General features: G+C 34.6%; 1 protein-coding gene, 1 long non-coding RNA gene and 1 pseudogene across 2 annotated transcripts; 1 reads left to right on the top strand and 2 right to left on the bottom strand.

Moving 5' to 3' along the window:
• Positions 1-15,066: 15,066 nt before the first annotated feature.
• Positions 15,067-26,939, bottom strand: LOC138310025 (uncharacterized). Its single transcript, XR_011206356.1, has 3 exons — positions 26,615-26,939; positions 16,344-16,362; positions 15,067-15,889 (listed from the first exon to the last, which is right to left on the bottom strand). It is a non-coding gene; the product is annotated as an uncharacterized lncRNA (long non-coding RNA).
• A 24,135-nt stretch (positions 26,940-51,074) lies between these two features.
• On the bottom strand, positions 51,075-102,779 carry LOC138320434 (nucleolar complex protein 2 homolog). The gene is made up of 18 exons (XM_069263397.1): positions 102,722-102,779; positions 101,547-101,657; positions 100,898-101,067; positions 99,442-99,587; positions 98,590-98,724; positions 97,896-98,007; positions 97,430-97,602; positions 96,864-96,974; positions 96,561-96,674; positions 95,884-96,072; positions 95,471-95,610; positions 94,825-94,936; positions 53,365-53,478; positions 53,023-53,124; positions 52,392-52,535; positions 52,123-52,236; positions 51,498-51,697; positions 51,075-51,309 (listed from the first exon to the last, which is right to left on the bottom strand). Exons 1-18 carry the CDS (start codon positions 102,760-102,762, stop codon positions 51,120-51,122), a joined length of 2,418 nt encoding a protein of 805 aa, XP_069119498.1. The 5' UTR covers positions 102,763-102,779; the 3' UTR covers positions 51,075-51,119.
• Positions 102,780-116,817: 14,038 nt separating this feature from the next.
• Positions 116,818-119,057, top strand: LOC138317371 (cytidine deaminase-like; annotated as a pseudogene).
• Positions 119,058-126,042: the final 6,985 nt, after the last annotated feature.

The raw sequence follows: 126,042 nt of genomic DNA, 5'->3' as shown, positions 1-126,042 counted from the left end.
TCCGTCTTGATATTGACATACCTTGTAGGCCCATATGCCGCTAGAGAGAAAAATCTGCTGATATAGTGATTTAAAACTGGTCTTTATATAAAAATTCCATTACAGAAACCCGAATCTTAATTAAAATGTTTCTCTTTGTCGGAGATAAACAGATGTTCCATATGTTTAGGTGGACTTGAAATGGCTGTAATTAATTAAGAAATAAAATCATGTTTCTTTTTATGTGCCATCTTCTCGTTTCTTTCACTTGACCTCCTTTCTGCTTCTTCTCTTGCGTGTATTGAACCTCTGTAGTAACGCATGTCTTCATTTAAGGTTACTTGGAAGAGAGTTTAAAAAAAAAATGCTGAACTACTTATTTTTTCCATGTTATAAATGCGACATGTACTTAAAAAAATGCCAGACTGCATGTGGAAGTCTGAATTCCTAGTAATCGGTCAGTCAGAACTGGTGACGTGCGAGTAATTTTGGTTTTTATGTCTCTACTGGGTGGCCGGTTGTCTGTGTCTGTCTCAGAGGCCCTCAACAGGGACGTCTTTTCGATAGTCACGTGGTAAATTAAGAAATGCGGGCTTCATTTCACTTCTATAGGTAAATAAGGTACTTAATATGGTTTTCTAACAACCGATGGGCCAAAACAAGTAAAATGAAAATCGTGTTTATTTTCTGGGTTTTTTTTTCATATTGGGCGATTTCCTCAGTTTGTTATTCATTAGTTTTGGTAAAAGTGAGGAAGCTTTGTTTAATACCCGTACGAGTCAAATTATATATAAGACAAGTACATGACAATTAATACTCTTTTTCACAATTTTCAAAATCAACAAATAAAATATGAGAAAACTTTCATTTTGTATCTATGTCATGTCTTCAATTATTTTTTACATTGAAGCGCTAAGGAAGCGCTGACTTTAAAAAAACATGAAAAAGACACGTGTTTTCCACGTAGGTCAAAACACATTTTTAACATTTCTTTTACTTCTATCGCATACCCCGTATTAAAACAAGGCAGACCTGTGAGGTACCCTCCTCAGGAACATCCCCTAACATTTTTCAAATTAACCTTCCATTTCCTGTGATCTAACCGCAACTTGAATAGATGTTCCCACAGAAAAAAACAAAGCGAATTCGATACACAGTACAAAGATATCAGTACGGTAAATTAACCTTTCTTCAATTGTATGTGCTAGTTCCCACAACACCTCGGATACCAGTATTAGGCAGGAACTGGACTGAGCAGACCCCGGTCGTGTGAATAGATAAAAGTACTGGTGCACCACACTTTACATAATAAAGTGAACTCATTAGGAAGTTTAATCGGTCACATGCCCTGTTCACCGAATTTTAAAGCTCAAGTTCCCATATCGATAGGTAAGATTCTAACATGGTCACTCAAATAAATTGTCATTTCCAAATATAGGAATTAATGAAAATAAAGTCAATATCAATTGATTTCTAGGTTTTTTTTTAAATTATTATTGATTTAAAATTTAATATGTACAAATTATAAATACTATTTCAATGGGCAAAGAAAGACTTTCAGAAAATGTGAGATTTCCGCTTTCCAAACTTTTTTTTCGTATTGTCATCCTATTGTTAAAGATTACCTGTGTCACCAGCTGCAATTCATCAGCTCCTGCAAACATGATGATAGAGGTTGAAATTTGTATTTCAAGATACTCTTTCCAGAGTTCATCATGACAACCGAAATAAAACCAAGCACATTGTGGACGGTGTTCATCATTTAGACAGCAGGGATTTAATTTATTTAACTAAAATATGTCACAGTAAAGCAGAAGATAGTTTAAGATTAAAAAAAATGTCTATGAAGAAAATTTAGTCAGACTTTCCCTATCGGGAAATCGAAATAAAGCTTTACGGAGAAGCAAATGACCAAGCACTGTACACCTTACAATCGTGTTACGGCAATATATATAAACAATAAGCATTGTCAGGGACTGTGGAACAGCAGACACCACAAAACCAACCTGCTTTACATTATCAAAATTGACCTATAATCCATCAAGTTTTTTATTGATCAATGCCGTAAATTTTCACCTGTTGCCTGTTTCAACCTTCTCATTACAAAAGTTTCCTGTATTTATTAACATACAAGCTCCTAATTATGTTCTGGGAAAAGCTAAATATAGTGTTTCTATATATAACCAGTAATCATGTCATTACAACAATCGATTGATACTATTCTCGACCACAACAGGATGAAATTTAGACACATGTAGTTCTATACCGAAATCATTATCATCCGGATATTCTAAATTGATCGTGTTGTGTTCATATTTTTCATTATGTCAGTCAAGGTGTTGAGTATTATTTATACTCTCAGAATTGTATCATCGACTGGTTGCTACTGTAACGTATTGATGTACATGAAATTGATATTGCAGAAATGACCCCTCAGAGGACCAAGGACATATATATGACTGCGTTGATAAAACGATTAATATAAATCAAAGCAAATTATCATAATAAAAAAACTTCAAGTCACATATTACTTTCCATACCTCCAGTGAAAATAATTGAATCCCATTTAGACAAACACTATAAATAACCTATATGTTTCATTACCAGTTCACAAATGATAATGAGCTGCCTCATACTCGATACATTAGCATATATAAACTGTAGTTGGCTACTGACTTCTAGATATAGAGCATCCAATACTAATTATCATATGATCATATAATTCAAAAGCATTCAGGGAAATATAACTAAACATATGATCTCTGTATATATATAACTCGTGCAAAGAACGACATTTTGTAAAGGTTTGATTTCATTGCATATTAAAACATTTGGCAATTTCATATAAATAGTCTTTCCGTTTGCAATTTTGTTCCCCATTATCACTTAACCTGGATTTTCAAGAGATTATTATAGCGGGTAACGTCATGTTTTCGTTACTTCTAAGATTTCCAGTTCCAGACTTTCATGTTTGTTTTGATATTAGATATAAATGTTGGCTGGTTTATTCATAAGAAATGTGCATAAATCAGCGCTATAAGAACAATATGAATAAGTCAACAACAACAATGGTATTACTGAAGTGTGATAATTGCCTGAATATATGGTGTGGATATTGCTTTTTATAAGGCAATGAGAACATTACGAAAACATTTGTCTCTGTCAAATTATAACAAACTTATTCCACGGCGTTATGGATAACAATACTCTCTTGTACGACAGAAATAAATTCATTTTAAACTAGACGCTAAAGCGCTATTGTAGTGTTGCACTTTAACTGTCATTCACAAATTCTTCCGCTGGTTTAGGAATGCCATTATACACAATCTCATCAGATATGCACCATGCTCGTATCTAGGACTATTGTTTCTATTCAGACCTTTTACACGCATCGCCTGGATTCAGCTACTCGTAGTCATTTTAAATGACCTTATCAAGAATTATCTGTATCTTCCTCCTCCCAACTGGGGTTATAATGCCGGTATTGGTGTCTATGTTAAAGATATTGGCGCCAAACATTATTATACAGCGTCCTTGCCTTATTTGTAAACAATACAACAATTTGCATAATGTTTGTGTCGTCACACATACAAATACCTGTGATAACAATGGACTATCATGTTCTATTGTTAACAGACCATGTAGCCACTGGGGTAATACATAAATAATAATGCAACTTTGTTCAGAATTAATTCAAATGTCCTCTTAAACTTAATCATGATCAGGAACAAAGCCTTATCTAAATAGCAGGATTTATAGCTTATTTAAAAGACAAGATAAAATCAATTTAACGAGCATTAATCCCCCAGACAATACAAACACGTTTTATCACTATATTCAAGATACCCACCAGGCATGCGTTCCTATAATAAACGGGATAGTTATTCCAATAAAATAAATAAAAATGGATGTTTTGTTAAAATCAAATGAACTTTATTGCGTCTTTTTCATCCACACAATTAGGACTGGCAGCACAAGTCATGCACCGACATAAGTCATTCGTTAATTGGTCAGGAAATGATGATGAATATTAACTACGTATATCATAAAAGAAAATAAAGAACTTTCATAAATTGGTGTTAACAATATGCATAAACATCCTTTGGTGACACTGGTTCTATTGGCAATGTTTTCTGATACAAAACACTCCATATAACATCGACACCTTTAGAAGAGAAATACATAGAAGTGCATAAAAACATGTTTTAGTGGATAGTACTTATCAGCTGTTGCTTCCTCTGAGGACTCCGGTCGTTGTGCTATGGACCTCTTAGTGTTGACATCTAGGAGGAAAAGCTATCATGTTGTTGGAACTCTGATAAAAGACAACGTTTAACACAAAGTTTAACAATTTTAATCTAAAAACTTCAGTCATGTTGAAGAAACATTAAATATTAAAAAAATGAAAAATATAACGACATCAATTTGAAAATTGCATTTCAAAAGATTGGTAAGTTTGAAGATGCTCCATCGCCGACATAGCTTAAATGATATTCATCATTTGAACAATAATTGGTGGTTTACTCGTGTATATATATGTCTAATTAACACAAAAAATAATATAAAATAATTTATTTTGCCTTTGGTGCATGCGCAATCAGTACGTTATTCCATATAGGATATAGTGACACGGAATTTTTTCGGGATGCTATTAATTATTTTTCATATTTTTAACTTAAAGTAAAATTAGAAGCTTAAACTTTTCAATGGTGGTAATGGTGTAAAGTAACTTTTGTAACTGAAGAAAAATACTAAATCGTCTGCTCTTGTTTTTGATAGTGAAAAAATACCATTTGTCAGCGGTGGAGCATCTTTAAAGTGAATCATTACAACCTCTACTCGAGACTTTACTCTTCACCCCATCTAAACACGGGCTTTGAACCGACTACGATGGAATCTGTGTTAACATTCTTTACTGAGGGGTGATGTTCAATTAATAAGCATATAGCTATCTATTGACGCACATATAACATGCTGTGGCTGTACGGACGATGTATCTATAACATCTTGTAAATATGATGCTGGCACTCACACTGATAAAAATACTTTGATCAGGACAAACAGACACAATGGCGGAGAATATCAGTTATAAGAGCCGATATAAATACACATTACACGTGCTGTAAGACCCTTGATTGGGAATATCACACGAAGCCGGTTATTGTACAACTGTTAAGTGTAGCCAGTGGTGTAAGTTGTAGAGATGAAAGGGAATGTCTAATGGCCTCTAGCTCGACACACTGACACAGTCTGACGAGTGACCTCATACTGCACTGCGTGTTACAACCAAGTCTGCACGCCTGATGCACAGTGCAATCGGATAACAGGCATCGCGTAATGCCCGACCATTTGCAGCACGCACATGTCGATCAATTAATAGGAATGCGTTCGAGCAGACAACATAATGTCCTGCATATGTAGATATCGTGCACAACAGGTGGCTTTTCTGAGTTTAATAAGATGGAGTATTTTTTTCTGTTGTGTTACCGCCTTTCATGTTATAGGTATTTTATCTGCACTATGGCAAATACAATTGTATGTAATATGAGAGAAAGTTCTTTGATTTTGATGGTGAAATTAGCAATGTTAAAGTACATGCATTCTATGACTCAATCATATTGTATCCTTTATTGCCGTCTTTTCCAAAGTCACTTAGTTTGGATGCGTCTTTTATCACCACACTTTAGTTTTAGAGAGCACAAAGAACGATTCTGTGCCCTAGCTGGGACATGTCCTAGAACCTGACAAATACATTTCTGTATTATAGTTTCTGTACCTGAATAGAACTCATTACTTTGAATGTGGTTGTGTCCATAACAAGTGGTAACAATGTATGGAAATGATAACCTAATTATAACTTAATAGATTCTGAGAAAAAAGGGTTATTTTTCTATTGTTTAAGTTTCTTGGTATTCAATTTCATTTCCTCTGTATTGTATTTGATGTATGGTTATTTAAGCTAACTTCCTGTTTTATCCCAATATCAGTAAAAAACTTTTTTTTTTGTTTCGTGGGGATATCGGTAAGTGCACAATCGAGCACGGATGTGAAGTGCTTATTTTTATACCATATTACTTATTTTAAAGCTGTAAACAAATTAAACTTCCGGGGCTAGAAAACAAACAAGGTCAATTGGTCTCGTCTAGGAGGAAATCAACTTTCAAATTTCCGAAGAATGGCGACTAAACAGGAAGGATATAGCTCTTACAAATCTGTGAAAATCAAGGAGAAATAATTTCTTGGAATTTTATGATCTTTTACGTAAACTGAAACCACTGCAAATCGTTAAAAAAACATTTTCTTGAATTATAATCATACGAGTTGTTTATTAGACGGTTTCACGAAACACAATAACACAACCTTTTTTAGATGACGGACGAATAAAATACCGCGAAGGTTTTATAACGATATACGGTCTCATCGTATGTGAAGCAACGCTTCGGAAATCTTTTGGTTTTGCTATTACCTTTATACATTTTTTTCTGTTGTTGCAACTCGATTCTCATTTGAATGTTTGCTTATGGTAATAAGATTTAGATGACGGGTGTAGCCAATGATATATAGGACGCGCAATCTTACTGAATACCTGGTTCTATCTTTTCTATATGCAATGTTATACGATGCCTTAGCATTAGTTCGTCTTTGTTTCCAATTTCAATTTACATTCTGTTAAAAACTACTGTCTATTCCTTCGAATTGGAATCGGACTGGTTTAATTTCTTCATTTTATGTTGGTTTATCCAAAAGGGTGTGATATTTTTGTTTCTAATGGAAGTTTTAAATAACATCTAAGTAATATCAGGCTCCACATATGACCGTGCACATTTTTTGTTTGCTATACACTATTTCCAGCGATCAAGGTTTTGATATTCTATTCATCGGTTCTTATCCTGCCATTTTAATCAAATACGTTACTTCCCACTAAGTCTTTGCAAGCACTGTAAGAACTCAAGCTATGTGTTTATCATTAAAGGAATGTTTTGATTTAAAGAGAAAAATAGCATCAAAACTACGCTTATTATGTAATCAATTTTGCTGAGCATACAAACATTAAAAGGCTGTTTCACAGTTGTTTGTTTCCTACTACAAAGATATCAGATATACCAAACGTGTCATTGGAATAACTAATGTCACGTTCCACGTTACGTAAGTGTAGCACGACATTATCATCAACACGTGTACAGGAAACTCACTTACCGGAAGTCGCAAAGGGAAGTAATACAGGAAATAAGATGAATATGTTAGTGATCAAATCATGAATATTCTGGAATTTCCATAAAATTCAATAAAAATCACTGTGGAAGGTGATCAATTTCTCAACAAAACCTAATTTCTCTAGCTGCTTTAAAATTTATTTCGTAAAAACTTTGACAAATGCGTATTGTTACTGGTGTAAAATATTAGACAAATCAATGATTTATTTGTTTAAACTAGTGTCCTTAATGAATAACTCAAATGCTTCACTAATGATGTATATAGAAAATCAAATGAATGTTCCTTTTTCGATCATTAACCGGTAAATCCTATTTCAGTAATTGAATCAGGAGATTTATGAATTGTGCTCAGGTAATGTGGTTACACTAAGGTTCATGATCTAAGGTGACATAAAAACTAAGAAAATATTATCAGCTTAAGGGGGGATCTGTCAAATATAAAGATTACAGATTCAGTTTGAATAAGGTTAATGAACCAATTGCATCATGTAGGACATGGGCATAGGCAGGTAAATGAACCAGTTCTGACATGTTAAACAAATACGTGGATGTAGCTTAAGGGATAAACTGATTAATGAAAGGTGAAAATGTAAGCTTAAATCGTGTTGAGGAAATAATTGCGTCATGTGAAATAAGAACAGTAAAATAATGAATAAATATTGAGGTTCGAGAACCTTTATTTACTCATCGTTTAGTTAAATAAATTAAGAAATAATTGTACATTGAAATGGACTACACGTTATATTATGGTGATATGAGTTGATTCCGAAGCATAATAGATGCTATAATTTCAAACCAATCTCTTCTATTTCCCCGAAAATTCTCTTTTTATCTCGGTTGTCATAATGTTTATAAGGTTCCTTGACATTATAATTATTGATGTTGGGGGTTGATGGTGACTACCCTTCGTATCATATCGATAACATATTCGCGAGTTCTCGGGACAAACATGTTCGCGAATATAAGATATGTACCCTTGTAGCCGAATGGTGAAAAGTTGTATTCATTGAAATATTTTCCCTTCGGATGAAATTATCAAAAATAAAAAAATAAATATAATTATATTGTAGTTCCTATAAAGACATCATAAACAGATTTTTCACAATCTATTTTCTTTTTCATTGACCAACCATTACTTGTTGAAAACCACATTACCCACGCGGAGAACGTGGCTTTACCATTCGCATCAACATCAAGATGCTGCACGTTTAAATGGGTTTTTTCACGCACGTAATTGTTATTAAAGGTACTTTGTCGATTATCTAACAACTAATGGACATGTTAATGATAAAAGAACATATCACTGATGACTGGCCATAACGATGGCAGTTTTCTTATCTTGTGTTCATCGAAAATGCGTTCACGTTTTCAGGTTCTTCGAAGAATGGTATGGTTTACATATTTATCTCTTAAAACGTTGAAATTTCTCTATTAAGATATTGTTATTTTAATAAGACTTATTTAGGTTTTACGTCCAATTAACAGCCAGGAAATCTAAAGACAACTCCTCCTTTATGTATGGTGTTTGTGGACGTCTGTAGGTTATGGTGGCTGACGTATGTCAGTGTTGTGTCTCTTTGTGATAGTGGAACTCTTGACTTTTTATAGTGTTGTCTCTCTGAATAATACCGCTAAGGTTACCGAACAATACACTCTACCCTGTCACATTATACGCCCAACGGGCAAACATGTTGTCTGCCTTTATTTATCCCGAACTTTTTATAGACCACTGTGAGTCTCGGCAGAGGACAAGGCACACAGTCTCGCAGGGGCGAGTGCTCAACTCCAGACCAAAAGTGAGGCCATGTCTTATTGGATACCTCAGGAAGAATAAAGTCAGTTAGGAAGAGATAAAATATCTCATTTAGTCGCCCTCACAATCATTCAATGAGGCAGTAGATACAATTCCGACGTCCCAGCTGAAGAGTAAAATGGTTTAATCAATTTCTTATTTAATTATAGTCATTTCATACCTAAAGATTAAACATTTAGCATTTTCAGACTTCAGCATCTGATATACCATATCTGCAGGCTTACATCATCTCAATGGTGTGTCTGCTCATTGTTCTAGACCTCAAGCAAACCTGGGCGAGGTAGAGGGACTTGTAGAATGTAAAATTAAAAAATATCTTCTGCATAATTTATCAAGCTGAATGTATTCAGACTTTCTGTCTGCTTAAAAGAGAGGACAGAATAAAGGCTGAATGACTGGTACGTGAAATATCCACAAATAAGAGCATGTAAATCCCGATTTTTTCGCTAATCTTCAGAAAAATACTCTGCAATCTTAATGTGTTTAAAAGTATTCAATTATTACATATGGCTTCTTTCGTGCGATGGGACTTACGTAGGCACTTATAATTATTCATACCTGATATGTTAGATAAATTAATCTGGTAGACTAATTTGTAATCTGTAAATAGCTAAACACCATTGTACTTTTCAACAACTTTATTGTCTTAATGTTTCGCTCCCGGAGAGGCGCGCATGGAAAAGCAGTCAAACAGCTGTTCATGTTGGGTAAAAACGACTAGAATCGAAAGAAGGCATTGACAAGAAAGAAATAATAACAATTGTTATTGTTTCGACTCCAGAAGATCTAACAGTAATGCATACCAACAAAAAACACCACCAGACATAAATCACCATTTAAATGGCAATAAACTGATGAGATGTTTATGAAGGGGCCAGAACGGTCGACGACTTCTGACCTAGACCGTGGAGCGTCCCGGAGATGGGACCAACAGAGTTTGGGTTGAAGCTCCTATATGTTAATTAATGAGGTCGCGAACTTGGTGATCTCGGGCATGCGTGTGGAGGTCTTACAGAGTTTTGTATAGCCTCAGAGCGTTCATTAATTCAATTCAACTATAAACAAATTCATCCATTGTGTTTGTAGATATTTTTCGAAAGGTCCATTGAAAAAGTGTTTATTCAAATCAAGGTCTTTATTTAGAAAATGTTGTTTCATTATTGTAGTACATAAATGTTAATCCTTGACGGTATGGTAGATATTGAGTGAATTGGTGCTAAAGTATTTCTTATTTGGTTCACTTTGTGTAGAACTCAAGAACCATAAAGTTTCTTAGACTAAATTTTGGATTAGCCAATACAAATGACGCAACTTCTTAAAACATTACATGTGCTTGGAGTTATATTCCAAATAATTCTAACACTTTAGACTATTTCATTACCTTGGGATCAGCTAATATTTAAATGAAATAGGTTTTACTAACTAGGGTTTGAAGTTATAATGTTCACTCACTTGCCATGAAAATCATAGTCCTTGGGTCTAGATTCCACTGTGTGATCCAAACGGATGTCAATTATCATTTTGCTATTTTTCTATCAACACGATCACTCCCACAATCCAACAAATAACATCATTAATACAACGTCATCCGTTTTTTGAGAAAAGCAAGCAGTTTGTTTTTATTCTAAAGTGAGATAAAAAAAATCTCAGGTCGGCCAAATTGCGAATACCTCAGTCAATGTTAGGTGAAATGAGATTTCTTCAGTATATGAAAATATGTAAAAACTTATCTCAGAGAAATTGTTTATTTCAACTATCGGTATATAACATTTATCAGATATCAGTTTTCATCGAAACAAGTTTCCTGTAAACTTCATTTGCTGCTTAAGTGGACGAAAGAGTATTGACCTACGATTCTGTAGATAGAACATTTTGCGAAGCGACCCCGATGTTGATAATAACATAGATAATAGAAACCATTCTTCATAAAGGAAACCTGACACCTACAGTTGAAAACAACTACTGTTTCCAAGACCAAACAAGACATGTAAGTCGTAGACAAACACATGAAGCGAACACCAAGCTCAGTCTATGAAGGAGTAGACTCGTAGGTTTGACAATTATAACTGAACCCGATACACCACTTCATCACACACAAATGTACGGGAACCCCCATTTATAACTTCATGTGCGACGGCAATGGCGGGCAACGACCTACACACGAGTTTTTTCTGTGCATCCCGTGTCAAGTCTTATGACTATGAAGAAGTTTACGAGACAATAATAAGCACATTCCATGTTCTAGACTGTGAAAATTCGCACCATGAAGAGGACATGCATATTTCTAGATTAATTTGTACTGTAGATAAGAGTAAGCGATATAAGAAGTGGGGTTGTCGTGTTGAATGTGAGTGCTGATGATGGTATCTTTCTTACCTTATTGCCCCAGCCATTGAATCCAATTGCTACGAACCAACATTTGATCGTACATTTATGGAAAAAGTTTGACCACATGAAACGCTACTATTCCGGCTTTATTTAAAGTTTCGTAACAAAACCGTGTACATTTAATCTCATATCTTATGATTATTTGTAAACCATATCATTCCGCTAATTTGAAGTTATTTTGCAAAACCGAAAAGAAAAAAAAGAGAGAAAAGAAAAGTGATGTTCAAAATCCATATAAGCATTTGTAGTACAATCAGTGATGACAAACTAACCTTGACTATATAACAAACAACTTCGTCAAAACAAAAACAACTCTATAAACACAGTTATAATCAATATCGTATTTCATATTTTTATACGGGTTATACAATATTTTGTATTTGTACTGTATAGTAAAAACAAATTATCCGTAAAACTCGGAATAGATAATATTTTTGTAACACGACCTCAGGTAACAGCACATGGCAGTCTAGACGGTGTTCGATTACTATGTAGTATCAAATATCACACTGGTGGTCCGTAACGATGACCATTGTACGTATGATGTGCTCGAACAAATAGAACTATTTTGATACAAACAAAAAACAATAATAATTTTGAAATTTTGTCAGTTGTACGCAAAATCACTTCTGATTTCGGTATATTTTTCAAATTTTAATTCAAGTGAACAAAAATTAAATTTGAAATTTAAAAAACTAAAAAATTCTGTTCTAGAAACGACCAATCATTTTTTGACCAATAATGGGATTATTAATGTTGATGTGATATTAGATATAAGATGACATGACGTCACTATTACAGGTGCGAATCTATCCACGTGTCTTTCTGTGACACCAGCCACGTGACGCGGTAACAGGGCGCGATAGTCGGTGATAACGCGGAGAAGACATGATTAACTATCTGTTTACCTGTAGAGATCATCTTATATATTTTTAAATCGAGTGTGCTAGCAAAGTGTGTCCTGTACCACTTTTATTTATCTAAAAAATAATTTGGGATGAGAGATCATTCAAAGCGAACAGTCAGTGTCGGAGTTTGTTTTCTTTCCATTTATCCCAAAATACCCTTTAACAATTATTTTAAGTATTGACACAAGTCATATATGGTACTGTAAATACACTAAAGCTTATGCATTAAACATAGAGTTTTCCTTTTGAATGTTCAACCCGATGACATACATATTATATTTGAAACGAAAAGACTTCTTTATTGGTATAAATCTTGTTTGAGGCATTATTTGTGGATGAAGCACGTCTTTCTATTTTATTCCGAATTTCCACAATGATTAAAAATAAAAATGATATTTAGGATCTCGTTCCAGACGTGTTTGTGTGACCTTGGCGGTATCAGAACTGTGTTACAGTATTATATCATACGATTCCTACCAATTAGCGCCCCGCAGAGACACGTTGTCAAGGACGGACGCGTGTGCCTACAAGTTGTATAACTTTACCCACTTAACAATCAATAATATCGCACATATTATGCTTTCAGAGGTTTATTCCAAGATTCCCTGTTCTCCCGGGTAATGATTCAATTCTAATTGTGTTATGGTTACAATGTGCAACCCACGCATCTACTCTTCCAACACTTACTCAGGTTGATGTAGGTACTCCAGCTAGCTTTAATGAGTCTTATAAAAATATAAAAATGTGAAATGTTATTCCTCCTTGATCATGTTGATCAATATCCACTTCCAGTGTGTCCTATCTTACCTTATATAGAAAACATTTCCGATTTTTTACCTGATTGCAATATTAGATTGCATCTAACTTAAGCCACTATTTCTCCCGTCCTATATAACAATCCACATGTTAGTTAATTACGATAGCAGTTTCTTAGACGTCATGTTGACAATAGCCAACCATTGCAGTCTATTGTGGTGGCATATAGAATTGTGTTTGATTTTTTAGCAATGAAAGAGTCCAAATCTTACTTCAATGATGGCACGTTATATTTTCGATCGATACTGAAATTGATAATGAAGATTTCCCTTTAGCTCTTTCAATATTGCAAATCATTTAATTATTCTCCAAATCATATAATGCGTCAACTTGGCCTAGAGTGTGACGACAACATTGGAATTGTAAAAACGTCTGATGCGATTCTGATGAAGATTCTTCGTCAGGTGTCATGGCACTCCAGTTCATGGTTGGCATCAACCTCTACTTCAGGTGTACTTTCTAATGTTTCTCTCTCCTCCTATGTCAATGCGGGTATGGCATACGGAGAAGTTAAGTTTAATCCCAGTGGTGCCTGGATGACGGCACAAGCTTATTACATATTTGAATATAATATTTGTTTTGTTATAAATATTTTGCAATAAAGGAGTTAAGACATTGATGAAGAATCCTCTAGAATACATTGATTCTGACAAGGAGGCGATAACCCTTGGTGGTTTGCTATGTAAAATGTTGTGATATAATCTATTGCATCATACATACTGAAACAATTACTGTCACACAGTAACATGGTGCTGCTATGCTTGTGTCTGTGCTATCTGTGTCGTGTATGACGTCACAGACACGTGCGATTGTTAAGAGAACGCCGTGTATATGTCTCGTGTTCGTATGCATCACATGTGCGCGAGAGACAAACGTCTCTCCTCCGTTACACTACTGTAGGTATTTCACAATGTTTGGATTTTCCTCCATATCATTGCGTCATTCTGACGCAGAGGACGGTTACTCTCCTAGAACATCTGGTTCTAGTCTACTCTTTAAACATGTTTACTCATACTCTTATTGTCGAATATATGTAAATCGTATATGCACTTATCTATATATCCGCCACTAAGGTTAGTAGTCGTATTTGTTGGATTGTATTTTTATTTAGCTAGATCAAATTCTTTACTCAATAATAATGGAATTATGTGGAATCACTGGAACCATTAAACAAACCGGCAGAATATTTTAATTTGTTGTAATGAGCTTTCATCCACATTGAATTTCAATTACAAAATAACAATCAAATGATTAAACTAAGATATGCTCAGGTCATAATTTGGGATTATAACTCGATCAAAATGTTGCTCTCGATACAAAATTATCTACACTAATATTAAGATGTTTATTAAGTATTTCAAGGACTAACCTGCTGTATAAAATTCAATTATCTAATCATCTTTTAAAAAATTCCCGGTTAAATAATTTAATTTGCATATATGTATAACATTGTGATAAAGACAGAAGAAGACGCGTGACTTTGGCTTTAAGATCACTAAATCTACACTCGTGATAACAGTTTACCTATATACCTGTAATAGTAAGTTTAGAATAAGAGCATGTGACACTACTAAGAGGGCATGACCTGTGACGTCAATTTGCGTACACGTAATTTTCCCATTAGTGTGATCACTAGGTCCGCGCATGATCATCACACATATTGAGAATCTCACGCTCTATATTTAGTGTGTATGTAGTAAATGGGTTATCTACGTCCTACACATCACCTGCATTCATACCTGTATTGCTACGTGAAAACAAATAAACAAGTATGCGTTAATGTTGTTTTCAAAACATCCTCTTTTCAATATTTATTTTTAATTTCTAATTTTCTAAAATGTTTTCATCCTTATGATATACATTGATAAACCAAACAAAATATTACCTTTGCTTAAGTTTTCAAATTCAAATCCATGGGATTTATCTCTTAATCTTAAATGTCTAAACTTTTCTAAACTTAAAAGTGTGTTTTGAAGTGACGTGTACTGGTGTGATATTAAAGCTACTCACGCCATTTAAGAAAATGATGCACGGCAATAGAACCAGACGCTTGATAAGAGAAAGCGTCTTCTACCTAGGCCACAGCACCATCTGCCTTACAAATCTAGGTTATAGCGACAACCGCCATACAAATCTAGGTCATAGCAACAACCGCTTTACAAATCTAAGTCATAGCAACAATCTAGGTTACGGAGGCACACATCCTATATACAGATCTAGGTCAAAGTAACGCCGAGCTACCATTTAAAATAATCATCGTTTAAAAATGATGAAGCACATGGAATACAAGCCAATCTCTTTAATTACTGTCAATGTATCACCTGTCCATAACATAGCTCTTATACAACATTTATTTTATTTTGCTACCGCCAGTTTCCAAGGTATTCATTATCAAATATTAAAATGTCAATGCTTCTAAAATGCAAATGTTCTTTAAAACTCTAGAGCACAGTTTTCTTTTTCTCATTTTAGATAGTTTAAGTTTAGATTCATTTTCATATAAGTATCTCATCATATTTATAAATGTACATATGTATTCTATAGACATGGGCCAATGTCCAACAGTGTTATAATTTACATATTCATGTTTTAACGCCATTGACCTATGGACAGGACAAGCCTTGGTGACTGATTCTAAGCCATGTCGACAGGTCATGATGACTTAAAACCAATAACTGTGTGATCTTAAGGTTCGGATGATACGACTCAGCATGACTCGAGAATTAGACATTTCATCAGCTTATATGGGCGGAAAAGGTCGAGACATCATGCTGAAATTTAAAATTGCCTGAGAAATATGAAAGATATAAGTACGTATTGTAAATACTGTTCTATTTATAGCTGTGAATCAAGGTTCGCGTGGTCACGTGAAATTATAATGTAAACAATTGTTTGCGCGTGACTTAATTCACGTACGTTTTCTGAATGTTGTGTGTTTGTTATCATTTTCCAAATAGCGTCATAACCTTCAACGTGATGTTCATGTCAAGGTTTGTAAATAATTCCCATTGATTCATAAGTATTACACATATCAGTGTTGATAATCTCGAGGGACCTTACACACTCTAATCAAATATAGATATAAAATGTATACGCCGTACATTGTGTATACTAAATCATTGTTGTAAGTAGAGAAAAACAATTAAAAAAAATAAACAACGAATACAGCAAATGTCATGTTTCACGTCGTACTTTGTATAGAGCAATAATCTTTGTGATACTTACGTTTCAAACTTTATGTAATCTGAAATTAAAAAAAAAAGAGAACTTGACGACAAAACATCACCATCAATTGTATGTTATCTCACCAATTGGTCTACGACAAGATTTCCCTAAGTAGGGTAACAGTTTCGTTAGTCTGGGATGCTATCGTTTTAGCACATTTGTTTACAGATTTAATTGAAATTATATCAAAGAAAAGATAGGTGTTCCTTCGTGGTATGCCTTTCATCATTTTTGCGCTACTGCAACGTACAATTATTGTGCCTAAAATAGCATCTGCACTGCAGAGCGTTGGCGAACCGAATATATTTTAGTCGAGGTATTTATAAAATGATGTAGCATATGGAAGCAGGAAATATGGTGGTTGAAGAAATTTAATTGTACTGAAAACATAAACACATACAAGAATAAATCTCCGCATCCCTAACACACCCGTTCTCTCAGAAGCAGTTGTTATATGAAGTCTTACTTACACCCGTGTTAACTTCATTTGTTTTTCTATTGGATTGAAATTTCAAATTAACAACATGCATTGAAATATCAAATCCGTCATCTCAATACGAAACATTCTGATAGGAATCCAAGGAATTGATATATGATATAAATATAATGAAATATGAAAAATGCTAAAAATAACGCTGGAAGGCAGATTGTTATTGATATGCTGAAAATGTGACCGAGTGGAAAGTTTTATTTTCGTTTTCAAAATTAACCCCAGCAGCTGTGTAAAATTACTAACAACAAATATAACTTGGAATTTCTATTTTCAGTTTCGTATTTTGTAAACAACATTGTTATGTAAACATTATTGGTTCAAAGTATGCTTGATTATTCTACTTTCACTTCGTATGACTGTTAACATGGTGTAGTATACTAGACTCTTTATATTAACATTTTTCCCAACGAAGAACACAAACTTAATCATGATTATTATATTTACCCAACGTGACATTTCATAACAGAAAGGTAAAACTAGTAAAAATTATACAATTTGTATTTTTATAAACATTGAATAAGAACCAGGTGTTCCTGAACAGTAAACATACTTTGCTTTCTCAGAAAACCTCGTTCTACAAATCTAGATCACATCCGACAGTCTTATATGGAAAACTGACAACAAAGCCACGGGACAAATTATAGTATATTAATCAACTAAGACATGTGAATAAATATCATATTAAGCAGATATACAAAACTGTTCTACAATAACATAGCAGTCCCCGTTTGCTCTGTTTTTGTCAATTTTATTAGATTTCTTAAGTCAAGTGGTCATATGTATATCAACCCTTTTTACTAGAATATCCTTTTATAATAAATCACTATTTTGTTTTGTATTTGGTATTGTTTCGCTCTGAGTTGTTAATTGCAATGTAAGCACATACTAGTTTTGAACTGAACTGTATAACAATATATGTCACGAGAGTGTTTACGATAATATAAACAACTTTACTGTCCTTTATCAACGTAGGAACACTTATCATTGTTTATAAAAGGATTACTCTTATCTCTACTAAAGTAAACTAACATGCTATCTCAAAATTCAGTCAGTATGTACAATGGTGTTTATTACTGGTCAAAGTCCTCGCCCACTATAAGGCCATTTAAGCACTTAAGGACTCATTTTATTAGGGTAATTCCTGTGAAAAGATACAGAAAATACTTAATGGCGATCTAGATTTCCAGGTCACCATGAAATGCCGTCCATGTTTCTTTGTACACAACTTTATGTCCTCAATCTCGGGCATGATGTGGCCAGTACGTTTCAGATGCCATAAATAACATTTCGATTCGGATAGTAACCATAAGACCAGGAAGAAACAAATCAATCTGGAATTTACTTATCTCATGTCATATGTATCATGCCCTTCAGAAAGGAGAGTGTTTATGTTTCAAAACACGAAAGAAATTTTGATACGCCGAAAGATAGGAAATTTAGTGGAAACATGAAGGAATGAGTGAATTAATGAATATATGAAAACTAGAAATAAATACATATACTTCCTCGGTTTCTTCTCTGTTCTGATACAGAGCAAAATGTTTACTCCCATGCACCATCAAAAAAGTGAAGTCAAGTTTCATCGGGAAAAGGGTACATTATGGATTTAAACATTGTAAATATAAAACATAATAGTTTTATGGTCCAGTAGTTTGTGACTTGTGAAATATTTCCTATCAATTGAATCAATAACCTAATGCACTTTTTGTTCATTTTTGTACATTTAAATATATGGATCAATGGATTAACAGATTAAAGAGGAATTGAATCATCAAGAAGACTGATATTTTCAAAGAAATTAATTTCCTGTTAAGGTTAAGTTGCCGTTAAAATTTTACTACAATGTGTAATGACTTTTAAACTTTTTTTGTTAAAAATCAATTTTCGCCACGTAGAACACGTGTCCTTGCATTGGGATTAATATCGATACCTTTTGATGTCCATTTACACAAACGAATACGCTGTGTTTTGGTATGTTTAGTATGACGTCAAAGATAAATTGTGCTGTACTATAAATTGATTTTCATTTTAATCAACCATGTGACTCTTTTTTCCTATTATTTCCATTTAAATTCACTATACAACAGTGGGCCATAATTACCAATATATTGACATTCCATCATGAATGAGAATTTAAACAGTGAAGAGAACATGCGTCACTAAATTCATGGCTTTATAAACCTCCAAATAATGGTCTTTGTTCTGGTCTAATAGATATTACAATACATGCAATTAACATTCTGTAGTGGTACAGACTGAAAATACAAACCAGGCATACCATACGTTAGCTATATGAAACAGGTATCTAGAATGCATAAATGTGAAACTCACTAATTATCAAGGCACTAAAGTTCTTATTTTACAAGTCTGAGGTACCGGATTCAGGATCTGACAAGGATGTTATTATGTTGATCATAGAAGACGATAAGTCAAGTTAAAGTTGTAAAACCGTATATATATATATAGAATATGTAAATGATTTATCCATTTTAAAATGTAAAATATTTCCACCATATTTTTTTTTTATTTCACATTGCAATTTACATGAGGATATGTTTTCATTATCATGTGTATCATACAGAATGTCATCAAAGATGGGACAAATGTACTAAACACTGAAAAATTGATTGGCCAAAACTGTAAATATAATTATAGGAGGCACGTGTTAAAATGTTTTCCTAAAAGATAAATGTATTAGGGAAGTGCGATAAATTCTTAATTCAGTTATCAACAATACAGTAAGGTAAATATTCAATAACATTTGCGGGGAATAGGTGACTATAATTAGCGTTACACTGGAGGAACTATTTTACATTACAACACATATATACTTCCTTGCATCTTCACGTAAGCAAACAATAATATTTTGTTCCGGATGACAAATTTACAGTTTCACCCGAGGAAATGAGAGTGTGGGAAAAACATGTAAATTTGACGATGTCAGTTACAAATGAAACACGTGGATCTTCTGTACAGTCAGTTGTCCAGTGTTACAAGCGGAAGTACCGTGCTGTCAATAACTACCCTATGACGGGTACGTTTATCTTCACATGAAGTGTTTGTAAACATAGCAGGTGCGCGTAGTGACAAATTAAAAGATCTCATAAATCCAACTTTTACATGTCGGTTCGTGTTGGTCAGATCGCGTGGGGGACAAAATCCCTTTATAATAACACTTATCAGCCAAGTCATAACATGCATATAAAACAGAAATTATATTGTAAATGTACTGTTATACATTTGTACTCTTAATGAAATGCCACAGGCAAAAAAAAAATATTTACATTGAAATCACGGGGTATCGATAGAATAACTTTTATAATATGTTTATTGATAAAATGGACAAAATGAGAAGTTTCAGAGTAATTTTCAAATTAAGTTTATACAAGACCATGAATCAAAATCGGACATGATTATTTTTATACACTAACAAAAATGAAATAATGTTGTAATTATCTATCAGACGAAACAAAGGCTTGATACCTTGTTAAATTTTTGCTAGTGAATAGAAAAAGGAAAACGAAGTGTGTGCAAACGATAAGTAAGGACATATGCTTACGAAGAGACATTTAAAAGAGACTTTTTTGGTTTAAGTAAAAATGAAAGAAATCCATCATGACAAAAACATACTTTAATATATGAGACAAAAAATTAGTGCAAATGCCACAACTTTTAGATAATACATGAACATATGTTAGGTAAGAATAAACGTCCATTTATATATAAACTGAATGTTTACAAAGTCTAGGAACAGGTTACGTCATCAAGTGAAAAACGAGCGTGTGGTTGGTGACAAATTACACATATTCACATGTACATTAGACATACATATCAGGTTGTTTACAAGTAAATATCAAAATTTGTTTTTAGAAACTACAATATATTTTGAACCATACGTCATTATCACAAATAACCAAAACGGTCAAAACAAATTTGCTCAAAAATAATCAGAACGGATTTAAAGTTGAAAAAACATGATTTTACATACAAATATGTAGATACTCATTATGGTAATTAATTAATTGCGATTACTCTATGGCGAACGAAATTTAATTAGGAAAGTAACCACTCCTTGATCACCAATATAATACTGGTTAGATGGATATTCGTCAATATAAAGTATATTTCACTCAGTTTATTATTCAGATTCACCTTGCATCGTGTAATTTAGGTTAACAACGAACCTAAACTATATAGGACCATGAGTACTACTCTCTGTTTGGGATATAGTGTCTCGAAATCTAGTTTCTACACTTATTGCACTTTTACAAGTTTTATTATCTCACTTCATATAGGGGTTTCTATGCATTTGAATGGGCCATAAATTTTGAATTTTAACGGTAAAATTTCCCAGTTCCCCACGAACTGTTCTCGTTATTGTACATATACCCTAAAAGATAAGGTCCATGTGTTTACCAAACTCGAAAGGAGACCGGTAGGGCGACAGACATATCATCTCAGTGACGTCAAACGTTTTTATGAATGAACACGTTTGAAGTTATAAATACTTTCTACCTGACGGTTAAGTAAGTTAATACCTATACAGGGGTCACGATGTAGACCACAGGTACACATACTGTCCTTTTCAAGGAGTGGTGACGAGCGAGATATCTCGCCTAGCGATGCGAGGTTCTAGTACATTTCCCACAACCACGTGTAGAGCTCAGAGGGATCTGATAGCCTCATGAGATTTGTTCAGATCCCATAAGCACATGAGGTTTTGGGATTGTCGGTAAAACCACAGAAATCTACATTTGTTTGATAATTTCTTGACTAGAAAAAAATCTCATAAATTTTAAGGCACGATAAAAAAAAGGTAAACACATATGCTTGCCGGAATAGCAATCCACTTAATCAAGTAAGAATATTATGGTTTTAACGCGTTGTTTATTTATTTTAATAAATCGATTACACATCAACAAAATAAGATACAATTTAACAAAATAAAGTTTAGTTTGTTTTCAAATCGAATTTAAATTGTAGCAGAGAAAAGAAAATAATTCAATTTTCATCATAAATCTTTTCATTATTTCTGAAATATATTTTTTTCGATATCAAATATTTTCAGTTTTCTGAACCATGCTATTTAGATAAATAAAAAGTAAGAACACAAGAAACAGTAATTCTAAATTTAATAAAAAATACATAAACATATATCAGATAATCATCTTTATACAATAGTTTCGAACAGAGAATCATAGGTAATCATAGGTAGTGTCCTTTCTGTGATAAAAAAACCCAATGGAATGGCATATTCATGTTTCTCAAAGTTAATGCTCTATCCAGGATAAAAAACATCCCAGGGAAACAATGATGATCTAAAAGCAATGAGGAAAAAAACGATAATGCGTCGATGTTTATCTAACCTACTGATATGCATTTATTTCTATAGAGAAAACGAACATAAATGAAACCGGTCCGAACCACAAGTATGTAAGTGGCATTCCTCCCATTACAATAGACTAGAAACTACCAGGTAGGTATCAGCCATCACTCGACAGGTATGTATGGAAGTTATGGACACATGAATCAAATAACCTACAATGGAAAATTTCTATGGGGCATGAATCACCCTTCCGCCTAAATGATAAATTATAAATATGGTAAAGAATGGCAAAAACAAGGAACTATGGTATTCTTATGATCCGTTTTTGGTTCAATGAGAGTAAAATATTTTATAAAAACATATTGTTTTCCTCACGTGTACTTAACTAAGGCAATTCCTTAACAGCGACTAATCCACGCGGAAGGCATTACAAAGGTAAAAGCAAAGAACCTTTCTCGTGACTTCTTTACGTTTTTCTATGGAAAACTTTTAATTAGAGAAGTTCCCTAAACTGTGAAAATTCGATGAAAGGACCATGTGTTTTTTCAGAAGATCAAGTGACTTCTTCCTCATCGATTACACATTATATCATCTTATTAGGAAACGATAAAAGGGTGAATGTAAAAATATATAGGTTGATATGTTTGTTTCATTCTACCTATCAATAAAGTATGGCAATGTAAGAACCTGTCATGTTTTGATTGCGGAGGAACGGGCAAAAATCACCAGGCTATAGCCAGTACATGGCAACAGTCCTATGTAGCTTTCGATCTGCCGTCCCAGAAGTGGAGATATAGCATGTGTAGTGTTGTAATGTCTGACACCTACACCATTCGGCCACCACGACCCAGATGTGAAAAGGCTCATAGTAAAATGACAGATAGTTTACCGTTTGACAAACGAGACTTATAGTTATAAGTCATCTACAAGTCATCTACAAAATAAAATTCAGAAAGATGAATGTATAAGTTATAAAGAATTGAAAAGAAAAAAACATTTGATATACGTTACATGTATGTGAAAACTTTGAACATGTGTATGTATTTGCATTCATTACATAAATAGTCCAATGTCATTCGTGTCCATTTCAGTGAAACAAACAACAATCTGATGAAACTGACACTGGGACATGTAGACTTACATCATGACCAGAAATACTCTGTCTTAGATATGCTATACCTGGTTTAGAATTTAGAACGATAGATTATAGTCATTTACACGTGATTCTTTGTTGTTTAAGTCATGACACGTGCTTTATACACGATAACAATTTTTCATTGCGGAATCTCCATGCAAGATCTATTCTAATCGACCCTGGTATTAGTGGAATATCTAGACTGGTACACAAAGCCTGACTTGTTGATAAGTTTGTCAGCTAAATCCAAATACTAAAATTTCCCCCTAGTTTAACACTTGGGGTTTGGTCAAATCTGGATATCATTCAGTACAGTGATGAGTGCAGAAAGGTCAAATCCCATATTGTATTACCATTAATCATATATGAAACAGACGTGTCATAAAGATAAAATCACCAGGTCAAACTTCAGTGATATGTTAATATTCTAGAGACATGTGGGAGGGGAGAACAAGAAACAGACGTAGTTATTCTGTGAAAGTTTATGAATATGCATCATTCCATATATGAATGCAGTTTGATCACAGGCAAATGCTATTTAAAGACAACCCTTTTTTCAGCAAATAACACGGGAAGATTTAAAATAAACTAAATGCGTTAAAAGATAATAATATTTTACAATTATGGCCCTCTGTGGAGGGATTCATCTAGAATCCCGACACAAAGGAATATAATTATTTTAGCATACTTAACAAAACAAAAAGAAATTCATAACTTGTTACATTAACAAGCTATCTAAATCTCTGGTAAAATAGCTCATGAAGATATTTCCCAACAACGTCGGGTTGCAAAAGAATAAGCAACAGCGTTGCCATTGTTGGTTGACGTTGCAGATAACGTCAACTTCCGGTCACGTGCGGAGCTTCTAAGGAGTTATTTCCCTATGGTTATTTCCCTCGGGGTTTATTTTCGTGGGATTATTTCCTTCGCCTTAGAATTCCGATGAAATATCTAACTTATGCAATATCATGTAATCAAGTTTCATCTAATCAGAACATTCTAAATGAAAGATAGACATAATCATGAACCCTATTGACTTGTTTTTTGTTATCACTTTAAGTCAATACACTTGAAATGAAAATAGTACGTTAGGTTACCATTACTATTCTAGATTGAAAGGTATATATGAAATATCTTATTGCTTTTTTCGTTATCCATTTGAACAGTAAAACAAAGATATGGTGTTTTAGTTGTGTGCAGTGTTTGTCAAACTATCGTTTATTATTTGATGAATTCTGAAATTTTGAAAAGACACTCGCTAAAGCTCGTCAAAATCAACTGAAACAAACTTATTTCAGATAATTGTTTTTGTCATTTGGTAAAGTCGCAAACCAGCAATAATATCGTGTTTGAATTTTAAGTTATCCGGTGTACGTGTATGTGCTAAAGTCTTAGGACACGTGTACTTGATGCTATTGTACATACTCATCTTCATACATCCGCTATATCCTGCATGCAACTTAAAATAGTTACAAGCGTTGGACATAAAAACATTCTTCCGCCTAAAACAGGATATCTAAATGTGAAATTAATTGGACGAGAAATATAAGAAGTAATGAATTCTAACCTTTATAGATATTTGGATCCAGTAGATGTTGTACAGAAACTTCACCGCAAAATCATTTACATATTTTTTCTACACGCTGAGAAACCATCACCATTTTTTGTCAATGATGTGTGAAAATTTATCTTATGCCTAAATCTTTTCGGCGAAAAGAAAGAGAAATTTATGCAAATTCGGTTCTTTAGAAGGTAAAGAAACGTTTAGGGGAGTCATCACCATAAAATTAGATTTAGATGGTGGCAGAGTATACAGACGAACGAACTTTCTAATGGCCAACGATATACGGTTTGATGTAAATGTTCATTGGATAACTTATTAAGTTAAACTCGATCATTCTGTCAGTTTGCTACCATTGGGACTAATTCACGTACCACGTGATACAAGATAACGTTTGTGCGGGACTAGTATCTCCAGTAGTGATGGAACGCAGCTCTTTGTAATCTTCCCGCTGAAATGACGTTATCCCGCGATAACGTCATTTGACGTCATTCCATCACCAATAGAAACAATAGTTCCGCACAAACGTTATCGGGTATCACATGGTATGTGAATGAGTCCCATTGGCGAAGCAGTAAATTTTGGGTCGCTCTAAAGTAAAACGAAAACATGAAAGAAAATGTGTTTTTTTTAAACGTATCGCTAAAATTGTATTACCTATTGTTACGTCTTCAATTTCTTACCATCAATCGGATATATCTAAATTAAATATATAATACGTGCCTTCTTATAAAAGTATTTAAACTCCCCTTTAACAGATCCATGGCGATCAAATTTTATAGCCTTACACATACACTATTAATTTAATTCGTACGATATTTTATTTTAAGTAGTCTTGTCATATATTTGAAAAAATTAACAGAACTTCACCTGGACAGCATCAGAGCATGCATTATATGAAAATATAAATGAAGGAGATATCTTTATCTAAATCGCATGGGAATAAACAATACAACCGAAAAAGTTCACCGTTTTAGCCACAGGTTAGCGTTAGTGGAAATCATGCCGTATTTGTCAATATGATATTGCATATCGTATAGGTATGATATTGCATATCGTATAGGGCGTGAGCGCAAAAATTGAAAGACTTATTGGCTTAAAGAAGGATTAATCATTGGCAACGGCTTAAATCACTGGATCAGGAATTAAAGAGGTTATGCATTGCTGGAATGCATTCATTGGCGGCGAAACAACACAATGTGGAATTAATTTGAACCAGGGAAGGGTTAAAATATATTTTCTTCAGAAAAAGGAGAAACCTCGTTTGGAATATAGAAAATTATAAATAGACAATATGACCACAAATTAATAAATCACGATAAGCCAGGTGGCTTTTCGCAATCTTACATTAATTTGATGTAAACGTTGGCGTCGACTGAAGACGTTTACAGTTCCGAAACATCTGGGTTTTTTGTGGTTTTTCAGAAATATTTGAGAAACATAAAGTATCTTTTACGAATCAATTCCATAAAATACTAATTTAATAATTAATAATCAAAATGTCATATTTAGAAAAAATTACTATTTTGAATTTCAAGTACAATGGCTTTTAAATGTAAAAGTTTGCATCAATTAAAACTTTTAAAATTGATTTAAAATAAAGATAAATATATGAAATTTTGTTGTCATCATGCGTCAATATCGACACAAAGTAACATTTTTATTAAAAATAATATTAACAATATTATCAGACCTTTACATCAAACGTTCAGTGTGAATAACATTGTGTACCTTACCTGTTCCAATATCTACTTACAAATGCGTGAATGGGTTACACCCAGCAAACAGGTATACGTCTGTCGTTATGACCGGTGCCCTTCTCGCACTCAAACTGGCAGAAAGTTAAAGAGTCATTGTAGAGCTTTTCAAATAGAATTGCGATAAACTACAATAGAAATGAGAAAGGCACCTGGATGGGTTCCCGTCTCAATAATAAAAAGATGTTTACATACACTGGAACACGGAGTCGTGAGAACGTTGACATATTTGACATGTCTTACCTAGGAATTCGGCCAATGATGGTAAATATTATTGGTCAGCACTGCTAACAGCAATATCAATGGGAAATTATAGAAAATTATCATCACTAGCATTTTCTGTCATTTATCATTGTTTATTAGCTATATGAAAATGTTTTGAATTAACATGTTCTAAATATACATATATTTTTATTTTGCTAAATTGTTCAAAATGCAAAAGTTACAAGCAGGATTCGCGACCAATGGTTCTAAATTCAGTTTATGGCTAGCATCTACGTGTTCTATGTAAGAATTTCTTCTAATAATTGTCGTCTAGATAAAGGATTTATAAGTAATCTACGTCCTTGTCTACATATATATTTCTAGTTCTAGGGTTAGACCTATCATTTGCTTATTCTGACTATAAGGTTTCCGACCAATTTCTAACTTCGTGTCTAAACTAGTGCTTTTGGTTTTATTACTTTCATGATTTACGTGTTCTTAATGGTGTTTCGGGCTACGCTTAGCATTAGTGTGTCCAGAATAGATTTTGGTACGTGATTTTTGGTCCATAAACCAATGAAATGTTCAAACCAGGAGGGTTAACTAAATGATGAGCATTTTTGCAATACAACTAGAGTTCAACAACTGATCCGCATTTTCTAGGTTTTTTATCAATGTTAAGCATCCACGTGTCCTTACTAGGTTTTCAACCAATTTTACCAAATGCATGTTAGAGTCATGTTTTCGGTCAAGTTAAGCTTTTTATATGTCCTAAATATTATGGGGTTTAGCCCATGAATAACATGTACGTGTTTTAAGCATGGTTTTCCTTCAAGGATTTGTGTCTTTAATGTTGGTCAATTGTCAGCATTCTATGATCTAACTATTTATGAACACTTACTGCTCATACTTAACTAAATTAGATACCCGCGATAGACTAGACAGAAATTTGAAACGTTCTAATCAAACAGTGTATCAAAATGTGTTTATTTTAAAATTCCTTACAAAATTCATCGCTAGATCGCTTGATTTTTCATCAGATTTTTGTCTAATGCAATTTTGCGCATAATAACAAGAAATGTGTAATGCAATTTATAAATTTCAAATGTATTATTTTTGAAAAGTATTTAAAGTTAATGAAATGACAACAAAACATTGGCGATTGTTTTAATTGTGTGAACTATATATATATCTAAAACGATCGAGACATGTCACCTAAGATGGGACCTACAGACAATGTGTAACACCTGAACATGTAATGAGCTAATGGTGGGATACAGCCGTGGGAATCCTCAATTCTATAAAAACCCATGTTAATCAGACATGCAGTTTTATTACCTCTACCTTAAACGATGAGAAATATCGGTTTTGTTTCTTTGATCATCCGTCTAGAGTCATTCACGCTTTACGAACAACAACCCCGTCACCGTTGAACATTCTCATGCGTCGCGCAGTGCGTCCTGAACCTAGTGGAGTTTTTCCATTGGTTTCTGGAAAGAAGAACATGTATACAATCAGTAACTTCACTTGCTGTGATCGAAAGTTTGAATATTTAGTGTGGTTTTTATTGTCAAACAGAGAGTAGAGTATGAATTCTTTGTTTTCATTGACTTTCACTCGTTAACCCTACCTGATTGTTCCAAAGGTAAAATGTACTTAATTCACCCCTTCTTCTTCCTTAGTACCAAACACCAAGGTTATGGTTAGTATATAACATTACAAATGTTGAGCCTTTATAAACTACTGTTTCAGAATAAAGCTAAGTGTTCCCCGCACTGGTCTGAACTTAATTCGTCAGTTCCTTTAAATAATGGTGTAACTGTAAATATGTATTACAGGGCGCTGTAATATTACAATGGCTACATTGAATAACATTTATTTAGTCTACACTCCAATACAGAGAGTGATACAATCCCTATGAGTAATTCTGTTAAAAATAACCCATCTTTGGCGCTGAAGCATATCGCCTGCAGCCCAACCCAATGACATGCAATTTTCACACAAGCAAAACATATTAGGCCAAGGTCCATGAATTAGTGCTCTGTGGTCCCTAGTGAGCTATTTGGATTATCACCGATACCATTTCAGTGATATGTAGAGTTCTCGAGATGAATGAAAGCCTGAAAGTTTAATGATTTTACGTCATATGACGATCAGTTATTCATGATTGTGGCATTGTCAATGGGTTCTCTGGCGGCAATGAGAGATGGATGCTAATTCACTAGCTGCATAATTATCAGTACCGTAAGGAAATAGAAATTTATTTTCATAAGTCACTTTTTGTTCTTTGAAATTTTAGTTTTTATCGACCTAAAATATTTTATGTGTATACTTACTGTCATCTTCTTATTCTTTTGTATTCATAACATCAATTAAATTAAGTCTGGTGGTAAATTTATCTGTATCTATAGAAAAGTTAAAATGATGTATATATATATGAGACATATATATCATGTGTAAATATCAGCGATATTGGTACATGCAGAATGTACTAATCAATGTCGTTCAACTATCGCCACATTCGCATGATTACCGTCCCACATTTCAAGTGAAGATGACAGTTTGCAATATGCCTTTATGTGCATGCATATTTTACAATATGTATGTTTGAACATTGCGCTATATCATTTGTGAATACATTCACAAAATTTCGCTTTAAAATTCTGTTTAATCTAGTGAAGTTGCGGTTTTTACGTGCCTACCAGTATAACATTGATTATCAGAAAGAAATGTTAAATGATTTGTAAAGTGCATGCGTGCACTTTTAACCCTGATGAATCTGAGTATGTAAAATTCAGCTTCATTACAGCAACATCTGTGAACGAAAATGCATATTCGACGGTAATTGTTAACTTTGCCTAAGAAATTGTTTTGCAACTGTGCTTAATATTGTTGATTAAAAAATTGGTTTATTATCAAATGAAAGAAATCAAAGTTCTCAATGAAGACTTGTATTCAAGAAGTTTCCAGCTAATTTCCATATTTTCGGCCAAACACAATTCGGCTTCATTCGCTTATCTTAGATAAAATAATTTAAGGATTTAGGATATATATTATGCTAAAAGCAAGAGAACCTATAGACAGACCTTCACTGTCTTGCTCAGTACCATTGTTTCATTTGATGTTGGTCAAGACATGCTTGTGTACTTACTATATATATATATATGTTTACCTGGTTATTCTATTTACACGTGTATAATTCAATTTTGCTTGCTACGAGCATTTTCATTGGCGTAAAAATTTACTTTATCAGCCCATAAAGGATAAAATGGCATCGCCGTTTGTAACGTTGCATCTGATTGGCTGAGATGACGGCGTAATGATTTCATAGACAAAACAGTCCCAAAATGAATTTTGAATATTGAGAGATTATCTTTAGTAAATTGAATTATAAGGGTTAATTTGAATAGATTGTTTATGTTATGGAGTTATAACACAAAAATCTGAGTGTACTCTCATCATAAACCGCTGTTTATTTAGAGTACACTCAGATTTTTGTGTTATATCTCCATAACTTAAAAATCAATTCAAGTTAATCCTTAAATAGTAGCAACTCATAATGACTTTATATTAATAAACTCTTAGCACGGATGTGTAGCTCTAATGGTCGTATCCTGTAAATTATCTTGACCCCATAATGACCTCACCGGGCCTCTCAGCGCCTGACTAACACCACCTAGCGGTAGATAGCCTCAACACATCCTGCCATTCCCAGTCCTAGCCGACAATACTAATATTATAAATCCCATCGTAGTACAGGAAATTGTTATAGACTTCCTGTGAGAACATTACTTCCAATTTTTACCAATTAAATTTTAGTTTTAACATTTGAAATCTTCAATTGTATGGGAATCGGCATTAAATCTACAAATGACATGAAAGTACCTTTTTGGTAATTATTCTATTTTTACATTACAACTTTTCAATTGTCACTAAGGAAAATGTCAGTGATTTAACATATGACTTTGTTCTTATCAGCATCCTGTTAAACAAACAATGATTCAACACATGGATAGGATATGGTATTTTTCGTATCACATTCCTTTCTGTTGTTTCCGAACTGCAATCAAAAGAGAAATGTTTTATCTGCTCGACTGATTCTACCATAGCCCGCTCCCCTGCCCCTACCCTATTCTTACATCTCCCCCGCCCCTCATCTACACCCCACCACCTCCAACCTCACTACACATACCATGCAATGTGTTATATTTGGAATACTCCTCGTTCCCTACGGCCCCTATTCTTGTCCCGTTTAGCCCCTTTGTGACCTTCTATTGACTGTTCTGCTTGACTACCTCCCACCATCTCGGTCAGTAGCCCAATGTCCCTTTCTCGTCCACCTCTCTTCTCTCTCCATGCATAGCTATCGACCCCTTAATTCGGTTCAATTGTGACCTGCAGTTGACTGCATAAAACTGACTGCTCTGCATGACCGCGCCCGAGTCCCTCCCGGTCAGTAGCCCACTGACCCCATCCTCTCTCCCCCTCCCACCACTACTGGCGGGTCAAGCACCGCGCTTGACCGTAAAATGTATTTAAATAAATGCCTTTAAGGCTCACGTTCCATGTCCACCATTGCCCCAGACCGTACCTTTAAACGCTATAAAGGACTGAACATCGTGGTTCGCTGCTTCTCAAATATGTACTGATTTTAGAAATGAACCCAATAAATGTCATCTGCTTATTTCAGGCGGGATTAAAATTAACCGCTTTATAGCATAGTATTTGAATATTCCAAATTAATCTTTGGTGTTTATATATCGTTACTTATCACGAAATGAAAATTATTTGTCTCGGTGTGAAATAAGGGCAATTGTGTGTTATCATTTTATAACATTTCAAAACTTTAAAAGGAAAGTGTGTTGTTATAATAATATTGTATGTGCTTTATAGTTTTACACACTTGGATTAACATCAACCGTGGCCAAGGAAAATAGTATTGTTACCTATGACACGCTAAAAACAAAATATATGGGTTATGAGTCGTGGGAAGAAGTGAAAATCGGTCTATAGATTTTTGTTCACAGTAAAGACCCGCCAAATCGATTCCGTCTAACGAACGGCTTGCTCTATGTTTGTATACACTAGTGACTCAGTAATGTTTTCAAACAAACCCTTTCGTGGAAACCAGGCCACGTGTGCATATACTATTATCAACATTTCCTCGTACTATCTCGAGGCTGCTTCTCGCTGATTGGTCGATCACCCTAGCGATCCTACTGGCATTCCATTCATGCTGATAAGGACATCGGTTAATACTACAACAGTATAGGGTAGGGCAGCCTTTACCTGTGTCGAAGTGCTATATTCCTGTAAAAGATATTTTCATAATAAATATATGAAAAAATAGTGTAAGGTATTTAGAGTAAAACTGCAAATTCCATTTAGGATGAAAATATACTAATATCCCAAACCGCCATAAAACATGACTCCATTTTCCCCGCTCGACCAGCTGTCACTCTTTTCTCAATAGACACGCCCACAGGCTTTCTATGAGGGCGCGAAGGAGAAGTTGGACGGCTGCCAACAAGCGGATTGCAACGTGTAGGCCATTGGAAACTCAAGTATTTTAGGGGTGTACTCATGTAAGAGGAACATGTTTCGTGAATTTTCTTTAAAATCCTAAAATCTTCCACAAAACTTGTACTAGCAGTTCATTTCTATAAGTGAATGGAACATATTTGTGTCTGTAGTATTTAAAAATCGCGTTTTACTCTTCATTGTTTTGTGTATTTTTGTGTAGCTGTTTTATCTACAAACTGAAATGGACTCGTCCTGAACCAGACAGACGTCAATTGAATCGTTGCCAACTTTACTCTATTGGCCCAGTTTGGCAAGCTAGATAACTATACGGCTCAGACGTATACACTCAGTATTTGTTGATCAGCGGAGCTGTACACTAGAGAGAGAATATTACTTGTATTCTATATAACAACAACAACACAACGGTTTGTTTGTAATCAAGAGATATCAAGATGGCTATGTTTCCAAACGCAAGTCGTGGATATATGCCTTTTGCGCCGGGACAAAATGGGCACAAAAAATCTCATGGAGTGAGATTCCCAGCCAAACATGGGAAAAATGAACATAAACGTTTGAAAGCTGGAAAAACTTACCAGGTGACACTTAAGGACAAAAATGGATTCACTTATACATACATCGTGAAGACAGACAATAATTCCAAATCTCTCCCAATTCTCTGTGATTCCATGGTGAGCGGACTGGGAAGTACAGATTCTCTTACAAATATCGGACTAAGAGCTCCAAGCAAAAGAGTTCTAACCAGTTCTATGAATCTGCCTTTGGACACCAAGGATGATGGTGAGAAGAAAGAAGGACTTTTCAGTACTCTTATACGGTTTCTGAAAGAAAAGACGGGAAAAAGTAAAGCTGGCAAGTCTAAGCGAAAACCCAAACCCCAAGTTCAGAGAAAGAGACAGAGAACCGTGTCTGCTATGTCGAATCTGGATCCCATTCAGGAGAGTCCTGATGAGGACGAATACGAGGACGATGACTGCGACTCGTACACCCATGACTGTAGTAGTGTCAGTGACTCTGATATTGGCAGTATAGTTTCTACTGAAGAGACAGTTGATAAAGAAAACGAGGAAAAGACAGTACCTTGACCATAGATGAAACTTTTAGGGTTTCATTTAAGTCGAATGTGCCAAAATCACTCTCATAGCACTATGGGTCGTTCCGAATCCGGGAAACCAGCTCTCGGACGTTTCCAGTCCGAGAAACCGAAGACGGACTGAAGACCACGAAACACCACGTGGTCAAAACCCCAAAGGCAGCAGAGGTATTGTAACCCGGGCTTGTAAAGCCCTTACCGGAGGCCTATTCTGGTTGTGAATTATTACCGTTGTCCTAATGGACAACACGAGAACTTTCCAATTTCTGGCCACCATATGTGTGTGGGACGAGCTCCCCACGTGAGCTCGAGCTTCAGAACGCCATGTAACAGATGGGACAATCCCAAAGCTAGTAGATTGTGATGGAGAGGTTTAAACCTGGCAACATCTGGACCATTGACAAAAAGAACTGTTAGATCGAATTCAGTACTGGAGAATTAACAATCAAATTCATTCGAAAAGGAAAAAATAATGACTGAAAAATGCGGGAGTATTTGTGCACTATTTGAACTTTTAGGTAAAATTTCAAACAAATTGAAACTATTTCATCAATGACTTTTAAAAATAACCTCGTTGATGGGACCAAAATTCTCAGTTTAAAGTAAGTTTACTAAGTAAATGTTTGGTTTTCTATATGCTTAAAAATATCGGTGCTTTAGTATTATGTGGGCAGCTTGAGATGACAGTTTTGTAATGCTAGCTTAAAGATCTTAGAATCGTTTGTTTTGAGTGTCTGTAGGCTGTATTTATTTATTGAAAACGTTACGTCAAACGTGTTGAGGTTTTTTGTTAGCTAAGTTATTTCCATTAGCGGTAGGATGAAGTTGATTCGTGTTTTAATATAACCGTATTGTTAAGAGCGAAAGAAAAAACCGTTACAATGGCGGTGTGCTAATGTTGTCGATTGGTTGAGAATGTCGAGAAGATTTCGTCATCTTCAATATTTGCAGAGTGGAAGCTTGTGTAAACGAGTATTTATTAGCATGAAAGTTAAAGTGTGTAAATTAATGTTGCGCAAGTTTCCGTGTGTAAGACTTTTATGTAATATTTGAAAGTGAGAATATATGGGTTAAATGTGATACAGATCGGTTCAACCGAGTTCACCTCTGTAGTCCCAGACAGGTCATGTGTTCAATCGATACGCCAGCACTTGGCGGTAAAATTCCCATATACATATTCATGAAGTCACGAGGATTCTAATTATAGATCCACGTTACATGATCATGTTTTGTAAAAGTTCCGCGAAACCAAAGCGAATTATACAATAATTTTAAAACAAAACTTATTTTTGATGTATGTTTCATCATATTCGGAGTTTATTTACAAAAAAAATTGTTCAGGTTTCTTAGTTTGGCCATTTTTTCCCCGACTTCATTGATAGTGCGTGACGTAGGGAAGGCGGGAAGCCAACCTTACCTTATATGGCACAGCACTCGCCGTTGGCAACGAATAAATAGTATTGAATGGATACCGACGTAGTGTTTACATTCGCTTCAGAAATATTCGGTATTGAATATTGAGTTTGAAAATAATGAGGTGACTCGAAACTTAACCGATATTGTATACTTTGTGTGATGAGCGAGATAATGTGTTCAAGTGTATAATTATGCACAATGCAATGCAATGCTACATTCCCGTACTTATGAAAAGGGGGATATGTTGTTGATTTATTTAATGAAAATAAACAAAATTTGCTTTTGTTCTTTCCGAAAGGTGAGACGAATGCAACTTGTTGAAAAATAAAATTATTAAAAACTTAATTTCTGAATTTCGTTGTATTTTCTGCTTATGGATCGATTTCAACCATATGGTGACAAATGACACAATTCTAACCGAAGGAGACACCAACTTTATTGAACTTGACTAAAAAGAAGACGCAAGACTTTAATGGGCGACACTGTAGAACAGAAAGGATAACCTTGGTTACGAATTGACAAATGACTGACTAAATCATGACGCAGTTCAAGTCACGAACTTGGGTTGTTGACGCTTCACCAAGACAAGAGATATCCCACTGATTAGCAACCTGTCTCTTGATTATGAAAACTTGAAATTTATCTTGAATTTTTGCATTTGACTAATTTACTTAATTTTTTTGTAACTTTATATTTTTGAGCGAATCTCATCAAGGACACGTGGCCAGTCTAAGTTGCTTATCTCTTGTCTTTTATATCTTGTCAGATGAAACACAAGTCAAGATCCATTGTTTACATTAGCAGGTCGACTCTATATTTGGCTGCTATATTTGTAAACACTAAATTTACGCGCACACAGACCCGAGGGGCGGTTATACATCCGCTCGTGACTCAACACTTATTCGCGCGGGAAATGTAGAGGAAGCTGATGCTGATATACACCTACAGTGCAAACGATGCTTTAGTTTACAATATACACAGATTTGTTTACATTTAATATGTAAACAAAAATATAACGAGGAAATTTCCATAGGAAACTCTTCGGAAGTCTCATTAAATTCAAATTTATTTTACACTTTCGTTTCTTCGTTTACAGCCATCATTTATAAATTGGGCGGGAATGCGGGTATTATCCAAATAGTTATTTGAATTATGTAAACGGGGGAAAAAATCCATGCTGCAGTGTCTAAATCTAGACCAAAATAGAGTGTTACAGCGATGTAAAATTTATATATATTACCGACATTCTTTTGTAATTAAAATTGAAGTTCATTCGTGGAATATGAATGATGAAGAAGTACTTTCGCGTCTCTCCCAACATATTTTTGACATTATGCTAATTGCGCTTCCAAACGAACAGAAGTTTTCTTCAGCTCCACACAATAAATTGCACAGGACGCCAAACATTTTGAGCTGGATAACTTCATTTGGTGTTTCTAAAATTTATAAACAGTCCTATCGAGCATGGTGATAATATTACAATATTAATTACAGTTTTCCGAAACGCTTGACCCTCGGTCACCAACAATCGCGATTAATAAGTATTAACGGAACACTTATACGCAGGAAAACCTAAGTATCTTCCAAGTATTTCAGTCTAAATCCTCTCAATACAACGGGTTAGAAAGATAAATTATGTACTTGTTCCGCGGAATTAAAATTTGTACGACAAGTTTCACGTGATTAGCCGAAGCGATACGTTTCAGCATTTCCCAATTACAAAAAGTGATTTGGTAATTTTTCGGTCATAAACTTAGAAATGATCTTCGATAAGATTTTTTTGCATAAAAAGCTAAGCGGGGTTGATATTTGTATTTTTCCAAAGTCAACAAATTTGAAGTACTAGCCAGGAATGGACTCTGCAGCGACATATATATAATTATAGATCTTCGTGAAGCGCTGTGCATTGCACAAATACCCAAAGACTTAGCTCAGGGACTTGGCATGAAAACTATTCACAGTGTTGTTTATTTTTATATTACCTCACAACACGTGCGCATGAAAACGATTGATTTTATAGTTTTGAGTAAAATTATATTTTCTTTACACAAGTTCCCATATTGACACACACGACTCCTTATACAAGTTTTAGTTTTTCGCCGTGGACAATAAAACATATCCATTAGACATTGCGTCTGGTTACCTGGCAAAAGAACATTAAAAGAAGCAGATCGTTATTGAATAAACAGAGACGTAAAAAGCACTAGTCAACCTTATCGCACCGGAATGGTTAATGGTCCCGCGTTCTGTCTCCATCCCTACCGGATTAATTATACATAATGTAAACAAGACATGATAATAGGATTAAAGCGGCCCTCTGGGATCATGTGAGAATCATGGTATAGGACGGCAGCAGGCTAACATCTTCACAGAGATCTCTAGCGCGAAAAATTACCTACGACAACATGTTTATTATTGTGACAAAAAGAGGACAAAGTATTGGTATCGAACAAACAGGCACGGTATTAACCTAAAATCGATATAGATTTTGTGTGACACGTTTGAGGAGGACTACTGATATCAACAACTTGTATAAGACAATGTCACAAAACTGTTAAATCTCGATAATTGTGTTACCTCTAATTCCAATCGCGAAGTTATGCCACGTTCACAAGAATCGGAGCCGGGGCAACGACACCGAAATCCTGTAATATCATTTTAAAATCATGTTACATAAATTTACATTGTTTGTGGCCCACTACATATAAAATATTTTTCTGAAGGAAAGATGAAGTCTATACACTTGACAAACCAATAGGATCCGCTTCACGCCAACCTCTTACTCGCAACTCAGATGTAAAATCAAAACTCGGTCATCGCCAGCCAGTTATGTTTCCATCATTATAGAACTCAGGATTCTAACAGAGAAGACAAACCATCAGATTCTCAAAATGCACGAGATCTTCAGCAATGGAATCATAACTGTATGACATAACAATGGGGTTTTTAAGACCTAAATATTGCTTTTCATTGTTCTTTTGAACTCCATCTCTATTTTTGTTACTTCTGTGTATTGTAGAGGGGTGGCGATGTCGTTCACGTGTCCAGCATTTGCCGTCGATTAAATAACGCCACATCATTTGATCGTTTTTCTCCAGCTTTTCTCTGAAACCGAAAAATGACAATAGCAATTTCGAACATTAACACGAACTGGTCTATGGTTTTATGTTTCATAAGTATGTGTTCACCAAGCTAAGACATCGCTCATGTATTTGCTGAGGTTTGGCTTATGAAACACAATAACGGTATTTACAGCTAAGTCAATGGTCTTTGGGTGTCCTATATTAAAACCAAGTAATGCTAGACACAGCCTATTATGATGTTCAATGCATTAATTATCCACATTAATTAGCATCGGGTACCTGCCACTTTTGTCGCTATCAAACCCAGATATTCATTTAATGTCTAGCCGCTTTATTAACCCATGTAAAAGGAGAAAAATGAGATACATTGGATAAATTAGAAATCGCGCTCAATAATACCAACCCCCCCGTGGCCATAGATAAAATGTATACATTTAACGAATTCCTCGCATACTTCTCTCCACTTTACCTGATAACACCTTTATTTAAAGAACCTGGCGGTAATTATAGCCATTACTGGTCTATATAAAGGACAGTCAAATTAACATGATATACATGTTAATATGTATCCTTTAATAATTATATCTTAATTGCTTTTCTATTTGGTGGATTATGACCTAGTCAAGACTATAAATAACGAGGTTTTAATATCATGGTGTCAAAGGATGTCGCTAGATTGAATATTTTCCATACTTTTCTGTATCACCCGACGAGAGTATAAGCCTACCTATTAAATATTCTACAAAAAGCTTGAGAGACAGTTTTATCAAAGAATAACTGCTAGTTCGTAGTTTCCAGACGACATCTATAAGACCCCAAATTGACAACGAACTGAAACCAAAGATTTGTCCTCAAAACAACCTTGACACGCGAACCACAGACAAACAATCGCCGTATTGATTCCGATGGCGGTCTTTTAATGAAAACAGATACCGCTGCACAGTGTTCACAGACGTGGCCCCGTGGCTCTCAGACTTTCCCGCCTAATTGATTCAGCATCAGCATCTCTTGGCGGGAAATTGTGCACGAGACAGTATCGATCTGGTGGCCATGGTTACGCCCGAGGAATTGTTGTTATACACCGATATTGATTTTACTCTACTACGTCGTAGTAACACGCGCCAGTAAAGGCACGCGCTGTAAATAGACAGCAGACACAATATACCGCAGAGTTCTGGAAGAATCTACGTTATGCGCAGTATAAGAATTATCTAAAAAAAGACCGAAGCACGTGGAGATGACTGATCTTTTAATTATTTGTTGTTGTTGTAAATTTACACAATATTTATCATCGAATAAAGCAAATTTAGATATTTTTATCAGATTTTCTGAAATGGTTCGTACAATTTTTTGACAACTGCATCATGGAATAAAGTAGAATACTCTGATGTAACTAAAAGACGACCTCAATTTTTGTCGCTGTAAACATTTATGTGTCAAAGATTTTATTTTTTTTGTGTCAAAAACGAATCAAATTACATTTTAAAATGCATGTTTTATATCATTACATCAATCATACCCAATACACCCTGATATTATTCCAAGGACGCAATTTCACGAAATGCATTCGAAACCCCGAGGCTATTGGTAATGGCGAATCGGTAAATGTGACGAGAGCGATGCATTAAGCTGGTGCTCAACCAAAAACCATTTTTATTCATGAATAATTGATTTATAATATATCAACACCGCCATGATACTGCATATCGGAGATATAGAACAAATGCGGACGTGACTTTTTTTAAACACGACCAACAACCAATGGGATGTAAGCAAGCTCATCGACACTTCAGCCAATCAAACCACAGGCGGAAATGCATGCTCCAATTAGGTGTCCATTTCACATCCGCAGTAACACATGTGCAACAATAACCGTTTTCTAGGCTGTTGACGTACAGGATACTATATTTACGTCAAGTTTAAAACTAGTTTTCTTATCCACAAACTCCCTTTTCCTGTCTCCCTAGCTACTTCCGATATACAATATTAGCGGTTGTGGTTATAATTCGCACAGCTCCTCAAAACAATAATAAACGATAAACAAATTTCTGCTCTTAGATTACCGACTTTTCAAAGCGATTTTGATTCCGGTCGTGGGCCTATCAACATTCAAATTAATATTTACCACCAGGATATAATATTTAAACACATTTTCTCGCAGCAGGATGTAAAATATCCGTATATCTTATGTAAAAGGCGAATTGATAAGTCACATATAAAGAATATAAAACCTTAAAGGGCCACTACCTTTCCGAAACGGCTTTTATTTTTTAAAATAGGAATGTAAAACGAGATCAATAATTTTGTAGAGTCGCAGAAGTTATTAACTATACGTTTACTAGCACACTTATCATCACCTTCAGAACTGTTTAATTAGAATAAATGAAATGTTAATTTTCATAACGCGGGTCGTTTTATGTTTCCCGCCGTCGTCCTAAATGCCGCGCGGTAGTTGACTATCACTGCGCCAGACGGCAAAACAGCGAAATGAAATCCACTGTTATCGTACATTAGACTGGAAATCTTGCATATGTTTGGTGTTGTAACCTCATCTTAAGCCATCGATATCTATTTTCTTTTCTTATTAATGTTTTTAATTAACCTTAAAATTTTGCTCCGGAAAGGTAGTGTGCCTTTAACGTGGGAGGAGCGTTGACAGGAGCACTGGCCTGCGTCCTCATTAAAACGGCCAAATGAATGTTCGGAAAGAACGCATGAAATACTGCAAATACCTATTACTATTGTTCTTTAACCCTCTTTTTATTTCAAGGCAGGTTTGGGAGTCAATATAGACAGAAAAAAAACCCAATTACTTTCTCGAGAATTTTATTTCTTTTTAAACAACACTCTGACCCTGAGCATGCAGTAGACTTGTACAATGTGCATTTCTTCTTACATAAATGTAAAGGGCGGGTTTCATTGTACATGTGATTAATTTTCTTATGTAATATATATTATGTGTTACTTTTCTTTTTACAATTCTATTCAATAAAAACAATACAAAGTCAATTAGTGAAACCGATGCCCAGAAAATCGAATCGCACTTTTTTTTATACTTTGTTGCATCTTGGTGATGGACATTTGGTTTTGGAAGTAAACTATAAAATATCGTAATATGTGCTACCATACTCGCTCTTATTATAAATTTTTATTATTGTATTTAATTAAAGTTTTATTATTATATTTAATTATAGTTATCTTCACTAATATGTTGATTGTATAATTATGGTAAGTTGACACTAGTAACTTGTGCCTAATCAATTTGTGTTTGTTTATACAACATGTTTTTAACGTGTCAAATCAATCTATCATATTTCAAATTAGTATTCCTAACATTATACAAGTGTACACACTAAAATAACATTTAAATTAACTTATTATCCCCAATTACATCATTCTTTATTCCTCAAGATGTTGGGAGTACAAGAAAATATCGCCAAGTAATTATGTTTCGACTTTTAACTCCCTCGTGACCTGACACCCCATTCATAGTAACTACGTATTAGAAGTACATTCTTACAAGTACTACACCCATATCATTACATTTAAAAATTCAAGTCCAGTCAAAGCTTTACGATGTATTAGCAATCTCTATTATGGCTGATTAAACACGGACTGATATCACTATGCCGACCCTAGCCGACCAAATACTCCGCGTCTCGGTAAATCCAGGCCGCCAAAAATTCCTTCCATTCAAAACCATACCATGGTTCTACTTGAGAGAATCGGCTCAGGACTCTCAAAAGATATTTCTCACAACCCGCTGCTGACACAGTCGGCACCGTGCCAAGAATTCGATTTTTAAAGAACTTGGCTTAGTTCCAGTATTTTTGTTTTAAATCCGTTATTGATTTTTTTCTTGCTGTGTATTTAAGTCGCTAATAGATTACACTAACTATGACGTAAATTGGAAGACATATTTAGCGGGAAAATGTATAATGGTTAGAGATGAAAGAAAGGTCAAGTTTTTCATAACATAGCAATATATATAATGATATCGGCCTGTCAAATCCCCACTGTTGCATAAGATGCAATTTGACAGAGAGTTAATAAGAGGGCTAGGTCTTCGGTTAGATCAAGGGGGTGGGGGAGACAGATACGATCTCCCGTGGAGCCGGGCACTTAGAAGGAGGAGGGGGATTTTACACGAAACTTCGAGAGACGATTTGTTTGTTTGTTTTTTGTTTTACGTCCCATCAACTACATACTAGTAGTCATTTACAATGTAAGAACCGTGTCAAGTTTGAGAGGTAGAGGTAGTCGGAGTGCCCGGAGAAAACACATCGACCTACGGCCAGTATCTGGCAACTGCACCACTTGGGATTCGAGCTTGAAACCAGAGGTGGAGAGCTTATAACAAGATGTTGGAACTAACCCCGCGGCCCCTCAAGGGGTGGATCTTGTGAGAGTGACGTCATAAACAGAGAGGGGTTCTCACATAAGGTCACAATGGAAGGAAATGAAATTTTCACTAGTGGCAGAGATGAGAGGAGGGGGTTATTTACATAACCTACTGCATTGCGCACGGTGTTTTTCCGATAGACGCATTTAGCTAATGTGTCTGGTCCAAAGGTGGATACAAAGATCTTGTACAACAGAGGTCTAGAGGAATTAGCTAAGGTGGTCGTGTAAGGTTATCTTTTAAATGTAAATAACGGTTACACATCTAAATAATGGTTAAACAAATGCGTATAGAGGTCGTCCAAAAATAAGGACTGTTTATATCTATGATCGTGGTAGAGGGCGTTATAAGGAAAGCCGGAAACTACCGGCTGGACAAGGGGGCGTTGTTATGGACTGTCTGGGTTAAAAAAAATGTGGTTACCAAACTTTCGTCAGATTCACCGAATTTTTATGAGAAAAAAAGTTCTAACTGCTATGATACATTTAGCCTTTGAGACTATTTTTGATTCTCAAAGATATATACTTGTATATGTTTCTGCCAACATACATGTACACTTCTACTCACAAATGAGGAGACACTGAATATTAGGCCTATATTCATTATATGAACGTCTAGATATCACCCACGGAATGCTATAAAACCAATATATCGGGTATCAACATTATCAAATTGATTTGTGTGACTATAATGAAAAAGGGACAATCAAATTATCAGTCCAATTAGAAACATCTGCGACCGTAGGATTCATTACATAGTATACCGGATACAACTTAAACTGGGGAGGACAGAGGTCATGTATTTGGTCATCGCCACAAATAGAGCCACTGGTCAAAAGGTCAAGTGAATAAAACTTAATGAGAAAAGTTTGGAGCGTAACGGATACTGACATTTAACCTTGTGATGTGAATGTCACACCCTCCCTCTCCTAGACTTTCGACTGTTACTTCTGTCAGTTTCCCTCCCACTCTGTCCAGACTCCTAGCGTGACCCAAAGCTGTTACTTCTGTCAAGCCTCCTCCCCACACCCGACGTGAAGCTGTAATTTCTATCACACCCTCCCTATATGACCACTCGTTGAGAGAGAAACTATTTACTGACATGGACAGACGATGGGCTCTCATGTAGATGTCATATTTGTTATACCATATTAGAAAAAAACTACAGTCACGACAGAGACCACATATGCTGGATACTGAACGAAAATTCTTCTTAATACCTTCGTTTTTCCGACGATTTTTAAAGTAAAGTAGGGAAAATGTGGTGCCGATCACTTTTATATGAAGGGCTACAATGCGATGCCCCTATAGTATAATTAGTATCTGTTAGTATATATGATCTCGCTCACTAATCCATATGTGGTACCGCTATGTTTTATAAGTTACCCACATATGGAACCGCTATGTTTTATAAGTTACCCACATGTGGTACCGCTATATTTTATAAGTTACCCATATGTGGTACCGCTATATTTTATAAGTTACCCACATGTGGTACCGCTATATTTTATAAGTAACCCACATGTGGTACCGCTATATTTTATGAGTTACCCACATATGGAACCGCTATATTTTATAAGTTACCCACATGTGGTACCGCTATATTTTATAAGTAACCCACATGTGGTACCGCTATATTTTATGAGTTACCCACATATGGAACCGCTATATTTTATAAGTTACCCACATATGGAACCGCTATATTTTTTAAGTTACCAATATGTGGTACCGCTATATTTTATAAGTTACCCACATGTGGTACCGCTATATTTTATAAGTAACCCACATGTGGTACCGCTATATTTTATGAGTTACCCACATATGGAACCGCTATATTTTATAAGTTACCCACATATGGAACCGCTATATTTTTTAAGTTACCCATATGTGGTACCGCTATATTTTATAAGTTACCCACATGTGGTACCGCTATATTTTATAAGTTAACCACATGTGGTACCGCTATATTTTATAAGTTACCACATGTGGTACCGCTTTATTTTATAAGTTACCCACATGTGGTACAGCTTTATTTTTTAAGTTACCCACATGTATTACAGGTATATTTTAATGTTATGAAGCGAAGTACCATGGACTCTGATAATGAGAAGTAATGTTTCCATGTATCCTTATAATACTTATTTTATCAATTATAAAACAGAAGTTCATGTCGATACGTAACAGTAGGTTAAAGTATGAAGGATTTCTATATTTATATTTGACGAACTTTCCGGACATCTGCCTGTCAACAAACGGCGCTAAAATGACCATGTGCTATTGTATCGATTATTTGACCTATACAATGTCGGTCGGGCTGGATCAAACGGAATATACATATTTATGAAGGGAAGGCGGCCGTTGGTTTGGAATACCCGATAATAGAGCCAGGATGAATTTTCTGGAATAAATAGTTGGAAACAAAATTGCGTTTCTGTGACGATCCTTTTACCGATATTTTACTTAATTGGGGTTAGGGAATTCGGACACAAAATGATTAAAGATTTAATCTAAATTAAAATGAGTAGAGTAATGCCATTTTCAGATTTAAAGTATCATTAATGTTTTTATAGATAAAGTAATAATAACCAATAATTTAGCGCCTGATACAATACATTTACCGTATCTTGATGCCTGTCATGTTTTTGTTGTACACCTGTTTCGCATACGACTCTAAATCTTAGCAAAGGGATAGACGAAACAGTGACAAAATTCCTTCGAACGATGACTGCGATGACACGAACTGTTTGTGAATCATGATCACGTTCGACTTCGCTAGCCAATGATATTTAGTCCGATACTCTACTTACAGCAGAGTATCGGAATAAATACCCTTGGCTAGCGAAGTTGGATCACGCTGTACTCAAAGCTAAGGCCATTTAAGAATAACACACGGTTCGGGGTATTAAGGAAATTCAGAATTCGCGTACAAAAGTCACCGACCTACGTTTAGTAACAGAAATAAAACAAAACTTAAATAGAAGTGGTTTTCTTTCTATACGGTGCGACATATATTCAGAAATATATATAATATGTATATATGTTTCTGATATATTGATGGTGCTGGATATTACAGTTCGAACATCGCGATATTTCGCAGCGGGCAGCAAAATTGACACAAAGATAAAAGTAACATGCAATAGGGTAAATCTGCTTTACTCGTTTTTGTTCTATCTCAGCAGCCATAGAAACAAAGGTTGTATCCGGAACAACCTTGGTTCTAGGTTACAAGGGCAGTCAGCCTCCGTTGACAATAAAAACACGTGTTGAAAAGGGTGTGCCAAGTCTGTAAACTTCGGCACCCAGGAACACTATGGTAAACAAATTAACCTACGGAAGGGCAATACCCTTTACGCTTCATCTGGGCTTTATCTTGTCATTACATAACGGTGATAACATAAACCGACCCGTGTTTACCAACTCCTAAGGCCAGGTCTATGGGCCAAATGAGGGCATTTCGTAGTGCTGGTAACCGTGGCGAAATATCGTATACTATATTTTCATTGTTTTTTATGTTCAGCTTCTTTGTCTAACATCACATGGCTGAGATGTTTGGTAGTTGGTTTGCTCTCAAGTTATTATAAAACAGAAATGTACAAATACAGCTTGTCATTAGCAACGTCTGGGGGTGAAATCAGATTTGTTCAAGGTTAGATGTCACTGTGATGGAGCGGTATACCTCATTGGTCAAATATTTCAAAAAGCTGTCTTAAGAATAACAAAATACAAAATAAACTTTAACACCGATTCATACGAAAACCAAACCCATTCTGAATGGCATCACCATGCATAATTGGGCTTGACGACTTTTATCCTAGCCAAGGTTGCTGTTAATTCATTGAAAGATAGTTTTATACCCAATAATTCAACTGAAAACGACTTGGGTCTTTGTTTTAAAGCCATCATACCTACCAGAGGTTTCTCGTGGTCTAAGCATTGAAGGAGTAGTGGTCAGTCTACACGACCCTCCCCTCCCGTGTGTGACTGTGTATGTGCGTGGGTGAAGGTGGGGGTGGGGGTAGAGGGGGAGGTAGTTGAGACCTTAGTGTATAAACAGGTGTATACTCCCCTCTCTACCAAGGCTGTGTAAACATAGCTACTAATTAGTATTATCCAATTACTCTATTGGTTTCCAGTGTCATCTTGTTGTTAGAACAACATGACTCCATAGCTTCTGAATGTTATTGTAAACTATTGATAACATCACCTAGCCCTCCCTTCAACACTGTCATCCCATCACTCTGTGCTTACATATGACTGACCATCCCTTATGACTGAACACCCCTTATGACTGGCCACCCCTTATGACTGGCCATCTCTTATGACTGACCATCCCTTATGACTGGCCATCACTTATGACTGCCTATCCCTTATGACTGACCACCCCTTATGACTGGCCATCTCTTATGACTGACCATCCCTTATGACTGGCTATCCCTTATGAATGACCAACCCTTATGACTGACATCCCTTATGACTGACCAACCTTTATGACTGGTCATCCCTTATGAGTGACCATCCCTTATGACTGACCACCCCTTATGACTGGCCTTCCCTTATAACTGACCACCCCTTATGACTGACATCCCTTATAACTGACCTTTATCACATTGCCTTCTCCCCCCCCTCCCCCCCCCCCCGAGATCTCCCCTCCCTATATGTCATTTAATACCTTTGCACTCTTCTTAATCTTATCCTCTCTAATCTAACATCTTTTCTGTCAGTCCACTTTCCTCATACTATCTCCTTATCACACCCCAGAATCTGTCTAGTGACAGACTTCTATTCCTCCTGTAACCTCTGTTGTTCCTTTCTCTAGAGACTGATGCCTCCACTATGTTTCTACCACTGGGGCCCCCCCCCATAGCCCTGATGACATCACCCTAATGAGAACCATCCCCTATCCTCCTGGTTGACTTTACTACAACTTATCCATTATGACTCCCCCCTCTCCTTTGTTACTTAACAATGACCTAGATGCCCTTCCCAGCAACATGCTCCCTCCCCTTCCCTCTGAATCCCACTCAGTCTTACCATATGTCTATGTTGTTGACCAGTCACATGTTCTAATATTCTTCTGATAGAAATTCATCTTTATGATAAAATAACATTTTCAAAAAATAAATTGTATCACTGTAATCCAATTTCTAACACAACATATTACTTTACAGTAATACAATTTCTTTAAAAAAAAATACATCACTTTAAAAAGAAAAATTAACGGGGAAATATGAATAAATTAAATATGACTACATTATCCAGTAAATATTTACCTTTTTCAATATTAAATCCAAGTAATCTGATTAAATCTGAAATAAAATCAAAATGATCAGTAAATCCAAGCTGAGCACCACGAAACGTCCAGACACCAAAATGGCAGAGCAAATCAGTACTCTGCTGAAGATTGCATCATTCTATCATAAAATGTTATAACTGTGTAGTACCTAACAATAGTATCCCCTATGTATTGCATCATGGCCAAAACAAATCACCCGTAATTTCACAAAAAATGTATTTCTTGTGCTGGCAGATTGTACCTAATAGTAAAAGTATGTTTGTGGTTGTACAAGGGATGGGCACGATTTACTTGTAACCATTTGATGAAATGTTTGGGTAAAAAGGCCAACACAAGCGTTTGAGATTTCAAATAATAAAACCTAAGAGATTCTGAAGAACTATTTACACTTTTTTAACAATCTTGAAATTGTTTAAGCTAAAAGTGCTAATTTCCCCTAAAACATGTCTTTTTGTGGATATTAAAGAGAAGAATTACAACTTTTTTTTGTAAATTGATAGCGTTTGTCGGTAAATGGGAAATAAGCAAATGTTTTATTGATTACAAAAAAAATGATAATATACAATGTATCATCAATGTATTTTTTATTATGCACAACTAGGGTCCTCGGGGAACCTGCATATGAAATTTGTCTTTTGTACTAGCAATCACTTTTTTGATGATCTATCTAAAATGAATCTAATAAAAAATACCCATAAGCAATTAGAGACTAAAAACTGCCATTTTGAAAAGAAAAGAAAGCATCAGAAGTAGATGTGCATTATGTTTGTAAGGAGTTTGGAAAAATTGCCCTAAAATGTGAAAATAAATACCAAAACAATTTTTACATAGGATATTGTCAAACTAACCAAGTAAAATATGCAGCATTGAAATACATATCTTGCAAAACTTGCCAGTCTACTTTCGTTGAGTAGTGTAACATTACACTTAGGGGTAAACTTGGTACACCCTTTCAAATTTAAACATTCCCCCTCTAACAAAGTCGGTTAGCATGCTACTATTTAACAGTCCGATTAGCCAATCCCTTTAAGTCGAAAAATTCACAGCATTTATTTGAAGTATTTAAGAAATAAAAGATATGAAGATAAAGATAGAACATTATCGGGTGCTCTTCCAACCGTACAAAGGTCTATCGCGTACCCTGAATGGGTTTTCCAAGTAAGGCTCAAGGTTTACTTACCGGTTTTTCCTGTTTGAGTTTACAGAAAATCTTAAGAGGAGAATCTATGCAAATTTTTCTGTATAATTTATGAATGAAATTTGGTGTGGTATATCGCTCGTGCGTGACTTAACTCGCTCAATGATTTTCTTATCGTGCATATTGTGCAACTTACAAATTACTCCACACTATGCTTAATATAAAAATTAGACTGAAATCTATCAGTCTGAGCCAACAAATCTGAAACGAAACAAAAATTAAGAATACAGAGAATTTCATAATTGGTAGCCACTATTATATTTACTATTTCTTTATGAAACTTTGATTGACCTTTTCTTTTATCTTTTAAAATCAATTACTAAATCTAACATAAGGAATATAAAAAAAAATTGAAAAATTTTAACAGTCTTGAATTTGTTTCTTAGCCTTTAGATTTGAACTTCACAAACGGTCAGAAAAAAACCCTTCAAATAGATATTAAAAGAAGAGACTTCAATTAGACAATCCAATATAAGCTTATCTAGGAATAGGTCATTGTAAAATTACACTTTATTGTAAAATTTTATATCTTGTCATCAAGGACGTCTCACTTATAAATCCTTGGTTGTCATAAACTCTCTGAAAAGGTCATGCCATAAAAACTCAAATTAATAAAAGATTGGCAAAAAAAAGAGTAAAAGATTTCTTTAAAGCTTTAAAAGTATATGAAAGTTGTTGAATAGACTAACAAGTATCATAACCATGTAGCCGTGACTGGTACATCTGACATAGCCTAGACTACCCGCCAGGTACACTATACAGTGAGTGGGTGGCAGTATACCCCTAATCCCTCTCTGACCCAGTTGATACTGGAGTGGCGGCCTATTTGTTCACTACCCATCCCTCTAGTATTTGTACACAAAACCAGTGTAGCTTATCTCAGCTAAAACATGAAACTCTGGTCTCTTTTGTCAATATTTGGTAAAAGATTCCAAATTAGCGCCATTCATGTTCTTTTACAAATGATTGGATTGGAATTCAATGTAATGCATATTTGAATCAGTACAACCACAAAAATGTTAATGAATGTCAAAGGGGTGACATGTATATTAAAAAAAAAAAATCAATTTTTTTCCATCATCTACGAAAAAACCTGTTATAAAAAATAAACAAACATTATCTTTTATTTGCATTGTTTTAATGCTGATTTGGCTAAATAAATATGACTTTTAGTGTAATCACCGAAATCTGTTTTTTGTCTTGTTCTGACTTTGTACCGATGTTCAGGATATTGACTTTTAACGAGAGCTGTCATACTTTTCATAATTAATTTTGTCAATTCATATTGAAAAGGATATTTGCATCACCTGCATCTTGTAACAAAAGAATTCAAATAAACAGCTGTCATGTTAATTACATCTATTCAATAGTTTCCCATTGTTTGTATCAGAATATGGCCTTTTGATCATGTATTGAAAAGAGTGTTTATTGAATTATTTCCATGATGATTACAGAATCTGGAAATCTTTGTCGTTTTCTTATTTTCATTTTATTATAAAGGATGTTTATATATAAATCTAATTACTTATTCTAAAAGTGAAAATAAAAGTTTGTCACAGTTTTAAAGTTCATGTTGAAAAAGGATAAACTTACATCAATTAATCACATTGTCATAATCAGTATAATTGCTTTTCCATTACATATTGTAAAGGATGTTTTTACCACCAAGATAACTTCAAATATCCTAAAATATAAGAACCTGAAAATGAAAATTAAGACGGTGAGGTCATAGCATAATGTCAGGTATCTTAAATGTTATTGTGTCACAAAAACCATTTTCTTGATTTTTTTTTTGATGAAATTAGTAACATACACATAATTTTGTTCAAACAGTAAAAATCGTGTCAGAAATAATATTCGTATGATATTTTGTGTTACTGTTGATCATTGATTATATACTTTCCTCCACCTACTAAACCTGCCACTTACTTCAATGTCACACTGATTCTACAGTTTTTGTGTCACATATTACTGCATTTAATCCTGTGCATGTTGTTCAGATTTTGATTAAACCATACATTTCGGACAGTACCTTTTGTTTGTTAAATATCATTCCTACACTTTATGTTAAAGGTCATAATGTCAGGATGACCTTTGACCTTTTTGTTTTTCTATGTTGTGGTCAGCATAGTGTAAACATGTGGTTATATGTCTGTTTTTTTAAAAAGGTTATTTCATTCTAGGTCGTATATGAGGAAACTAGAGATAAATGACAAGAAAACAAAACGGATTTGTATATAATAAAACAAATATTTTAATAATATCTAATATACTTTTAATCTGAATCTGACATCTGAAAGTCTTCTACCACATCATCCACATCAGGAATCTCTTCATCATCATCATCAGCAGCACCATCACTGTCATCTTCATCCTCCTCATCTTCTTCCTCATCTTCATCACTGTCTTCATCGTCCTCATCCGCAGACTGTGCCAGTTGCTCCAGTTCATCACTGTCAAAGTCACTATCAAAAAAATATCAGATTCTTCTTGAGGGTACATTCAATTTAGCACAATACAATTTCACTGTATGATTAGATTTTGGTTTATTGTGGCAAAAGTACTGTATAAGGATCACATCAGAACCAGCTGAATCATAATATATCAGCACAATTGTAATGCATACAGACTAATAACTTTACTGTAGTTTTACCTGTAATCATCACTATCCGAGCCAGCTTTCTTGCCTTTTGTTGTCCGTTCAGACTTGGGAAGGAATCTCATCTCGTCATCAGAGTCATCGCTGTCCTCTTTGTCAAACAGAGCAGCGAAGTCCAATTTGTCCTCCTCTGTAGCCTTCTGTGGTCCCTTAGGCCGGACAACCACAGGTAAACCATCGTCAACATCCAGCATCTGAAACAAAGGCATGTCATACTTAATACCTATAAGACATGTTTTATGATTGGATAAGTTCAATCTTTGTTCTGAGCGAAAAGCAGCAACCTAGTACATGATCAGAGTCAAGGTCATTGTTATAAACGTTTTTATGATGTAACCTTTGTATCAGTATCAGGTTTCACTATCGGTTTGCACTTTCAGGAGATTAAAAATCAACAATACCATTATTTCTAGAGGATGCAAATTCATCATATTTAAGATATTTCAAAGTAAGTGAATATAATACGCATGAATATAGACTGATACACATTTCAGAATTGGATAATCTTTGTAGAGATCAAGGATCAAAGTGACTGAAACTTGTGACTGACTCGAGTACCCCGGTAAAGAAGAGAATCAGCCATGGAATGATGAGATAATAATAATAGCAGTTTTAGTACCTGTTCTTTAGCAGAGATCTCGTGCTGGAGTTCCCGGTCCCGGAGTTTCCTCCATGACTTGTAGTATTTCCCTAGTGGAGTCCCAGCCTCTTCACATTTTTTCTCCCAGGCTTCCTATTTTAACACATGCACAACTAGTAGTAATAGTCACAGGGGATTAAATCTCTTGGAGGGGAAAAATCTCAAGGATGAATCTCTTGAGAGATTTAGATATGATCAGATACAAATCAATCAAGTATAAAAATGAAATGTCATTGGTCAAAACTTACAATGTATTTGGTGTCGGAGAGATTCACATTGAAGCTCTTTCGTCTGTTGGTGATAAATTTGGAGTTCTCCTCCACCTTGTCCAGGATCTGACGGATCTGTTTACAGTAGTTAGCCACTTTACATTTCTTCAGGAATTCCTTCAGCTAAAACACAAATATATCAGCTATATCAGACATAAATAAGTTGGTTTACAGTATTAGTTGAGTGAGAAATGAGAATAATTACAGTATTAGTTGAGTGAGAAATGAGAATAATAATTTCCTATTGGTTAATGGAGAGCCTGAATACCATTGGCTGACTGAGAATATAATTCCTATTGGTTAAATGAGAGCCTGAATACCATTGGCTGACTGAGAATATTATTCATATTGGTTAAATGAGAGCCTGAATAACATTGGCTGACTGAGAATATAATTCCTATATGTCAAATGAGAGGCTGAATACCATTGGCTGACTGAGAATATAATTCCTATATGTCAAATGAGAGCCTGAATACCATTGGCTGACTGAGAATATAATTCCTATATGTCAAATGAGAGCCTGAATACCATTGGCTGACTGAGAATATAATTCCTCTTGGTTAAATGAGAGGCTGAATACTACTGGTTGACATTCAGAACTGTAACTGACCTGTAGAATGGCAGGAAGGACGAGCTCTGGGAAGCCAACAGAACTCTGATGGACATGCAGTTGGTCGAGGAGTAACTCATACAGTTGGTCTATCACTCCATCCTAAAGAAAATTCAATGTGTAAAATGTGACAACAATTACATTAAGTTTACAATTCAAGAATGAAATTACGGAGACATTAAGTTATTTTACAACAATGCTTGAGCATTTGTCCTTGTAACCTAGAATAATTGCAATGTTTTCGCAATAACACTTCCTTAAAAAATCTTCTCATTTCTCAGTATGAAGACATCAATAAAAATGTTTTCACTGGACACATAAGAAATTCTATGAAACTGTTACCTTGAAGGATTTCTCCAACAGCTGGGACTTAGAGAGTTTCAGGATGCAGGCAAAATTAAATGGCTTAACGCTGATGTTCTTGTGTTGTTTGTTGAAATCAATTTGTTCAAATATCTGAAAAACCACAAATATTATCTGAACATGAGAAATTATGGTACATACATGAACATTATCCAATATAAATGAAAGTGAAGTGAAGCAATAGTAGAAATTTTGGAAATCATAGAAAAATATAAGTGAAACCAACATGCTTCCATATTAATGGTATGTATGATAAGGTGAGACCTTACGATAATTTAGGACATACTATGATAGAGATTAAAACAAAAATTGTACAACCACATGTGAGGTGAAAATGTCACTGTAAAACAACAGTGATGCAGTGTCATTACATCAAAAGGTTCAAAGTTCTACAAAGAGTATACTATCCCTGTACTCTTTACGTCAGCATGGTGTGCAGCTGTATGCAACTATCAACAACATCAGAGGTTGCAGGTCAAAAGGTCATGTGTTACTATGACGACCTTATATGTAGTTAAAGGTGAAGGTCATCCTTAAATCAACACAGGTGGAACCAACTACAATTGATATACTGAACATGCATCTCTCCCGCATTGAATTTTCCCTGAGCAATCTGTTTTGTTTTTTAAAACAGAAAAACCCACACATTTTGGAAAATTAAAACGTGATGCTTCATTGAGTGCAAACAACCCAGTAAGGCCTAAATCTTGTATGAAAGTTAAAAGATCTTTTAAAAGTTTTTATGTCTAATTTTTGTCAAAATGATTTAGATTAAGGAGGGTGTGACACAGATACATACATATGTATTAAAGCAATCGTTTTCAAGACACCAGCTAATTACAAACTGTTGTAAAGAATAACAAATTTTGTCATGTTCTGTTTACTCTCATGCACTTAAAACTGTTTCAAAGACTAAAACTGCTGTCACTTCTATCTAAAGTGAGGAGATTCTATTTGTAAAGGATCCGTAACTGTATTTTTGCAGGGGTAGTCATTTTCTAAGAAGCAATTGCTAATGGATGAGAAAAAGGCGGTAATGAATTAATTTGGCTAAGGAAAATTTGATTTTATGATTGTAAGACTTTCTTTTGGCAAAAGAAAAGTTAAGAACATTAAAGTTGCCATGATTTTATAGTGATAAAAAATTCTTTTTGTAAAAAAAAAGTTGCCAAAAGTTGCCATGGTTTTAGTGTTAAAAGAATTTCTTTTAGCTAACGAACAACTTTCATAACATTTCTTGTTTGTAGCGTTAAACAATCAATTTGACATGCCTTTGTTAACTAAACAAGCATATCACCTACCTACACATGGACAAATACTGTCACATCAAGCGTTATCGTGTAGAGTCTCACCTAGATTTCTGTTTAGAAATGGGAGCCATTTAGTAACAAAAATAAACATGTCAATCACATAAAAATACCTTTTGTAAGAGGGATTCTTTGTTTCAAGCAAGTGGAAGGCTTTATATCATTGTAGAGTATGTACCCATGCAGACAAAATGAAGAGCATTCTTGTTCCATTACAAGAAGAACCCCCTCTTATTTTTTCTTAAAACCTAAATAAGTATCCGTGTTTAAGATCAACAGTTCAGTCAACATTTGTATTTTTCTTTAAATCATCAAATTTTTTAACATGATCTTGACCATTGACTTTAATATGGATTCCTTTTTTAATAAGCAATTGCATAATGGGTTGTATGTCGTTGTTTCAGTGCAATTTAAAGAGACTGTTGCTTTAGATTAATGTTTGAAATTTCTGCACAGTTTATCAATATCTTAGGAAATGTTTTGTCCTTGTTCCATCAATAAGTTTGACACCTTAAGGAATTCTTCAGCCCTTGTTTCAGACCAAACTTATACCATTCAAAAGTCTTCAATTTTGGTTACAGACTTTATTTGCAAACTCAAAGTAGTCTTCAGTGCTTGTTTTAGACATAGTTTAAAAAAACTACCGACAGTCTTAAATTCTTGTCTCAACACAAAAAAACTTTAGGAAGTATTCTAGCCAATTTATTGTTTCAGACCAAGTTTGAAAACTTCTGACAGTGTTAAATTCTTTCAGCACAAGAAATTTAGGCAGCATTCTGTCCTTGTTTCAGTATAAGAATCAAGTTTTAGTTTATATACATTTAGGGATGTCCTTGTGTGAGATAAACACAATTTGAAGGGCGTTTAGTATAAGTTGTTACGGTGGCGCACCTTAATTCTCTGGTCCCTACCAACTGTCTTGTGTTTACATGCCACCTGTGCATATACTTTGGTCTCGCTCAAGGTAAATATTTAACATTCATTCTATTTACCACAGATCCCCTCTAAAAAAACCTTTTGGAACAGGCCGTCAATAAGCACAAATAACCACAACAAAGAGTCCATTTCCATTGTAGGGGTGTCAGGTTGTATTTTACAGTCACTGGGTCACTGTGACAGCTTGTACATACTACTGAACGTTTAATTTGCATACAGGTAAAATATTACCTTGTCTGGGCTTCTGCGTCCTTTAACAACTCAACCTCATTCATTCATTCATTCATTTAATCTATCACTCATTCAAACACTCTAGCACTTGGGTGACTTTGGGGACGAGGGGTGGGGGATAAATAAATCAGTGAGCTGAAGTAATCATAACCTGCATGTCTAGAAGCAGTTATACAGAATCCCATTATGACTAAATATCTTCCCCATTAAATAAAACATTAAACAGGCATTGTTCCTTTAGCTTTATGCTATAACCTTCTGAGTAGCAGAGGAGTAGAACCTGAATACTTGGAGAAAGTCTCATTTACAAGACATAGAATGGAGACCATTTATATTATTGGGTGTTTCTCAATTATGTATAATAATGCTTTGCCTTTAAATGAGAAAACTAGAGCAGACATGCACGCAGCACCGAAATGAATGACGTCAATACAATGACAGGTAACTACAGGTACGAATATCAATAATGACCCAGCAGTCACACTTGTTTTATTGCTTGAGGACTGTCCTGTTTGACTTTCTTTTAAAACCTTCTGCACATCTTGACAATTTAAGAATCTCTGAAAACTTAATAGAGCCACTTTTGAAATAAATTGGTTTGGTCATTCATCTCCACAAAACTGAACTCACAGATTGTGATTCAAAAGATATGTAGAATGTGTTGCGCTTATATAATGAAAATAGGTAATACAAGAAGAACTTGACAAATACCCAATATCTTTCTAGCCGTTTTAGAGAAGTAGCCTTTCACCTTTAAAAAATGCATGTTTTTTAGAGCAGTTCTGGAGAAATATTTCAAGTATTATTATTTTTTCAGAAGTTCAGTAAAAGTACAATTTAAACTTTTATAGAATAAACTTCCAGGAATTTTAGAAAATAGTACTTTAAGTTAGAAAAAAAATTCTTTAAGTTGTTCTGGAGAGGTAGTATTTAACCCAAACAATGACTATAACAAAAGAACCATATTAGATATAAACACACAACTGCTAGCTGCTTGAATATGTGAACAGCCCCAAATCCCATCAGATTTTGAATTTCTGTAAATAATGCATCATTTTAAATAGTATATGTGCTTGAAAAAGCATCCAGACTTTTCTTTACCTTAAATCCTTGATACAAGCCAATACTCAAATAAAGTGAAGAAGGAGGACGGAGTCTTAATTGACTGCAAATGACGTAGGTTAACTATTTGTTTGGTAGTAGTATTTGTTCTGTAAATCCCTTTTACTAACATCACTACCTAATGCTACTAGACCACTTTCCTATATTTAATAATTTGAATTAACAATGTTACAATTGACCTTTGAATACGCCCACTGTCCAGAACTTTCCCAGACACGATTTCCTCCCTGGGCAAAAAATCTCATGTATAAATACAGTTATCCAAATGGAAAAATTGTTGTAATTTAAAGCTAATTATATACATAAATGGAGTAAAAGTTAGTCATGTCTCCCACAACTTGTACCATAAATAGGTGTAGATCTTAATCGTGAAATGTCGACAATGTCAACTATGTGTAACAGTTAGTATAATTATCGTTGTTGGGTAAATATTTGTATTTTGAAGGTCAGGCAGACTATATTCACCTTAAGTCGAAATAAAAATAAACTGACAATTTGTGTGTACAACTTTTGAAGCTATATCTTTTTAAAAAGAACTTTAATCTTTTTCACACTCTTTAATATCGGTCAGCCAATGAAAAATAAGAGGATTCCTTTTAAAATTCATTGAAATATCTTTTCATTTAGCGCAAAAATAAAAATTAGAACAATGAGAGTTATTATTTTCTAAATAGGATGGAACCAGGCTATTTCAAATATCATGGGACCATCTATGATTTAAATATTCTGTACTTCAGTTAAGTGATTTATAAAACTGACCGGTAGGTTTTGTCGCAGAAATAAAAACTCTTAAACAATTATAATGATGTTCAACAGCATTTTCAACAGCTCTTGATTTTTTTTCATTTTAATTAAAAATTAAGTCCTAATGTAATTGTGGATTTTATGAGGTAAATCTCCTAATACATTTGCATGGTTTTATCATATGTGCATGCTTTCAAAAAATCAGATAGAATCTCATTCCTGAGTCATGTCCCCTGATTGTGACTAAAATTTATTGAACATCAATACATGTATGTGAGAGTGTTTGTGTGTGGGAGTTGATGCTATTATAGTGGTGTATTTGTTGTTGGACTAACGATAAAACATTCTATTGAACAAGTTAAAAGCCCCTGTCAATAATGGCTTTTTGTAATGGTATATTACCACATGGTATCCAAGAGGACTCATGGACTTACTAAACAAACTTTCTAAACAGCAGATCTTGTTTAGTTGCCTAGAAATTCTTATTCAATATCTTTAACCAATATATGACAATTTACAAAGAGATAATCCAAAATATCAAGTTTTTCAGGGTTTTTTTTAATTGAATTTTTTTCCCATTTTTTTCCCATTTTTTTTTTGATGGAAAACATATTGCTATAAAGAAAGGTTTCTCTTTGTATGACCTTTGAACTCAATTTGAAACTCGTAAACAAAAAGAGATCATGACACAATGCAAATGTGACCTCTGAAATGTCATTTCATTTTTTCACGTGAAGTGAAAGAAGACCTTATTTCTGTTCAGACTCCAGGCTGAGATTTTAAAGAAAAGACCAACATTTTAAGTGATTTATCTGGGGTACTTATTCCTAGTCAATGGAAATAAAACCTTGACCAAAAAAAAAAAAAAAATCGTCCTAATACGTTTGTTAAAATCCCTTAAGTGTTACTATCGAGGAGATTAGAGAAGATCACTATTAAATCGTGTCCTAGTTCCCACCATTATTTCCCAACACAGATAAGCCGTTCAGACATCTTCCTGTTCACATGCTTGTATGCACATGTCCTACTTTTTACGTTTGAAAACACTCCTGAAGTCTCGGTCGGTGATCTCGGTCGGAGTACCCTCATCACCATATGGGTCAGTAGACATTTTGAAAGTACAAAACATTTCCGTGTTACAAGAATGTCTTTGTTAGTTAATTAAAGGGCAGATAACCCACTGACCCATATATCTTTTCCCGCTCCTCCTATACTATTTAAAGCATTTAATGATGAGAATCCTGATCTCTTCATAGTACATAATATCTAGTGTTTTTGACTGTTACAAAATTTTTGCAACAATCTTGAATACGAAGTTTTGAAAATAAGTTATTTTTCTTTTCTTTTTTGATTGAATAATGTAAATATTTACACAGATATGAATGGGAGTTGCTCAGGCTATGTCAGACAACAGAACAAATCCACCATTTTTTGTGTGAATGTTATCGCTTCTCAAATCAGCGAAGAAGAACAGAGACCTACTGTGTGAGGGATAAAAACCTTGTGTGACAAAATAATTTATCTCTCATCCCTAAATCATCAGTCTGGAAAATGAGTTTGCATTTAGATTTGTGAAGTGTTGTAAGCAGTTTGATCACAAGTTTAACCCAGATATTTGTCTGAGAACTTGACACAAATCGATAAACTTGATCACAGAAGTGATCACATAAAATGAAGCTTCTTCCTTTAATTATTTATCAGTAAGACTAATTTGATATAAAGCAAAATTTTAGCATGATGAAAACGTTTTTAAATCAAGAAAGAAGAGGTATTAACTCATTTACCCCTGAAATTACAAAATGGACTAGTCTATTCTGTGTTTCAGAAGAGTTTAATGCATCTTCAGGGATGAATGAGTTAATGACCCTGGCTGTTATTAGGACGTGAAGCCCAATTAACCAATCAACTGTAAGACATTGCCTTGGCTCCATATATGGATACGAAGATGGGGCTTGATAAGTCGCAAAGGGACATAACGATATGGGAAGAAAGACATAGGTAACACTCTATGATCTCTCATGTTAAGTCACGGAAAAGAATAGTAACATTGTCCTCTCCGATTGATGAGGGTAACGGCCAAATTCAATATTTCCTTCCAAGAGCTTTGTTTACCTTTGTTAGTTAGGGTCTAGAGGAACTACATGGACATATATGGTAACACTACTTGCCCCACAGCCTTTCATTTAATGATGGGGGCAGGGGGGGGGGGTGGTGGTGATATAAATATATTTAGAGATATTCTGAAAAAGTGGAGAGATGAATAAGCATTGTTTACATCAGCTTGTTTACAAATTATCTCTGACCTTTTATTCAACGCCTTGGATGGAATATCATATAGTTTATGAATATTAGATATTTACAGAAGTTATCCCTGACAATACCTGTGTATGTCTATCAGATTGTTACAGATAAGATTATCTCTCAACAGATACACACCTGTGAACACCTGAAGACATCAAACACCTCACTAATCTACATCAAATAGGCCTTATCTGACCCTGGTGATCTGCGTATCAGCATCCACAACATCAAACAGTCACATGGTGTTACTCACGTGTTAGTAGCTGTGGCTAACTCAACAGATACCCTACAATGTCAATCATTTTAAAGTTTTCTTCAAATGAAATGATCAAGTTGTGTGAAATCAAAATGTTTCGTCAAACAGAATTATTTATCAAGAAAATTCCCTCTAATCTAATCCTTGTAATATCTAAGGAATAACTTCTAATCCAATTCTTAGGGGGATTTTTTGAAGAATCCCCCCCTCCCCCACTTCCAAGGGGAGATCTCTGTAATCATGAGAGTGATTCTCCCTTTTAGGGATTTCACTGTGACGACTCCCTAAGGAGTTGCATGTAATCAAATTATTTCTACAGAAATTCCATCCAATGAAATCTGTAATTTATGTTGATTGATTTTTTATTTAGAAGAAAAAACAATCAGTTTCCCATTACAATTATTTGAACAAATGTGTTAATATGTAAATGACAGTGAGAAGTGATGATTCCTTGTAAATACAGCTACATCAGCTATCTTAGCCTTGATGGGCATGCAGGTAACAGATCTTTGGCACAGTAACCTGTAGCTATTGTTTACAAGGTCACGTCCGTTGTCTGGATCCATATGATAACTCAAAGTTTCCTTGCTAATGGAATGGACAGTAGACAACTACACTGTCCCTGGCCTTTCATACACATCACCTTGACAGAGAAATAAAAGTACAGGCTCCCTGTTTTCTTGATCTAGATGTCTTATTATAGATCTTTTTGTCTTGATCTTAAGGCAAAAGTGCTAGTCTAAAGGACACTTGATATGAAGGTCAAAGTGTATATATGTACAACCAATCCTGATAGTGAGGTGATAAGCTGTTTATCACCAAGGGAACAACCAACATTATTTATAGACAGTCAGTTGTAGTAGCTAGTGGCTATCTCAATGAACAAAATATGAGATGATTTAACAAGAAACCAAAACAGTCTAGTTGTTTCATTGGTTTATAAACAAGAGATCCCAGAGGGATCTTGGCGCCCACCAAAGAATGATCTATATCTGACAAAGGAAAAATGGATCTTTTTCTCTACTTTTTAAACTTTTTCAAACATACAACGGTACATATAAAATTTGAGACAGATCGCTTCAGTACCTTTTGAGAAATAGCGGTAACAAATTTCAACTATCAAAATCCAAGATGACTCCTTGGCGGCCATCTTGTTGATCAATCGGTCCCAAATCACAATATGCACAACTAGGGCCCTAGGGGAACCTACATGTGAAATTTGAGAAAGATCCATTCAATACTTTCTGTGAAATAGCGATAACAAACTTTGAATATAAAAATCCAAGATGGCTGCCTGGCAGCAATCTTGTTGACCGATCAGTCCCAAATCACAAAATGCACAACTAGAGCCCTAGGGGAACCTACATGTGAAATTTGAGACAGATCCCTTCAGTACTTTCTGAGAAATAGCGATAACAAACTTTGAATAACAAAATCCAAGATGGCTGCCTGGCGGCCATCTTGTTGACCGATTGGTCCCAAAATGCAATATGCACAACTAGGTCCCTAGGGGAACCTACATATGAAATTTGAGACAGATCCCTTCAGTACTATCTGAGAAATAGCCATAACAAACTTTAACTATCAAAATCCAAGATGGCGGCCTGGCGGCCATCTTGTTGACTGATTGGTCCAAAAATGCAATATGCACAACAAGGGCCCTAGGGGAACCTACATATTAAATTTGAGAAAGATCCCTTCAGCACTTTTTGAGAAATAGGGATAACAAACCTTAACTATCAAAATCCAAGATGGCCGCCTGGCGGCCATCTTGTTTTTCCTATCAGCCTCAAAATCTGTATGGCACAAATAGGGACCAAGGGTAACCTCCATGTGAAGTTTGAACAAAATTCCTTCAGTAGTTCTCAAGAAATATCAATAACAAACTTCAACTGCCAAAATCAAAGATGGCTGCCTGGTGGCCATCTTGTTTTTCCGATCGGCCTCAAAATCTGTATGGCACAACTAGGGACCAAGGGTAACCTCCATGTGAAGTTTGAACAAAATCCCTTCAGTAGTTCTCAAGAAATATTGATAACAAACTTCAACTGCCAAAATCAAAGATGGCTTCCTGGCGGCCATCTTGTTTTTCCGATCAGCCTCAAAATCTGTATGGCACAACAAGGGACCATGGGTAACCTCCATGTGAAGTTTGAACAAAATCCCTTCAGCAGTTCTCAAGAAATATCGATAACAATCTTCAACTGCCAAAATCAAAGATGGCTGCCTCAAAATCTGTATGGCATAACTAGGGACCCAGGGTAACCTCCATGTGAAGTTTGAACAGAATCCCTTCAGTAGTTCTCAAGAAATATCAATAACAAACTTCAACTGCCAAAATCAAAGATAGCTGCCTGGCGGCCATCTTGTTTTTCCGATCAGCCTCAAAATCTGTATGGCACAACTAGGGACCAAGCGGACCCTCCATATGAAGTTTGAACAAAATCCCTGCAGCAGTTTTTAAGAAATAGTGATAACAAGCATGGTTTACGTACGGACGACGGAAGGTGGATCACGGACGCAGGGCGATTTGAATAGCCCACCATCTGATGATGGTGGGCTAAAAATATTAAACCATTACCAAAATACTGATGAAATCTAAACTGTAACATACATGATGAAAGATCAGTCAAATTTGAAAACAGATAAAAATCAAGCAAATTTATAAAAAAAAAAAAAAAATTATTGAGAGTTAAAATGGCAAAAGTAAATAATTATGATAATTTTATTCATGAAAAAATTCACTTATGATTGTGTTTGTATAGTGATGGAACCAAATCACTGCCTGCGTAAGTAAGCCTTGTAGCATATGGCTTCTAAAGTACACACAGATAGCTTGATGACGTAGGTTTGTATTGGTATATAGATCCCCCACGAGATAAACATAAGCGTCAATATAGACCTATTTTACATCATTACAGTTATAAGTATATAGACACATGATCTGGGCATACCTTCTGGAAATACACCTGGATATTTAGCTGATACACATTAGAAACCTTTGTCATAAAACTTGTCATTTCTATACAGCTAAAGGGACCACAACTCTAAATTTCATGACTACTACAGGGATCATATAAAAATCAAAACTTAATTTTCACTTCTGCTTTAGGGGACAGTATTTTAATTTTCACAAATTAAAGTATACAAAACTATAAAATTCAAACAAAACTGCTCGAGGGCTTGTAACTAAAACTTTATCAATAAATCAAATCTTTTGATTTCAATACTGCTTCACAAATATATCCTGTACCAGTATTTACTTCTGGATCAGGGACATACCCGGTTAATCAAGTCATAAGACAATTTGAATTATTATGAGTAATTTGTAACAAATTCACTTTCAAAAGGATATGAATATCATCTAATTTTATTTTGACTACCAAAAGAATTAAAATCTCAAACAATTTCAAAAACACAAATCACTTAGGAGCTATTTAGTTTGTCAACTACAAAATTCACATTGCACACATTACTTTGTTCTCCATTTTTTTTCAATAATGAGGCAATGCTTTGGTCATTAATAGTGTTAAACTTATTTTGATTTGAGCGTTACTTAATTTTCTATCCATGGCATTTAAAGGCCCGAAAAGGATTAGAATACGAAATCTAAGCTATTCATTGATTCCTCCACATTTGTTTTGATTGTTATTTTCAGAAGTAAATATGCGTATGTCATAAAAATTGTAAACAGCGTCCTCAGCGACAATAATGTAAGTAGGAGTACAAGCTGGTGTTGGCCGTCATTATACGTCTTCCTAGTGTACCATCACAGCTGTTGTAATTCTAAAGGTCATTCTAATACTACATGCAGAAGCTACCTAAACAAAGTCAAAATTTCATTTTATATTCACATAAATATCATCAAAACAATAATACATGTACTAATTTTAATGCATCATCACTAACTGGTATTGTCATATAAGAAATAAAAATTATAGAGAAAATTTAGAAAGCAAAAGTACAAATAAAATATAAAATGAGCTCTGTAATGAAGCGACATTGGTAGACAATTAACAATTGTTTGAATGGAAAAATATCACACCTGGTTGGTGTGCAGGTGTTAAAGGAGTTTATCAAGTACATGTTATATACAAACTGTTCAACAACACAACACTGATGTAGTCAAAACCAACTGAATCCAGATCCTGGATTACAGACGTGTAATTAATTTCACTTTAATCTACAGACAGATTAGAATTTTTAAACGGTTTGAAGTATTGCCGAGTTGCACTGGTCAAACCCTGTGGCATTAAGTGGTGGTCGGGGACTACAGATCATTAATCTTCACATTTAAATCAAATACATTCAACAAAATCGGCATCAATCTCCAAGGATTTGATATTCAATGAAGCCGATTTCTAAATTTGGATATTTAACGAAAGATTTAGACAAACTTACAATGTAGTCAAGATAAACCTGTATTTTATCTGTTCTATTGACTTCCCTGAATATAAACTGCCGTATGACTTCCCTGAATATGAACTGTCGTATGATATCAGAAGTTGGTGTACTAAATATGGCAGGACTTAGCAAGGTCAATACTTTGACCCCACTCAGACAAACTGTGACCTTAAAAGGTCTGGGGGAGAGTATATGTAGGTATAAGCCTGTCCAAACTTAACTTCACTCAGACAAACTGTGACCTTAAAAGGTCTGGGGGAGAGTATATGTAGGTATAAGCCTGTCCAAACTTAACTTCATTTTACATGACATGATTTCTTACTTAATACTTAACCCAGTAGACACAGCCTAACTTTCTTCATATATTTTTTTCTTCTAATGGCAATCACAACACTTTAAAATAATGATGATTAAAAAACAACCAAAAAGACAAAAGAAAATACAGAAAGATAAAATATGAAAAGATGTAAGTAAACTTTAGATTAAAGATGTTCCACCGCTAACAAATGGTATTATTTAAAAAACCAGGAGCAGACGATATAGTATTTCTCTTCAGTTACAAAAGTTACTTATTTTACACTATTACCACTATTGAAAAGTTTGAGCTTCTAATTTTACTTCAAGTCAATGACTTAAAATAATTAATTGCATTCCGAAAAAATTCTGTGGCACTTTATCCTATATGGAATGAAATACTGATTGCGCAACCAAAGGCAAAACAAATTATTTTGTATTATTTTTTGTGTTAATTAGACATATATATACACAATTAAACACCAATTATTGTTCAAATGATAAATATCATTTATGGTCTGTCGACGGTTGAGCATCTTTAAATGATTGAAAATTTATGCGATTTCAAAAGTTATGAAAAAAGCTAACTAGAAATATCAGAATTCTGTTAGGCATTTCATGGTGGGACATAAAAGGACACTTAAGTGTCCAATTTTACATGGTGTTAAGACTCATTATAACAACTCTGTATTTAGCCAAGGTCTAACAGAAGTAAGTAGAAGTCCCCTTTTAAAGATCACATTTACATATTAACTTATTTTCCCTGTTAATGAAAATTCTTGCCATACTTAAGCTTGCTACAGACTGTACAGAACACCTCAAAAAATTAGCATAATCCCAAAGAAAATGTATGTACACAGGATATATATACAAAAGAACATGACCTCTGTGCACTTATAAAATGTTACATGTTTCTCATGAATTAATTTTCACTCTGTGTATTTGATGTCACTTTAACAGTTATGTTGTCATTCAGGTTTTATGTAATGGAAAAAAACAAAGTGACCAAAGACATACCATCAACCTACATTTAATGCCTCGACACTGCCCCACTTGGGGCTATAGAACTCCTTATTCCTGGAGGTCGAGAGCTGGTGACAAAATTATAGACACATCAACCACTTAGCCATTAAAGCCCTATGCTAATAGTTGGCACAGATTAAAAGACATTTTTGCCCTATTTTTTGTTACCTTTATTGTGACAAAATAAAATTGTTGAAGAATAGAATGTTTAGATGCCATTCAACATATTCAATGATTCTGTTATGCCTTTGTGTTTCTTGAGGTAATTTAACGCAAGAGCTTTTTAATGTTCCTTCTGAAGGGTGAGGTAGTTCTTGGTCTGTCCCAGTAGCTGGTGGCTTCCTGACAGAACAACACAGGTTTTCATCAGGCTCCAGGATCACAAAAGAATCTTAGGTTAGCCAATCATTCATGATGTAACTTTTTGTAACGTCATCCTTGATTGGCTAAGCCAAACTTAAGAAAGGTTTGGACTTCAGATTGTTTCATGATCCTGAGGCCAGGATTTTCTTTTAATTTTCATTACTTTGTTGGCAGTGCCATAAGTGGGAAAAGCATCACAAACATCAACACAGACCAGTACATTTCTCATTACTTTTTAAAAGCCAAGCAGTATGAGACAATCCAGTCTTCTTACTTTAATACACCTTATTTATAACTCTGTGTCATCTCTTAATAATGAAAGTTTGTTGACAGTAACAGTAGGGGAGGTAGCATGGAGTAATATTTACACTATATAACTAGTGTGTGTCAATATAATAGATTCTCAAACTGTGCACAGAAATCTGATAGGCCCTGTAGGTCTCTTCCTGGTAGGTACAAAAACACAGGTGTAGTAAATATACCCAAGAATACCTGTTTCTTACATTTAAATTACATCAAAATGGAAGATCACCACAACTATATCAACTGTTCAAAAAGACAGGACACTGTAAGAAATGGTCAAATAAAACTGGGACGATTGTATTTTCTCTTTTCTTGTTTCAAAAATTTCCATTATAATCTGAGCGTAATAAGGAATTGTATTAATTAATTAATGTTTTCCAATTTGTAGATATATACAAGAAGTTTGTAGATATTTACTACTGCGTGTCCTTCAGAAGGTCTCCAATATACATTCCTGGCACAAAGCCCATTCAAATATCTCAACTGTACCAATGGGTACCTGTTGCCAAGTTAATGACAAAAGAGCAGGTATTCACAGTGCAGAACTGTAAAACATCAACGACAATTTAATTTACAGCATATTTAACATTAACTGCACAGTATCTATAGGTGTATTCAAAATCCAATGGCATTGTGGGTCATCCCTGCTACTAACCAGGAGTCAAAAACTACACACACATTGATTGATTACTTTTCACCGATTTCTGGAAACTCAAAATACATATATACTTATAGTCCGGGACATTACCAGCCTTCATAAGCCAACTACAGGTTTTAGGTGTTAATATGGAACGGAATTGAAATCTACATTTGCCCTGATTCAGGAGTTGCTTCCCTTCTTATTTTGACGTATTTACTATGTTTTTAAGAGGGCTCTGTATCCATGAAGATCCTCCTGCCACCTAGAAGATGAACCTCAACACACATAATAATAATCTCATTGGTTCTTAGAAATTTCTTCTTCGGGAGATTTTCTATTTATTTCTCCAAACAGTAAAATTATTATTTTACATAAATACTACAACACTATACAACGCTATACTCAGGTTGATCAAAAGGGTAATGGCCTTCAAATTCATAAATCAAACCACAGTACATTTTATATAAAATCTGCAAAAATCAAAAAGAACTAACAAAATTTGTTTAAGCAAAGTTGACTTCCTCCCCATATCATTCCAGTGCGATTACATTACTGTTAGCATTATAAACACATCTAATAACCTTTATGTATTTATTTTAAGTTTGGAATTCTAACTTTTCCCCCTATGTTCCGAAGATTAGGAGCATCTCATGAAAATAAATGTTCATTTCATGATATTTCAAAGACAAATCTATAAAGGTCTCATTATTGATTATGGCATTGTAAACAGAAAATAAATCTGTACATATCAGAACAAATCGGCTCGGACGTGATCGGCTGCACCCATATCCTCAATCCTGGGAGTCGGCCAAATTACCTTCAAAACATTTTACATTATAGCAACAATTAATCTGCGATTAATTTAAATGACTCCGGATCACAAGGCTTTGGATCAAACCCAAGTTGGTGAAACGTTTTTTTTATTATTAACGAAGATTGCATTGTTTCGACTTTGGCACACAGAATGTAAACACTGGTGACCTATTTATGCTTAGTGAGTCCACACCTGACTTAATGTAGGTCAGCTTCTGACGAAATCCCAGGTATCCAGGTATTTATAGACTTATATAAATATGACCAATACCTCATGTCTTGGTTTGTTTTGGTTAAGAAATTTTGATTATGAAAGACATTAGTAATGTTAATTTATGTAAGAGAATGTGTCCTCATTTACTTACTAGATATTGGCCTTATGGTTGAAAAACTTGAAAAAAAGCATCAATCATCTTTCAACAATTCTGAAGTATGATCTGAAACCCCTATATTTCATTAAATTCTTACAATGATATAAATAAAAGTGAAAGCAACTAACATCAACAACACTTAAAATTAATGATTAAGAACATATTTGGAGATTTTACAACTAATTTGTCATTTTGCATTAATTTACTCTGATCAATTAATGTAACATTTAATTGCACAAATGTATACATTATATGTCCAAGATTTATTGACAAAAATGAATCAAGCTTATTTTTATGTACAATTTCTTCCAATATTAATAGAATGTATAAGAGAACACCCTTGATTATGATTTAAACAAAAGTTAACCCTTTGACATGATATCAACTTAAATTCATTGATTTTTCGATAAAACTACTGATTCTCAGGCATTAACACATTATGTTTATGGAACTAAAGAAGTGATAAATGGATCTGGCAGATTGCCAAAACAGACTGCACTACTTTACCATGTGACTTCATTTACATACAGGTAAAAACAATTCCTTAATTGGAAAACTGTGCCAGTTTCTTAGTAAAACATCCTGCTTTCCTCATTCCAGGTTAATCTGTGACCAGATATAAGCTGGCCTTGGTGAGCTTATGTCATTTCTTAATTACGTAAATGTTGTTAGACATCAAGTACCAGGGCCCAGACATCATATATGTCAATCTACAGACAAAATCAGCCACAAATCTTGTCTGCACAAGGTTTACTAACATATAGGTAAAATATAGAATAATATTCAGCGACAAACTTGTAAAATCTGTAGATATGTTAAAATACTTTTGTGGAAACTATCAAAACTGATGAAATCATTTAACTATTTTTACTACTGATAAGTCTGAATTAAAATACATCAAAGATCTAAAATCATTTAATTCAGGGACAAATTAATTTAAATTTGGAAATAAAAATCTAAAACCAGAATAAGTAATTATAATAATCACAAGATCTAATTATGCTAAAATTCTAATGATATATCTTCTTGTAAACTTAGAAAGGTGGTATAGTGGTTAAAGTGTTTTGATCTAGTACAACACGCCCTTGCAGTTTTTTTGCGTTTAACCCATGCCAGCATTGACTGGAGGTTAGTTGCTTTTCTCAAGGTACTGTGACTTTCCATCAACTCCTGAACATATGGCACAACCGATCGGCCATGCAATGTAGTAATTTATTGGATGAAACACAATTAAAAACACTTATGCATTATAACCTGTGTGTTATTATTAACAAATTTTCATCAGAAATAAAGAAAATTGTTCATATGCTGGTATAGACATCACCAAAAAGGTGTCGCCAGTAAGTTTTCCGATTTGTTAAATGCAGATGAGATCAAATCAGCAAAAATGTGGTGGTGCCCTTATTTTAAGAGGCGGCCCCTAAACTAGATTAATACCAGTAGGAAAAAAGGTATTCCAGCAAAACTACTTATATAGCCATACATAAAATGTAATAAAGTTTTTCCAAGTTAAAAAGCATGATAGCTTAAAAAATTGAAGCAAATAAGGGGGCGATTAAAAAAATAATTTGACTTGCCTTTCATAAAATTATCCTACAAAGTAAGCCATAAATCGATTTGCAAAAGAAATCAGTTAGGAAACCAACACTGTTGTCATATTTTTTTTTTCAATCTGCATTTAATTCCAAGTACGTAAAATTGAAGCCTTAAAAAAGGGGAGGGGTGCTTATCGGGATGGGGCGCTTATTGGGTCATTACGGCACTACAAAATTGACAGCCCCCACCTATAATGTAACGGTACATTCCAAAACAAACCTATCAATAAATAGATCGTGTGGAATTTTCTATAAACAATACAGACTGTCACAACCGGAATCGTCCAAAGACAATTGGGAGTGCAGTCATGTATGTGACTTATGGTGACTGATACGTCCCACTAACTACACTGGTTAAGTGCCATGTACTATAAACATTACATGGTAGATATTCGATACTTATCATTACAAATCTACCATCTAGATCTTATTTCTTTGTTGTCAACTTAACATAAGGAACATAAGAAATGTGCATATTTGTTGTCTTGAATTTGTCGTAATAACATATATTTCTATATTTTAAACATTGAAAAGAAGGTAAATATTCGTAAGTTTAGTAGTAACCCCTACTTTTAGATATTGCTTTTTCATTTATTTAAACATGAAAACATGAAAGGAAATGTTTGAAAATACACAAAGCATCGACCAATAAAAACATTGTGTTTATGTTTTTTTTCTTGTAGGAAGTCATAATCTAGTTATTTTGGCGGACTGTGCCAAGATCTGTATCAGTAATACCAGGCAGTCCCATGATCTACTGTTATATCATAATGACAAATTCATATCAAACTACTGAACAATGTTTATAAATAGCAAAAATTGTCAACAAAACCGAATTACGAAATAATTAGGACATGGTGTTTGTTTACAAACAGTAAAGATATATAAACAAAAATATTGTGTTTTCTTGAATAACAAATTAATCTATACAGAAATGGGTTTGACCACAAAATAAATTATTTTGTTTTAAAATGAAAACAATTAAATTAATTAAAACATAATTAAATAAAAAAAAATAAAACCGAAAAACATCACGAAAAAAAGTAATAGAAATTAAGTAATGTTACATGGGACATTAGCTATGAAATTCTCATTCTGACAAAAATGATTTTTGACCCAATAAGTGCCCAGGTCTCTATAAGTGCCCCACCCCCTTTTTGAGACCTTTATTTCAATTGCCCAGGCATAAATAAAGACCAAAACTTAACAAAACTGTATAGATTTAATGCAATTCAATTTCATCTTAGCACCTTTTTTCATTTTTTAATTTTTTTTTAAATGTCCTGGGCGCTTATTGGGTCGAATATAGTATATACAATTAAAACCATGTAATTATCAGAGAAGGAATAATATATATGCCCTCTAATTAATATTTTTAACTCAAATTGAGTTGTCTAAAGTATTAAGACTAACTTTATTGATTAAATATTTCTGTTTTAAATAAATAATGATATAACAAAAATGCCCTGCTTTAGCTATTTATGGGGTTGATATAAAATCATCAACATGTACATCTTAGTATGATTATAAGTTCTTTCATTAATTATCCAATTGAAGGATGTTTATATAAAGAATATCAAAAACAAGTCTTGCTGAGGAATTAACCAAGAGATAGAATTTAATTTTTTGAAAAAGTATTACAAAATTCACAAAGCCATATGACGCTGGTATCAAAAGTTTGGTTTCAGTTCCATATAGTTAAAATTCCCTATTCTTATTACGCATTACACATGAACTTGTCATGAACTTTTGATTCAAGAGGAATTTGGGTTATAATACCATAACAGTGTGTGTGCCAAGTTTAATTGACAGAATTCCAGAGCTATTTGGTACCTGTGTACATTCTCTAGTACAACTGACCCAAACATTACTATACCCATGTTTATCTACATACAAAAGGTGTCTGTAACAGACTACATTATGACCAGTACACCTCATCCTTCATTCCGTCTTAGACCAGTCTCAGCATCCCTTAATCATCTTTATGGTCGACCTAATCATCACTTCTGTAACCATAGTTACCAGTGATAATTTACCAAATTTTTGGTTTTGTTGATTTTTTTTTTCAATTGCTAAGTAGAATTATGGACCATCCTGTAATGTCTCTTTAAGAAATAAAGTAATTATAAATACTTCTAAATGAAACTCATTTAAAGCCTATTATATTTGATTGATTCAATTGACAGGAAAATAAACCATTCAGTCACAATTGTTCCCCTCAAGGCAGGCAAACACCAAGGTTATCACATTGTGACCACATATAAGTAACCATGGTTACCACACAAGCAACCAAGGTAACCACATTGTGATCGCATTTAAAGCGTTTTAAACTATCATGCATGTAAACATGCTTTGACCACCCAGTGGACAACAAGCTGACCTTGTATTTATCATTTCCCAAGGATTTTTGTATTGAGAAATTAAAACCTTGACCGTAAAATGGCCTGAAAATCCTAGCTCTTATCACTGGACATCAAACATTCCACTCTCTCTGTTTGATATAAGATATCATCATATGATGTCGTGCTATAACAATTATTTTTAGAAAATCATTCAAAGCTTTGAATTATTGCATGATGTCCTGGTGGAAATATTTGAAAGCCTTAGGCTACTGCATTGTATAATTCTATCAGTGTTGAATTGATCATGTCGTAACAATTCTATTCTTATATTCATGCTATAAGTTCCAATAAAGCATGTGTATACTACCTTCACAGGTGTGGAAGGTAAAATAAAACAATTTTCTCTAGATAACATATATCTATACAGTCATCTTCTATTTTAAACATATGTCAAACTTTTTTTAGCAACATCAAATACATTCATTTGCATGAAAAGCTGAGGTGAAGGGTTTAGTCTTCAAATTAGCATGCTGTGTAGGACTCTATAGATATCAAATTAAAACTATCCAAAAATTAGAAGTCAAATCTTAATATCTCCTGGCCATAAAATATAAATATAACTTAACAACAAAGTGCCATAACTCCATTAATGTCACATTACTTGAATGGCAAGTCATTATGAACATCACATTATGTAATTGTACCTGTTTTGATAAATGTGAAATGCTCCTTTATATAGCATACCTCCCACAGTCATCTTACATAAGCACCAACAACACTTAGACAACAATACATTATATGTTTATTTTAACATCCTCTCCAGACACAAGGTAAAAGAGAGATGGTGGCTTACAAGAGGTAAAAGTTACATAAACATCCACACGACAAAGGAAGAACTCATGCCTGGTGTAGATAAGTGTGTATTGCCTCAGAAGATACAGGTGTCAAGGTTTTTTTTTACATGCTTTATAAAGACATATTAGGAAAGCGTCTGTCTCAGATCTGACATTATAATGGTCCGTTACTATATATGGAGCTGTACAGTGTCAACCAATCATATATAAAAATAGAAACATTAAAACACTAAGGATGTGATATTTGTCATACCATAGTTCTAGACTTTTGTTTCTGTCACATAAATGATGGCCCAGACATTACCCTTAGACAGTTGTAACAAGTCTACCTTGCCCTTTGAACCTTGACCTTTGACTTTCACTTTGAGTTTGAGACACTGTCCACAGGTTGTAGTTATTCCCATGGGAAACTTTGGACATCTTTTAATGACCTTAGCTGTTAATAGGACATTCTTATTCCATCAATATTATTAGGATGTACACTCTATCAAACCTCCATCCGTGGACCTTGACCAGTTTGTTTTAATGTTTGTTTAATACACCATTACAGTATATATGATTTCAATACAGTGACCAATACTTCTAATAATATTTTCTCTATGAAATTAATTAATTTACTCATCTTACAATTGGGCTTATCATATCATACAAGGAGTTATTTTCATCAAAAATGGTTCTTTTTTTTTAAATTATTTTTGAGTTATTACCAGAAAAATCGTACCAGACATGGGGTTATTTACAAACATGGGCTTATTCTTGGACACAAACTAAGCATTATCAACCTTACTGACTGGAATCACAACCCAGTCATGTGATAAATTTACAATGTCTGGAAGCTTTTCTATACACTAAACTACAAACAGGACAAAAGTGCTATTAAGCTACTATATGGTGCTACATCTTTGATGCCAACCTTGTCAAAATAACGGTTAATCTAGCTTTTCCATTCATACAATGGTGTAACCCTTTGTTAAGTCTGTCTTTCCATTAACTCTATGGCGTAACGATACACTAAAGTATCGTCAATAATAAATGCCTAAATGTATATGTCACCATTTACATTCAGTTTTACCTAGAGAATTATGTTCCTAAAAGCCTGATAACAACAGTGTCTCAGGATTACTGTAGTGTATACATGCAAAGGTCTCTTTGCAAGCTTTTAAATATTTTATCAATCGAAATGTAGTGTTGTGTCCCAGAGCCTGAAAATATAGATTTATTTTCTGTAGTTAAAATGGTCATAAAAATGAAATCAGACAAAATTTCTATTATTCAGTATACATGTATTTCTCGTGAAAAAATGAAATGTAACTAACAGACAGATATACAAAATTGATCTTGTGCGCCAAGTAAACATAGAATGAAGCCACACGTAAAACAATTGATTTTATAATACCATACATTCCAACCCCATAAATTACCATTTTTCAGTTTTTAATTGATGATATTTTGTCTGCATTTAATTTCATTGAGACTCAGTGGTCAAACATTGTAACTGGACGAGTGAAAATGGGTGGAGGGTCATAAGTACTTTGACACTATATCACTAGCCCATTGCTTCCAGCTCTTAGGCTGTAAGTTTGAAACCCACATGGGGCCATTGCCAGCCTGGTACTGACGGTGCCTTAACCGAGCCTAGGACACACTGACTGCTGGTTGGCTTGCCTCCAAGTTTTATGTTCTATACAAGTGGTTGGTGATTTTCCCCTGGTACTTTGGCTTGCCTCCAAGTTTTTTGTTTTATACGAGTGGTCGGTGTTTTTCTCCCTGGTACTTTGGCTTGCTCCCAAATTTTTTGTTCTATACAAGGTAATGGTTCTAGATCGGGGTCAAAGGTAAATTGGTATAGCACTCTCGTGTTTCAACACGATTAGTGTTTGAAGGATTGAGGTTTGAATCCAGGGCCCGGCACCATAAAACTATCTCAGACCGATTTGTTTACTCAAGTCTATGTTAAATCATATACTTGAATAAAATCTGTCTGAGAATTGTTTTATGGTGCTGGGCCCCGGTATAGCAGTGCATAAAAGTGTTTTTAAAACATAAATGTCCCAACCTTGATCATTATTAATTGGTTTTATTGAGGTTGGGGTTGGATGTGACTTGGGTATAACACAACCTATATTTACCTGACCTCTATTTAATGGACTGGAGCTGGACACATGAAACTGTTAATAACTCCCCAGGACTCCATTTTTTGTCAGTTATTTCATCCCAAATGATCTATGCTGCAGGTATTTGAATATTTCGTGGTACAGTCATTATGGAAATTGTGAAATCTAATGAATGAATTGGATCATTAATTTATACAGATATATTCCACCAGGTCTTACTAATTAGGAGACAAGGCGACCCATATTGTCTGAATCTGTCGCAGAATTTACATACTGACTGGGACAAATCTACATAACATGGCTTTATATAGCAAACATGTGGTGGCTTTATGTATAGATATATGTACATATAATAATCATATACAGAATTTAATATACTATCATTAAGTAAGAAAGCATATTTGGCCCAAGGCGAGGGTGTTTAAACTTCATTCAACAAGGAAAGATATAAAACAATAGAATTCTTTTTGTAAAGCGTGACAATAGCCTTATTGTAGAAATATAAGACTATTTCATTCACAAATTGTCAATCTGCTCATTAGCAATTCATTACACCTAACAGCTGGCTTCTTGATCTACTGGGCCTCAGTTTGATGAGGCCAGATTGGCCATTCATACATTGTCAGACTTATCTATGTGTATACATACTAAAACAGGCTGATGTACAAAGGATTGTTTCACTTCAATTCGCTATCTACTTTATCATTTCGAACAAAATATTATACTTATTGTAATACATTACTTAAAGATCAGGCTTAATTGTTTGACTTATATATCTTGTAAAAATCTTGAGTTTCTGAAGAAAAAACCCACAATAGCACAGGTCTTCAATTCTAAAGTCATAACCTTTGTATATATCAGTATTCATTCCATTGATACCACTCCTTATTTTGGAAACCATTTTGACATTAAAATCCTTGAAAGGGCCATATAAACCAAGGATGCCAATTTGTCAAATGAAAAGAAAATGGCTACGTTCATACAAACAGACAAACTCTAAGACACCAACCCTTTGCCTCTTCTGACTACAAAACATTACTTAAAGATATCATTTATAAAGTTCTGGCACAAACTTATACAAGACAATTAAAACAACAGTTATTTGTCATAAGTGATAAAAAATTTATACATTTTTTTTTCTGAAAAAGTTCAAAGGTCAACATTAAGGTCACTTAATGTTCTAGTGCTATTATTTGTAGAAAATAGATACAGATATAACTGCAGTGCGGCAATGCAGCAAATTTTAATAGCCTTGGCACCCATCCTTCCATGAGTGCCAGCTGGGGATATCAAAAACACTACTGACATCAAATTAGGCCAAGTTGTAGTATGTCAATAAGGGTTCAATGCCTGCTGTAATGTATGCATGGTGAACCATGGAGACCTGGGGAAAAATAATGTTTCTTATTATTAACATGTTCAATACAGCTGATAGATTGTCTGTCAGTCCTATCTCAAGTCCATCATTAGTAACCCTGTATAGGGTATAGTAAAGTCCAGTCACCATTGTTATAAAGTCCAGTCACCATTGTTCTTTCTCTTATGTCTAAAGAGAAGTGGAGGTCAGTGAACAATACAATGGTACTTTCTGGTCTCATGTGTAACTGTTATTATCCTTAACTTTGATGATAATAACAAGTTTATAGCAGCTCAGTGGTGATGAGTTCAAACTTTATTTACATCTGCCTGTAGATGTTCATATGTTACTGACAAACAATAATGATCTCATTAGGTAACACAATTCACCCTTGATCAATTAGAATCAGAAGCCAATGGCTAACTAATACCCCCACCCCATGTAGACATCAGGCTAACTAATACCCTCACCCCCATGTAGAAATCAGGCTAACTAACTAACCCCCATGTAGAAATTAGGCTAACTAACACCCCCACCCCCATGTAGAAACCAGGCTAACTAACACCCCCATCCCCATGTAGCAATCAGGCTAACTAACACCCCCACCCCATGTAGAAATCAGGCTAACTAATACCCCCACCCCCATGTAGAAATCAGGCTAACTAATACCCCCACCCCCATGTAGAAATCAGACTAACTAATACCCCCACCCCCATGTAGAATTCAGGCTAAGTTAACCCCCACCCCCATGTAGAAATCAGGCTAACTAATACCCCAACCCCATGTAGATATAATCAGGCTAACTAATACCCAAACCCCATGTAGAAATCAGACTAACTAGAAAATACCCCAACCCCATGTAGAAATCAGACTAACTAATACCCCAACCCCATGTAGAAATCCATGGCAGCTAACTAATACCCCCCCCATGTAGAAATCAGACTAACTAATTCCCCCATCCCCATGTAGAAATCAGACCAACTAATACCCCCACCCCCATGTAGAAATCAGAAATCAGACTAACTAATACCCCAACCCCATGTAGAAATCAGACTAACTAATACCCCAACCCCATGTCGAAATCAGACTAACTAATACCCCCATCCCCATGTAGAAATCAGGCTAACTAATACCCAACCCCATGTCGAAATCAGACTAACTAATACCCCAACCCCATGTAGAGAAATCAGGCTAACTAACTACCCCCATCCCCATGTAGAAATCAGACTAACTAATACCCCCACCCCTATGTAGAAATCAGGCTAACTAACCCCCCCCCACCCCCCCATGTAGAAATCAGATCTAAAATCATACTAACTAATACCCCAACCCCATGTAGAAATCAGACTAACTAATACCCCCATCCCCCATGTAGAAATCAGGCTAACTAATACCCCCACCCCATGTAGAAATCAGCTAACTAATACCCCCAACCCCATTAGAAATCCTAACTAACACCCCCTCCCTGTAGAAATCAGACTAACTATACCCCCACCCCATGTAGAAATCAGGCTAACTAAACCCCCCCCATCCCCATGTAGAATAATCACTAACTAATACCCCCTCCCCTTGTAGAAATCAGGCTAACTTATACCCCCACCACATGTAGAATAGACTAACTAATACCCAACCCCATGTCGAAATCAGACTAACTAATACCCCCATCCCCATGTAGAAATCAGACTAACTAATACCCACCCCTATGTAGAAATCAGGCTAACTAAACCCCCCCATCCCCATGTAGATATCATACTAACTAATACCCCCACCCCTTGTACAGGTAAGTTATACCCCCACCACATGTAGAATCAAACTAATACCCCACCCTCATGTAGAGTTCAGGCTAACTACCCCAACACCATGTAGAAATCAGACTAACTAATACCCCCTCCCCCCCATGTAGAAATCAGACTAACTAATACCCCCAACCCCATGTAGATATCAGGCTAACTAATACCCTCTCCCCCATGTTGAAATCAGACTAACTAATACCCCCACCCATGTAGAAATCAATGTCAGCTTGTTACAGATACATTTGTAACTGCATTTCACAACTTGCAAGAACTTCAACATTGGGTCTCTTGAATACCCCATACCCTTCACAACACTAAAATCTTAAATTGATGTAGCAATATATGTCAGTGTTACCAATTAGAGTATTTAACAGCTTATACCAAAATCTTAACCAAACCAAAGTTGACACCTGCAGGGAGATTCTGTATGCCCCGCCTTCTCTTCAACAGGATTATTATAAATTTATGATAATTCTTAGGCCTTCTCTTCAACAGGATTATTATAATTTATGATAATTCTTAGCTTAACTTTTTTTTATAAATAACACATGGTTAATAACAAGCCTAAACATATTATAACCTGCAAAACAATAAAAACAAAATCATGAATTTGTTTTTACTTGTAAAAAAAAATCATAAACACTACAACAATGTTAATATTCACACCTCTCATAAACCTGTTAGATAACTCTACAGATGTGTTGATCAGCACACCTGTATGTCAAAGGTTAAATCTGAAAGACGCCACATTGTTGTCAGCTTCTCTGTCATGTTTATCACCTATACCAAACTTGTTTATAACAGCATCTGTCTTACCCATAAAAACATCCACGTCAATATAGTTCAATAGTTCAGCTTCATGACATCATTTTTTTGTTTTGTTTTGGACACGTACATTGAATTGTAGATATCATTAAAAAGTTATTAAATAGATTTTAGGTATGATCATAATTTGTTTTCACAAATAATGAGATATCATATGTGACAAAATTACATGGGGATTTTATTTTAAAAGCATTAAATTCAGTAGCAATAAAATTTTTATGAGTGAACAGTGCACGTTTATACATAAATTGTTGGCATGGTAAGAAATATTATGATAATTAAATTTTGTGTACCTGATTAATTATACCCAATAAATCTATGATAGATATCGTGTATCATATCAACATTCATTTAATTTCCCTCAATATCACCTAAACTTTATTACATGATCAGATCAGATATCTCTGATGCTTTGTTTGGCTCAGTCTATTTTGTTTTACGTTGTATTGATAACCAGGCTCTCTGTAGATAGGCCAGGTTTTTATGGCGGAGAAAAGTTGGAGGATCTGGAAAAAAAACCCAAAAAAGTCTGACCTATGGTCATGATCATTATCTGGTTACGACCCAACATGGATTTTATATACTTGTAACCAAGAGGTGGAGAGCTACAGTGGGTATGATATTTAGCGACCATTGAATCCTAAAATATCTTAGAACTTAACCAATAATATAAGACTCTTTCATATGTGGATACGTATATTCTACCTGAGGATAGAATATCCCTATCCTTCATATCCACGTAGGAAAGAGTATTTTTTCTCTCGTACCTAGACTTTTCATTGCAATTTTACTTCTATGATTTTCCCACATTTTGAAATGAATTAAAAAACATGACTGCAAGTTAATTCTCCATACATGAAAATTGCATGATGCAATTTTGTTTGTTTGTATCTTTTAAAGGAAGGTTTCGCCTAGCCAAATTAATACTTTTTTTGTAAGATCTGATAAAAAAAAGAAAAGATAAAAAAACATATTAAAAAATACCTCAATTTAATTTCTCAATTTAATGTGTATGAGATTGAATAAATGTGTCTTGAATACAAAATTGAAGGAAATCCTTGATTTATTACGATTGTCAGGCTGACAGATTTGTATGCAAATGAAGCTGCAATAGATTGTGTTGTCGAAGTTTCACGCATGCGCATTGTTACACACTAAAAGTAAACAAAAAGGCTGAATGAAAGCGTGTGAGAAAAAAAATGTACCTGAATCGGCAATAAAGACGAGAAAATTAGAATGGAATCAGTAGCACCCTATGATATCTCTAGGGAATGAAATTAAGAGATGACATGTAGCAATAGAAGAAACAGAGGCCACGTCTCAAGCAGAACTTGTCCGGATTCTGTTGCACGTGGTGAGTTAAATTTCAACACATATGCCAGCGCATATACAGCGACAGACTTACTAGATATATGTTTGATGTACTAAGCTAGTGAGTGTATGTAAGTTACATGAAGTGTTTAAGATGATATGATATGTATAATCAGTCCATCGCTCTTCGATTTGTTGGTGTTACTTTTTTACTGAACATACCTTGGCAAGACTGTCACTGCTTTCTGACGTTTTGTTGCATGATTCCGTTTGTTCACGTCATGTAAAGCTTAACTTCGCTCTATTTTCAGAGGAGTATTTTCCTGGTCAAGCTAGGCAACTGACCACCCATACTGTTCGCTGTATGCATTTAAAAATTATCTGAAGATCATATCCATGTACAGGATAAATTTCAATTTCATAGTCTTTATATTCCATTGGGCGAAACCTACCTTTTAAGTAAATCCAGGCTTATTTCTGAAAATAATGTTAAAATTGTACCTAGAAAATATTAATTTAATTGTAGCTGTGCCATCACGAGGCTATATTGCATGGGTATGACGTGAGCGTATTTCCCTAGACCAGGCAGTATTGCATGTATAGGTATGAGAGAAGAAGCCCAGGTGAAAAGCACAATGAATAAATATTAATGGTTCAATTGCCCATTACAACTCCCCAAGACCAGTTCTGTCCAGTCCCCACAAGCTACCAGAAACCTTCCCCCTCTAGACTGGCCAGTTCCCTATCTTACAAATATAAGAGAGCTGACTATAGTTCAATGGTCTTTCTCTGGTACTTAGATTTCCTTCCAAAACCTGTCACATCCTCAAATGATATTGACTGGATGAAGAAGGCACCTAGTAGTCTAAAAATAAATAAAATCGGCCCATGTTCATAGAAAACCCTTGTTTCCCCATTAAAGATGTAAATCTACATAACAAGATACACTTTTTTCATTTTTCTTTCAATCTCCAATATTAATGAATAAACTTTCAAAAAACATCAAAGTTATCTGCGTCCTGATACCTATATCGGATAAACAAGTGAACCTGGAGAACAATGTCCAGATTTCGTAATAAATAACCCATAAATGTCAGTGTATAAAAACAAAGCGTAGAATCGTCTCAAAATAGCATCCTGAAAATAGCTCACAGCTGTTTCAATCTGCGATAAGTCACTGCACCCTGTGATAATGTGTTGGGGTTGGGAATAGTTTTCAGTGGAGAAGCTCAGATCGTGGTGAACTTTAAGGAGATATTGTAGAGATATTGCCACATTAATCTTGTGTGTTATGTAAGGAATGCTTACTTAGATATCCTTTTACATCACAGGTTTGCCTCATGATTAGTAGAAGTGCCAATTGCATCCTGGTAGTGAACAACTGCTTTTGTCACTTCAGTATTGCAGCATAGTTAGTGATTAAATTGTTGTCCTAAATATTGAACTGATGGAAGATGTCTTAAAATGTTATTCATAATATAAGGGTGTTGCTGACATACAGTTCAAATTGCATCTATACAATGGAAATGAAGATAAAATCATCCAATAGAAAATCGGGGTTGTAATTTTTTATACACTGTCAACAGATATTATTACATTGTGACATTCTAGCAGCCTTGTTTTTGACCTTTGATTCAATCATTTGCCCTTGTGGGGAAGAATTTTTAAAATTCTGTCCTCTGACTGAGATAAATAAGGCTACAACATGTGATGGGACACAGTGGCAAAGTGGTTAAATATATGTTGCGACCATATATACCAGTAACCACTTTAGCCTCCCGCTGCAACTTCAATTTCCATGTAGGGCAGTTGCCAAGTAATGATCTTTTGACAGCAGGTCATCAGGACTTGACAGCAGGTCATCAGGACTTGACAGCAGGTCATCAGGACTCAAGCTTTCCACAATCCCCTTGTCCTGGCATGTCCCTTAATACCATAGCTGATAATAGGACAATGCAGTGGGATTGCACTATAGATTAGGGAAAGTTCCACCATCACAAGGGGACACAATAACTATACAGAGAGGTATATATACTACATTTTCCTAACACACAAACACTCATAACATGTATCAATCTTCATGAAAAAATCAAACAATTTACATGTTCATTTTTGCAATGAATACATTACAACAAGAGAATCTGATGTTGTCAAAGATGACATGACAAATAATAAGTTGTTGTAACATGACTTCAGTTGCTAAGGAATTATCCTACAATGAATTAATGATCGATTATTACATAGATGTCTACCTTAATTATGTGACGCAGGATGTTAAGAATAGATCCGTGATCATGAACACAGATTACAGATAATTGATTAATACTTCTTATAAAGAGATTTTAACTAAAGCCTAATACAAAAAGTTTTTATGATGAGATGTTTGTTTCATGTCCTATGAACCAGGCACCCAGGTCATTTAAGGATGTGTTAGGTTTCAGAGGTGGAGGAAAGTCAGGAGACCTGAAAAATGACCTGTGGTCATTGCCCATCAACTGTCCACATGATGGATTTCAAATTTTCCATCTACAGGTAGAGGGCCATTGGTTATACCAGGGTCTATGTTAATGTAAGTGGAGGGGGTTGGTGTGGTTTGCACATAGTGTTTAAATACGGTCTCTGTCACTCAGCTGACAGTCCAAGTGACGGAGCATGCTTCTTTGGCTTAGGCGGTAGAGCCGTAGATTTCCACGCTGGAGACCCGGGTTTGATTCCTGGTCGGAGCATTCGCCAGGATTGTATATTTTCCCTGTTCTTCTACATTAAGATTACTATGTGTACTGATAGAGAATGTAAATAACAATAGAAAACATGGCAAGATTTCCAAGAAACAAAACAGTTTTTCTCTTTACTAGACCACATGGCTGATACCAACAAAAATACTTCCGTCACATTTCCTTTGTCTATACCAATAACATGTTTACGAACACTTGACATTACCCAGCATTACCAAACAACATCAACATGTATTTATTATACAACCTATGCAAGTATGCAAACATGTATATGACACATGTCTACAAATCTCATCAATTATAGCACATTGTCTCCTCAAATCGGAGACCATCTTTATTTTCTAACTTAATTCCATTATTATTTTGATTGTAAGGACAGTCACCATGCAGTGCTCAAAGGGAGGTAATCATGAAAACCAATACAGTTGTACTCGAGAGCTACATAACAAATACAATTTTTCAAAGAAAAAAAAGGTAACATTTCTTTAAATTTCATATAATTTGAATTTAAACTTTTAGCTTCAAAATTCCAAAATATGTTTTTCCTTTTTTTCCATCATATAAATCATGTATCATTTCTTACAAATCTTTCTTTTTTTCCTCTAAAGTGGTAACATTCCACAGGGAATCTAATGTCTGAAGAATCCATATAAGACTCTAGAATATTGTTTGAAGTTTGATGTAAAAATAGTTATTTACAACCTAGAATAAATTCCTCTGCTGTCAGATCCAATGTGTAAGTTCAAAACAACACTGCATCATCAGCTTGTATAAGGCAAATCTTCAGTCAAACCTTTAATTTTAAAGATAAATCTTTGCTTAATATACCTAATAATCCTGTCATTGTTTCCTAAATTTCCACCAGGAATAAACAACATTGATGTGAGTATAGAACTGCCAAGATATCATTACCATAATAAAACAAATCCATGGCATCATCAACCTGACAAATCGTTAACCAACATCGGGATGTGACAGGCACTGCACATGCTAGACCTTGCAGATCAATACACTAACTTTAGGATTCAAATTCCTCCAATCAAAAGCTATCTCTGTTGGATAAAATTTCCATCATGCGTAGAACGAGTAAGTGTAAAGGTTAGAAAAAATAAATACAAATCCTGTTTATACTACACATGTAATTTATCATGGTAGAGGTATATATTGTACATCATACTAAGAGTTTTTCATATGTAAAACATCGATAAAAAAGAATATTCTGGCATATTTACAAGAGTCCCACGAGACATGTAAAGCTCATCTCATTATGATACTGTCTTTATAGGACCTAATATTTTTTTTAATGTCTTTGGGAATGCGGTTAATGGCTTAAATGAGAAAATGTCAAATAAATCATAATTAATAGAATTAATAATTTCCAGTAGAGTCTATGAGGTAAAATTATGATATGAACTTAATCAATTGGCTACAACAGGCCCTCTCCTAAATATGAATCCCCCCTACCCCCCATCCTAAAGAGGACAGATCATTTTCAATTCTAAAAGTTGGGCTTACAAATATGTTTGGGAAGATTATCAGCCCTAACGGAGTCTTAACCGCAGAGTTAAAACACATTTTAATGAAGATTTCACATGCATTGATCGGATGTTATCAGCTGATAAAAATGTGATCAATATTCCAAATTTTCCCACCACCAGACAGACCCATCTAACTACATCACCGTAGTGATCAGGACTCAAATAAATGGGGTAATTTAACCTACGAATACACTGCATTTGTAAACAGGAGGAAAGAAGAGTCAATAAATTGTAAAAGGCAGACGCATAAGAAATTAGACAGTGGAAAGTGCAATGTGTAAGGAACCTGAAAAACAAGAAAACATGACATGCACATGAGGAAATCAATACACATCTCCGACGTACGTGCAAGTCATTGATTTGGAGCTGGCTGTCGTACTACGTAATTGTAATGCATCTGTTTCTTCAGTTATAATATACTGTAGTGTTATTATATTCTACATTTATATATGAAAATATAAGGTACATATGTACTGAAAACACGACCTTTTGACCAAGAATAAGGAAAATGTGTATCAACAGCGATCTGTAAAATCATAACAGTCAATAGAACTATATAACACAACAAAATGTTCTCTCTGGATCTAAGTTACAGATCTGTTATACAGCCTTTGATTCAATCCTGTACATCAAAATCACAACTTCTACAGACTTACAAACTTACAAAAGCAGACCAGAGAATTCAGAATGTAGGTCACAGTGACTTAGTTTTAATAGATAACACAACATTTCACTTAGGTAAACCATAATGGACAAAGTATGAAACCCCAGTGAGCAGTCATATTAAAGAAATAGCTCTGACAAGACGAGGTAAGATGTGGAAGAAAAAACACAGAACACAACTTAACTTTTAGAAAGTCCCTTCCAACTGAAATCTTGAAGTCCATAGTAATCTGGTTGGAGAACTTACAGTAACAACTCATTCTAGCTGCTTTACTTCAGGTCAAGAATCATAAACAATCACATAAGTGATGGAGGTCAAGGTCAATGCTAACCAGGGTAGTCAGACATTTGTTTGCTCCGTACATTTTCACTATTATATGATGAAGAATACCTCAAAATTGTTAAGAATATTATTGTTGATACCAAAAGTCAGTACTGCTTACCAGTTTATGATAGGAACAACATTAGTAGTGTTCCTGATACAGATATTCAATTTGTTATTAATGACCAACTTTTCCTTGAAACTCTGCTAATGGAAATAAGGGGTAAAAGTATCTCTTACTCATCCTTTAAAAAGAAACAACTAAATTTGAATGAGGATAATCTTAAGAAATCAATTCAAAACCTAGAAGAACAAGAGCATGTAAATGTGGAAGTATTAGAGGATAAAAAAAAAGCAGTTAGAAATATTACGAGTAAATAAAATTAAAGGAAGTGTCATTCGATCTAGAGCAAGATGGCAAGAAGAAGGTGAGAAACCAACAAAATATTTTTTAAGTCTAGAGAATAGGAATTTTGTTTCAAAGATAATACCTCGAATTGAAAAAGATAACAATGCTATCTTAACAGATCAAGATTCTATTCTGAAAGAGGTTCATTCTTACTATGAAAAACTTTACGACGATAATTATGACATAGATGATTTTAATTTAACAGAGTACTTAGATATATATGATGTCAACAAATTAAATGACTCTTAGTCTTTAGATTTAGAAGGGATAATTACTTTAGAAGAGGCAGCCAAAACACTAAAAAAAATGAAAAATGATAAAAGTCCTGGCACAGATGGTTACACAGCTGAATTTTTTAAAATGTTTTTGGAAGCAGTTAGGTATATTTGTTGTCAGATCTATTAATTATGGTTATATAAATCATAACTTATCTATAACTCAAAGACAAGGGGTAATCACCTGTATTCCCAAGGGAGAGAAGCCTAGACAATTTTTAAAGAATTGGAGACCTATCACTCTCTTAAACATAGTCTATAAAATAGCATCATGATGTATTGCAAATAGAATTAAAAAAGTATTAGATAAGTTAATTTGTGAGGATCAAACAGGATTTCTTTCGGGTCGTTACATCGGTGAAAATACAAGATTAGTGTATGATATAATGCAGTTTGCAGATGAAAAAAATATTCCTGGTATGTTACTTATGTTAGATTTTGAAAAAGCCTTTGATTCTGTGTCTTGGAAATTTGTAGATGAAGTCCTTAAATATTTTAATTTTGGTCCAGATATTCAAAAGTGGGTTAAGTTATTTAATACTAACATTACGGCAACTGTAAATCAGGGGGGTAACTTGTCATCGTTTTTTCAAATTAAAAGGGGCTGCCGTCAAGGGGACCCAATCGCCCCATACATTTTCATCTTATGTGTCGAAGTACTAGGTATCAGATTAAGAAACAATAAGAATATTAAAGGAATTGAAGTAGGTAATTTGCCTATCCTAATTTCTCAGTATGCTGATGACACTACGCTTATACTAAATGGTTCAGAATTATCGCTTCAAGAATCGATTAATGAATTAAAAACTTTTGCAAGGATCTCTGGTTTAAAACTTAATGTTGATAAAACACAGGTAATTTGGATTGGGAGCAAAACTTACAGTAATGAGGCCTTTCTACCGGAACTAAATTTACAGTGGGGAAAAACTAAATTTAATTTGTTAGGAATTGAGTTCAGTGTAAATCTACATGAGATTCCCAAATTAAATTTTGATAAGAAACTGAAAAAAATTAAAGGCATTAATAAAGACATGGAATAGAAGAATACTTACTCCTATTGGAAGAATAACTCTCATTAAGTCTTTGTTTATATCTCAATTCAACCATTTATTTACCTCTTTACCAAATCCAAGCGAAACTTTTTTTCAACAGCTCAACTCAATTCTTTTTAACTTTCTATGTAACAGTAAAGTAAACAAAATAAAGAGGGATATCATAACACAAGACTATAGCAAAGGTGGATTGAAAATGATAAATATAAAATTGTTTGTTGATTCTTTGAAACTTAGTTGGATAAGGCGCTTATTGGAAAAAACATGCAAGTGGCAAATTATTTTTAACTCACACACAGATTTTAATATGCTGTTAACATGTGGTAATATATACATTGAGAAATGTCGAAAGAAATGTAATAATAAATTCTGGAAAGATGTTTTCAAAGCGTGGGAAAATTTTAATGATATAAATGGAAGTAAAGAAAATGTGGACAATCTAACAGGTGTATTGACAAGGCCAATCTGGTATAACAAATCTATTACTGTTGGAGGGCGAGTAGTGTTTTATAAGTCTTGGTATGAAAAAGGAGTGACAATAATCAATGATTTGATAAAAGATTATGTAACATGTTCCTTCTATACTTTTCAAGAATTTACAGAAAGATATAATATCAATACAAATTTTCTTCAATTTCAAGGTCTTATTTCATCTGTTAAAACATTTTTAAGTAGGCTAAATGTTGAAAATCATGTAGTATTTTATCCAATTATCCCTAATAATGTACTGTGTTTTATAAATAGCCCAAAAGGGACAAAATATTTTTATAATATTATGGTTATGAATGGTGATTTTATTTCACCTGGTAGAAGAAAATGGGAATATCTATTTGATGAAATTGAATTAAATTGGGACAAAATATATAACAATCCTTTCAAGGTTACTAACAACACAAAGCTACAATGGTTCCAGTACAGGGTAGTTCAAAATATTTTGACAACAAACTCATTTTTATATAAAGTAGGATTAGTTAATAATCCAATATGTAATCTTTGTAATCTTGAAAGTGAGAATATTGTTCACATCCTATGGGAATGCAGGGAAACTCAGAGATTTTTACAAACTATAGAGACACTTTTAGATGCTTTGTATATACCATTTCAATATAATAAGCCAAGTTTTCTTTTTGGTATGTGTCTTAATGATAGACCTTCTCCAACAAATAGACTAGACAATGAAATTTTAATCATAATAAAACTATATATATATAAAAACAAGATGTCTACATAAAGCTTTAAATCCACATGCACTTATTAATTTAATCCATGAGCATTATACTTCTCAAATGCACATTGCTAACAGCAATGGTGAATGGATTTCCTATATATTTTTGTATGAATATAAACTTATCATTACATATCTTTACATAATAGAATGTCTATTTTATACAAGGGCAGGCATATTCATAAGCTTGATTATGATTGATCATTTAATTTTATTTTATGTACTCTTAAAATTCTTAACACATATATCTTATCAATTACAAGCAAAATTCATATTCACCCAACATAATTACCACATAAATGGTAAAATATCAAAAGTTTTTTTTTTTTTTTTTTTTTTAATTTTTTTTTTTCTCTCTAGCCCTGTCTTTCTCTTTTATCTCTGTTCTCTTTCTTTCTCTCTCAATCTATTGTTTACTAATTTATTTCTCTTTTTTCTTTTCTTGTTTCTTCTAATGTGTAGGTATGTGTGTAAAGATGAGTATGTAAGTGAGGACTTCTAAATATTCTTGTATGTGAAATAAAACAGAATATATGTATGCGTGATTACAGGTATGTGTGTGAGAATGTGCGTGTGTGGTGAAAGTGGTATGAATGCAGTGTGATTCCTTTAGTAATACCAACAGCGTAACTGCTTTATTGTGATAAAAGCCAATAAGGATGATGGTGATTAATGATAATGATGATGAGATGATAATAAAGATGATGAGATAATGATGATGAGATGATAATAAAGATGATGAGAATGATGATGAGCAGTTAAAGCATGAATGATGGTGGCCATGATGATGACGATGAAATGATTTGATTGGTGAAAGTGATGATGAAATGGCTATGACTGATGAGATTTTACTTTTGAGTGTGTTGATGAGGATTTATTTATTATGATTGATGAGGATAAACTTTAAAGCATGAATGAAAATCATGGTGAGAATGATAAAGATAATCAATTTAACTGTTTTTGTCTGTATATGTTGCTACTGTTGGAAAAAATAAAACAATTACAAAAAAAGTGTCCAACACATATGGAAAGATTCAATCCATTTTGAATTTATTTTGGTGTAAATCCAATGAATAATTTCTTCAAAATCTTAATACATGTACCATGGAAGACATTGTTTAATTCATAGTAATTATTTTACTATGAATGAAACGATGCCTTCCACAATGTTTCTTTCTCACAATGACTGATATGTATGAGAATTCGGTAAAGAAAACTTGTCCCTTTTACTTAATTCCCCTATATATCAATCGCTGTGAGAAAGAAAACTTGTCCCTTTTACTTAATTCCCCTACACATCAGTCATTTTGAGAAAAAAAACTTGTTCTCTTTACCTAATTCTACTACATATCAGTCATTATGAGAAGAAAACTTGTACCTTCTACCTAATTCCCCTATATATCAATCGCTGTGAGAAAGAAAACTTGTTCTCTTTACCTAATTCTCCTACATATCAGTCATTGTGAGAAAGAAAACTTGTCCCTTTTAATTACTTAATTCTACTACATATCAGTCATTGTGAGAAAGAAAACTTGTCCCTATTACTTAATTCCCCTATATATCAATCGCTGTGAGAAAGAAAACTTGTTCTCTTTACTTAATTCCCTTGTATATCAGTCATTGTGAGAAAGAAAACTTGTCCCTTTTACTGCTGTTTTCCGGTTATTGGCATGCATAATCCTCTTACATCAATAAATTCACAAGTCTAGATTTTAGATGCAATATTTCATAAAGATTGCTTTATAATACCCTTTTTTTCTATTACTTCATTCATAATTCATAATCATAAAGCAAATATTCCCATTCGCTTCCCTGTACAGGAAGTTTTGAGCTGTCAAAACACCAATGAAACAGCTTGTCGGCAACACAATGAAATAAGTGGTCTCCTATTGAGCAGAAATAATTGGATAATCATTCCTGCCTCTGATATAATGGTATTTATGATCAATAGTTTGACATTTATAGAATTTCTGATGTGGTGTGGGGGAGGGAGGGGGCGATAGGGGTCAGGATAGGGGAGGTATAGTAAGATCAGAAACATCAATAAAGTCTGGGGTAAAGGGATGGTGTGATAGGGGTCAGGATGGGGGAGGTATGGGGAGATCAGGAACATCAGTAAAGTCTGGGGTAAAGGGATGATGTGATAGGGGTCAAGATGGGGGAGGTATGGGGAGATCAGAAACATCAGTAAAGTCTGGGGTAAAGGGATGCTGTGATAGGGTTCAGAATGGGGGAGGTATGGGGAGATCAGAAACATCAGTAAAGTCTGGGGTAAAGGGATGGTGTGATAGGGGTCAAGATGGGGGAGGTATGGGGAGATCAGAAACATCAGTAAAGTCTGGGGTAAAGGGATGCTGTGATAGGGGTCAGGATGGGGGAGGTATGGGGAGATCAGGAACATCAGTAAAGTCTGGGGTAAAGGGATGCTGTGATAGGGGTCAGGATGGGGGAGGTATGGGGAGATCAGGAACATCAGTAAAGTCTGGGGTAAAGGGATGCTGTGATAGGGGTCAAGATGGGGGAGGTATGGGGAGATCAGAAACATCAGTAAAGTCTGGGGTAAAGGGATGGTGTGATAGGGGTCAGGATCGGGGAGGTATGGGGAGATCAGAAACATCAGTAAAGTCTGGGGTAAAGGGATGATGTGATAGGGTTCAGAATGGGGGAGGTATGGGGAGATCAGAAACATCAATAAAATCTGGGGTAAAGGAATAGTGTGATAGGGGTCAAGATGGGGGAGGTATGGGGAGATCAGAAACATCAATAAAGGATGGGTAAAGGGATGGTGTGATAGGGGTCAAGATGGGGGAGGTATGGGGAGATCAGAAACATCAGTAAAGTCTGGGGTAAAGGGATGCTGTGATAGGGGTCAAGATGGGGGAGGTATGGGGAGATCAGAAACATCAATAAAGGATGGGTAAAGGGATGGTGTGATAGGGGTCAGGATGGGGGAGGTATGGGGAGATCAGAAACATCAATAAAGGATGGGTAAAGGGATGGTGTGATAGGGGTCAAGATGGGGGAGGTATGGGGAGATCAGAAACATCAGTAAAGTCTGGGGTAAAGGGATGGTGTGATAGGGGTCAAGATGGGGGAGGTATGGGGAGATCAGAAACATCAATAAAGTCTGGGGTAAAGGGATGGTGTGATAGGGGTCAGGATGGGGGAGGTATGGGGAGATCAGAAACATCAGTAAAGTCTGGGGTAAAGGGATGGTGTGATAGGGGTCAAGATGGGGGAGGTATGGGGAGATCAGAAACATCAATAAAGCCTGGGGTAAAGGGATGGTGTGATAGGGGTCAAGATGGGGGAGGTATGGGGAGATCAGAAACATCAGTAAAGTCTGGGGTAAAGGAATGGTGTGATAGGGGTCAAGATGGGGGAGGTATGGGGAGATCAGAAACATCAATAAAGGTTGGGTAAAGGGATGGTGTGATAGGGGTCAAGATGGGGGAGGTATGGGGAGATCAGGAACATCAGTAAAGTCTGGGGTAAAGGGATGCTGTGATAGGGGTCAAGATAGGGGAGGTATGGGTTGATCAGAAACATCATTAAAGTCTGGTTAAAGGCTTGTGTGATAGGGGTCAGGATGGATCAGTATAGGGAAGAAATATTGATACATTTAAATCAAATGGGTAATATGTGAGTGAGGGAAAGGGTGATGGGTATCATGATGAGGGAGGTATTTAGACATTTTGACAAGTTTGAAGAGATATATATGTATGTGTTTCCTGATGAGGCTATGTACTTTTGATAGAGATAACACCTCACATTTGTAAAATGCAGTAAAGTTTGGAGTAAAGGGTTCAGGACATTTGTCACAATGTTTGGGAGGGCGAAAAAGCAGTCAGGATGAGCTAGAATCTGATCTACTAGTTTTGTCTACCCTTTTTATTACACAGTAAATAAGTGAGGGAGGCAGACAAGGAGTGGAAGGAAGGGGAGAGAATTATTTGGGAGACCTGTATATTAAAACACTTGAACAAAATTGAGCACCCTTGACATTTTTAAAAGCAAATAATGCCTTTATAGTTATTTGTTTAAACATATCAAAGACAGCTTAAAAATCACGAAAGTTATTCAACAGGTATGTATCATAGTGCAATATACAATTCCCTTTCAGGAATGCCAGGTCAGTAAACTCTTGCTAGATTGGGTGTCTATCAATGTGGATCAGTTTAGTATTAGATTGTAATCCACAGATTCATGTTCAGATTACGGGCCAGTAAACTCTTGCTAGATTGGGTGCCTATTAATGTGGATCAGTTCAGTATTAGATTATAATCCACAGATTTATGTTCAGATTACCAGAGGAAGGAAAATAAACACATTCAATCCTTTCTACTCCTACATATATATTTGTCTATTCTTACACATTTTACTACTGTGGTATTACATTTTATGGCAAACATATTTGTTTCTATAGTATTTCTGGGCATGTAAAGCTAATATTTCCACATTTGTGGACAGATCAATTAACAGGCTCTCAACGTACAATTGAATATTGATGATGACAAAAATAACATAATGGCTTTATATGACGTCAATGAGACGACAAAGAAAAAAAGGAAATGAGTGTCTAAAAGGAGAGCCTTCAGAGGATACCGACTTCACACTGCCAAGGAAAGTGTCTGTAGGCTTTGTGTATCGTATTACATAACAAGTATTGATTTCTGTCGCAAATTTACTCCACAGATATGGAAACATGTAGTTATCAAAGAATTCTAAGCAGAACACTAAATTTAATTGAGTGACAATTGAGCCAAGGGCACGCTAACATTTTGTTGGGACATTATAAACATTTTTTTTCTTTTCTATAAAAAAATTAGATGTTTCCATTTTATCGTTTTAAACACCAAGGACAAGCTGTGTCACATTCAGAAATAACTTAAAATGCTAAAAACAGACTTTATTGACCTTTGAAATCTAAACCAAGGCTACAAAGGCCTTACTAAAATGTCTTTTGGTGATTAAGATATCTCTCACTGAATCTACAGTAAATTGATAATCTACAAGCCAACATTTGTGTTCTAAGGGAAACAACTCTTATATTGAATTAACTTCAATCTCAATATGCCTGAAATAGAATGCATGTTAGATATTGGGCATTGAAATATTTACAAATAAGTTTCAAAGGGAAGAAGATAAATTTCTTCATCAACTAACTTCTATCTTAAATTATACATGAATCCAAAACAAGTTGCTCACATATCTTTAAGGTGATATAAGCTGATTACAAATATTACATTTTTTTTCCAATGGACTCATTGATAATGGGGAATCATTTATGGATATATGAAAATGATCCGGTTATACAAGCATTTGAAGTTTGTTTGGCCCAGATGTAAGTCTGTCAATACAGTGATAGATAATGTCACATCTAACACACCATGTTTACTAATACATGTATGTATTTGTGATTTTAAAGAATTTTAAAGAAATTCATAATCACATTCAATATAAGGAAAATGACACTTTTACAAAAATTTAATTGGTCTTCAATGTGCTGCAAGTGTTAAACAAACTTTTCTGTACACACACTGCAGCAGCATTAGTCAAAAGATGCACTGGATTTAGAGGACTCAAGAGAAATCCAATTTGTACAATTGAAACAAGCTTTTAATTCAATTGTTATGATATTCTGAAATTTTGATCATTTTAAAAAAGTTGTTTTATTATTTATTCATTGGTACACTAGTAGTTGTTAAAATGTGGTGATGAAATGGGCAAATTTGTCTTTATACAAGTAGCTCACTGGATGAATAAGAAGAAGTAATGCAGTTATCACAAACAAAGCAAAGACATAAAAAATGTTACAGTTATCACAAACAAAGCAAAGACAAACAAATGTTACAGTTATCACAAACAAAGCAAAGACAAAAAAATGTCACCATTATTGTACAATTTGATGGCTGACATACCTCCAACAGAAACGGTAACACTGGGATAAATGTGCCGGTCGCCTGGGACAACGTTGTCATCAGTCGGCAACAGTGAAAACGCAACGGGTAAAACCGGGAGTTTGGAAGGAGTCTAAAGAAAAGTATTAACATTTGATCATTAGTTATGGTAAAACATAGACTTCAAGTATAAATATATTTCTGCTTAGTTTGTGTCTTTGAAATTTCTATTGTTCACAACTTTAAAGGTCACATAAAATCATATGTTATGAAGTCATACATTTGTATTGGCCTGCAAAAGGTTACAAAAACATGGAAGTCACACAAAACTCATAAGATTACATATGCTTAGAAAATCTGGGACTATATTTACAAAGAATGCTAACTGGTAAGCTTTAAATAAGATAAGGATGGTATGGGATTGAAAATTCTTGCTGCATCCATTTGCTCGTACTTAATGGATGTACTAAGAAAGATAACTCTTTCATACTCTCACTGATGAACTTATGCCCATTAAAAAAACATAAAATGTAAATAAATACCAAATCCAAGCGTCCTAAATAAAATATAACCCGAAGGTGGAGGGCTTGTGGTAATATGTCAGGACATCTTAACCACTCAACTAACTGTGGACCTACACATGATGACAGTTTGGAGTTAGACTTACTTGATTGTCCCTATGAGAGTCTGTGTGAGGGGGTATATGAGTGGCTCAAGTACTGGGTTGGGATGTGTAGCACTGAGGAGTCTGACCCATAGACCCAGACTGTGGATAAACTGCCAATTATAGACGGCCTGGCAGTTCTCCTGAAACAAACCCACATGGTTACAGTTTTGTTTCTAAATTAGAAATATAATAAAGTATGACTGTGACTTATAAAAGTATTAATTTCAAATATGTATTCTACAAAGAGAGCGATTTGTCAATTAAAAAATAACATATCAGTGTCTTTGCAAATTTCTTTTTATTTAGTCATTCATCTTTAGTAAAAGGTAAAGCAAGCCAGCAAGAGTAATATTTTTAACGTAAATGAAATATTCAAAATGAAGATGATAGGTTTGATGAGAATGCAGATTTACCTGTTTTTTTGTTGTAATTGCATTCCGTAAGTGTATTGCAAGCTGTCGAATGTAAATAAAAGTGTACTGATACGCCCGCACCATATCAATGGCAAAGATCTCCACCATGGACCGCTGCATGAAGTTGATCATCGGAAGCGATGTCGGGGATGTAAACTTACAGTTCTTCACATAGGCAATGTACATTTGCTGGAACAGAAACCAGAGCTTTGATTACTTGGGTCATCAATAAAGTCTAATTTTTGTAAACAATAAAAAAGTCTTTCAGGTTAATGAAAAATTGAAATATCATTCTTAATACCTAAAAGTAGTTGTCTGTGAGACATAAATATGTCCCCCACTTTCAAATATCAAAGCTGGACAGTATGGCATGGGACCAACATGGGTAACAGTATATAGTTTCATTTTATGATAGGGGCATAACACCTCGCAGTGATGGGTAGAAGGGGAGATAACTCTCACTTTGTCAACTTACCTTGTTCTTAAGCTATAGGGAGATAAATCTTTACATACAGGATATCTTACTGTTTAATCATGGACAACTTCAAAGGATGAAGCCATTTTGACGGATCAAAAGAGAGAGTCAACAATTTATGTGAAGATTTCCTGGTTGTTTGATTATTAAAGAAAACCATTCGAACTGTGACGTTATGGGCGGATAACTCTGAAAAGATTACCTTTACACACATGTCGTAGAGAGAAGTCTGCATGATGTGGACAAGTCGGATTATACAGAAGAAAGCCATGACACGAGTTGCTTCCTCTGCCGTACTCCACAGAGAAATCATTTTCTGAAAGGAAATTTCTACATTACAGTAACATTATCTTTAAACTTGTAATGGGGTAAATGCAAACAATCACCACAGAGAAGTTCTGTCAATTAGGTCTAAAATTGCCATAAGAAAGAGAAAGATTTGCATATGTATATGCATTATTCATTTACTATTACATGTGTCCAGGTAGAAGATATGAAATCTCACCTTGAGCATGACCTTGGCTACTTTTGGAAAACAGGAATAAAAGGCTACCAGTTTGTGTATATGTTTTAGGATCACATTTATCATGGTTGGCTCAGACAACTCGCTCACCAGCTAAAACAGAAAACAAATTCTCAATTAATTTACAAATAATACTGTGTCAAAACATTTACATTTAAGATTATTCAAGAACAAAAGCACAACTGATCAAAAAGAAGTACTGATAAACGGGACTTCCCTACATTGAGGTAAAGAACTATTGAAAGAATGTAACTAAAACTGTTGCCAGAGTGGCAGACTAATACCCCCTGCTTGGGCTAATTAGGCCTTTTAATTAGTAAGAACTCAATTAATGAGGGACATTAAAGAACCCTGTATAGTTTACTCAACTCCCCCTTTATATCAGAGTTCTGTGTACCAAATTTTATCATAATCTGTCCAGTATTTTAAGAGGAGATCATCGGACAAAGTCGTGACTACAGACAGACAGGTGGACAAACTATTCCAGTACACACCCCGATTAATTTGGGGGTTGTATTTACAAGATAATTGTGAAGTACAATACACACCTTCAATAAATAGGTCAGATATGTTTTGACCTCTACACGTATTTTCACCCATTTTTTGTTGTTGTTGGCGGGTACAATGGGTTTCTGTAGGTCGGTTATAGGGGGAAGCCCTATCACCTGGTGTAACGCTGGTGCCACCTGGGTCAGACAGACTCGTACAATGGCGTTAAACACTGAAATATCAAAAATATACTGTACAAAAGACATCATATGTGGGTATGTTCTTAAGGTAGTTTTATTTCCTTGGGAAAGTTTTAAGATAACGGGATAGAGTAGTAACATACCAACAACATGTCTTTGTAACAATAGATGTTGCATTAAGTTTTAAATTTCCTTAACATTACATTGAACAAACAAGAATTATTTTTTCATAATCTTCTTGAAGGCACAATTGTTTTGCCTTCATCTCTTCACCTGTAACTTAGGTATTTGCTATCCATTTTCAATCTCTCCATCTGTTACTTACCTGCACTTCCTTTGACGACATATTTATTCGCTTTCCCCTCTCCACCTGCCTGTAAGACTGCGGCCTTGAGTGCAGCGATCACTTCCTTGAGAACTGCCATAGTTGGTTTGGTCTACAAAATCAATTTAAAGTGCAATTATGCAATCATTTAGTTTTCATGACGTCTAATACTAAAGTGCCTTCTACCTGTTAGATCAGCGGAGCCTAATTTAGCCTCCTAGAGCAAGTCTCTGCCTTAACAGATACAGTCACACATGTCTACAAAGACACATATCCAAGTTACAAAGAAAGTGGTCACTAAACACAGGTCAAATAGTGTTGAAATTTGCTATTTTAAACCCCAAGAGAGTAGTCTTATTAAGCAAGTGGTTTTAAAATAAGGGCGATTACTTACACCGGATAATGCTACTTGTAAATATATCACATTTTGAAAAAAAAAAACCAATCATCAAACTCATTGAATTATGGAAATTGATTTTCACTACCTATATAATTTCCTTATTCATATCAACTAGGAAGGCTCTCTTTTGGTGTTCTTAGTCTTTGCACATCTGTGTTATTTGATTTAGACAATATTTAAATTTCCATTCACTGTAGACAGACACAGCCTTATAAGAGTAGTCTCCCTTAGTCCAATGATAAAGTGGCATTGATTTGATTCCATTTGCATGATATAATAATACATAACACTTACCTCCAAACTTCTGGACCAATTTTTTATCAGTCGAGGTGTCAATACTGTCCCCTTTCTTTTCTTCTTTCCTTCCTCTGCTGCATCTAAAGCATCATCCTCATCATCAGGGTCCTCTTCGCTGTCGTCACTGGCAACCTGCCCAACACAAATAACAGGTAAAACATAAATTACATGGAAGTTGCCATTGTTACAGCTGTTTATCTGTTTGTTTAGGCATGTGTTGGTCAAAAGCTGTTCACTGCCAATCACAAAATCAGGATAAAACAACAAGCTATACAGTAAACCAAGTTGTTTTCCGGCAAGATTAAATTACTAGCATTTCTCTAGAGATTAGAAATCACAAAATTTTATCGCCATGGAAAAGCATAGTATAGTAGAACCATTGGACTCTAAATTGCGAAATTAATTTTTTTTTTAAGTTGTATGGTCATCCTTGGACTCTAAATTGTGAAATTAATTTTTTTTTTAAAGTTGTATGGTCATCCTTGATAATTCAGGGATTACTATCACTGTCATTATATCTACCACTGGATTGTGTCATAAAAAACTGAAGGCTGGTCCTTTGATGTACAACACAAAAAACTGAATAATGGTACATTGTGTGGCTTTTATGTAGGACATCCCTCTCTCTGTAAACATTAAATGAAGTATCTGCAGGCCTGTGACTGGTCAGGTTTTTTTCTCCGCAGATGTCTTTAGTTTTACTCTGACATAATCCAGAGTAGATATTATAACAGTGCTAGTAACCCCGAGAGTATCGAGGATGTTTAAACGCAGATGACCTTTGTCTTCAAGTAGGTTATAAATAGAAACATGATATATGTACTGATGATATCTGATATCAGTGATTACCTCCAGTTTTTTTGGCAGCTTATGAACTCGTCCCTTTCCATCGTCCTCCTCATCACTTGAGTCATCCCCCTCTTCATCTGTGCTGTAATTGTCAAGGTCATTGAGGTCAAGTTTCTTCCCTTTCTTTTCATCTTCTTCTGAGGAATCTAAATATACCAAGATAAATTAAAACATGAATAATTTTAACTGATGAATACGCATTTAAATACTATTTGAATAAATGTCTTCGCATTTTTTAACATTATGATAATTTTTCTGACAAACTACAAAAAGTTGATTTGAAAAAAAATTCTGTTGCTTGCATTTCCTTATATCATATATAGAGTGTCTATATACCATACTTGTTTTGGACAGATTAACAAAATAAAGAGTGACCTTTTACCATAACAAAAGATCCCAGAGGGATCTTGGCGCCCACCAAAGAATGATCTATGTCTGACAATGGAAAGAGGGATCTTTTCCCTGCTTTTCAAACTTTTTCAAACATACTTCATATAAAATTTGATACAGATCGCTTCTGTACTTTCTAAGAAATAGCTGTACCAAACTTCAACAATGAAATCCAAGATTGCGGCTGGTAGGCCATCTTGTTGACAGACCAGTCTCAAAAGGCATTATGCACAACTAGGACCCAAGGGGAACCTACTCATGGAATTTGAGAGATCCCTTCAGCAATTTCTGAGAAATAGCAGTAACTATCAATATCCAAGATGGCTGCCTGGCGGCCATTTTGTTGACTGATCAGTCCCAAAACGCAATGTGCACAACTAGGGCCCTAGGGGAACCTACATATGAAATTTGTGAATAATCCCTTCAGTTCTTTCTGAGAAAAAGAGATCACAAACTTTACTATCAAAATCCAGGTGGCTGCCTGACAGCCATCTTGTTGACCAATTGGTCCCAAAAAATGCAATACGCACAACAAGGGCCAAGGGGAAACCTAGATATGAAATTTGAGAAAGATACCTTCAGTACTTTGTGAGAAATAGCGATAACAAACTTTAACTATCAAAATCCAAGATGGCCGCCTGACTGCCATCTTGTTGAGCAATTGGTCCCAAAATGCAATATGCACAACTAGGGCCCTAGGGGAACCTACATATGAAATTTGAGAAGGATCCCTTCAGTACTTTGTGAGAAATAGCGATAACAAACTTTAACTATCAAAATCCAAGATGGCCGCCTGACTGCCATCTTGTTGAGCAATTGGTCCCAAAATGCAATATGCACAACTAGGGCCCTAGGGGAACCTACATATGAAATTTGAGAAGGATCCCTTCCTTACTTCCTGAAGAAGAGCGATAACAAGGATTGCTAAAGGACGGACGGACGACAGACCACAGACGAAAAGCGATTTGAATAGCTGTCTATCTGATGATGGTGGGCTAAAAATCAAGACCTGATGTTTTCTTGATAAATTGTAGGTTGAAAGACACTGAGATTGTGTATAAGTTACCTTCATCTTCCTCATCGCTAGCATCATCTTCATCTTCTACACCTTCATTATCAGCAAAATCTAGTAATGACTTATCTTCATTTTTCAAAAATTTATAAAACTCAGGATCTAATTTTTCCAGTTTTTCCAGAGATTTCTTGTGTTTTGAGGCTGTCATTTCAGATTTTTTGCTGAAAAAAACAACAATAATAAAAAATTACAAAAAAAACAACAACATTAAGTTATAAATGATACATAACATTTTCAACAATATGTGTACTCCTTAGAAAAGAATGATAATGTTTTTTCTTTTTTTTACTGACACACCATACATCAATCTGCATGAAATTTGACACAAGTTTCTGGCTTGAAAATTGAAATTAAATGAAGGGATCCTTGAAAGGATCAAATCTGGACAAACTTTTTCGCAAAGTTATCGCACAAAATAAGCTATTATTCAATTTGCAAATAGAAATCAAATAGAGAAACATACAGAGTTATCTTATTTTCAGCATTTATTTAATTTGAGATAGGTAAGTGAAAATGTGGCCTCAGGAAGGTAAGGGGCGCTTATAGCAACAAGGGCAATAATGAGTTGAATAAATAAAGTATACAGAATTATTATGTTATATCATTACTTTTATCATATATTGATGACACAATTACCAACCTCTTTACAGCCTTCTTCTTTTTGGAAACTTTCGGTTTTGAGCTATCATCACTGCTGTCTGAATCAAATGCACTATTCATGAACTCATCCACACTCAAGTCCTTCAGTTTTCTAAAACAAATTAATAAGAAAGAGCAAACTGAGGTTATGACTATCGTTTACAGAGATTTATGGAACTCATGGACTCATGATTTTCCTGAGGTACTAACCAAAAGTTTGAGAACTCTATATATCTCTTTTTATTCTTTTAATTTTGAGAACTCTCTATCACTCTATTTCTTTAATTTGTACTCAAATTCATCACGTATATAGGGTTGGATACCGTTAAAAATGAAACAGTATATGATAGTGATTGACTCCCTTAAATCAATTGATCAATCAATTACTGATTTTCCTTTGACATCCGCCGGCACAACCTAGCATTGATGTAGCTTGTGAGTGTGAGGGTTATATTTTAATTACTGTCTTATTTTCTGAATCGGACCATCATTTCATGAGATGTCATATTTTTAATAAAAATTTACACCATTTCTTCTAAATTTTCCATCCTCACAGAAAAATGAGATGTTGTGAAATTTATTAAGCTTTACATTGGTGTTTCATTTGACTTGATAAGACAAGTATTTGTTGTAGAAAATTATTTTTATTCTTGGTTCATAAGCGCCTCGCATGGTGTTTAACAGTGAGACAGTGACAAATCCTAAAGCAAATAATATAAATTTATAACATAAACGTGTGTATCCCATGCATTTATAGTATATAGAGTGTTATTATATATTTATTATGGACAGAACGTCAAAATACAGTCAGTGATGGTACGAATGTTTCGGATCTGACAACCAGATTAGATATCACAATTTGATGTAATGACACCCTATCTAATTAGTCCTATTAACGCCAAGTACAAAATTAAGTCTTTACACTTTCGGTGGACTAGTAGAATCGAAAACAAGGATAATCGATTGATATAACAACGTTTTTCAAATATCAACAAAACCATGTGAATCGATCAGTGGACCGAGATGACCAGATGATGATAACCGATTATTTCGGTGAAAGTCAATATGGACACGAAGTTTGGGGAATAATCCATTGACCATTATACGTATAGATTTGATCTCCATACGATACTTTGGTGTGATTTGTTCCGACACAAGAATATCTCCACATATTACCTTTTCTTGGCTGCCATGCCTTTCACCATGTGCGCTGCCATTGCTGTGATGATGACACTTATTTTGCCAAATTTGATTGGCTGTTTAAAACGGCCCTATGCAAAAACGGCCCCAGTCAAAACGGTCCCACGTTTATATAGGCAGAGATATATATATATATGATCAATGGTGATACAAGACATTAAATCACTGTAATATTTTGTATATATAAACAGAGACTAAGATATAATATTATTAATGAATTATTAATTTCTCGTCGACTCTTCTTGTGCACTTGTTACGATGAATGCAACGACATGATTGCAAAAGGTTTCAAGATTCAAGATTTGTAAGTTACACTCTGGTACAATAATGTGTAACGCTGATGGCTGAACTTATTATACATGTACATGAAATATTAAGCATGACAGAATGGTTGTTTACTGATTTTTTTAAAAAATAAAATCTATTATTATTATTACAATAATTTGCACCATATTTAGGCCAAAAAATGTCTGTTAAGGGTTACCCGACCGACCCTAATTTTTTACCCCGACCCTAATTTCCCCCCACTTTTCTATGAAAAGGAAAATAATAAAAGTCGGGATTTCGATCTCAGACTCCGGTTCTGGCCATTACTTTAGAGTAAAAGACATTTAAAAAAAATCCGAACCTCGTTTGGAATATGCTTGTGAAGTTTGGAATTAATGCAATAGCTATATTTCTCTGGCAGACAGATTAGAAAAAAACAACTAGCCTAGAGTCAGCCAGAATTGGGACTGGTCTCCCTATATTTACAAGTCGACAAAGTTTATATTATGAAACAGGATGGGAAGCATTAAGCAACCGTCGAAATTAAAGAAAACTAACACTATTTTACAAAATACATAATAACCTTACTCCTTCCTATTTATATGACCCCATGTCTAATCCAGTACACACCGTAAGCAATTACAAATTTCCAAGAACCAGATTAGGCACTTTTGAGAAATCATTTATATATCATACAACAAAACTTTGGAATAATCTCGATATCCAAACACGTTCTTGTAATTCTATTTCAACTTTTAAAATCAAAGTTTCTTATAAAAAGGAATGTGCTCCCAATTTCTACTTATTCCGGTATAACAGAAAACTGAATATAAGTCATACGCGACTAAGGCATAAATGCAGTGTATTAAATTAATCCAATCCCCTCTATGTAGATGTTCCCAGGCCATAGAGACTGTTGAACACTATTTATTATTATGTCCATTATTTGTTGTCTCTAGAAACTTATTGATACACAAACTTTTACAAGACTTGAACTTGATTGATATATAACTGCAGATTTGTTATTTTTTGGCTCTGATGCATTGTCTGAAACAGATTACAAAATTTTATTTTCATGAGTTCGTGATATTCGCCATTCTAAACGCTTTGATTGCTGAATTGAATTATATTTACAAATCGTGGTCGGTTTGATACAGTAAAACGCGTCTGCACTCAGCAAGGAGCCCTTAGCTCGGATTAGCGATATATAGAGTAACAGTATGGTGCATACAAGAAGAAAGTCATTGAATTTTATGGTGCGGTATTTTTATGTATCGAATGCTTCAGCGGGGAAGTGTTATGCAGACGGCAGTTTTGTAATTTGTAACGTTGATCATCTAAATATATATGTATTTACACATTTAATAACTGACTAACCAGCAGTCGTAATTTTTCAATTCTGACACATATACATGTACTAAGAGTTACCTCAATGGATCCTATATATAGCAACTGTTGAATGTATGTATTACTATACTTTCCTGTACTTTGAACAAATGAGTATTTTTCTAATATTTGACATTTTATTCATTCAATGATGTTATTTACAAATTGATTCTGTATTTTTTAATACAGTAATATTATTTCATATAGACATGAGGATACAGAGAAATTTCATCATGCTAAAGCTAGTTTTGATACATTATCCAATCATCATTTTGTGTAATATTTGTGTCTAATCCCATTTTTATATAATGTGCAAATAAAATATGTTTAAATAGAAAAAAAAACAAAAAAACACACACACATTTTTTGTAACGGGGCCGTTTTGACTGAGCCCCTTATTTTAGTGGGGCCGTTCTGACTGGGGCCGTTTTTACAGTGAGTCCGTTTTAACTGGGATTCAGCTGAAACAGGCGAAAAGAGCCGAAGGACACACCTCCTTTTCAGCCAATCGGAATATACAATAACACTTTCCGATGATTGCCGATAGAAAGTTGTGTACATGATCTTGATTTGTACACACAGCTGAAGTCACACACACAACACATACGTGTAGCCATGGAAGACACAGGTAAGACTTAGGTTATATTGTGGACACATGCATGATGAAATTGAGGTAGAAATACCAACGTTTACAAACCTCAAACAGAGGGATTACACCTGTCTATTAATTAATTATGACCCATTTCAGTTGGTTTTATTCATTACAAAAAATGACAAATCTGAATTATTTTCAGAGTTTTGAACATAAATATAGGCATTCACCATCATGAAAATAACGATTTAAACATAAAATGTAACAATGGCAATATACATCATTGTACTTATAAGCTCTGTGGCAGTTGTTCAGGGTTGTCACATACCGGGTACTTGGTTATATTCCTATTTTCTATATAATATTGGGTCTTAATGATAGCTGCTGCATTTGATATACTGTAAATAGTGCTGTTTTAGAGAACCCAAATTTTACAACATATTTGAACATGGCAATTTAATTTAGATAAACTGATTATTGATGAATCGAAAAATATAGATAAAGTACATTGACATAGTACATAAAAAACTGGCCGGAACTGAAGTCTGAGATCAAAATCCCTACTTTTAATATTTTTTCGTAGAAAAGTGGAAAAAAAATTAGAGTCAGTGGTAAAAAATTAAGGTCGGTCGGGTAGGGCCTAACCCTAAACAGACATTTTGTTTTTTGGCCTTAGCAATTTTTTATACCTAAATTTCCAGTCTATTTTTCAGATTAAGTATAAAGATCGAGGTAAAAGAAAATTACTTAGGAATTGGATGTTATCAATTTGGCCATTAGAAAAGTGTTGAAAAATCATTTGATGTCAATTCCAGAAATTTTGTAAGTTTCAAACTAAGGGGAGATAATCTGGCAGTGTTATTATTAGGGAATTTCATTAAGATATATTTACATTTTCATTGCAGTCCCACTGTATCCTTAATTACCAAGCACAGTTCATTAGTCTGTGAAGTGCCATCCTCTTATTATGATGTCATTATCATTGTGATGTCACAATTGTTGTGCCAGCATCACTGAAGATGGCTGTTCAGATTGCTGTTCCATCTTTGACGATAATGAAAATTTATTCAATATAGATGTAAAATCACTTGGGATTTCATCCTAAAATTGTTATCAAATGTTTGTCTTTCAGTTGGCACTTGTTCAGTTGGTATATAGCCAATTAATTTATGAATTAATGCAAACTGGATAGAGATGAATTAAACACTAAGCACTAGCTCTTAAAAGCATTGTAAAAATTGAAAATACTGAAATAAGGTTGGTGTTGGCCTACACATGTCTACAATTTTATAATTTATGACTACTAGGTAGTTGAATGTGAGACATTTATACTTCCTGCAGTCATGCCTTTGATGCGCAATTCTTTGTATTTCAGCCAATTCAAAAGAAATATAGGGCTATTGTTCTATAACATATCTGATGATCTTTCCTAAATAGCTCTGTCACAGTTGCCATACAATTAAAGAGGTAGAAGGACTGGTACATATATTAATACTAAAATACCTTTCCCAATTTCATGTCTAGTCCGCCTGCCACATTCTTGAAACATGTCCGATAGTGATGCTAAGAAATTTTGAAGAGAATGTCAATACTACTACTCTTATAAGTCAAGTTGTTGATAAGATAAGACTAGGAATTTTCTCAGATTGTAAAACTGATGTCAACAGATGATTTCCATTGATGTTTGATTTACAATGTATATTTTAGATAAAATAGCACCCTGACAGTATACACTGGGTACTCGTGATATAGACAGAGTTGATGTTGTCCTAATAAATCATTTTATAGATATATGTATATATATACATAAAAAAACACAACTATAAAACAGTTTTTTCTCCCTAGCGCTTTCTCGGCTCATGCCGGTCTTCAGGGGTTTGAATTCTTTGTTAGGGAGAAAAAACTGTTTTATAGTTGTGTTTTTTTATGTATATGGAAACCATCACATGGACATTGTTCTTTTTTATTTGTATATATATATATATATATATATTTCTTTCATACCTACGGGTGTAATACTGGCTGGTCTAGGGCAATAAACTCATGCCGCCTGAGGCTGCATGTATTGCATGGCTACCCATGCAATAAAGCCTCGTGACGTCACAGCGTCAACAAAATTTCTATTTTCTAGGTAAAATTTTAACATTTTTTTTCACAAACTTGACTAGTTTTACTATAAAAGATGCAAACAATGGAATTTTTGTTGAAGATATCACGTTATTTTTCATGTATGAAAAATTGACCTCTAGCCGTGGATTTCTTCGAATTTATTTCAAAATGGCGGGATATTATAGTTGTAAAATTGCAATAAAGCATCGATGTATGAAAGAAAAAATACTCTTTCATAAGTGGATATGGAGGATAGGGATATTCTACCCTCGGGATCACAAAATGTTGCAAAACCCTCGGCAAGCCTCTGGTTTTACTACATTTTGTGACCCTCGGGTAGAATATCCCTATTCTTCATATCCACATATGAAAAAGTCTTATAATATACAATGTATGTCCTATTCTGTAAAGATGATGAATGTGTTGAGCAGATGTTGAAGGTATTTTATACACACAATGTATCAAAACAGTGTTGTCAATGTGGATCACAGGGACCTGGCACATAAAATTTTAACCAACAGTATACAAATATTTATTATGTATACTGTCAGTTCAAAAAAATCGTGCCAGGTCCCTGTGATGTAGACAGGATGTCTCCTGTGAACCAAGTATATATACCAGCACATTTGTACTAGACTCAGTTTTTTTTTGTATCAAGGATAAAACAATGTTCATGTATTTCATGACCTGGCTTTTTATATAAAGTAAGAAGACAGGTCTTTTTTCTGGCTGTATTGGGAAAGGACCAATTAATTCCTTGTAGTAACCTACAAATTTTTTAAATTTAACTAGAATTTGAAATAATTTTCGTTAGAAAGTAATCAGCTTATTATTAGACCCATAAAACCCCCACAAACAGTCATGGAAGGTGTATTTACAAATTTAAGGATTAAAATTGAAAATGGTTTTAGGGATACATACATGGATTGAAGAACACTATTGAAACAAGTTGAACATATATATCCCACCATGGCCATTTCTTCAAGGTTAACACAAGGTCACCTCATAGAATCATGTACAATGATTTCAAATCCTTGCTTTAGTTGTATTTGTTAAAACGAGTAATAAGTTGATAATGGATTATACTTTTCTTTTAACTTGTTTTATTAAATTCACTTCACATCTTTTTACGGATGTGTGACTACGCATAGGTTACACTCATACCTTATTATGACAAGGAATTGATATACATGTACTATAGCAAAATATTAGGATTAAAACAACTTCAAGTTAAACAATACTTGGTTGAAATAAGCATTAATATGCTCAAAATAAAATTTCATTTGCAGTCGAGATATAGGCTAATATGACTTAGCTTTCAGCATCATATTATCAAGTACTGATACTTAGGTGAAAGTCAATGTTGGTTATATGATTAATTCTGATAGCCAGTTTGCTTTGTCATTGAGATAATCATACTGGCTCTAGTTGTTGTAAATATCTGTGCTATGACCTTCCATCATGATATAGCATTAATAATTTATAATGCATGATGAGGATGTAGAACTGTTGTCTCATTGTCATTGTGATAAAGATAATAAGCAATTAAGATTTGTTTTCCTTTCATCCAGTACTGCATGAGTGTTTTTGAAAGTTCAGATAAAAACAAACTCTCCTTTTGTTGAATTTAGAACACTAAATTGGTAATATATAGGATGAGGATAGCTGGGTCTGGGATATATTAACTTAATAGAATGTATGTATTTTATGGGCAAAGTCTATTAAAGATGTCTGTCTAGTATGAAAACACAATCTGAATGTTACTTTGCATCTTGGTGTGAAGAGCCCTGAAGTTTTTTATCCTTTAAATATTGCATTAAACTCATATTTTTCTACACTTTTTCCCTCTAAAGTACATTACAACATCCAACATTTTCAAATGTTGTTGTTTTGCTATCTGATAACCAAAACAATCAGATGCATACATTTTAGAACAAGCCTTATCAGCGTTATAACTATTAAAGTGTTTGGCAGAGATTATTATCATGGTGAGGTGACCCAGGACATTGTTAGGTTTTGACTCGACTAGCGACCAGCAGAGTTCTTCAGTAGGTTATCTCCCCCTAGTTTGAATCTAGAATCAGACATGTAGTAGAGACAAAAATAATCAAGCCAAATTTTTGTGATTTTTTTCTCCTCAATATTTTAGAGACTGGTGGCCAGTGTAGTTTTGGACTAATATATAAGATGGGATGAGTGTGTATATGTACTATATCTAGGTGTTTACTAGAATACATAGAATACATAGAATAGGTGATAGGTTAGTTAGGCCTATCAACAGATAGATCCTTTTTATTTCCCTATATTAATGAAATTACAAACAAAAGCAATACAGTTTACATTTTGGAGTGCACCACCCGTATACTTCTGCCATTGTATTGTTTTCATGGTTTGACAATGAATGCATTACCGGGGTAACTGTCTGGTAATCTGTAATTCCCTGGCCCTCAGGTGGAACAGAAAGTCTGCGTACATGTTTATCTACCCTAGGTATGTTGTTTACCAAGGTAATAATGGACAGGTGAAGATCTGAAGTGATACCACATTAGGCCTAGGCAATTAACTTCTTCAGACATTGTTTACTCTATTACTGAGGCAGAACGGAAATCCATTGTATGTTATTGTCATTTGACCTTTTTTAAACATGTTGACCTGACTATGTTTACATTAAAAAATAGTCGTGACAGTAATGATTACACAGTTCTGCGCTGTAAAGTTACAAGTATGTCAAATCAGGTTACCAAACTCAGCACCATATAGAAGTCGTTATTTGAATTGTCTTGTCTTACAGTACATGTATACTGTAACAGGATCAACATCATTACATGTAGACTAGTGTCCAGACTGGGATTCGAACCTGAACCCTTCAACTACTAGCCGGGGCACTCTACCAATTGAGCTACCTTGTCACCAATGGTGGACCAATTCTAATACAATATGTATTACATACAGTTTACGTATTATAAACAGAACGACTTCTTCTAATTAAAGGAAAGTTCAAGGGTATTAAATTTTTATCAGTCGCATGCTGAGATGAAGGGCTATCAAAGTTGTGAAAACGAATGACCTTGACCTACTATTAAGGTCAAAGGGGTCAAATATTCTAAAATCTTGAATTTTAAACTTCTTCTTAAGTTCTACCAGTTTAATTTAGCTAACACTTGCTTGTCCATCCGAGATCCAACTTGCTTGTCCATCCGAGATCCAAGATGGTGGCCACACCCGCCATTTTGAAAATATATTTTTAACTTATTCTCAAGTTCTACCAGTGTGATTTTGCTGGAACTTGCTTGAAATGATACTGATACCGTTATTCGTCCGAAAACCAAGATGGCTACCATCAAGAAAACACAATTTGGACTTCTTCTAAAGTTCTATCCATGCTTTTTGACTGAAACTTGCAAGAAATGATTCTTACATGATCCCAGCCATGAGTTTTCATTAAAACAACTTCTTCTCAATAACCAAAAGGCCCAGGGTACTGATATTTGGCCTGTAGCATGCTGAGATGAAGTGCAACCAAGTTAGTTCAAATGCATGACTTTGACCTTCATTTAAAGTCACAGGGGTCAAATAGGCTAAAATACTTTAAACAACTTTTTGTGAATAATTAAGAGGCCTAGAGACCTGATATTGGGCCTGCAGCATGCTGGGATGAAGGACTACCAAGTTTGTTCAAATAAATGACCTTGATCCTCATTCAAGGTCATAGGGGTCATATAGGCTAAAATCTTTAAACCACTTCTTCTCAAGAACCGATAGGCTCAGGGTTCTCATATTGGGCCTGCAGCATTCTGGGATTTAGGGCTACAAAATGTGTTCAAATAAATGACCTTGACCTTCATTTGAAAATATTTAAACAACTTCTTGTGAATTACTAAGAGGCCTAGAGACCTGATGTGGTGTCCGTGACATGCTGGGATGTAGGCTTATTAAGTTTGTTCAAATGAATGACCTTGACCTTCATTTAAGGCCACAGGGGTAAAATAGGCTAAAATCCTTTAAACAAATTCTTGTGAATAACTAAGAGGCCTAGAGACCTGATATTGGGCCTGCCTGCAGCATGCTGGGATGAAGGACTACACAGTTTGTTCCAAAAAATCTTGACCTTAAAGTCTTTTAAACGACTTCTTCTCAAGAACGGAAAGGCCCAGCTGGGGTGAAGAGCTACCAAGTTTGTTCGATTGAATGACCATGAGCTTCATTCGAGGCCATGGGGTCAAAAAGGCTAAAAATGTTTAAACCACTTCTTCTCAAGAACCGAACGGCCCAGGATACTCATATTGAGCCTGCAGCATGCTGGGATGAGGGGCTACCAAGTTTGTTCAAATGAATGACCTTGACCTTCATTCAAGGTCACAGGGGTCATATAGGCTAAAATCTGGAAATAACTTTTTATGAATAACCTAGACCTGAAGACCTGATATTGTGCCTGTGACATGCTGGAAGGAAAGGGACTATGTTGTATTGTGCCAATAGTCAGATGACCGTTAAGGCCTATGGGTCTCTTGTTAATTTTTGGGTCGATCTAGAATCCAAGATGACCGCCACAGTCGCCATCTTGAAAACATATTTTGAACTTCTCTAGTTCTACCAGTGTGATCTGGCTGAAACTTGCCTGGAATGACCTTGATATGATCTTGACAAAGTGTTGTTACATCTCTGGTTGATTCCTGATCGAAGATGGCTACCATGACACCATATCTAATGAATTTCCTATATGGCTATTGCAAAGGTAGTCAGATGACTGTTTAGGCCCTTGAGCCTCTTGTCTATAGTTAATTTGAGGATAGCGTAGTAGTGTAAACTATATAATTGCCCAAGGCCATATACACTGGATTCAACTGTAAAAAAATATACAAAAATGATACTGTTTAGAATTGTTCAAGCAACGACAATACATACACAATCTCATGATCAGTAACCAAAACAACGATTGGCTTAAAAAGGTCAGGATGACTATTGTCATAGTGTTTGGTACGTCGTCAGTGCGCCGTGCGCCGTGCGTCAGTGGTAAGACAACGATAGGATTGGGTTGGGGCCCAGGATTGGTAAGGAGGGGCTTTAAAATCCTACTCCACCTTCATCATTGGATGGATTCATACCATTATTTAGTGTGCTGACAACATCATTTGGGACTGAGGACAATTATTTTCTATATAATGAGATAGGTCCGACCCCTAGGGGCTGAGGGGTGGGGCCCAAAGGGCAAATTTTTTAAATTTTAGCTCTTAAACGATCCTACACCTCCTTCATCCTTGATGGACTTCATCCATATTTAGTGTGTATTACATCTGTTGGGGCAAGGACAATTATTTTTTATATACGCTAACTGAGATAGGTCCGACCCCACTAGGGGGCTGAGGGGTGGGGCCCAAAAGGGCAAATTTTCTTAAATTTTAGCTTTTAAAATCCTAACTCCTCCTTCATCCTTGGATGGACTTCATCCATATTTTAGTATGAAAACATCATTGGGAGAAGGGCAATCATATTTTCTATATAAATGAGATAGATCCGACCCCTAGGGGCTGAGGGTTGGGGCGATAAAAGGGCAAATTTTCTTAATTTAAGCCTTTAAAATCCTACTCCTCCTTCATCCTTTGATGGATTTCATCCATATTTGGCCATAAAACATCATTTGGGAAAGACAATCATGCTTTTGTATAAATGAGCTTGGTCCGACCCCTAGGGGCTGAGGGGTGGGGGTCCCAAAAGGGCAAATTTCCTTAACTTTAAGCTTTAAAATCGCTACTAGTCATAGAGTTCTTGATGAATTGTAACCAAATTTGGTGTGAAACATCCTTGGGGAAGGGAAATAATATTTTATGTAAATTTTGGCCTGGTCCGACCCCTAGGGGCAGGAGGGGTGGGGCCCAATCAAAATAAGGTAAATCCTTTAAATTTTAGCTGAGCCTAAGATTTCGTCTCATTGTCAATGGCCACAAACATTGGTTTTGGAATTGATGGCCTTGTAACAACATGCACAACATTTTCGTAAAGATTTTGGTAATACCAATAGATGGTAAAACCGCTGCCCAATCTACCTGTCATAAGGTTCTACATGGAGTCTCAAAATCTTAAAAAAAAAATTGGAAGGGGAAGGGGTTTTAAATTGAGCACCTGCAAAAACATTTTTGTAAAGATTACCTATAAACCCTCCTTAGTGAGCTTATAGTGTCATTGGAGCTTGTTCCGTCGTCTCCGTAGTCGTACATTTCCTTTAAATCGGCTACTTGTAAGTTCATGTGCATGGAAACCAAATTTGGCCACAAACATCATTGGGGAGAAGGGGAACAGAACTTGTATAAATTTTGGCTCTGATTCCCCGGGGCAGGAGGGGCAGCTGGGCTCTATATGGGAAATAGAGGTAAATTCTATAAATCGCTACTTGTCCTAGAGTTCTGCACGTATTGTAACCAAATTTGGCCACAAACATCCTTAGGGGAAGGGAAACAGAACTTGGATAAGTTTTGGCTTTGATCCCCCGGGGGCAGGAGGGGCGGGGCCCAATAGGAGAAATGGAGGTAAATCCTTTAAATCGCTACTAGTCATAGAGTTCTGCAGGTATTGTAACCAAATTTGGCCACAAACACCCTGGGTGGAAGGGGAACAGAACTTGTTTAAAATTTTGCGGGGCTTAATAGGGGAAATAGAGGTAAATCCTATAAAACGCTACTTGTCCTAGAGTTTTGCTTGGATTGTGACCAAATTTGGCCATAAACATCCTTGGGGGAAGGAGAACAGAACTTTGGCTCTGACCCCCTGGGGGCAGGAGGGGTGGGGCCCAATAAGGGACTTAGAGGTTAATATTAAAATTCCTTCAGAAAAGAAACAATGAACCTGTATTCAGAACATTACTTGGCATTACAAACCAGGTGAGTGATACAGGCCCTCTGGGCCTCTTGTTTTTTTTAGATTTGAAATTTTTTTAATGGTAGCTAGCTTCCTTCTAGTGATTGATAGGCTTAATTCATACCCAGATATTTTGATTGAAAGAATTGTGATCAAGACAGCTGATAGAGGTGTATATTATAGAAATAAGTACAGGTTATTCCATTACGATCAACAACTATAACTGTCTTACAATGCAAATAGACTGGCCACCAGTCTTGATCTAGTATAATACTAACATCACAAAACTTGATATCTTTTGTCTCTTCAACCCGTTTGATTTTAGACCTAAGACCCCAGTTTTGAACCAGGGGCAGACAATCTAGAATGAGATTTCCTCTGAGAAAATTTAAAAAGATTTGTGGCCAGACTAGGTTGCAATCTGCATGGGATTGCTGCATCTACAGCATGATGGAGAGAGGTTTCAGAAGAAAGATATGTCATATCCATAGAAATGATTTTGATTTTACTTTGAATTTATTTTGGCCTTTTATTTCGGATTATTAATATACTAGCTTTATACCGTTTTTCCTCATTATGATTCCTCAAGCTAGCCACATGATCAAAAACCCTGATTTTGGTTCCACATCAACTCATAAGAGAGGGATGTCAGGATTACATTATTATAGAAACTGAACTTAAGCTTTTCGTTGTGATTGCTTTTAATAAGAACGTATGTTTTTTGAGAGTATACCTGTGGTGGATAGAAGGAGACGCGATAAAGGAAGTTTTTGTCAAGGTGATAGCGTGTAGACTTTCTTTGGACATTGTTTTATCGGCAGGTCATAAATGAGAATCCGAGCGTAAAAACAGGAAATAGAGCAAAGGCTTACCTTGAAAAGGAAATTACCAGACAAATTCAGAACATGGTACAGAGTGTTGGCCTAATAATCCCTTAGCTTTTAGATTTTACTTGAATCCCTTTTATTTCGGATTATTAATATACACTCTTTTTCCTCATTTAAAAGATATGTCAGAATTGTAAGTTTCGAAATAAGTTCATATAACTATGTTTTTTACACTGGGAATTAATTTTGGCAAAGGTTATGAATCTTTAATTTTTACCTTAAATGCAAACATAGTGACTGACTAATTTTGGCCTAAAAGCATACAACTCTCAATGTCTCAAGTTTAATTTGATTTTATTAATGTGGACTGAAATTTGATAAATACATACTTTTAAGTAGTGATTTTGAGTTGATTTTGTCAAATGTACAGAATTTCTGAATTTAATAAGCATGCATTCATTTATTAGGTCAAATAGGGTCCTCAACGACTTTCTCAAGGAACAAAAAAAAAAAAAAAAAAAAAAAAAAAAAAAACACAAAAAAAAAAAAAACAAAAAAACAAAAAAACAAAAAATCAACAACAGATTTTTGTACTGTAAATGCAATATTGCACCTTCAATATAATATTATATCTATGGAAATTGGCAATTTACCACCAAAATTCTTTCCTATTAAAGCAACATATGACTATTCAAAGGCTATCAAAATAGTTTGAAACCAGTGAGATAAAATGCAAAAGTATATATAAACATAAAATGCAAATACCACAAATTAGCCTTGTTTGTTTATTTTCTTTAGTATTCATGCATACATGGTGTTCAAGGTGATTTTGTTACGGGGTTTGGAAAAGTTCAAGGTCATTTCATAAACAGAATAGAAGTAAATTGTTAGTTTTCGATATATGTTTCATTCAATGAATAGGAAACTTCCTTGGCCATGTATTGAAAGTAAATATTGACTTCCCTATATATACTATCTGATATAAGATTGATTGAGAATTAGGTAATAGTTAGGATAAGACTGTTTATGTAACTGTGCCATGTATACATGTTCAACATGTAAAAAGATTACAGTATCAAGGCATGTAGTGCTATTAATCAACTATATATCTGTACCCAATCCAGATTCCTGTCAGAATACACTTCAATACCTGCATGGTTACAGAATGGGTATGGTTGTTAGTCTAGATCAACTAGACGCTTGATACTACGCATTCAAGAGTCTTGTCAAGCGGCATGTATTCAAATTGTCACCACTAGTATAGATGATCTACTATCAGTTTGGATGTAAACAAAATATCCTGTCAATAAGATTGATACAATGTTTATGAACAACTGATTGTTTTGCATCATCTAGACAGAGACATATATCCCGAAATAATGCGATTCAAGTAAAAAATATTCAAGCATTCATCCTGTAAAGGTTTCAGATTAAAAGGGAATTGTACGTATAGCAATAGAATGTGTTGATAGTAAAGCTATAGGATTAAGCAGGTCTGCTGTGTATGCTATACCCTTATTAACCGAGCCAAACTACCACATGTTTGGCAAATGCAACATAAAGAAAAACAATTACCACATGATCAAATATCTTAAAAGGTAAAATACATTACTGTAAAAATAATTTGGGTAGTTAGCTGTAGACAAAATTAACTTTACTCCACTTCTGCAGGTTTGGGTTCAGTCTACAACATAGCCCCACAAATGTTTTATATACTGATCACAGTAGAGGACACTTACAGGTTGGTCATAGTGATAACTTACTTCTCCAACTTTCATTAGAACAAGTTTATTTCCTATATAAATGGAAATCTCATTATAATCTTTGACTGTCTCTTTGATATAAAATTTATAACCATCATCATTACAATCTCAATGTAAATTTATCCTGTGTCATATCTCACACCACATGGGACACTTAGATTGGCAAAGTGGTAATATTTGTATGAGTGTAATTTAATTGTCATTATAATCTGTAGGAATGTGATATTGTTCAATAAATTATTTCATCCTTTTCCATCTATAAATATATGTAGTAACATGAGTCAGTTCAATAAATTTACATACATCATAATATACACTCATTTGCATGTTGGATAATATTATTTCCTATTGATTATAATACAAACAGTCAGTTACCATCAGTACATTTTTTACCTATTTTGGGAGTCTCTATTTTAAAGTAAAATATTGAGGTTCTAACCTAGAAAAAGAATGATTGAATCCATAAGATATATGACAGTGATCAGTTGATGTTTCCAAGTCATTAATGACATTGAAGTGGTCACATTTTGGATGTCATGTACTGCCTGATGTACATCACTTTGGCTTGGTTAGTTTATATTGACCCTGACAAGTGAATGTAAATACATGTACATGTATTGTATTTATCTTCATTTATTTATGTTTTTTTAATGTTATATTGCAGAAGATATCAAGAAAATGCTGCAAATGAGGTCACAGCAGTAAGAAGCAGGCATATTGTCCATATAGTAAATTTCCGAGTAGGAGCTGCTTTATTGTGTGACGACGGAACAATAATCACAGGTAACAACAAAACCAGAATGATTGTAACGACCTCACCTGACATTGATGCCGACCCCTCCATAGGCCATAGGGTGGCACCAACAACATTCAGTTTGACATCTTTTCTGCAATTTATATCGCTTGTAAATGACTTCTATATAAGTATCCCTACTGGTGTAGGATTCAAACTCGTACAAATACAGTATAACTTGTCTAAACCAGATTTCACTGGGATCGATGTACCAGACATACATACAATATATGTAATGTGGCTGACCAAAATAAATGATACAGGTCCTTTCGAGGCATCTTTTCTGTCTTTGTAGACTACTATGTATATTCACGTTACAGAAACAATTAATACCTACAAGAGTAGCAATATGCTTTGTGATACAGAAGCAGGAGATTACAATTTTCTGTCTATTTTCAGGTTGTAATGTAGAGAATGCCTCGTATGGATTGAGTATAAAATGTGCAGAAGCCGCTACAGCACTAGTTCAAGGCCGTCAAGTCTCCATGGGTTAATATTAGTCCATTCAAGGCAATCGCTGTTCACAGGTAACTTCAAGGTCATTAAAGGTTATTGGCTAAGTTTACTAGATAAAATGCAAGAGATCATTTAAAATCTCAGTGGATTCCTTCGGTCATTCAAAGCTTCAGGGATATAGGCCTATGTATCAAAAAAATGAAAAAAAAAAAAAACAGGGTCATTTAAGATTAAAAAAAGTCTTGAAATGAATGATCCTATCCTTCATGTAACTTGGTTAACCCTTTCACCACTATAGATAATAATGGACTTGTCCAGATCAATGCATGGTAGAGTTTAATAAAGTTACATAGGGGTGAAAGAGTTAAGTTAGCTTTAGAATAAATACTTGTGAAAACTAAAGAGATGAAAGAAATCAGAATCCAATGATTTTATGCAAATAAGCAGAATATTATGAAAATTGATATGCAAATAAGTCAAGGGAATTTCTATAATTTTATAGATGTATACATGTATATATTTCCTTATCAAATATATGCATGTAGATACATTCTTGATATTTGTTACATGGTACAAATGTTGATAACCGTGTGGTACTTTGATGTTGTAGTGACCTCAAGTCGTCCTTCATCGTTCCCTGTGGGGCCTGTCGTCAGTTTCTACTGGAGGTATAACTCATAAGTTGACTGCTGGATGATAGAATCTTTTTTTGGTTACATTCATTTGTTGGATGATAGAATCTTTTTTTGGTTAATATGTATTTGTTAGAAGATAGAATCTGTATTTGGTAACATGTATTTGCATAAAACTTGTAAAATATTGGAAATCGTCGATGATGAAATTTATTGTATGAAGTATAATTTTGTAAATATCATCAGTTGATATTTTTTTTTGTAAAATCATCATCTAGTTGAATATTAATAAAATGATTCATACTTTCCAAAGATAGATCAAGTTTAGTTGTAAGAAGGAGTTTTCAACCTTTTCTTAGATTCGACTAAATTGTCATAAGCCAGTATTCTTTTACAAGTTAACATAATATGCTGGTTAAAAAACTAAAATGTGACAGTAAAAGAAACATAACATTTTTGATGATCTTAAAGTAGCATGATGCATTGTATGTACACAGTTTGGCAAGAACTGGGATGTATACATGACCAAACCTGATAATTCCTACAAGTTGATGAAGACTGGTGATCTGCTTCCGTATGGATTTGCACCTGAATCTTTAGAGGAAGAGAGGATAAGTCAAACTGCTTGAACACTGGTTTGTAATATTTAATTCTCCAATAATCTACTCACTAAGGGCGGAAAGATCTTTACAATTTTGAATTTCTTGGTGGAACGATCTTCGCAGTTTTGAATTCTTTGGTTGAAAGATCTTTCCAATTGTGAATTTTTTGGTTGAAAGATTGATCTTTACAATTTGAATTCCTTTGTGGAACGATCTTTACAGTTTTGAATTCCTTGGTGGAATCATGACAACTAGCACAAGAATTGTGGAAAGGTTTCACACTTATAACAATGTATTATATGTATTTTAGATTGTGAACCAAAAAAATTCATTTTATTTCAGAAAAAGAATACAGTTTGGTGTTGAAAATGGTGTGCAGAATGCTTAGCTGGACATGTGGATCTGAAGTTTTACGAAGTATAGATTGGTTAAGACTTTAGCAGTTAGTCAAAACTATCAGAAGTCAGGTATAATACATATTACACTATAGTCAGTACCGTATCTAAGTCTGTGATCTTACCATTTGGAAAAAAAACCTATTCAGAATCATCATCATGTAATTGTGTAATGATTCTTGTATGTGATATGTAATGAACTTACTGATGAACTTAGTGTGGCAGCTATGGAATGACCCTAAGTTGTTGATTTTTAAAAATATGGCATATTGTATGGCATATGTGTCATGGGTATAACTTATTCCCCCTTGTAATTTGTAATGAACTGTTCCACTCTTAGCATATATATTGATAAGAAGAGTTCAAATATTTGTGATATGGGTTGGATGAAGCTCAATAGGAGTGAATCTCAATGGGGTGGCTGTCTATGGCAAAATAACTTTCCTGCAATTATTACATTTCTGTATACTTAAATGAGGCTTCATTAAATAGCTCTTTACTTGTTTACATTTTTTTAAAAGAAAATACCAAAATGCTAAAGTCAAAATTTATTATGAAAATCATTGTAAGTAAGCAGATTTTATGATAATTTTATTTATATATAGATGTAATAATGCAGGATGAAATACTCTTTACTTTGTCAAATTACCTTGCATTGATTTTTTTTAAAAGGAAAATACCAAACATGCTAAAGTCAAAATATTATGGATGTTTTGTAATTATTTCCATAGTCTCATTAAACTATATCAGTAAAAATCATTTTTTCTAAAATCCCAAATATGCTAAGTATGCAAATTTTATGAAATACTAAATTTTATTAGTACATAGATGTATCTCATTGTACAATGTTATAGATACATTGAGATGCTAAACGATGATTTTAAATCAAGAAGTCCCATTGACTTAGAACTCCACAAGATTGTAGTTCAAATATATCTGCTCGCTAAATAATAGAGCTCACATTGTAACCCCCCATTACAATAACCTCTGAAGTGACGAACGTGATCATATGTAACAGAAAACCCCACCCCACTAAACTTGGCCCCCCCCCACCACGCCCCCCCCCCATGCCGCGCCCCAGCAAAAATTTAACACCAGATACAACTAAAAATGCTGACGCGATGTGATGATTTAAGTAAAAAACAATTTAAGTAAAAAATGGGAAAACAATGCTCTTCTCAAAGCCAAAAAAGACACAATTTCAAAAATGGCCGCCAAATGAGCCATTTCTAAAAATCGCTGTGTAAAAAAATCTACTAAAAATAGAAATGCTACGGATATTGATAAATCGATTTTGAAAATCTCATAACGTTTATGATCTATGTCGAAACGAGACTTTAACGGGACTGAAACCACAGAGGAATACATCCTTAACAAGAAGTTTTTCTCAAGTTCAAAATAAATATAGTATACTGAATATGTACTTACCGTATGTATGTGTGTGTTAATTGAGTCGCTGTGGAATTTTTATTCTGTGTGATATATATTTTAAACAATGGTGTTCAGGTTCAGATAACCTGTAAAAATCTGTATTTTAAGAATCCAATCTTTATTGCCAAAGATCAATTGAAGTCAGTTACAAAACACTTAAGGTTGAGGCATCTTTTTATTTTGTTGTATCACAGTGTTCTGGTAATGACATGTAATTAAATGGCCATTAATTGTTGACTTTTGGTTTAATTGTATTAATATCAATCTTTTAACAGCTAGGGTCATTTAAGGACTTGCCTGGTTTGTTGGTGGAGGAAAGCCCAAGTACCCAAAGAAAAACCACTGACCACTGCTCAGTACCTGGCAACTGTCCCGCATGGGATTCAAACTCACACCCAGAGATGGAGGGCTTGTGGTAATATATCGGGACATCTTGAACAATATGTCTGTTTACATTTCTTCATATTACATAACTATCGTGTAATCAGTGAAAATTTTTCAATATGTATGTGATGCTTTTAAAAAGAAACTGCCAGATAACTTTTGCATTTTGTGTAAGTTATTTTACTTGATTTTTATTTTATTTTGATTTAATTTTTTTTTTGTGTTTTTTTTTTCTTCAGTTTACATCCAACTGAAAAACAGAGAGATAAATAATTTTCGTGCGGAACATTAAGCTTTCGGTATATGGGCAGACGCACATGTACATACGTATATCTTAAATCCTGGTCATCATCCCTGAATGTTTTACTTAATTTACCAAGAGATTACCTCCCCTTATATAAAAAATCACTGTGTCTCGCACTAGGCATTCTGTAGAGAACAAATAGAATTTAAAAACTCATTTTAATCATAAGCTGCATATTTTAGGAATAAATGGCCAGTCTATTCCTTGTTTATTTATTGAATTTTTATATGTCATGTCTGAAAATGCCAATTATTCAGATGAATGTGATTATGAGAACTGATCCACATGGTCTATTGTTGATTATGTTGCAAGTTAAGTACACCAAACACTTAAGTGCAGTCTTAATTAAATTATGTTATAGGCCGAGAAACATTATCTGCATTTACTAACAGGAGAATAATTTGATACATGCTACTGCTGATTTGTTAGAAATTTAGACGAGAAAATGAAAAACATTGACCTACTTAAATAACTTAAAACTGTACTATATGAATTTGAGATCATGGCTGCTAGTAAAATGTCAGACACCTTAACCACTTGGCCACCAGGACATATGAGTGGAAAATTTGGCAGAATGTCAGACGCCTATACCGTTCTGCCACAGTATCCCAGAGATAAAGGGCTTGTGATAGACTATGAAATATTTCAGTGTAACGTAACATTAGTAACCACCTGACCACATGACAAGTGGAGGCCTAGTGGTAAACACCACAGTGCTGAGATGAAGGCGTATTGTACGTGGTCAGGAACCCTAAACATTACCTCTTGTTCTACTCTACAGTAGACACTTAATAGTGCAAATGTGAGTGGCTAGGCATTATGTAGTATTATAGTGTTCAAATGAATTCAAAGAACTCTTTGTTTCATTTCCGAGTGTTTGATTTTTTTATTTTACATATATACATGTATACAAATATTACCAATGAACATAATAAATCCTTATATCAATGGTGTTTTATGTAGGAATAGTTAAAGTTATATGTGCCGTAACTGGGCGACATGGTATTGTTTCTTCAGTGATGTATTGAAAGGCATCAGGTGTAACAAATTCAGCTGTGAAAATCATTCAAATGGACAGACAAACATGTATGATGCCTTATAGAAATATTTGTTACAACACAAAATTTATGCACAAGAAAATTCTTGGTTTCTTTTATGCTATTAGTATTTGTATGTTAAGATGTCACTTTACGATTACTATAACACTGTGAAAATGTGAAATGAAAATGTAGACCACACATTGGCTTCATAAATATAATGATTGTAGGCAGTACTGCCAAAAATCATTTGCAGCTCTTATTTGTACATGTCAAATTAAAACCTGTACATTGTAAGTATAGTTCTCACAATGTTGGTAATTATTGGTGATGAATAACATATTAAAAGCCCTTCTTGATTCGTGAGTATAGTAATTACAGCACATATATCTTTAAATGTAACTTGTACCTTTTGCAACTTATATGCATGTATTATTGAGTATTTAGATATTCTGTTCACTTTATTTTTGAATGGAACATTATATTTTAAATTTTGACTAATAAATTTTTCACAAGTCAAATGTGTTCTTTTCAGTACATCAGATTTGCAACACAGTATAGCATTGTCATCGATATTGGAGAAGGAACTCGTATTAATATTGAAAAATGTGTGACCTCTACATTTGACCTTGGAAACTGGTTTAAATAAGAATGCCCATAATATAACTTTTGTCTCAAAATTGTACACTTTTTTTAATGATAAGAAAATGTTAAAATGGAGTCTAAGACAAAAGAGTTACATCGAATTGAGTTACAAAATCGAAAATATATGTGTCAAAAAAGTTATTCCAACGGTGTAGACAAAAAACATTGTCATTACTGCTTCAATTATTTGGTATACATCTTTGTTAGGATTGGGTGTTATCTGGAATGAAATAGTTGCTTCTTGAAGTCAGAAATATATTTAGATGAAAAGGTTAATTGTGTATTTATTTTAGTGTGTGTATAAGAATACCAATCCAACCCTTCTACACCATATGATGAGGTATGCCTGAACAAAACATGTTTACATAACAATGACGCTGATTCCTAACAGTACTGCTATAATACCGTCTGGTTATTGCAGCAGCCACAGCGGTAGAAAGATGTTATCTGTTGACATGTCCAGATACAAACCTCACTCTAATTATAACCAGGATTGTATACATGTGTTTTACCAGAAATGTTCTCATAAAATATCACACTCTACCTCCCATACCATAATAAATATGACAAAGGCCCATGACTGACAACCAAGTTCTAAGATATTATTATAGACACATATCTATACTTAGCCTGCAAATCTTTGTGGTGACTTAATATGTGCATACAAATAAACCTTATTGTATATCTAGTTACTGATTTTTTACAACCAATATCAGATCTTCAAAATTTTAGTTGTTATTGAGAAGAAGTCCTTGAATAAAAGTCAAGGTCATTAATTTGAAGAAACATGGTAGCATTTCATTCAAGCACACACAAGACCAAGTATCTGGTATTGTTCCTTAAGTTATATGGAAAAAATCATTTTAATATCTGAATATGACCCTTTGGTACATTGTTTACTGAGCATGCTTCTATTGAAGTTGTTAATTTCTGTATTTGACTAATGTGACCTTGAAAGTAAGTTAAGGTCATGCAAATGATCAAATTGTAAGTGTTTCAGCCAGCATGCTATAGGCCCAATATTCATGTATTTTAGGCTTTTAATTCATTGAGAAGATTTTCACCTATTTGACCTCTGTAACCTTAAAAGTAAAGTAGCCCTTTATTCTAGTATGCTGCAGTTCAGGACTGATTATTGACTAGAAGTTGTTTAAAGATTTTAGTCTATTTGATCCCTGTGACATCGAAAAAATGTCAAGGTCATTCATTTGAATTTGTTAGCCCTTCAACCCAGCATGCTACAGGCCCAACAACAATACCTTGGGCCTTTCCATTATTGATTTTCAATTTTGCTTTTTCTTCATTTATTTATGTTTTGAAGAAAAAACAAAATTGAAAATCTGTTATATAATTTGCTTTGTCAATTTTTTGTTTGTTTGTTAGATAGAATTAACATCCTATTAACAGCCAGGGTCATGTAAGGACGGCCTCCCATGTATGCAGTGTGTTGCATGTATGAAGTACAGGTGTGTTTTGGGAGACTGCAATATGTTCGTGTTGTGTCTTCTTGTATAATCAAACTCTTGCCCTTTTTATAGTGCTGTACATCACTAACACATGCCGCTGAAGACACCAAACAACACATCCACCCGGTCACATTATACCGAGTGCCAATTTGGATTATCTTTCTTCTTTTGAAGTTAAAACTCAGTCAGTATGGATTGTCTCCCTTTGGAAATTCATAGCATTATCCTAGATCAATCTAAGGATATGCACACTACGGTACTATGTAGGTCAAAATATATACATATACTGTAGTATGTAATGTCTCCACCATGTAAATAAAGCACTGTTTATAGCTTTGTTGTAGTCTCAGATTTAGACTTTAAGATGCTTCACCACTGACAGAGCATATTTGAACAATATCTGATGTATAATCGTGCTTATATGTGTCTAATTAACACAAAACATAATACAAAATAATTCTTTTCCCTTTTGGTACATGCGCAATCATCATTTTATTCCACATAGGGCATAGTGCTTTGGCTTTTTTTTTGAGACGCAATTAATTATTTTTAAGTCGGGCAAGGATGGCTAAAGTCGGTAAAAATGGTGTGAATGTATCCAGTATAATTCCATATGAAATAGAAAAATAAATTCTCTCGTCAAAATCTGTCTGTGTACGAAGAAATTAATTTAAAGTATAGGAATCATAAATCGTCCTCCCGGCTGACTATGTCCGTGGTTACATTTCCACGCAGCCCCGCTTTCAATGATTTCAACTTTTCTTTATTTCAATGGTCAGAACTGGGAAACGTAAGCAGAACTTGACCGTCGTATTAATATGCGAGAACTTTTGGAAGGCCAATGAACGCATTTAGACTGGTTTTCTTTGCCCGACTATTCACTTTAATATTTTCATCTGGAAGTTAAAAAAGAAGATCAAACTTTTCAATGATAGTAATGGTGTAAAGTGAGTAATTTTTGTAATTTAAGAAAAAGGTTGATTCGTCTGCTCCTGTTTTTAATGGAGAAAACACACCATTTGTCAGTGGTATAGCATCTTAACTATAAGGTAATTAAAACCTGCAGGATCCCTATGTTGTATGTATATGGTGGAAGGTGATGTGTTTTGTATCACATATTGAGAACCTTTCCCAATCATTAAGACTGGCCACCGAACCAAAATGTACTGTTGAAATTTCTAATACTAAATTATCTCCCCTTAATATGAAACTCTAGAATCAGACATGTCACAGAGACAAAATTTACAAGCCAAATTTTCATAATGATTTTGATATTTTAGAGACTGGTGGCGAGTTTATGAATCAGTCAATGAAAACAAAAAGCTAATATTGTATAAAAGTTTTGTTTACTGTCAG

This window comes from Argopecten irradians, chromosome 1 (genome assembly GCF_041381155.1).
Source record: "Argopecten irradians isolate NY chromosome 1, Ai_NY, whole genome shotgun sequence".
Taxonomy (NCBI): domain Eukaryota; kingdom Metazoa; phylum Mollusca; class Bivalvia; order Pectinida; family Pectinidae; genus Argopecten; species Argopecten irradians.
This window is presented reverse-complemented; position numbering and strand designations above follow the sequence as displayed.

Bases quoted from the DNA above. Each gene is read 5' to 3' on its own strand.
- LOC138320434 (XM_069263397.1), bottom strand. From the start codon at position 102,762: ATGGCAGCGCACATGGTGAAAGGCATGGCAGCCAAGAAAAG. The intron at 98,725-99,441 runs GTAATCACTGAT...TGTGTTGGGCAG, and splicing joins AGCTGCCAAAAAAACTGGAG to GTTGCCAGTGACGACAGCGA. The intron at 95,611-95,883 runs GTAAATCTGCAT...GGTTTGTTTCAG, and splicing joins CAATTACAACAAAAAAACAG to GAGAACTGCCAGGCCGTCTA.